This window comes from Taudactylus pleione, unplaced genomic scaffold (assembly GCF_031769625.1).
Source record: "Taudactylus pleione unplaced genomic scaffold, aTauple2 ptg000786l, whole genome shotgun sequence".
In the NCBI taxonomy this organism is placed as follows: Eukaryota; Metazoa; Chordata; class Amphibia; order Anura; family Myobatrachidae; genus Taudactylus; species Taudactylus pleione.
The window spans coordinates 277,842-422,020 of record NW_028285188.1 but is presented as its reverse complement, the minus strand read 5'-3'; the positions used below and the strand labels follow the sequence as shown (position 1 = coordinate 422,020).

At 42.9% G+C, this 144,179-nt stretch overlaps 1 protein-coding gene and 1 pseudogene across 1 annotated transcript; both read right to left on the bottom strand.

Moving 5' to 3' along the window:
• Nucleotides 1-55,266: 55,266 nt before the first annotated feature.
• On the bottom strand, nt 55,267-56,452 carry LOC148475043 (uncharacterized; annotated as a pseudogene).
• A 773-nt stretch (nt 56,453-57,225) lies between these two features.
• LOC148475042 (uncharacterized) lies at nt 57,226-99,044 on the bottom strand. Its single transcript, XM_088457796.1, has 5 exons — nt 98,966-99,044; nt 93,059-93,172; nt 91,572-91,721; nt 88,932-89,075; nt 57,226-59,630 (listed from the first exon to the last, which is right to left on the bottom strand). The coding sequence occupies exons 1-5, from the start codon at nt 99,018-99,020 to the stop codon at nt 59,440-59,442; spliced, it is 654 nt and encodes a 217-aa protein (XP_088313922.1). The 5' UTR covers nt 99,021-99,044; the 3' UTR covers nt 57,226-59,439.
• Nucleotides 99,045-144,179: the final 45,135 nt, after the last annotated feature.

The window sequence follows — 144,179 nt, the reverse complement described above, 5'->3', positions numbered from 1 at the left end:
GAAGTATTTTTGCCAGATCATGGTCTGTGTGCAGGATGGGCCATTTTTATTTTTGAACTTAGGAATCAATAATGTATCCCTGGCCTGTGTGTGTACATCCTTTTTGACCCTTTTCAATAATCTGTTGCTATACCCCCTTGATTTCAACCTCTCACATAATTCATATTCCCTTACTGAATAATTGTGATCTTCAGAACAATTTCTCCTAGTTCTGAGTAATTCGCCCTTAGGGACTCCTTTAATAGTTGCTGGTAAGTGAGAGCTTTTTGAGTGTAAAATACTATTAGTTGACGTGAGTTTCCTAAAAATGTCAGTTGTTATACGAACATCCTCCTCGATCCTAATTGTCAAATTCAAAAAATTAACAGAGTTTCTGCTAGCTTCTCCTGTCAGTTTTAAATTGAGGTTATTCTCATTGAGGATAGTTATAAATTCCTCTAAAAGATCCCTCTCTCCCTCCCAAAATATAAGGATATCATCTATGTATCTTAAATAGATGAGAATGTGATTAGTATACATCTCATGGTTGTCTGTGAAGATGTACTCCCTCTCCCACCATCCCAGGTAGAGGTCAGCATAGGTTGGGGCACAAGCTGTCCCCATAGCTGTGCCTCTAACCTGGAGGTAGAAATTATCTTTACATGTAAAAAAGTTTTTGGTGAGTACAAACTCCAATAATGAGAGTAGGAAGACTTTTAGTTCCAGATCTTAACTCATATTGAGGAAATATCTCAGAGCCTCAATGCCTTTAGTATGGTGTATACTTGTATATAGGCTCTCAACATCATAGGTTGCTATCCATGTATGGGAGTTAACCATCAGGTCTTGTATTTTTGTCAGAACATCCATTGTATCTCTTACATATGAAGGTAGGGTTATAACATAATGCCTTAAAAATTGATAAACAAAAATGCTTTGCACAGAGTGCAGGCAGGCCTGGAGCAGTCAGACAGTCGAGGTGGGACTTTAATTGGAGAACAGTGTGTGCTGGGAAACCACTGGTGGCTAGGAAGCTGGAGTTCAGACCTATAGGAGGTAGGGAGAACCCTAAACCTCTAAAACACTGAGCTGAGACTGCAACTGTGAGGAGGTGGCAGCCAGCCAGCTAAAGAGAAGTCAGAGCCTGTGTCAGGACAGCTAATAATTAAGAAACCAGAATCCCAGCTAGGCAAGGTAAACTAGTATAAAGCTGCATACACACGGTACGATCTGTACAACCAACGACTTGAAAGATATCTTTCAAAGATATCATTCAAAGATATAATTCAAAGATCTGTCAAAGATCTTTCAAATATATCTTTCAGTGAGTCATCTGGCCACATCTCTGAACAGGCAAGGTTGACGATATCATCCAAAGTGGCCTGCATGCATTGACGATGAAAGATATTGTTATCGTTCATGTGGGAACATGCATCATTGGTCATTGTCAGGTTGGTTTCTGCAAAAAAGTGAATGACATGAACGATTTATCGTTGAACGATATCGTTATCATTCATATCGTTCAGGAAAATTGTCCGGTTTGTATGTAGCTTTACTCTGCAGGAAGCAGAGTGTGAGACTGAGAGAACTTGGACTTTATTTGCAGCCTAGCTGCCCAAGGTTAGTCAGGGGCAAAGAAGTGAGTCAGTGCCCTGAATGGGGGCTGGGTGTTTGTTATTTTTCCATTATATGCTGACAGTAAGGCACTTTTTTTTTATTTATAACTTGAAAAGCTATGTGTGGACCCTGATTCATGGGGATGCAGTCAGGAAACTGATGGTCGAAATGCTGACCGCCGGCCTCTCGACTGTCAAATCCTGGCAAGGTACTAATGACAGGCATCAAAATCCCGAGGGGGTTAGGTTTAGGCTAGAAGAAGGGGGGTAAGGGTTAGGCAACCCCTGGGAGAGGTTAGGGTTAGGCACCCCCCCACCCCGGGAGACTTAGTTTTAGGCTGTGGGGAATGGGGGGTTAGGTTTAGGGACTTAGAGGGGGTTAGGGTTAGGCACTTGGAGGGGAGGTTAGGGTTAGGCACCCCTAAAGGAGGGTTAGGGTAGGGACTAGGGTTAGCAGTACTTACCTAAATTAGCAATTGGGATCTTCACCCCTGCCGGGCTTCCTCTGTCAGGATTAGAACTGCCGGCCATGTGGCCGGCGGTATTACATACTGATTCCAATTCAAGAACCAAACACTGCTCCACTGACACTCTACCAAGCTTGGTCAAACACCTAAATTTGAGACCCTATCACTAGATTCCCTTGGTGGGGCCTGCATGCCCCAGTCAGACACTGTGGTAGGGTATATTCCCCAGATTCCTTAATACTGGCTCCGAGCTATATGTAGCAATGCAGTAACCCAAGTTATGTGTACACACAAAGAAAAATGATTGTCAGATCAGTGGAATAATTAACTCTTCACAAAATTATCTATGGCAGAAAAAACGTTTCACCTCTCATAATCATTACATTTCAACCAGACATGCACACACATCTGCTATTACACCATGCACATACACAGCTGCTATTACACCATGCACACACACAGCTGCTATTACACCATGCACACACAGCTGCTATTACACCATGCACACACAGCTGCTAGTACACCATGCACACACACAGCTGCTATTACACCATGCACACACACACAGCTGCTATTACACCATGCACACACAGCTGCTATTACACCATGCACACACAGCTGCTATTACACCATGCACACACAGCTGCTATTACACCATGCACACACAGCTGCTATTACACCATGCACACACAGCTGCTATTACACCATGCACACACATATCTGCTAATACACCATGCACACACACACAGCTGCTATTACACCATGCACACACATATCTGCTAATACACCATGCACACACACAGCTGCTATTACACCATGCACACACATATCTGCTAATACACCATGCATACACACAGCTGCTATTACACCATGCACACACATATCTGCTAATACAACATGCACACACAGCTGCTATTACACCATAAACACACAGCTGCTATTAGACCATGCACACACACAGCTGCTATAACACAATGCACACACAGCTGCTATTACACCATGCACACACAGCTGCTATTACACCATGCACACACAGCTGCTATTACTCCATAAACACACAGCTCATATTAGACCATGCACACACACAGCTGCTATTACACCACACACACAGCTGCTATAACACAATGCACACACAGCTGCTATTACACCATGCACACACAGCTGCTATTACACCATGCACACACATATCTGCTATTACACCATGCACACACAGCTGCTATTACACCATGCACACACACAGCTGCTATTACACCATGCACACACAGCTGCTATTACACCATAAACACACAGCTGCTATTAGACCATGCACACACACAGCTGCTATTACACCACACACACAGCTGCTATAACACAATGCACACACAGTTGCTATTACACCATGCACACACAGCTGCTATTACACAATAAACACACAGCTGCTATTAGACCATGCACACACACAGCTGCTATTACACCACACACACAGCTGCTATAACACAATGCACACACAGCTGCTATTACACCATGCACACACAGCTGCTATTACACCATGCAAACACATATCTGCTATTACACCATGCACACACAGCTGCTATTAGACCATGCATACACACAGCTGCTATTACACCATGTATACACACAGCTGCTATTACACCATACACACACATATCTGCTATTACACCATGCACACACAGCTGCTATTAGACCATGCATACACATTTGTAATTACACCATGCACACACAGCTTCTATTACACCATGCACACACAGCTGCTATTACACCATGCAAACACACATCTGCTATTACACCATGCATACACACAGCTGCTATTACACCATGCACACACATATCTGCTACTACACCATGCACACAAACAGCTGATATATTTCACCATGCACACACATATCTGCTGTAACACCATGCACACACACAGCTGCTATTACACCATGCACATACAGCTCCTATTACACCATGCACACACAAAGCTGCTATTACACCATGCACACACAGCACCTATTACACCATGTACACACACTGCTACTATTACACCATGCACGTACACAGCTGCTATTACACCGTGCACGCACAAAGCTGCTATTACACCATGCACACACAGCTGCTATTACACCATGCACACACAGCTGCTATTACACCACGCACACACAGCTCCTATTACACCATGCACACACACAGCTGCTATTACACCATGCACACACAGCTCCTATTACACCATGTACACACACAGCTGCTATTACAACATGCAAGCACACAGCTGCTATTACACCGTGCACGCACAAAGCTGCTATTACACCATGCACACACAGCTGCTATTACACCAAGAACACACACAGCTGCTATTACAACACACACACACAGCTGCTATTACACCACACACACACATATCTGCTATTACACCATGCACACACAGCTGCAACTACATCCATGCACGCACATATCTGCTATTACACCATACACACATAACTGCTATAACACCATGCACACACATATCTGCTAATACACCATGCACATACACTGCTGCTATTACACCATGCACACACAGCTCCTAGTACACCATGCACACACAGCTCCTATTACACCATGCACACACACAGCTGATATTTCACCATGCACACACTTATCTGCTATTACACCATGCACATGCACAGCTGCTATTACACCATGCACACACAGCTCCTATTACACCATGCACACACACAGCTGCTAGTACACCATGCACACACACAGCTGCTATTACACCATGCACACACAGCTGCTATTACACTGCTATTACACACACAGCTGCTATTACACCATGCACACACATATCTGCTATTACACCATGCACATACACAGCTGCTTTTACACCATGCACACACAGCTGCTATTACACCATGCACACACATATCGGCTATTACACCATGCACATACACAACTGCTAATACACCATGCACACACAGCTGCTATTACACCATGCACACACACAGCTGCTATTACACCATGCACACACAGCTGCTATTACACCATAAACACACAGCTGCTATTAGACCATGCACACACACAGCTGCTATTACACCACACACACAGCTGCTATAACACAATGCACACACAGCTGCTATTACACCATGCACACACAGCTGCTATTACACCATGCACACACAGCTGCTATTACACCATAAACACACAGCTGCTATTAGACCATGCACACACACAGCTGCTATTACACCACACACACAGCTGCTATAACACAATGCACACACAGCTGCTATTACACCATGCACACACAGCTGCTATTAAACCATGCACACACATCTATCTGCTATTACACCATGCACACACAGCTGCTATTAGACCATGCATACACACAGCTGCTATTACACCATGCATACACACAGCTGCTATTTCACCATGCACACACATATCTGCTATTACACCACACACAGCTGCTATTAGACCATGCACACACATTTGCAATTACACCATGCACACACAGCTTCTATTACACCATGCACACACAGCTGCTATTACACCATGCAAACACACATCTGCTATTACACCATGCATACACACAGCTGCTATTACACCATGCACACACATATCTGCTACTACACCATGCACACAAACAGCTGATATATTTCACCATGCACACACATATCTGCTGTTACACCATGCACACACACAGCTGCTATTACACCATGCACACACACAGCTGCTATTACACCATGCGCACACAGCTCCTATTACACCATTTACACACACTGATACTATTACACCATGCACGTACACAGCTGCTATTACACGGTGCATGCACAAAGCTGCTATTACACCATGCACACACAGCTGCTATTACACCATGCACACACACAGCTGCTATTACAACATGCAAGCACACAGCTGCTATTACACCGTGCACGCACAAAGCTGCTATTACACCATGCACACACAGCTGCTATTACACCAAGAACACACACAGCTGCTATGACACCATGCACACACAGCTGCTATTACAACACACACACACAGCTGATATTACACCACACACACACATATCTGTTATTACACCATGCACACACAGCTGCAACTACATCCATGCACACACATATCTGCTATTACACCATACACACACATAACTGCTATAACACCATGCACACACATATCTGCTATTACACCATGCACATACACTGCTGCTATTACACCATGCACACACAGCTCCTAGTACACCATGCACACACAGCTCCTATTACACCATGCACACACACAGCTAATATTTCACCATGCACACACTTATCTGCTATTACACCATGCACATACACAGCTGCTATTACACCATGCACACACAGCTCCTATTACACCATGCACACACACAGCTGCTAGTACACCATGCACACAGACAGCTGCTATTACACCATGCACACACAGCTGCTATTACACTGCTATTACACACACAGCTGCTATTACACCATGCACACACATATCTGCTATTACACCATGCACATACACAGCTGCTTTTACACCATGCACACACAGCTGCTATTACACCATGCACACACATATCTGCTATTACACCATGCACATACACAGCTGCTATTACACCATGCACACACAGCTGCTATTACACCATGCACATACACAGCTGCTATTACACCATGCACATAAACAGCTGCTATTACACCATGCACACACACAGCTGTTATTACACCATGCACACACAGCTCCTATTACACCATGCACACACATTGCTGCTATTACACCATGCACACACACAGCTGCTATTACATCATGCACACACACAGCTGCTATTACACCATGCACACACATATCTGCTATTACACCATGCACACACATCGGCTATTACACCATGCACACAAATATCTGCTATTACACCATGCACACACACAGCTGCTATTACACCATGCACACACACAGCTACTATTACACCATGCACACACACAGCTGCTATTAGACCATGCACACACACAGCTGCTATTACACCACACACACAGCTGCTATTACACAATGCACACACAGCTGCTATTACACCATGCAAACACACATCTGCTATTACACCATGCATACACACAGCTGCTATTACACAATGCACACACATATCTGCTATTACACCATGCACGCACAGCTGCTATTAGACCATGCACACACATTTGCTATTACACCATGCACACACAGCTGCTATTACACCATGCACACACATATCTGCTATTACACCTTGCACACACACAACTGCTATTACACCATGCACACACAGCTCCTATTACACCATGCACACACACAGCTGCTAGTACACCATGCACACACACAGCTGCTATTACACCATGCACACACAGCTGCTATTACACCATGCACATACACAGCTGCTATTACACCATGCACACACACACAGCTGTTTATACACCATGCACACACAGCTCCTATTACACCATGCACACACATTGCTGGTATTACACCATGCACACACACAGCTGCTATTACATCATGCACACACACAGCTCCTATTACACCATGCACACACATATCTGCTATTTCACAATGCACACACACAGCTGCTATTTCACCATGCACACACAGCTGCTACTACACCCTGCACACAAACAGCTGATATATTTCACCATGCACACACATATCTGCTGTTACACCATGCACACACACAGCTGCTATTACACCATGCACACACAGCTGCTATTACACTGCTATTACACACACAGCTGCTATTACACCATGCACACACATATCTGCTATTACACCATGCACATACACAGCTGCTTTTACGCCATACACACACAGCTGCTATTACACCATGCACACACATATCTGCTATTACACCATGCACATACACAGCTGTTATTACACCATGCACATACAGCTCCTATTACACCATGCACACACACAGCTGCTATTACACCATGCACACACAGCTCCTATTACACCATGTACACACACTGCTCCTATTACACCGTGCACGCACAAAGCTGCTATTACACCATGCACACACAGCTGCTATTACACCATGCACACACACAGCTGATATTACACCATGCACACACAGCTGCTATTACACCACGCACACAGAGCTCCTATTTCACCATGCACACACACAGCTGCTATTACACCATGCACACACAGCTCCTATTACACCCTGTACACACACTGCTACTATTACACCATGCACGCACACAGCTGCTATTACAACATGCACACACACAGCCACTATTACACCGTGCACGCACAAAGCTGCTATTACACCATGCACACACAGCTTCTATTACACCATACACACACACAGCTGCTATTACACCATGCACACACAGCTGCTATTACACCACACACACACACACCTGCTATTACACCAGGCACACACATATCAGCTATTACACCATGCACACACAGCTGCAACTACATCCATGCACGCACATATCTGCTATTACACCATACACACACATATCTGCTATTACACCATGCACACACATAACTGCTATAACACCATGCACACACATATCTGCTATTACACCACGCACGCACAGCTGCTATTAGACCATGCACACACATTTGCTATTACACCATGCACACACAGCTGCTATTACACCATGCACACACATATCTGCTATTACACCTTGCACACACACAACTGCTATTACACCATGCACACACAGCTCCTATTACACCATGCACACACACAGCTGCTAGTACACCATGCACACACACAGCTGCTATTACACCATGCACACACAGCTGCTATTACACCATGCACATACACAGCTGCTATTACACCATGCACACACACACAGCTGTTTATACACCATGCACACACAGCTCCTATTACACCATGCACACACATTGCTGGTATTACACCATGCACACACACAGCTGCTATTACATCATGCACACACACAGCTCCTATTACACCATGCACACACATATCTGCTATTTCACAATGCACACACACAGCTGCTATTACACCATGCACACACAGCTGCTACTACACCCTGCACACAAACAGCTGATATATTTCACCATGCACACACATATCTGCTGTTACACCATGCACACACACAGCTGCTATTACACCATGCACACACAGCTGCTATTACACTGCTATTACACACACAGCTGCTATTACACCATGCACACACATATCTGCTATTACACCATGCACATACACAGCTGCTTTTACGCCATACACACACAGCTGCTATTACACCATGCACACACATATCTGCTATTACACCATGCACATACACAGCTGTTATTACACCATGCACATACAGCTCCTATTACACCATGCACACACACAGCTGCTATTACACCATGCACACACAGCTCCTATTACACCATGTACACACACTGCTCCTATTACACCGTGCACGCACAAAGCTGCTATTACACCATGCACACACAGCTGCTATTACACCATGCACACACACAGCTGATATTACACCATGCACACACAGCTGCTATTACACCACGCACACAGAGCTCCTATTTCACCATGCACACACACAGCTGCTATTACACCATGCACACACAGCTCCTATTACACCCTGTACACACACTGCTACTATTACACCATGCACGCACACAGCTGCTATTACAACATGCACGCACACAGCCACTATTACACCGTGCACGCACAAAGCTGCTATTACACCATGCACACACAGCTTCTATTACACCATACACACACACAGCTGCTATTACACCATGCACACACAGCTGCTATTACACCACACACACACACACCTGCTATTACACCAGGCACACACATATCAGCTATTACACCATGCACACACAGCTGCAACTACATCCATGCACGCACATATCTGCTATTACACCATACACACACATATCTGCTATTACACCATGCACACACATAACTGCTATAACACCATGCACACACATATCTGCTATTACACCATGCACACACACAGCTGTTATTACACCATGCACACACAGCTGCTATTACACTGCTATTACAAACACAGCTGCTATTACACTATGAACACACATATCTGCTATTACACCATGCACATACACAGCTGCTTTTACACCATGCACACACAGCTGCTATTACACCATGCACACACATATCTGCTATTACACCATGCACATACACAGCTGCTATTACACCATGCACACACAGCTGCTATTACACCATGCACAGACAGCTGCTATTACACCATGCACACAAACAGCTGCTATTACACCATGCACACACACACAGCTGTTATTACACCATGCACACACAGCTCCTATTACACCATGCACACACACAGCTGCTATTACATCATGCACACACACAGCTGCTATTACACAATGCACACACATATCTGCTATTACACCATGCACACACATCTGCTATTACACCATGCAAACAAATATCTGCTATTACACCATGCACACACACAGCTGCTATTACACCATGCACACACACAGCTGCTATTACACCATGCACACACACAGCTGCTATTAAATCCATGCACACACACAGCTGCTATTACACCATGCACACACATAGCTGCTATTACACCATGCATACACAGCTGCTTTTACACCATGCACATACATATCTGCTATTACACCATGCACACACAGCTGCTGTTACACCATGCACACACATATCTGCTCTTACACCATGCACATACAGAGCTGCTATTACACCATGCACACACAGCTCCTAGTACACCATGCACACACAGCTGCTACTACACCATGCACACACACAGCTGCTATTATACCATGCACACACACAGCTGCTATTACACCATGCACATACACAGCTGCTATTACACCATGCACACACACAGCTGCTATTACACCATGCAAACACAGCTGCTACTACACCCTGCACACAAACAGCTGATATATTTCACCATGCACACAAATATCTGCTGTTACACCATGCACACACAGCTGCTATTACACCATACACACACAGCTGCTATTACACCATGCACACACAGCTGCTATTACACCACACACACACACAGCTGCTATTACACCAGGCACACACATATCAGCTATTACACCATGCACACACAGCTGCAACTACATCCATGCACGCACATATCTGCTATTACACCATACACACACATATCAGCTATTACACCATGCACACACAGCTGCAACTACACCATGCATGCACATATCTGCTATTACACCATGCACACACAGCTGCTTTTACACCATGCACATACATATCTGCTATTACACCATGCACACACAGCTGCTGTTACACCATGCACACACATATCTGCTCTTACACCATGCACAAACAGAGCTGCTATTACACCATGCACACACAGCTCCTAGTACACCATGCACACACAGCTGCTACTACACCATGCACACACACAGCTGCTATTATACCATGCACACACACAGCTGCTATTACACCATGCACATACACAGCTGCTATTACACCATGCACACACATATCTGCTATTACGCCATGCACATACACTGCTGCTATTACACCATGCACACACAGCTCCTATTCCCCCATTAACACACACAGCTGCTATTACACCATGCACACACATATCTGCTATTACACCATGCACATACACAGCTGCTATTACACCATGCACATACAGCTCCTATTACACCCTGTACACACACTGCTACTATTACACCATGCACGCACACAGCTGCTATTACAACATGCACGCACACAGCCACTATTACACCGTGCACGCACAAAGCTGCTATTACACCATGCACACACAGCTGCTATTACACCATACACACACACAGCTGCTATTACACCATGCACACACAGCTGCTATTACACCACACACACACCTGCTATTACACCAGGCACACACATATCAGCTATTACACCATGCACACACAGCTGCAACTACATCCATGCACGCACATATCTGCTATTACACCATACACACACATATCTGCTATTACACCATGCACACACATAACTGCTATAACACCATGCACACACATATCTGCTATTACACCACGCACACACACAGCTGCTATTACACCATGCACACACAGCTGCTATTACACTGCTATTACAAACACAGCTGCTATTACACTATGAACACACATATCTGCTATTACACCATGCACATACACAGCTGCTTTTACACCATGCACACACAGCTGCTATTACACCATGCACACACATATCTGCTATTACACCATGCACATACACAGCTGCTATTACACCATGCACACAGCTGCTATTACACCATGCACAGACAGCTGCTATTACACCATGCACACAAACAGCTGCTATTACACCATGCACACACACACAGCTGTTATTACACCATGCACACACAGCTCCTATTACACCATGCACACACACAGCTGCTATTACATCATGCACACACACAGCTGCTATTACACAATGCACACACATATCTGCTATTACACCATGCACACACATCTGCTGTTACACCATGCAAACAAATATCTGCTATTACACCATGCACACACACAGCTGCTATTACACCATGCACACACACAGCTGCTATTAAATCCATGCACACACACAGCTGCTATTACACCATGCACACTCATAGCTGCTATTACACCATGCATACACAGCTGCTTTTACACCATGCACATACATATCTGCTATTACACCATGCACACACAGCTGCTGTTACACCATGCACACACATATCTGCTCTTACACCATGCACATACAGAGCTGCTATTACACCATGCACACACAGCTCCTAGTACACCATGCACACACAGCTGCTACTACACCATGCACACACACAGCTGCTATTATACCATGCACACACACAGCTGCTATTACACCATGCACATACACAGCTGCTATTACACCATGCACACACACAGCTGCTATTACACCATGCACACACGGCTGCTATTACACCCTGCACACAAACAGCTGATATATTTCACCATGCACACACATATCTGCTGTTACACCATGCACACACACAGCTGCTATTACACCATGCACACACAGCTGCTATTACACTGCTATTACACACACAGCTGCTATTACACCATGCACACACATATCTGCTATTACACCATGCACATACACAGCTGCTTTTACACGATGCACACACAGCTGCTATTACACCATGCACACACATATCTGCTATTACACCATGCACATACACAGCTGCTATTACACATTGCACATACAGCTCCTATTACACCATGCACACACACAGCTGCTATTACACCATGCACACACATCTCCTATTACACCATGTACACACACTGCTCCTATTACACCGTGCACGCACAAAGCTGCTATTACACCATGCACACACAGCTGCTATTACACCATGCACACACACAGCTGCTATTACACCATGCACACACAGCTGCTATTACACCACGCACACACAGCTCCTATTACACCATGCACACACACAGCTGCTATTACACCATGCACACACAGCTCCTATTACACCCTGTACACACACTGCTACTATTACACCATGCACGCACACAGCTGCTATTACAACATGCACGCACACAGCCGCTATTACACCGTGCACGCACAAAGCTGCTATTACACCATGCACACACAGCTGCTATTACACCATACACACACACAGCTGCTATTACACCATGCACACACAGCTGCTATTACACCACACACACACACAGCTGCTATTACACCATGCACACACATATCTGCTATTACACCATGCACATACACAGCTGCTTTTACACGATGCACACACACCTGCTATTACACCATGCACACACATATCTGCTATTACACCATGCACATACATATCAGCTATTACACCATGCACACACAGCTGCAACTACATCCATGCACGCACATATCTGCTATTACACCATACACACACATATCTGCTATTACACCATGCACACACATAACTGCTATAACACCATGCACACACATATCTGCTATTACACCACGCACACACACAGCTGCTATTACACCATGCACACACAGCTGCTATTACACTGCTATTACAAACACAGCTGCTATTACACTATGAACACACATATCTGCTATTACACCATGCACATACACAGCTGCTTTTACACCATGCACACACAGCTGCTATTACACCATGCACACACATATCTGCTATTACACCATGCACATACACAGCTGCTATTACACCATGCACACAGCTGCTATTACACCATGCACAGACAGCTGCTATTACACCATGCACACAAACAGCTGCTATTACACCATGCACACACACACAGCTGTTATTACACCATGCACACACAGCTCCTATTACACCATGCACACACACAGCTGCTATTACATCATGCACACACACAGCTGCTATTACACAATGCACACACATATCTGCTATTACACCATGCACACACATCTGCTGTTACACCATGCAAACAAATATCTGCTATTACACCATGCACACACACAGCTGCTATTACACCATGCACACACACAGCTGCTATTAAATCCATGCACACACACAGCTGCTATTACACCATGCACACTCATAGCTGCTATTACACCATGCATACACAGCTGCTTTTACACCATGCACATACATATCTGCTATTACACCATGCACACACAGCTGCTGTTACACCATGCACACACATATCTGCTCTTACACCATGCACATACAGAGCTGCTATTACACCATGCACACACAGCTCCTAGTACACCATGCACACACAGCTGCTACTACACCATGCACACACACAGCTGCTATTATACCATGCACACACACAGCTGCTATTACACCATGCACATACACAGCTGCTATTACACCATGCACACACACAGCTGCTATTACACCATGCACACACGGCTGCTATTACACCCTGCACACAAACAGCTGATATATTTCACCATGCACACACATATCTGCTGTTACACCATGCACACACACAGCTGCTATTACACCATGCACACACAGCTGCTATTACACTGCTATTACACACACAGCTGCTATTACACCATGCACACACATATCTGCTATTACACCATGCACATACACAGCTGCTTTTACACGATGCACACACAGCTGCTATTACACCATGCACACACATATCTGCTATTACACCATGCACATACACAGCTGCTATTACACATTGCACATACAGCTCCTATTACACCATGCACACACACAGCTGCTATTACACCATGCACACACATCTCCTATTACACCATGTACACACACTGCTCCTATTACACCGTGCACGCACAAAGCTGCTATTACACCATGCACACACAGCTGCTATTACACCATGCACACACACAGCTGCTATTACACCATGCACACACAGCTGCTATTACACCACGCACACACAGCTCCTATTACACCATGCACACACACAGCTGCTATTACACCATGCACACACAGCTCCTATTACACCCTGTACACACACTGCTACTATTACACCATGCACGCACACAGCTGCTATTACAACATGCACGCACACAGCCGCTATTACACCGTGCACGCACAAAGCTGCTATTACACCATGCACACACAGCTGCTATTACACCATACACACACACAGCTGCTATTACACCATGCACACACAGCTGCTATTACACCACACACACACACAGCTGCTATTACACCATGCACACACATATCTGCTATTACACCATGCACATACACAGCTGCTTTTACACGATGCACACACACCTGCTATTACACCATGCACACACATATCTGCTATTACACCATGCACATACACAGCTGCTATTACACCATGCACATACAGCTCCTATTACACCATGTACACACACTGCTCCTATTACACCGTGCACGCACACAGCTGCTATTACACCATGCACACACAGCTGCTATTTACACCATGCACACACACAGCTGCTATTACACCATGCACACACAGCTGCTATTACACCACGCACACACAGCTCCTATTACACCATGCACACACACAGCTGCTATTACACCATGCACACACAGCTCCTATTACACCCTGTACACACACTGCTACTATTACACCATGCACGCACACAGCTGCTATTACAACATGCACGCACACAGCCGCTATTACACCGTGCACGCACAAAGCTGCTATTACACCATGCACACACAGCTGCTATTACACCATACACACACACAGCTGCTATTACACCATGCACACACAGCTGCTATTACACCACACACACACACAGCTGCTATTACACCAGGCACACACATATCAGCTATTACACCATGCACACACAGCTGCAACTACATCCATGCACGCACATATCTGCTATTACACCATACACACATATCAGCTATTACACCATGCACACACAGCTGCAACTACACCATGCATGCACATATCTGCTATTACACCATGCACACACATCTGCTATTACACCATGCACACACAGCTGCTATTACACTGCTATTACAAACACAGCTGCTATTACACTATGAACACACATCTGCTATTACACCATGCACATACACAGCTGCTTTTGCACCATGCACACACAGCTGCTATTACACCATGCACACACATATCTGCTATTACACCATGCACATACACAGCTGCTATTACACCATGCACACACACAGCTGCTATTACACCATGCACACACAGCTGCTATTACACCATGCACACAAACAGCTGCTATTACACCATGCACACACACACAGCTGTTATTACACCATGCACACACAGCTCCTATTACACCATGCACACACACAGCTGCTATTACATCATGCACACACACAGCTGCTATTACACAATGCACACACATATCTGCTATTACACCATGCACACACATCTGCTATTACACCATGCACACAAATATCTGCTATTACACCATGCACACACACAGCTGCTATTACACCATGCACACACACAGCTGCTATTACACCATGCACACACACAGCTGCTATTACACCATGCACACACACAGCCGCTATTACACTATGCATACACATAGCTGCTATTACACCATGCATACACAGCTGCTTTTACACCATGCACATACATATCTGCTATTACACCATGCACACACAGCTGCTGTTACACCATGCACACACATATCTGCTCTTACACCATGCACAAACAGAGCTGCTATTACACCATGCACACACAGCTCCTAGTACACCATGCACACACAGCTGCTACTACACCATGCACACACACAGCTGCTATTATACCATGCACACACACAGCTGCTATTACACCATGCACATACACAGCTGCTATTACACCATGCACACACATATCTGCTATTACGCCATGCACATACACTGCTGCTATTACACCATGCACACACAGCTCCTATTCCCCCATTAACACACACAGCTGCTATTACACCATGCACACACATATCTGCTATTACACCATGCACATACACAGATGCTATTACACCATGCACATACAGCTCCTATTACACCCTGTACACACACTGCTACTATTACACCATGCACGCACACAGCTGCTATTACAACATGCACGCACACAGCCACTATTACACCGTGCACGCACAAAGCTGCTATTACACCATGCACACACAGCTGCTATTACACCATACACACACACAGCTGCTATTACACCATGCACACACAGCTGCTATTACACCACACACACACACCTGCTATTACACCAGGCACACACATATCAGCTATTACACCATGCACACACAGCTGCAACTACATCCATGCACGCACATATCTGCTATTACACCATACACACACATATCTGCTATTACACTTTGCACACACACAACTGCTATAACACCATGCACACACATATCTGCTATTACACCACGCACACACACAGCTGCTATTACACCATGCACACACAGCAGCTATTACACTGCTATTACAAACACAGCTGCTATTACACTATGAACACACATATCTGCTATTACACCATGCACATACACAGCTGCTTTTACACCATGCACACACAGCTGCTATTACACCATGCACACACATATCTGCTATTACACCATGCACATACACAGCTGCTATTACACCATGCACACAGCTGCTATTACACCATGCACAGACAGCTGCTATTACACCATGCACACAAACAGCTGCTATTACACCATGCACACACACACAGCTGTTATTACACCATGCACACACAGCTCCTATTACACCATGCACACACACAGCTGCTATTACATCATGCACACACACAGCTGCTATTACACAATGCACACACATATCTGCTATTACACCATGCACACACATCTGCTATTACACCATGCAAACAAATATCTGCTATTACACCATGCACACACACAGCTGCTATTACACCATGCACACACACAGCTGCTATTAAATCCATGCACACACACAGCTGCTATTACACCATGCACACTCATAGCTGCTATTACACCATGCATACACAGCTGCTTTTACACCATGCACATACATATCTGCTATTACACCATGCACACACAGCTGCTGTTACACCATGCACACACATATCTGCTCTTACACCATGCACATACAGAGCTGCTATTACACCATGCACACACAGCTCCTAGTACACCATGCACACACAGCTGCTACTACACCATGCACACACACAGCTGCTATTATACCATGCACACACACAGCTGCTATTACACCATGCACATACACAGCTGCTATTACACCATGCACACACACAGCTGCTATTACACCATGCACACACGGCTGCTACTACACCCTGCACACAAACAGCTGATATATTTCACCATGCACACACATATCTGCTGTTACACCATGCACACACACAGCTGCTATTACACCATGCACACACAGCTGCTATTACACTGCTATTACACACACAGCTGCTATTACACCATGCACACACATATCTGCTATTACACCATGCACATACACAGCTGCTTTTACACGATGCACACACAGCTGCTATTACACCATGCACACACATATCTGCTATTACACCATGCACATACACAGCTGCTATTACACATTGCACATACAGCTCCTATTACACCATGCACACACACAGCTGCTATTACACCATGCACACACATCTCCTATTACACCATGTACACACACTGCTCCTATTACACCGTGCACGCACAAAGCTGCTATTACACCATACACACACAGCTGCTATTACACCATGCACACACACAGCTGCTATTACACCATGCACACACAGCTGCTATTACACCACGCACACACAGCTCCTATTACACCATGCACACACACAGCTGCTATTACACCATGCACACACAGCTCCTATTACACCCTGTACACACACTGCTACTATTACACCATGCACGCACACAGCTGCTATTACAACATGCACGCACACAGCCGCTATTACACCGTGCATGCACAAAGCTGCTATTACACCATGCACACACAGCTGCTATTACACCATACACACACACAGCTGCTATTACACCATGCACACACAGCTGCTATTACACCACACACACACACAGCTGCTATTACACCAGGCACACACATATCAGCTATTACACCATGCACACACAGCTGCAACTACATCCATGCACGCACATATCTGCTATTACACCATACACACACATCTGCTATTACACCATGCACACACAGCTGCTATTACACTGCTATTACAAACACAGCTGCTATTACACTATGAACACACATATCTGCTATTACACCATGCACATACACAGCTGCTTTTGCACCATGCACACACAGCTGCTATTACACCATGCACACACATATCTGCTATTACACCATGCACATACACAGCTGCTATTACACCATGCACACACATAACTGCTATAACACCATGCACACACATATCTGCTATTACACCACGCACGCACAGCTGCTATTAGACCATGCACACACATTTGCTATTACACCATGCACACACAGCTGCTATTACACCATGCACACACATATCTGCTATTACACCTTGCACACACACAACTGCTATTACACCATGCACACACAGCTCCTATTACACCATGCACACACACAGCTGCTAGTACACCATGCACACACACAGCTGCTATTACACCATGCACACACAGCTGCTATTACACCATGCACATACACAGCTGCTATTACACCATGCACACACACACAGCTGTTTATACACCATGCACACACAGCTCCTATTACACCATGCACACACATTGCTGGTATTACACCATGCACACACACAGCTGCTATTACATCATGCACACACACAGCTCCTATTACACCATGCACACACATATCTGCTATTTCACAATGCACACACACAGCTGCTATTACACCATGCACACACAGCTGCTACTACAACCTGCACACAAACAGCTGATATATTTCACCATGCACACACATATCTGCTGTTACACCATGCACACACACAGCTGCTATTACACCATGCACACACAGCTGCTATTACACTGCTATTACACACACAGCTGCTATTACACCATGCACACACATATCTGCTATTACACCATGCACATACACAGCTGCTTTTACGCCATACACACACAGCTGCTATTACACCATGCACACACATATCTGCTATTACACCATGCACATACACAGCTGTTATTACACCATGCACATACAGCTCCTATTACACCATGCACACACACAGCTGCTATTACACCATGCACACACAGCTCCTATTACACCATGTACACACACTGCTCCTATTACACCGTGCACGCACAAAGCTGCTATTACACCATGCACACACAGCTGCTATTACACCATGCACACACACAGCTGATATTACACCATGCACACACAGCTGCTATTACACCACGCACACAGAGCTCCTATTTCACCATGCACACACACAGCTGCTATTACACCATGCACACACAGCTCCTATTACACCCTGTACACACACTGCTACTATTACACCATGCACGCACACAGCTGCTATTACAACATGCACGCACACAGCCACTATTACACCGTGCACGCACAAAGCTGCTATTACACCATGCACACACAGCTTCTATTACACCATACACAAACACAGCTGCTATTACACCATGCACACACAGCTGCTATTACACCACACACACACACACCTGCTATTACACCAGGCACACACATATCAGCTATTACACCATGCACACACAGCTGCAACTACATCCATGCACGCACATATCTGCTATTACACCATACACACACATATCTGCTATTACACCATGCACACACATAACTGCTATAACACCATGCACACACATATCTGCTATTACACCATGCACACACACAGCTGCTATTACACCATGCACACACAGCTGCTATTACACTGCTATTACAAACACAGCTGCTATTACACTATGAACACACATATCTGCTATTACACCATGCACATACACAGCTGCTTTTACACCATGCACACACAGCTGCTATTACACCATGCACACACATATCTGCTATTACACCATGCACATACACAGCTGCTATTACACCATGCACACACAGCTGCTATTACACCATGCACAGACAGCTGCTATTACACCATGCACACAAACAGCTGCTATTACACCATGCACACACACACAGCTGTTATTACACCATGCACACACAGCTCCTATTACACCATGCACACACACAGCTGCTATTACATCATGCACACACACAGCTGCTATTACACAATGCACACACATATCTGCTATTACACCATGCACACACATCTGCTATTACACCATGCAAACAAATATCTGCTATTACACCATGCACACACACAGCTGCTATTACACCATGCACACACACAGCTGCTATTACACCATGCACACACACAGCTGCTATTAAATCCATGCACACACACAGCTGCTATTACACCATGCACACACATAGCTGCTATTACACCATGCATACACAGCTGCTTTTACACCATGCACATACATATCTGCTATTACACCATGCACACACAGCTGCTGTTACACCATGCACACACATATCTGCTCTTACACCATGCACATACAGAGCTGCTATTACACCATGCACACACAGCTCCTAGTACACCATGCACACACAGCTGCTACTACACCATGCACACACACAGCTGCTATTATACCATGCACACACACAGCTGCTATTACACCATGCACATACACAGCTGCTATTACACCATGCACACACACAGCTGCTATTACACCATGCAAACACAGCTGCTACTACACCCTGCACACAAACAGCTGATATATTTCACCATGCACACAAATATCTGCTGTTACACCATGCACACACACAGCTGCTATTACACCATGCACACACAGCTGCTATTACACTGCTATTACACACACAGCTGCTATTACACCATGCACACACATATCTGCTATTACACCATGCACATACACAGCTGCTATTACACCATGCACATACAGCTCCTATTACACCATGTACACACACTGCTCCTATTACACCGTGCACGCACACAGCTGCTATTACACCATGCACACACAGCTGCTATTTACACCATGCACACACACAGCTGCTATTACACCATGCACACACAGCTGCTATTACACCACGCACACACAGCTCCTATTACACCATGCACACACACAGCTGCTATTACACCATGCACACACAGCTCCTATTACACCCTGTACACACACTGCTACTATTACACCATGCACGCACACAGCTGCTATTACAACATGCACGCACACAGCCGCTATTACACCGTGCACGCACAAAGCTGCTATTACACCATGCACACACAGCTGCTATTACACCATACACACACACAGCTGCTATTACACCATGCACACACAGCTGCTATTACACCACACACACACACAGCTGCTATTACACCAGGCACACACATATCAGCTATTACACCATGCACACACAGCTGCAACTACATCCATGCACGCACATATCTGCTATTACACCATACACACACATATCAGCTATTACACCATGCACACACAGCTGCAACTACACCATGCATGCACATATCTGCTATTACACCATGCACACACAGCTGCTTTTACACCATGCACATACATATCTGCTATTACACCATGCACACACAGCTGCTGTTACACCATGCACACACATATCTGCTCTTACACCATGCACAAACAGAGCTGCTATTACACCATGCACACACAGCTCCTAGTACACCATGCACACACAGCTGCTACTACACCATGCACACACACAGCTGCTATTATACCATGCACACACACAGCTGCTATTACACCATGCACATACACAGCTGCTATTACACCATGCACACACATATCTGCTATTACGCCATGCACATACACTGCTGCTATTACACCATGCACACACAGCTCCTATTCCCCCATTAACACACACAGCTGCTATTACACCATGCACACACATATCTGCTATTACACCATGCACATACACAGCTGCTATTACACCATGCACATACAGCTCCTATTACACCCTGTACACACACTGCTACTATTACACCATGCACGCACACAGCTGCTATTACAACATGCACGCACACAGCCACTATTACACCGTGCACGCACAAAGCTGCTATTACACCATGCACACACAGCTGCTATTACACCATACACACACACAGCTGCTATTACACCATGCACACACAGCTGCTATTACACCACACACACACCTGCTATTACACCAGGCACACACATATCAGCTATTACACCATGCACACACAGCTGCAACTACATCCATGCACGCACATATCTGCTATTACACCATACACACACATATCTGCTATTACACCATGCACACACATAACTGCTATAACACCATGCACACACATATCTGCTATTACACCACGCACACACACAGCTGCTATTACACCATGCACACACAGCTGCTATTACACTGCTATTACAAACACAGCTGCTATTACACTATGAACACACATATCTGCTATTACACCATGCACATACACAGCTGCTTTTACACCATGCACACACAGCTGCTATTACACCATGCACATACACAGCTGCTATTACACCATGCACACAGCTGCTATTACACCATGCACAGACAGCTGCTATTACACCATGCACACAAACAGCTGCTATTACACCATGCACACACACACAGCTGTTATTACACCATGCACACACAGCTCCTATTACACCATGCACACACACAGCTGCTATTACATCATGCACACACACAGCTGCTATTACACAATGCACACACATATCTGCTATTACACCATGCACACACATCTGCTATTACACCATGCAAACAAATATCTGCTATTACACCATGCACACACACAGCTGCTATTACACCATGCACACACACAGCTGCTATTAAATCCATGCACACACACAGCTGCTATTACACCATGCACACTCATAGCTGCTATTACACCATGCATACACAGCTGCTTTTACACCATGCACATACATATCTGCTATTACACCATGCACACACAGCTGCTGTTACACCATGCACACACATATCTGCTCTTACACCATGCACATACAGAGCTGCTATTACACCATGCACACACAGCTCCTAGTACACCATGCACACACAGCTGCTACTACACCATGCACACACACAGCTGCTATTATACCATGCACACACACAGCTGCTATTACACCATGCACATACACAGCTGCTATTACACCATGCACACACACAGCTGCTATTACACCATGCACACACGGCTGCTATTACACCCTGCACACAAACAGCTGATATATTTCACCATGCACACACATATCTGCTGTTACACCATGCACACACACAGCTGCTATTACACCATGCACACACAGCTGCTATTACACTGCTATTACACACACAGCTGCTATTACACCATGCACACACATATCTGCTATTACACCATGCACATACACAGCTGCTTTTACACGATGCACACACAGCTGCTATTACACCATGCACACACATATCTGCTATTACACCATGCACATACACAGCTGCTATTACACATTGCACATACAGCTCCTATTACACCATGCACACACACAGCTGCTATTACACCATGCACACACATCTCCTATTACACCATGTACACACACTGCTCCTATTACACCGTGCACGCACAAAGCTGCTATTACACCATGCACACACAGCTGCTATTACACCATGCACACACACAGCTGCTATTACACCATGCACACACAGCTGCTATTACACCACGCACACACAGCTCCTATTACACCATGCACACACACAGCTGCTATTACACCATGCACACACAGCTCCTATTACACCCTGTACACACACTGCTACTATTACACCATGCACGCACACAGCTGCTATTACAACATGCACGCACACAGCCGCTATTACACCGTGCACGCACAAAGCTGCTATTACACCATGCACACACAGCTGCTATTACACCATACACACACACAGCTGCTATTACACCATGCACACACAGCTGCTATTACACCACACACACACACAGCTGCTATTACACCATGCACACACATATCTGCTATTACACCATGCACATACACAGCTGCTTTTACACGATGCACACACACCTGCTATTACACCATGCACACACATATCTGCTATTACACCATGCACATACACAGCTGCTATTACACCATGCACATACAGCTCCTATTACACCATATACACACACTGCTCCTATTACACCGTGCACGCACACAGCTGCTATTACACCATGCACACACAGCTGCTATTTACACCATGCACACACACAGCTGCTATTACACCATGCACACACAGCTGCTATTACACCACGCACACACAGCTCCTATTACACCATGCACACACACAGCTGCTATTACACCATGCACACACAGCTCCTATTACACCCTGTACACACATTGCTACTATTACACCATGCACGCACACAGCTGCTATTACAACATGCACGCACACAGCCGCTATTACACCGTGCACGCACAAAGCTGCTATTACACCATGCACACACAGCTGCTATTACACCATACAGACACACAGCTGCTATTACACCATGCACACACAGCTGCTATTACACCACACACACACACAGCTGCTATTACACCAGGCACACACATATCAGCTATTACACCATGCACACACAGCTGCAACTACATCCATGCACGCACATATCTGCTATTACAGCATACACACATATCAGCTATTACACCATGCACACACAGCTGCAACTACACCATGCATGCACATATCTGCTATTACACCATGCACACACATCTGCTATTACACCATGCACACACAGCTGCTATTACACTGCTATTACAAACACAGCTGCTATTACACTATGAACACACATCTGCTATTACACCATGCACATACACAGCTGCTTTTGCACCATGCACACACAGCTGCTATTACACCATGCACACACATATCTGCTATTACACCATGCACATACACAGCTGCTATTACACCATGCACACACACAGCTGCTATTACACCATGCACACACAGCTGCTGTTACACCATGCACACAAACAGCTGCTATTACACCATGCACACACACACAGCTGTTATTACACCATGCACACACAGCTCCTATTACACCATGCACACACACACAGCTGCTATTACATCATGCACACACACAGCTGCTATTACACAATGCACACACATATCTGCTATTACACCATGCACACACATCTGCTATTACACCATGCACACAAATATCTGCTATTACACCATGCACACACACAGCTGCTATTACACCATGCACACACACAGCTGCTATTACACCATGCACACACACAGCTGCTATTACACCATGCACACACACAGCCGCTATTACACTATGCATACACATAGCTGCTATTACACCATGCATACACAGCTGCTTTTACACCATGCACATACATATCTGCTATTACACCATGCACACACAGCTGCTGTTACACCATGCACACACATATCTGCTCTTACACCATGCACAAACAGAGCTGCTATTACACCATGCACACACAGCTCCTAGTACACCATGCACACACAGCTGCTACTACACCATGCACACACACAGCTGCTATTATACCATGCACACACACAGCTGCTATTACACCATGCACATACACAGCTGCTATTACACCATGCACACACATATCTGCTATTACGCCATGCACATACACTGCTGCTATTACACCATGCACACACAGCTCCTATTCCCCCATTAACACACACAGCTGCTATTACACCATGCACACACATATCTGCTATTACACCATGCACATACACAGCTGCTATTACACCATGCACATACAGCTCCTATTACACCCTGTACACACACTGCTACTATTACACCATGCACGCACACAGCTGCTATTACAACATGCACGCACACAGCCACTATTACACCGTGCACGCACAAAGCTGCTATTACACCATGCACACACAGCTGCTATTACACCATACACACACACAGCTGCTATTACACCATGCACACACAGCTGCTATTACACCACACACACACACCTGCTATTACACCAGGCACACACATATCAGCTATTACACCATGCACACACAGCTGCAACTACATCCATGCACGCACATATCTGCTATTACACCATACACACACATATCTGCTATTACACCATGCACACACATAACTGCTATAACACCATGCACACACATATCTTCTATTACACCACGCACACACACAGCTGCTATTACACCATGCACACACAGCTGCTATTACACTGCTATTACAAACACAGCTGCTATTACACTATGAACACACATATCTGCTATTACACCATGCACATACACAGCTGCTTTTACACCATGCACACACAGCTGCTATTACACCATGCACACACATATCTGCTATTACACCATGCACATACACAGCTGCTATTACACCATGCACACAGCTGCTATTACACCATGCACAGACAGCTGCTATTACACCATGCACACAAACAGCTGCTATTACACCATGCACACACACACAGCTGTTATTACACCATGCACACACAGCTCCTATTACACCATGCACACACACAGCTGCTATTACATCATGCACACACACAGCTGCTATTACACAATGCACACACATATCTGCTATTACACCATGCACACACATCTGCTATTACACCATGCAAACAAATATCTGCTATTACACCATGCACACACACAGCTGCTATTACACCATGCACACACACAGCTGCTATTAAATCCATGCACACACACAGCTGCTATTACACCATGCACACTCATAGCTGCTATTACACCATGCATACACAGCTGCTTTTACACCATGCACATACATATCTGCTATTACACCATGCACACACAGCTGCTGTTACACCATGCACACACATATCTGCTCTTACACCATGCACATACAGAGCTGCTATTACACCATGCACACACAGCTCCTAGTACACCATGCACACACAGCTGCTACTACACCATGCACACACACAGCTGCTATTATACCATGCACACACACAGCTGCTATTACACCATGCACATACACAGCTGCTATTACACCATGCACACACACAGCTGCTATTACACCATGCAGACACGGCTGCTACTACACCCTGCACACAAACAGCTGATATATTTCACCATGCACACACATATCTGCTGTTACACCATGCACACACACAGCTGCTATTACACCATGCACACACAGCTGCTATTACACTGCTATTACACACACAGCTGCTATTACACCATGCACACACATATCTGCTATTACACCATGCACATACACAGCTGCTTTTACACGATGCACACACAGCTGCTATTACACCATGCACACACATATCTGCTATTACACCATGCACATACACAGCTGCTATTACACATTGCACATACAGCTCCTATTACACCATGCACACACACAGCTGCTATTACACCATGCACACACATCTCCTATTACACCATGTACACACACTGCTCCTATTACACCGTGCACGCACAAAGCTGCTATTACACCATGCACACACAGCTGCTATTACACCATGCACACACACAGCTGCTATTACACCATGCACACACAGCTGCTATTACACCACGCACACACAGCTCCTATTACACCATGCACACACACAGCTGCTATTACACCATGCACACACAGCTCCTATTACACCCTGTACACACACTGCTACTATTACACCATGCACGCACACAGCTGCTATTACAACATGCACGCACACAGCCGCTATTACACCGTGCATGCACAAAGCTGCTATTACACCATGCACACACAGCTGCTATTACACCATACACACACACAGCTGCTATTACACCATGCACACACAGCTGCTATTACACCACACACACACACAGCTGCTATTACACCAGGCACACACATATCAGCTATTACACCATGCACACACAGCTGCAACTACATCCATGCACGCACATATCTGCTATTACACCATACACACACATCTGCTATTACACCATGCACACACAGCTGCTATTACACTGCTATTACAAACACAGCTGCTATTACACTATGAACACACATATCTGCTATTACACCATGCACATACACAGCTGCTTTTGCACCATGCACACACAGCTGCTATTACACCATGCACACACATATCTGCTATTACACCATGCACATACACAGCTGCTATTACACCATGCACACACAGCTGCTATTACACCATGCACACACAGCTGCTATTACACCATGCACACAAACAGCTGCTATTACACCATGCACACACACACAGCTGTTATTACACCATGCACACACAGCTCCTATTACACCATGCACACACACAGCTGCTATTACATCATGCACACACACAGCTGCTATTACACCATGCACATACACAGCTGCTATTACACCATGCACACACATCTGCTATTACACCATGCAAACAAATATCTGCTATTACACCATGCACACACACAGCTGCTATTACACCATGCACACACACAGCTGCTATTAAATCCATGCACACACACAGCTGCTATTACACCATGCACACAAACAGCTGCTATTACACCATGCACACACACACAGCTGTTATTACACCATGCACACACAGCTCCTATTACACCATGCACACACACAGCTGCTATTACATCATGCACACACACAGCTGCTATTACACAATGCACACACATATCTGCTATTACACCATGCACACACATCTGCTATTACACCATGCAAACAAATATCTGCTATTACACCATGCACACACACAGCTGCTATTACACCATGCACACACACAGCTGCTATTAAATCCATGCACACACACAGCTGCTATTACACCATGCACACACATAGCTGCTATTACACCATGCATACACAGCTGCTTTTACACCATGCACATACATATCTGCTATTACACCATGCACACACAGCTGCTGTTACACCATGCACACACATATCTGCTCTTACACCATGCACATACAGAGCTGCTATTACACCATGCACACACAGCTCCTAGTACACCATGCACACACAGCTGCTACTACACCATGCACACACACAGCTGCTATTATACCATGCACACACACAGCTGCTATTACACCATGCACATACACAGCTGCTATTACACCATGCACACACACAGCTGCTATTACACCATGCACACACAGCTGCTACTACACCCTGCACACAAACAGCTGATATATTTCACCATGCACACAAATATCTGCTGTTACACCATGCACACACACAGCTGCTATTACACCATGCACACACAGCTGCTATTACACTGCTATTACACACACAGCTGCTATTACACCATGCACACACATATCTGCTATTACACCATGCACATACACAGCTGCTTTTACACGATGCACACACACCTGCTATTACACCATGCACACACATATCTGCTATTACACCATGCACATACACAGCTGCTATTACACCATGCACATACAGCTCCTATTACACCATGTACACACACTGCTCCTATTACACCGTGCACGCACACAGCTGCTATTACACCATGCACACACAGCTGCTATTACACCATGCACACACACAGCTGCTATTACACCATGCACACACAGCTGCTATTACACCACGCACACACAGCTCCTATTACACCATGCACACACACAGCTGCTATTACACCATGCACACACAGCTCCTATTACACCCTGTACACACACTGCTACTATTACACCATGCACGCACACAGCTGCTATTACAACATGCACGCACACAGCCGCTATTACACCGTGCACGCACAAAGCTGCTATTACACCATGCACACACAGCTGCTATTACACCATACACACACACAGCTGCTATTACACCATGCACACACAGCTGCTATTACACCACACACACACACAGCTGCTATTACACCAGGCACACACATATCAGCTATTACACCATGCACACACAGCTGCAACTACATCCATGCACGCACATATCTGCTATTACACCATACACACACATATCAGCTATTACACCATGCACACACAGCTGCAACTACACCATGCATGCACATATCTGCTATTACACCATGCACACACATCTGCTATTACACCATGCACACACAGCTGCTATTACACTGCTATTACAAACACAGCTGCTATTACACTATGAACACACATCTGCTATTACACCATGCACATACACAGCTGCTTTTGCACCATGCACACACAGCTGCTATTACACCATGCACACACATATCTGCTATTACACCATGCACATACACAGCTGCTATTACACCATGCACACACAGCTGCTATTACACCATGCACACACAGCTGCTATTACACCATGCACACAAACAGCTGCTATTACACCATGCACACACACACAGCTGTTATTACACCATGCACACACAGCTCCTATTACACCATGCACACACACAGCTGCTATTACATCATGCACACACACAGCTGCTATTACACAATGCACACACATATCTGCTATTACACCATGCACACACATCTGCTATTACACCATGCACACAAATATCTGCTATTACACCATGCACACACACAGCTGCTATTACACCATGCACACACACAGCTGCTATTACACCATGCACACACACAGCCGCTATTACACTATGCATACACATAGCTGCTATTACACCATGCATACACAGCTGCTTTTACACCATGCACATACATATCTGCTATTACACCATGCACACACAGCTGCTGTTACACCATGCACACACATATCTGCTCTTACATCATGCACAAACAGAGCTGCTATTACACCATGCACACACAGCTCCTAGTACACCATGCACACACAGCTGCTACTACACCATGCACACACACAGCTGCTATTATACCATGCACACACACAGCTGCTATTACACCATGCACATACACAGCTGCTATTACACCATGCACACACATATCTGCTATTACGCCATGCACATACACTGCTGCTATTACACCATGCACACACAGCTCCTATTCCCCCATTAACACACACAGCTGCTATTACACCATGCACACACATATCTGCTATTACACCATGCACATACACAGCTGCTATTACACCATGCACATACAGCTCCTATTACACCCTGTACACACACTGCTACTATTACACCATGCACGCACACAGCTGCTATTACAACATGCACGCACACAGCCACTATTACACCGTGCACGCACAAAGCTGCTATTACACCATGCACACACAGCTGCTATTACACCATACACACACACAGCTGCTATTACACCATGGACACACAGCTGCTATTACACCACACACACACACCTGCTATTACACCAGGCACACACATATCAGCTATTACACCATGCACACACAGATGCAACTACATCCATGCACGCACATATCTGCTATTACACCATACACACACATATCTGCTATTACACCATGCACACACATAACTGCTATAACACCATGCACACACATATCTGCTATTACACCACGCACACACACAGCTGCTATTACACCATGCACACACAGCTGCTATTACACTGCTATTACAAACACAGCTGCTATTACACTATGAACACACATATCTGCTATTACACCATGCACATACACAGCTGCTTTTACACCATGCACACACAGCTGCTATTACACCATGCACACACATATCTGCTATTACACCATGCACATACACAGCTGCTATTACACCATGCACACAGCTGCTATTACACCATGCACAGACAGCTGCTATTACACCATGCACACAAACAGCTGCTATTACACCATGCACACACACACAGCTGTTATTACACCATGCACACACAGCTCCTATTACACCATGCACACACACAGCTGCTATTACATCATGCACACACACAGCTGCTATTACACAATGCACACACATATCTGCTATTACACCATGCACACACATCTGCTATTACACCATGCAAACAAATATCTGCTATTACACCATGCACACACACAGCTGCTATTACACCATGCACACACACAGCTGCTATTAAATCCATGCACACACACAGCTGCTATTACACCATGCACACTCATAGCTGCTATTACACCATGCATACACAGCTGCTTTTACACCATGCACATACATATCTGCTATTACACCATGCACACACAGCTGCTGTTACACCATGCACACACATATCTGCTATTACACCATGCACACACAGCTCCTAGTACACCATGCACACACAGCTGCTACTACACCATGCACACACACAGCTGCTATTATACCATGCACACACACAGCTGCTATTACACCATGCACATACACAGCTGCTATTACACCATGCACACACACAGCTGCTATTACACCATGCACACACACAGCTGCTATTACACCATGCACACAAACAGCTGATATATTTCACCATGCACACACATATCTGCTGTTACACCATGCACACACACAGCTGCTATTACACCATGCACACACAGCTGCTATTACACTGCTATTACACACACAGCTGCTATTACACCATGCACACACATATCTGCTATTACACCATGCACATACACAGCTGCTTTTACACGATGCACACACAGCTGCTATTACACCATGCACACACATATCTGCTATTACACCATGCACATACACAGCTGCTATTACACATTGCACATACAGCTCCTATTACACCATGCACACACACAGCTGCTATTACACCATGCACACACATCTCCTATTACACCATGTACACACACTGCTCCTATTACACCGTGCACGCACAAAGCTGCTATTACACCATGCACACACAGCTGCTATTACACCATGCACACACACAGCTGCTATTACACCATGCACACACAGCTGCTATTACACCACGCACACACAGCTCCTATTACACCATGCACACACACAGCTGCTATTACACCATGCACACACAGCTCCTATTACACCCTGTACACACACTGCTACTATTACACCATGCACGCACACAGCTGCTATTACAACATGCACGCACACAGCCGCTATTACACATTGCACATACAGCTCCTATTACACCATGCACACACACAGCTGCTATTACACCATGCACACACATCTCCTATTACACCATGTACACACACTGCTCCTATTACACCGTGCACGCACAAAGCTGCTATTACACCATGCACACACAGCTGCTATTACACCATGCACACACACAGCTGCTATTACACCATGCACACACAGCTGCTATTACACCACGCACACACAGCTCCTATTACACCATGCACACACACAGCTGCTATTACACCATGCACACACAGCTCCTATTACACCCTGTACACACACTGCTACTATTACACCATGCACGCACACAGCTGCTATTACAACATGCACGCACACAGCCGCTATTACACCGTGCACGCACAAAGCTGCTATTACACCATGCACACACAGCTGCTATTACACCATACACACACACAGCTGCTATTACACCATGCACACACAGCTGCTATTACACCACACACACACACAGCTGCTATTACACCAGGCACACACATATCAGCTATTACACCATGCACACACAGCTGCAACTACATCCATGCACGCACATATCTGCTATTACACCATGCACACACAGCTGCTATTACACTGCTATTACAAACACAGCTGCTATTACACTATGAACACACATATCTGCTATTACACCATGCACATACACAGCTGCTTTTGCACCATGCACACACAGCTGCTATTACACCATGCACACACATATCTGCTATTACACCATGCACATACACAGCTGCTATTACACCATGCACACACAGCTGCTATTGCACCATGCACACACAGCTGCTATTACACCATGCACACAAACAGCTGCTATTACACCATGCACACACACACAGCTGTTATTACACCATGCACACACAGCTCCTATTACACCATGCACACACACAGCTGCTATTACATCATGCACACACACAGCTGCTATTACACCATGCACATACACAGCTGCTATTACACCATGCACACACATATCTGCTATTACGCCATGCACATACACTGCTGCTATTACACCATGCACACACAGCTCCTATTCCCCCATTAACACACACAGCTGCTATTACACCATGCACACACATATCTGCTATTACACCATGCACATACACAGCTGCTATTACACCATGCACACACACAGCTGCTATTACACCATGCACACACACAGCCACTATTACACCATGCACACACACAGCTGCTATTTCATCATGCACGCACAGCTGGTATTACACAATGCACACACACAGCTGCTATTAGACTGCTATTACACACACAGCTGCTATTACACCATGCACACACACAGCTGCTATTACACGAAGCACACACAGCTGCTATTACACCATGCACACACAGCTGCTATTACACCATGCACACACAGCTGCTATTACACTGCTATTACAAACACAGCTGCTATTACACTATGAACACACATATCTGCTATTACACCATGCACATACACAGCTGCTTTTACACCATGCACACACAGCTGCTATTACACCATGCACACACATATCTGCTATTACACCATGCACATACACAGCTGCTATTACACCATGCACACAGCTGCTATTACACCATGCACAGACAGCTGCTATTACACCATGCACACAAATAGCTGCTATTACACCATGCACACACACACAGCTGTTATTACACCATGCACACACAGCTCCTATTACACCATGCACACACACAGCTGCTATTACATCATGCACACACACAGCTGCTATTACACAATGCACACACATATCTGCTATTACACCATGCACACACATCTGCTATTACACCATGCAAACAAATATCTGCTATTACACCATGCACACACACAGCTGCTATTACACCATGCACACACACAGCTGCTATTAAATCCATGCACACACACAGCTGCTATTACACCATGCACACACATAGCTGCTATTACACCATGCATACACTGCTGCTTTTACACCATGCACATACATATCTGCTATTACACCATGCACACACAGCTGCTGTTACACCATGCACACACATATCTGCTCTTACACCATGCACATACAGAGCTGCTATTACACCATGCACACACAGCTCCTAGTACACCATGCACACACAGCTGCTACTACACCATGCACACACACAGCTGCTATTATACCATGCACACACACAGCTGCTATTACACCATGCACATACACAGCTGCTATTACACCATGCACACACACACAGCTGCTATTACACCATGCACACACAGCTGCTACTACACCCTGCACACAAACAGCTGATATATTTCACCATGCACACACATATCTGCTGTTACACCATGCACACACACAGCTGCTATTACACCATGCACACACAGCTGCTATTACACTGCTATTACACACACAGCTGCTATTACACCATGCACACACATATCTGCTATTACACCATGCACATACACAGCTGCTTTTACACGATGCACACACAGCTGCTATTACACCATGCACACACATATCTGCTATTACACCATGCACATACACAGCTGCTATTACACCATGCACATACAGCTCCTATTACACCATGCACACACACAGCTGCTATTACACCATGCACACACATCTCCTATTACACCATGTACACACACTGCTCCTATTACACCGTGCACGCACAAAGCTGCTATTACACCATGCACACACAGCTGCTATTACACCATGCACACACACAGCTGCTATTACACCATGCACACACAGCTGCTATTACACCACGCACACACAGCTCCTATTACACCATGCACACACACAGCTGCTATTACACCATGCACATACACAGCTGCTATTACACCATGCACACACATATCTGCTATTACGGCATGCACATACACTGCTGCTATTACACCATGCACACACAGCTCCTATTCCCCCATTAACACACACAGCTGCTATTACACCATGCACACACATATCTGCTATTACACCATGCACATACACAGCTGCTATTACACCATGCACACACACAGCTGCTATTACACCATGCACACACACAGCCACTATTACACCATGCACACACACAGCTGCTATTTCATCATGCACGCACAGCTGGTATTACACAATGCACACACACAGCTGCTATTAGACTGCTATTACACACACAGCTGCTATTACACCATGCACACACACAGCTGCTATTACACGAAGCACACACAGCTGCTATTACACCATGCACACACAGCTGCTATTACACCATGCACACACATATCTGCTATTACACCATCCACGCACAGCAGCTATTACACCATGCACACACATAGCTGCTATTACACTGCTATTACACACACAGCTGCTATTACACCATGCACACACATATCAGCTATTTCACCATGCACACACACAGCTTCAATTACACCATGCACACACACAGCTGCTATTACATCATGCACACACAGCTCCTATTACACCATGTACACACACTGCTACTATTACACCATCCACGCACACAGCTGCTATTACAACACTCACGTACACAGCTGCTATTACACCATGCACGCACAAAGCTGCTATTACAGCATGCTCACACAGCTGCTATTACACCATGCACACACACAGCTGCTATTACACCATGCACACACAGCTGCTATTACACCACGCACACACACAGATGCTATTACACCTTGCACACACAGATCAGCTATTACACCATGCACATACACAGCTGCTATTACACCATGCACACACAGCTGCTATTACACCATGCACACACAGCTGCTATTACACCATGCACACAAACAGCTGCTATTACACCATGCACACACACACAGCTGTTATTACACCATGCACACACAGCTCCTATTACACCATGCACACACAGCTGCTATTACATCATGCACACACACAGCTGCTATTACACAATGCACACACATATCTGCTATTACACCATGCACACACATCTGCTATTACACCATGCACACAAATATCTGCTATTACACCATGCACACACACAGCTGCTATTACACCATGCACACACACAGCTGCTATTACACCATGCACATACACAGCTGCTATTACACCCTGCACACACACAGCCGCTATTACACCATGCATACACATAGCTGCTATTACACCATGCATACACAGCTGCTTTTACACCATGCACATACATATCTGCTATTACACCATGCACACACAGCTGCTGTTACACCATGCACACACATATCTGCTCTTACACCATGCACATACAGAGCTGCTATTACACCATGCACACACAGCTCCTAGTACACCATGCACACACAGCTGCTACTACACCATGCACACACACAGCTGCTATTATACCATGCACACACACAGCTGCTATTACACCATGCACATAGACAGCTGCTATTACACCATGCACACACATATCTGCTATTACGCCATGCACATACACTGCTGCTATTACACCATGCACACACAGCTCCTATTCCCCCATTAACACACACAGCTGCTATTACAACATGCACACACAGCTCCTATTACACCATGCACACACACTGCTGCTATTACACAATGCACACACACAGCTGCTATTACAACATGCACACACACAGCTGCTATTACACCATACACACATATCTGCTATTACACCATGCACACACATCTGCTATTACACCATGCACACACATATCTGCTATTACACCATGCACATACACAGCTGCTATTACACCATGCACACACACAGCTGCTATTACTCCATGCACACACACAGCCACTATTACACCATGCACACACACAGCTGCTATTTCATCATGCACGCACAGCTGCTATTACACCATGCACACACACAGCTGCTATTAGACTGCTATTACACACACAGCTGCTATTACACCATGCACACACACAGCTGCTATTACACGATGCACACACAGCTGCTATTACACCATGCGCACACAGCTGCTATTACACCATGCACACACATATCTGCTATTACACCATCCACGCACAGCTGCTATTACACCATGCACACACATAGCTGCTATTACACTGCTATTACACACACAGCTGCTATTACACCATGCACACACATATCTGCTATTTCACCATGCACACACACAGCTTCAATTACACCATGCACACACACAGCTGCTATTACACCATGCACACACAGCTCCTATTACACAATGAACACACTCAGCTGCTTTTACACTATGCACACACAGCTGCTATTACACCATCCACGCACACAGCTGCTATTACAACACTCACGTATACAGCTGCTATTACACCATGCACGCACAAAGCTGCTATTACAGCATGCTCACACAGCTGCTATTACACCATGCACACACACAGCTGCTATTACACCATGCACACACAGCTGCTATTACACCACACACACACATAGATGCTATTACACCTTGCACACACAAATCAGCTATTACACCATGCACACACAGCTGCATCTACACCATGCACGCACATATCTGCTATTACACCATACACACATATCTGCTATTACACCATGCACACACAGCTGCTATTACACCACGCACACACATATCAGCTATTACACCATGCACACACAGCTGCAACTACACCATGCACGCACATATCTGCTATTACACCATACACACACATATCTGCTATTACACCATGCACACACATAACTGCTATTAAACCATGCACACATATATCTGCTATTACACCATGCACATACACTGCTGCTATTACACCATGCACACACAGCTCCTATTTCAACATGCACACACACAGCTGATATTACACCATGCACATACACAGCTGCTATTACACCATGCACACACAGCTCCTGTTACACCATGCACACACACAGCTGCTAGTACACCATGCACACACACAGCTGCTATTACACCATGCACACACACAGCTGCTATTACACTGCTATTACACAAACAGCTGCTATTACACCATGCACACACATATCTGCTATTTCAACATGCACACACACAGCTTCTATTACACCATGCACACACACAGCTGCTATTACACCATAAACACACACAGCTCCTATTACAACATGCACACACACAGCTGCTTTTACACTATGCACACACAGCTCCTATTACACCATGTACACACACTGCTACTATTACACCATGCACGCACACAGCTGCTATTACAACATTCACGCACACAGCTGCTATTACACCATGCAAGCACAAAGCTGCTATTACACCATGCTCACACAGCTGCTATTACACCATGCACACACACAGCTGCTATTACACCATGCACACACAGCTGCTATTACACCACGCACACACACAGATGCTATTACACCATGCACACACATATCAGCTATTACACCATGCACACACAGCTGCATCTACACCATGCACGCACATATCTGCTATTACACCATACACACACATATCTGCTATTACACAATGCACACACACAGCTGCTATTACACCACGCACACACACAGCTGCAATTACACCACGCACACACATATCTGCTATTACACCATACACACACATATCTGCTATTACACCATGCACACACATAACTGCTATTAAACCATGCACACATATATCTGCTATTACACCATGCACATACACTGCTGCTATTACACCATGCACACACAGCTGCTATTACACCACGCACACACAGCTCCTATTACACCACGCACACACACAGCTGCTATTACACCACGCACACACATAGCAGCTATTACACCATGCACACACAGCTGCTACTACACCATGCACACACATATCTGCTATTACACCATACACACATATCTGTTATTACACCATGCACACACATAACTGCTATTACACCATGCTCACAGATATCTGCTATTACACCATGCACATACACTGCTGCTATTACACCATGCACGCACAGCTCCTATTACACCATGCACACACAGCTGCTACTACACCATGCAAACACACAGCTGATATTACATCATGCACACACATTTCTGCTATTACACCATGCACACACATATCTGCTATTACACCATGCACACACACAGCTGCTATTACACCATGCACACAAACAGCTGCTATTACACCATGCACACACAGATCAGCTATTACACGATGCACACACACAGCTGATATTACACCATGCACACACATATCTGCTATTACTCGATGCACACACACAGCTGCTATTACACGATGCACACAAACAGCTGCTATTACACCATGCACACACACAGCTGCTATTACACCATGCACACACATATCTGCTATTACACCATGCACACACAGCTGCTATTACACCAAGCACACACATCTGTTATTACACCATACAGATATCTGCTATTACACCATGCACACACATCTGCTATTACACCATGCACACTCATATCTGCTATTACACCATGCACATACACAGCTGCTATTATACCATGCACAAACACAGCCTCTATTAAACCATGCACACACACAGCTGCTATTACACCATGCACACACAGCAGCTATTACAACATGCACACACATATCTGCTATTACACCAGGCACACACAGCTGCTTTTACACCATGCACACACATATCTGCTATTACACCATGCACATACACAGCTGCTATTACACCATGCACACACAGCTCCTAGTACACCATGCACACACAGCTGCTACTACACCATGCACACAGACAGCTGCTATTACACAATGCACACACAGCTCCGATTACACCATGCACACACACAGCTGCTATTACACCATGCACACACACAGCTGCTATTACACCATGCACACATACAGCTGCTATTACACCATGCACACACATATCTGCTATTACACAATGCACACACAGCTGCTATTACACCATGCACACACAGCTGCTATTACACCACGCACACACACAGCTGTGATTACACCATGCACACACACAGCTGTTATTACACACACAGCTGGTATTACACCATGCACACACATATCTGCTATTACACCATGCACATACACAGCTGCTATTACACCATGCACACACAGCTCCTATTACACCCTGCACACACACACAGGGGCTATTACACCATGCATACACTCAGCTGCTATTACACCATACACACATATCTGGTATTACACCATGTACACACATCTGCTATTACACCATGCACACACATATCTGCTATTACACCATGCACATACAAAGCTTCTATTACACCATGCACACACATATCTGCAATTACACCATGCACATGCAAAGCTGCTATTACACCATGCACACACAGCTGCTATTACACCATGCACACACACAGTCGCTATTACACCATGCACACACAGCTACTATTACACCATGCACACACATATCAGCTATTATACCATGCACACACAGCAGCTATTACACCATGCACACACATATCTGCTATTACACCATGCACATACTCAGCTGCTATTACACCATGCACACACACATCTGCTATTACACCATGCACACACACAGCTGCTATTACACCATGCACACACATACCTGCTATTACACCATGCACACACACAGCTGGTATTACATCATGCACACACACAGCTGCTATTACACCATGAACACAAACAGCTGCTATTACACCATGCACACACACAGCTGCAATTACACCATGCACACACATCAGCTATTACACCAGGCACACACAGCTGCTATTACACCATGCACAAACAGCTGCTATTACAGCATGCACAGACATATCTGCTATTACACCATGCACAAACATGTCTGCTATTACACCATGCACATACACAGCTGCTATTACACCATGCACACACAACTCCAATTACACCCTGTACACACACAGCTGCTACAACACCATGCACACACACAGCTGCTATTACACCATGTACACACAGCTCCTATTACACCAAGCACACACACAGCTGCTATTACACCATGCACACACATATCTGCTATTACACCATGCACACACAGCTCCTATTACACCATGAACACACACACAGCTGCTATTACACCATGCACACACACAGCTACTATTACACCATGCACACACATATCTGCTATTACACCATGCACACACAGCTGCTATTACACCATGCACACACACAGCTGCTATTACACCATGCACACGCACAGCTGTGATTACACCATGCACACACACAGCTGCTATTACACCATGTACACACATATCTGCTATTAGACCATGCACATACACAGCTGCTATTAAACCATGCACACACAGCTCCTATTACACCATGAACACACACACAGCTGCTATTACACCATGCACACACACAGCTACTATTACACCATGCACAAACATATCTGCTATTACACCATGCACACACAGCTGCTATTACACCATGCACACACACAGCTGCTATTACACCATGCACACGCACAGCTGTGATTACACCATGCACACACAGCTCTTAGTACACCATGCACACACAGCTACTACACCATGCACACACACAGCTGCTATTACACCATGCACACACACAGCTGCTATTACACCATGCACATACACAGCTGCTATTACACCATGCACACACACAGCTGCTATTACACTGCTATTACACACACAGCTGCTATTACACCATGCACACACATATCTGCTATTACAGCATGCACACACATCTGCTATTACACCATGCATGCACAACTGCTATAACACCACGCACGCACAGCTGCTATTACACCATGCACACACATCTGCTATTACACCATGCACACACACAGCTGCTATTACATCATGCACACACATCTGCTATTACACCATGCACACACAGCAGCTATTACACCACGCACACACACAGCAGCTATTACACCACGCACACACACATATCTGCTATTACACCATGCACACACAGCTGCTACTACACCATGCACACACATATCTGCTATTACACCATACACACACATATCTGCTATTACACCATGCACACACATAACTGCTATTACACCATGCACACACCTATCTGCTATTACACTATGCACATACACTGCTGCTATTACACCATGCACACACAGCTCCTATTACACCATGCACACACAGCTGCTACTACACCATGCACACACACAGCTGATATTACACCATGCACACACATATCTGCTATTACACCATGCACACACATATCTGCTATTACACCATGCACACACACACAGCTGTTATTACACCACGCATACACAACTGCTATAACACCACGCAAACACATCTGCTATTACACAATGCACACACATCTGCTATTACACCATGCACACTCACAGCAGCTATTACACCATGCACACACAGCTGCTATTACACCATGCACACACAGCTGCTATTACACCACGCACACACAGCTCCTATTACACCACGCACACACACAGCTGCTATTACACCACGCACACACATAGCTGCTATTACACCATGCACACACAGCTGCTACTACACCATGCACACACATATCTGCTATTACACCATACACACATATCTGTTATTACACCATGCACACACATAACTGCTATTACACCATGCTCACACATATCTGCTATTACACCATGCACATACACTGCTGCTATTACACCATGCACGCATAGCTCCTATTACACCATGCACACACAGCTGCTACTACACCATGCAAACACACAGCTGATATTACATCATGCACACACATTTCTGCTATTACACCATGCACACACATATCTGCTATTACACCATGCACACACACAGCTGCTATTACACCATGCACACAAACAGCTGCTATTACACCATGCACACACAGATCTGCTATTACACGATGCACACCCACAGCTGATATTACACCATGCACACACATATCTGCTATTACTCGATGCACACACACAGCTGCTATTACACGATGCACACAAACAGCTGCTATTACACCATGCACACACAGCTGCTATTACACCAAGCACACACATCTGCTATTACACCTTACAGATATCTGCTATTACACCATGCACACACATCTGCTATTACACCATGCACACTCATATCTGCTATTACACCATGCACATACACAGCTGCTATTATACCATGCACAAACACAGCCTCTATTACACCATGCACACACACAGCTGCTATTACACCATGCACACACAGCAGCTATTACAACATGCACACACATATCTGCTATTACACCAGGCACACACAGCTGCTTTTACACCATGCACACACATATCTGCTATTACACCATGCACATACACAGCTGCTATTACACCATGCACACACAGCTCCTAGTACACCATGCACACACAGCTGCTACTACACCATGCACACAGACAGCTGCTATTACACAATGCACGCACAGCTCCGATTACACCATGCACACACACAGCTGCTATTACACCATGCACACACACAGCTGCTATTACACCATGCACACATACAGCTGCTATTACACCATGCACACACATATCTGCTATTACACAATGCACACACAGCTGCTATTACACCATGCACACACAGCTGCTATTACACCACGCACACACACATCTGTGATTACACCATGCACACACAAAGCTGTTATTATACACACAGCTGGTATTACACCATGCACACACATATCTGCTATTACACCATGCACATACACAGCTGCTATTACACCATGCACACACAGCTCCTATTACACCCTGCACGCACACACAGGTGCTATTACACCATGCATACACTCAGCTGCTATTACACCATACACACATATATCTGCTATTACACCATGTACACACATCTGCTATTACACCATGCACACTCATATCTGCTATTACACCATGCACATACAAAGCTTCTATTACACCATGCACACACATATCTGCAATTACACCATACACATGCAAAGCTGCTATTACACAAAGCACACACAGCTGCTATTACACCATGCACACACACAGTCGCTATTACACCATGCAAACACAGCTACTATTACACCATGCACACACATATCTGCTATTACACCATGCACACACAGCAGCTATTACACCATGCACACACATATCTGCTATTACACCATGCACATACTCAGCTGCTATTACACCATTCACACACACATCTGCTATTAAACCATGCACACACACAGCTGCTATTACACAATGCACACACATACCTGCTATTACACCATGCACACACACAGCTGCTATTACATCATGCATACACACAGCTGCAATTACACCATGCACACACATCAGCTATTACACCATGCACACACAGCTGCTATTACACCATGCACAAACAGCTGCTATTACAGCATGCACAGACATATCTGCTATTACACCATGCACAATCATGTCTGCTATTACACCATGCACATACACAGCTGCTATTACACCATGCACACACAGCTCCAATTACACCATGCACACACAGCTGCTACAACACCATGCACACACACAGCTGCTATTACACCATGTACACACAGCTCCTATTACACCATGCACACACACAGCTGCTATTACACCATGCACACACATATCTGCTATTACACCATGCACATACACAGCTGCTATTAAACCATGCACACACAGCTCCTATTACACCATGAACACACACACAGCTGCTATTACACCATGCACACACACAGCTACTATTACACCATGCACACACATATCTGCTATTACACCATGCACACACAGCTGCTATTACACCATGCACACACACAGCTGCTATTACACCATGCACATGCACAGCTGTGATTACACCATGCACACACAAAGCTGCTATTACACCATGTACACACATATCTGCTATTAGACCATGCACATACACAGCTGCTATTAAACCATGCACACACAGCTCCTATTACACCATGAACACACACACAGCTGCTATTACACCATGCACACACACAGCTACTATTACACCATGCACACACATATCTGCTATTACACCATGCACACACAGCTGCTATTACACCATGCACACACACAGCTTCTATTACACCATACACACTCATATCTGCTATTACACCATGCACACATCTGCTATTACACCATGCACACACATATCTGCTATTACACCATGCACACACATGTCTGCTATTACACCATGCACACACAGCTGCTCTTACACCATGCACACACATATCTGCTATTACACCATGCACATACACAGCTGCTATTACACCATGCACACACACAGCTGCTCTTACACCATGCACACACACATCTGCTATTACACCATGCACACACACAGCTGCTATTACACCATGCACACACATATCTGCTATTACACCATGCACATACACAGCTGCTATTACACCATGCACACACAGCTGCTATTACACCATGCACACACACAGCTGCAATTACACCATGCACACACAGCTTATATTACACCATGCACACACAGCTGCTATTACACCATGCACACACACAGCTGCAATTACACCATTCACACACAGCAGCTATTACACCATGCACACACAGCTGCTATTACACCATGCACACACAGCTGCTATTACACCATGCACACACACATCTGCGATTACACCATGCACACACACATCTGCGATTACACCATGCACACACATATCTGCTATTACACCATGCACATACACTGCTGCTATTACACCATGCACACACACAGCTGCTATTACACCATGCACACACATATCTGCTATTACACCAAGCAAACACATATCTGCTATTACACCATGCACATACACAGCTGCTATTACACCATGCACACACAGCTCCTATTACACCACGCACACACAGCTGCAACTACACCATGAACATACACAGCTGCTATTACACCATGCACACACAGCTCCTATTACACCATGCACACAAACAGCTGCTATTACACCATGCACACACAGCTGCTATTACACCATGCACACACACAGCTGCAATTACACCATGCACACACATCAGCTATTACACCATGCACACACAGCTGCTATTACACCATGCACACACAGCTGCTATTACAGCATGCACAGACATATCTGCTATTACACCATGCACAAACATGTCTGCTATTACACCATGCACATACACAGCTGCTATAACACCATGCACACACAGCTGCTACAACACCATGCACACACACAGCAGCTATTACACCATGTACACACAGCTCCTATTACACCATGCACACTCCCAGCTGCTATTACACCATGCACACACATATCTGCTATTACACCATGCACATACACAGCTGCTATTACACCATGCACACACAACTCCTATTACACCATGAACACACACACAGCTGCTATTACACCATGCACACACACAGCTACTATTACACCATGAACACACATATCTGCTATTACACCATGCACACACAGCTGCTATTACACCATGCACACACACAGCTGCTATTACACCATGCACACACACAGCTGTGATTACACCATGCACACACACAGCTGCTATTACACCATGTACACACATATCTGCTATTAGACCATGCACACACATCTGCTATTACACCATGCACACACAGCTCCTATTACACCATGCACACACACACAGCTGCTATTACACCATGCACACACAGCTCCTATTACACCATGCACACACAATGCTGCTATTACACCATGCACACACACAGCTGCTTTTACACCATGCACACACACATCTGCTATTAAACCATACACACTCATATCTGCTATTACACCATGCACACATCTGCTATTACACCATGCACACACATATCTGCTATTACACCATGCACATACAAAGCTGCTATTACACCATGCACACACATTTCTGCTATTACACCATGCACATACAAAGCTGCTATTACACCATGCACACACACACAGCTGCTATTACTCCATGCACACACACAGCTGCTATTACACCATGCACACACACAGCCGCTATTACTCGATGCACACACACAGCTGCTATTACACCATGCACACACACTGCTGCTATTACACCATGCACACACACAGCTGCTTTTACACAATGCACACACATATCTGCTATTACACCATGCACATACATAGCTGCTATTACACCATGCACACACACAGCTGCTATTACACCATGCACACACACACACATCTGCTATTAAACCATGCACACACACAGCTGCTATTACACCATGCACACACATATCTGCTATTACACCATGCACATACACAGCTGCTATTACACCATGCACACACATATCTGCTATTACACCATGCACATACACAGCTGCTATTACACCATGCACACACAGCTCCTATTACACCATGCACACACACAGCTGCTATTACACCATGCACATACACAGCTGCTATTACACCATGCACACACACAGCTGCTATTACACCATGCACACACACAGCTGCTATTACACCATGCACACACACACACATCTGCTATTAAACCATGCACACACACAGCTGCTATTACACCATGCACACACATATCTGCTATTACACCATGCACATACACAGCTGCTATTACACCATGCACACACAGCTGCTATTACACCATGCACATACACAGCTGCTATTACACCATGCACACACAGCTGCTATTACACCATGCACATACACAGCTGCTATTACACCATGCACACACAGCTCCTATTACACCACGCACACACAGCTGCTACTACACCATGAACATACACAGCTGCTATTACACCATGCACACACAGCTCCTATTACACCATGCACACAAACAGCTGCTATTACACCATGCACACACAGCTGCTATTACACCATGCACACACACTGCTGCTATTACACCATGCACACACACAGCTGCTCTTACACCATACACACACATATCTGCTATTACACCATGCGCACACACATCTGCTATTACACCATGCACACACATATCTGCTATTACACCATGCACATACACAGCTGCTATTACACCATGCACACACAGCTCCTATTACACCATGCACACACACAGCTGCTATTACACCATGCACATACACAGCTGCTATTACACCATGCACACACACAGCTGCTATTACACCATGCACACACAGCTGCTATTACACCATGCACACACACAGTTGTTATTACACCATGCACACACACAGCTGCTATTACACCATGCACACACACAGCTGCTATTACACCATGCACACACACAGTTGTTATTACACCATGCACACACACAGCTGCTATTACACCATGCACACACACAGCTGCTATTACACCATGCACACACAGCTGCTATTACACCATGCACACACAGCTGCTATTACACCATGCACACACAGCTGCTATTACACCTTATTTTTATGCAGTGGAAACAACACAATAACCTCGAAACAAATCATATATTTTGTTATAGAGTTTACAATTGTAACAGTATTTACTGACGCAATGCTGCAGTTCCATGTAATTGCATTAAAACTGTGGATATTCTCTGTTCGCCACAATGTGCAAAACAATTATTGTTTTCTGTTCTCATTCTTGTTAATGTCAACATGACAGCATTATTCCTTTATTCACAGTATATTTTATATTTTTCCAGATCTTATGTTAAATTCTAATCATCAATCTTTAAACATGAAGCCTCAATCACCGGCTTTCTCCTGCCAGCTGTCCTGGCTTCATGAAGGTTCAGTGGTAGTATTCAAACATCATGTACAGTATATGCAATCATTGTTGTTTTATACAGTTATTAAACAATTTGCTGAGTACCCACTAACTATTTTTCTAAGCCAGCAATTATATTATAGTTCAAGGTGTTCAAAAGGTCACCAATATAATGCAGATAATTACAGTACATTAGGTTTCCCGCATAAGATCTTATTCTCTGAGTGCTGCTGACATCACAGAGGCTGTAAATGAATTGTCTGTGTCCCCATATAAGCTTCAATAATTGCATATTAATAGTTGATTGTCCTAGTTAACAGGTATGTTATTCAAGGTTAGCTTGTACCCTTTTTTTTCCACTAGATTGCCGGGTCACACCGGGGATTATGATCATGCGCCTGTCCCAGGAGCAACCCGGCTTAGACCCCTGTCAGACAGGTGGCCCTACCCGGCACAAATGCTGGGCCAATTATGCCATCGACATCAAGTGATGAGCCAGCATCTCCATGTGCCGGCTTTCCCCCTTTGCAGAGAAAGCATTCTACCCTTCTCGTTACCAGGATTAAAATGCAGGGGTCACTCTACCCGGCTTATTTCAACCCTGCCCTATCACACTGCACAAGAACCCAGGTTGCTGTGCACTCACATGCAAAAGCCCGAGTTATTGGAGCTGGTGGAAAAAGGGGTATTACTTATTTCATATTGCATACAGCACGCAGCAGGGATACATTCAATATGTCAGTGCAGGGGATGCCGGCGCCGGAATACCGACACCTGTCATAATCCTGGCACCGGAATCCCCACCGCCAGCATACCAAAGGAGAATAGGCACTAAGGGGGGAGGGTTAGGTTTAGGGTGTGGGGAGAGGGAAGTTAGGTTTAGGTGCTAGTAGGGGAGGTTTGGTTCAGGCAGAGGGGAGGGAAGGTTAGGGTAGGGAGAGGGGGAGGGTTAGAATACTGACCGACAAGTACTGACAGTCGGTATTCTAGCCCTGTTTGGGATGGCAGCATCGGAATTCTGACTGCCGGGATCCCGAACGCGGGCATTATATACCCATCCACTCTAGCACTGCCCCATGAGCAGTGAAGATGTGCTTCTCTATAAATCAACGAGACAATTCGTGACTATGTAGTGGTGCCTCCAGTTCCACCAATAAAAAAAGTTTAAAATAAAGCTGAAAAATATATATTTATCAATTCTCAATATTCTCAGTGTGACAATAACAGCGATTCTTAAAAAAACTTCACCACGTAAAGGAGAACTTGTAGTCTGTGGGGTGCAAAATCTTAAAATACTACTATCTTTTGCAATTATAGGGTATTTAACTTGATTGTCTACAAATTGCACCAAAAAAGAAATCCCACCCTACTTATCTACAGTCAGGTGCATAAATATTGGGACATTGACAGCATTTTCATATTTAGGCCTCTATTCACCACCACAATAGCTTTGAAATGAAACAAACAAGATGTGTTTTAACTGCAGACTTTCAGATTTAATTTGAGGGTAATTACATCCAAATCAGGTGAACGGTGTAGGAATTACAACAGATTCTATATGTGCCTCCCATATTTTAAGGGGCCAAAAGTAATGGGACTATCAACACAAAAGCTATTTCATGGACAGGTGTGGGCTATTCTCTCATTATTTCATTTTCAATTAAGCAGGTAAAAGGTCTGGAGTTGATTCTAGGTGTGACATTTGCATTTGGAATCAGTTGCTGTCGACTCTCAATATGAGATCCAAAGAGCTGTCACTATCAGTGAAGCAAGCCATCATTAGGCTGAAAAATCAAAACAAACCCATCAGAGAGATAGCAAAAACATTAGGGGTGGCCAAATCAACTGTTTGGAACATTCTTAAAAAGAAAGAACGCACCGGAGAGCTCAGCAACACCAAAAGACCCGGAAGACCACGGAAAACAACTGTGGTGGTTGACAGAAGAATTATTTCCCTGGTGAAGAAAAACCCCTTCACAACAGTTGGCCAAATCAAGAACACTCTCCAGGAGGTAGGTGTATATGTGTCAAAGTCAACAATCAAGAGAACACTTCACAAGAGTGAATATAGAGGGTTCACCACAAGATGTAAATCATTGGTGATCCTCAAAAACAGGAAGACCAGATTAGAGTTTGCCAAACAACATCTAAAAAAGCCATTACAGTTCTGGACCAACATCCTATGGACAGATGAGACAAAGATCAACTTGTACCAGAGTGATGGGAAGAGAAGAGTATGGAGAAGGAAAGGAACTGCTCATGATCCAAAACATACCACCTCATCAGTGAAGCATGGTGGTGGTAGTGTCATGGCATGGGCATGTATGGCTGCCAATGGAACTGGTTCCCTTGTATTTATTGATGATGTGACTGCTGACAAAAGCAGCAAAATGAATTCTGAAGTGTTTCGGGCAATATTATATGCTCACATTCAGTCAAATGCTTCAGAACTCATTGGACGGCGCTTCACAGTGCAGATGGACAATGACCCGAAGCATACTGCAAAAGCAACCAAAGAGTTTTTTTATGGCTAAAAAGTGGAATGTTATGCAATGGCCAAGTCAATTCCCTGACCTGAATCCAATTGAGCATGCATTTCATTTGATGAAGACAAAACTGAAGGGAAAATGCCCCAAGAACAAGCAGGAACTGAAGGCATTTGCAGTAGAGGCCTGGCAGAGCATCACCAGGGATGAAACCCAGCGTCTAGTGATGTCTATGCGTTCCAGACTTCAGGCTGTAATTGCCTGCAAAGGATTTGTAACAAAGTATTAAAAAGTGAGTTAGATTTAGGATTGTTTAGTTTGTCCCATTACTTTTGGCCCCTTAAAAAGTGGGAGGCACATATATAAACCGTTGTAATTCCTACACTGTTCACCTGATTTGGATGTAATTACCCTCAAATTAAATCTGAAAGTCTGCAGTTAAAGCACATCTTGTTTGTTTCATTTCAAAGCCATTAAGGTGGTGAATAGAGGCCAAAATATGTAAATTCTGTCAATGTCCCAATATTTATGCACCTGACTGTATACCCCTATAGGTTAATGATCTCTCCACCTAGCTGGTGATCTGCCCCTGTCTCCGATTTTGTGGAGTCAGATCTTAGAAACATAGAAACATAGAATTTGATGGCAGAAAAGAACCACTTGGCCCATCTAGTCTGCCCCTTTTCATGTACCCTTTAGGCAACTTCAACCCTATTTGCTCCTTACGTCTCTATTAAGGATATTCTTATGCCTATCCCAAGCGTGTTTAAATTGTTCCACCGTTTTAGCTTCAACCACATCAGATGGGAGGCTATTCCACTTATCCACTACCCTTTCTGTGAAGTAATTTTTCCTCATATTTCCTCTGACGATACCTCCCTCCAGTGTCAGTGCATGTCCTCATGTTCTTGTACTCTTTCTTTGAAGAATGTTTCCCTCCTGTCCCTTATTAAAACCCTTCATGTATGTGAAAGTTTCTATCATGTCCCCCCTTTCCCTTCTCTGTTCCAAACTATACATATTAAGATCTTTTAGTCTTTCTGGGTAAGTTCTGTGCTGTAGGCCATGCACCATTTTAGTTGCCCTTCTTTGTACAGTCTTTAATGTATCTATATCCTTCTGGAGATGTGGCCTCCAGAACTGAACACAGTATTCTAGATTAGGCCGTACCAATGACCTATACAGTGGTATTATCACTTTTTTCCTGCTACCAATTCCTCTCCTATGCAACCAAGCATCTGACTTGCCTTCCTCATTGCTTTGGTGCATAGCTTGCTTGCCTTTAAGTCATTTGAAATGGTGACTCCTAAATCCCTTAACTCCTCTGTATTTTCAATTATTGTGTCCTTGATACTATATTTAGCCTTTAGGTTAAAGAGACCCAAGTGCATGATTTAGCATTTTTTTACATTAAACTGTAGTTGCCATGTTCTTGCCCATTCCTCTACACTACCCAGATCCTCAGTCACTTGTTTTACCCCTCCTGGTGTGTCTACCCTGTTGCATACTTTTGTATCATCTGCAAAAATGCATACTTTCCCTTTAATATTATTTGCAATATCACCGACATAGATATTAAACAGCACTGGCCCAAGTATAGATCCCTGGGGTACTCCACTGGTAACATTTCCCTCCCGTGAATACACTCCATTTGCTACAACTCTCTGTTTCTTATCCTGCAACCAAGATCTTATCCATTCAACAGTCATAGAATCCAATCCCAAGCTTTCCAGTTTGTTTATCATTCTGCGATGCGGGACAGTGTCAAAAGCATTACTAAAGTCTAAATCAGCTACATCTACGTCCCCCCCTTGATCTATTACTTTTGACACCAAGTCAAAAAAGTCAATAAGATTTGTTTGGCAGGATATCCCCTGAGTAAATCCATATTGTTTGGGATCCTGTAAATGGTTGGATTTGAGATATTCCACCACTTTCATTTAATAGTGTTTCCATCAATTTCTCTTCTACTGATGTAAGGCTCACTGGTCTGTAGTTACTGGTCTGTAGTTACTTGCCTCTTCTTTGCTTCCACTTTTGTACTGTGGTATTACATTTGCTCTTTTCCAGTCCTTGGAATCACTCCTGATACTAGCGACTGGTTGAATAATTCTGTTAATGGTGTTACCAGGACCCCTTTAAGCTCTTTTAGTATCCTTAGATGTATCCCATCTGGCCACATTGATTTATCCACTTTCAGTTTAGAGAGTTCTGTTAGGACCCTCTCCTCTGTAAATGAGATTTCATGTACCTCATTTTTATGAATGCCTCTGCAATTTAACTGTGGCCCCTTCCCCTCTTTTTCTGTAGTGAATACTGAGCAAAAATATTTACATAATCTGCTATTTCTTTGTCTCCCTCGATCATGTACTCACTCTCTGTCTTAAGATTTATTATTCCTCCATGTGACTTCCTCCTTTCACTAATATACTTAAAAAATGTTTTGCTCCCTTTATATACTGACTGGACCATTTTCTCCTCAGCTTCTCCCTTTGCACGTCTAATAACCTTCTTAGCCTCCTTCCTTCTGGCATGATACGCCTCTTTGTCGTTATTATTTTGAGTCTGCTTATATTTCCTAAAAGCCATCTTTTTTAATTTCACAATCGTTGATACCTCTTTTGTAAACCACTCTGGCTTCCTTTTCCTGGTGCTTTTCCTAAATCTTTTAAGACAAAGGTCTGTCGCCTTTAGTATTGCATTTTTTATTTTTTCCCACCTCTCCTGCACTCCTTCCAAGTTCCTCCAATCTGCCAATGACTCAGTAACACATCTCTCCATCTCTGCAAAGTCAGCCTTCCTAACATCTAACACTTTTGTTGGTGTATGGCATGAATTGGACCCTGACTTTATACTAAACCATACTGCTTGGTGATCACTGGATCCTAGGTTCTCACCCACATTTACATCCGATGTTCTGTCACAATTTGTGAATAATAAGTTCAGAATAGCATGATTGCGAGTGGGCTCCCTCACCAATTGTTTGAGAGATGCTCCCTGAAGGGAATTTAGAAAGTGGCCACTTCTAGAGGAACTTGCAGCAGACACCTCACAGTTTACATCTGGAAATTTAAAGTCTCCCATGATTATGACCTCTCCTTTAAAGCCATTCTAGTAATGTCCTGCAATAGCTACTTATCCAGTTCCCGTCTCTGTCCAGGTGGTCTATAGATCACCTTAGTGCGAATTATTTCCTTGTCTCCCATTTCTATGGTCACCCAAAGGGCCTCAGTTGTTGCTTCAATATTTTGTATTATAATAGCATTTATGTTGTATTTCACATACATAGCTACTCCTCCTCCAATCCTCCCCATTCTGTCCTTTCTAAGTAGAAAATAGCCTGGTATAGCTATGTACCAGTCATGACTTTAATTTCACCATTTTATGGGGCATGATCCTCGTTTGAGTGCCCCACTCCAAATAGCATATTCTTCTTCATATTTGCTCTTGTTATTTTTAAAGTTAGTCCTAAATTTATGTCAGTTACAAGATTAATAACCATGGGCCAGATTCTGAGTCAATCGAAGATTAGGCAGCGAGCCTTCCGTATGAAGACATACAGATGCTGGCATTAGCATACGGTTATAAATCTGGCTGTGCAGATGTCCACAATTGTGGTTACTTTCTGAGCTATTTATAATTAGGACCCACATCTGGATAATTAGATGATAGCTAATGAAATTAGGGATGGGCACTGACCCCGTGTTTTGGTTTTGGATCTGGATTTAAAAAAAAAAAATTATAAAGTTTTAAAAACAGCAAAAATCATATAATTTATGCAATCCAAAACCCGAAACTCAGATTTAAAATCCAAAATTCTGAACCGCAAAAAGATCAGAACTGTGACCCGGATTTACCCGGATCTCCTCAGGCGATCATAACCGCGACTCGGATTTACCTGGATTCATGAAATTCGGGTGGATTCAGATTTCTAGAGAACCGAACCGCACATATCTAAATGAAATCATGCTTTTAATTTTAATGTATTTGTCTAACTTTATTATAATTATCACTCCATAAACATTAAAAATTACAAAATACAAAAATTGTTTGTTTAAAACTTTTTATTTTTTAACGTTTAGCACTTTGTAACGTTTTAGAGACAGAACATTAAGGCCCTCATTCAGAGCCACTTGCTATTTGCGGTCGTTCGTTCTAAAACAAGGGGTGGCTATTCAAATGAACCGTTCGCTGTTTGCGGTCTGTTCACGCCTCTATGTCTGAACGAGCGAACAAAACTTGCTTTTGTTTTTTGAAAAAATACGCCCCCTGGCCGCTCGCATCCTACGTCATGTCCGCTATTTATTAGATTAATCGAGTACATCGACCAGGGTATGAACTGCTCGCTATTCTTGGGGCTGGTGTTTGCTACCACAATTTTGTGAGCAGTTCTGGCTATAAAATAACCCAGTGACGTGGTCAATGATGCTGCTGTATTAATTCTGCACACCCTTAAAACGCCCGTTTTGACCTTTAAGCACGCCTGCGTTCTGATTTCCACTCCCCGTTTTCAAGCACCTTCCCCTGTTACCACCCACATACGCCTCTTTCTGTCAATCAAATTAGCAGGCATTCACTATTTTGCGAGCACATGAATTTCGCCCGCACTGACTGGTTAGCGCATGCGTATAACGATCCGTACGCATGCGCAGTTGGGCAAACATCGCTCGGAACGAACGAGCGGCCGCTTACGAGCGGCTCTGAATCAGGCCCTAAGGTGGATGTGAAATGACTGATCAAAAGTACAACATTTTAGCAAGAATAAAGGAAAAATACGTACTGCTGCGCAGGCCAAAACTTCTACTAGGATATGTAATTGACAGTGCGCTAATACATGTCGTTGACAATCTGATAGTTCGTGTATGAGGGGGCGCTGATTAGTCCTCTGCCTAACCCACTTCCTTTAATTGTAGCATTATTTTGTCACTGCAGCCTTTTTTTTTGTTAATTGCCAATAGCGATTTTTTTTTTCAGGTGTTTACATCACACGCTCATTGAGAACTGCCCATTTGGTAATTGCAACTCCTATGTCTATGTGGGACACCCAATCTAGATGAAAAATGCTGAATCATTGTCTTGATGTTTTATGTATTATTTTGTTGATTATTAAATTGTGCTTCACTATATGCACTTTTCTTATTGTTTTGAGTAAAACAACGTCCTATGACAGGATCAGTCCCTAAAGGACTACATGATACACATATCATTATTCAGTGGATTGGAAGCTACCAAAGCGTCACACCTAGGTGGAGTTTTTTGCTAAGCGCAGGTTATATGATTTCTGCTTTTAACTTTGTGACATTAAGTGACAAGTGCTCTTCTTATTCCACTGTGAAGAAATGAAGTGCCAACTTTTAGTGTGGAGATTGAGACTGAAGATGTAGCAAGATCTGGGAGACTTTCAACAGTGACGGCACCCGAAATTGTTGATCGCGTTAATTACTTGATTTTAACATGATTGGCGAATCTCAGCTAAAACAATAGCTAAGACACTGGAGATATCTAGGGAACATGTTGGGTTCATAATTCATGAGCTCTTGGACATGCAAATGATGTCAGCCAAATGTTTGAACAACGATGAGAACAGAGAACAAGGGGACACTTCTAAGTTGGTTTTGCAGCATTTTGAGCGATCTGCTGAAGATTTTTTGCAATGACTTGTCACTGTTGATGAAACACAGTTACATCACTACGATCCTGATAAGAAAAAACAGTCCATGCAGTGTCGGCTCTCAAGTTCTCCCCAGGCAGAATTTCAAAAAATTAAAAACTGAAAGGTTTATAGGAAAGTTCATGGCAACATTTTTTGGAGACTCTATAGACATTTTACTGACTATATTTTAAAGGGTCAAACAATAAATGCTGAATATTATTATAACATGCTTTCCAGATTAAAGCATGCATTAAAGGAATAAAGGTGAGAGAAACTGATAAAAGGTGTTCTCTTTTTGCAGGACAATGTGTCTGCTCACAAATCTGACAAGACAATGGATGTTTTGAAAGATTTTGGGTTCGAGTGTCTAGACCATAAACACTTCTCACCAGATCTTTCTCCGTTAGACTATTTCCTATTCCCAAACTTTAAAAAATCTTTGAAAGTTAAGCATTTTTCAAATGATTTGGAGGTGATATCAGCAGCAGAGCAGTATTTGAGTGATCAAACTTCAGAATTTTTTTCAGAAAGGTTAAAGAAACTCCAAAAACACTGTGCCAAGTGTGTTTAACTTCAGGGTGAAATGTGGAATAATATGTAAGTTTCATGGTTCTAGTCCATTTGGTTCTTGGTAAGGCCAAGGACTTTTCAGCATCCCATCACAGTTGGCTCTTTGCTAGTAGTTGTAGTTGACTCACTGTTAGTAGTTGTAGTTGACACTGTCACTTCCTGTTCACATGTATATGACCTATGGCTACCATATGTTGTTACGTAGTTTTCTACATTGCATAAAATTTGAGTGCCACAACCATAAAAAACCATAACATGAGTTTCTGGTTCTGTGAAGAACAAACAACATCAATATCAGTGAATAATTACTGTAACTTACTTAGCGTAGATACAAAAGGTATAAAGAACAAAAGCTTATAGAAAATCTTATTTTCTTTAAGTGTTGACCTTTGCCTTTTAGTTGACCAGGGTAAAAATGACAGTCAGCCTGAGTCACCAGAATAAACCTCTCTCAGGTTATGTAAGAATGTTATTTATTTTGTACTAGATGCCCCTGATGCTATTTGATCTCTTATTTATTATTTCTTTATTATCAGTTACTTATATAGCATCAGAAAATTCAGCTGAACTTTATACTTTAAAGTAAACAGTAATAGAACAAGACTGGGTAATAACAGACAGACATAGAGGTTAGAGGGCGCTGTTCGCACAGTTACATTCTGTATTTATCTATTAAGATGGCGATGTCATTTAGATTATAAAGGCAAAACATGAAGAGTTTTTTAATTGAGGATACAGGAGTAGATAAGAAACACACATTCACTTCCTAAACATTTCTTAGAGGTACATAATCTTAACCCCTTACACCTTATGTGTTAGGCCATAGAACATGCTGTTTTAGGGATATAATAATTTGTTTGAATGAATTTTATGAAATTTCTCCCCTTATTATAGGTGGTTTTGTTATAGAAAGATATTATTATTATTATTATTATTATTTTTAATATTATTGTTATTTTAATTGTTCTTATTTATTGTTTATGTAATTTATTTGATATTTTATTTCATATGGAAAGAGATGGTGTTGCGCTAATATTTAAGATGCTGTAAATAATAAATAAATATCACATTAAAAAATTGACTGAATATGGCAGAAAACCAACAAACGGATTCAAGACACCAAATTTGTTAAAGGAATCAACATTCCTTATATAAATTGTTTTGGAAAATACCTAGTTACAAAACAACATGTACTATAATTTTTTTTACAATCCTTGTGCTGAAGTCTACACAGACTAATCTAATATATAAAACCTCTAATTAAGATTTGATTGGTGTGTACACATATAAATAGCTGTAATAACGCTACATGAAGCTATCTTGTTGAATAGCATGAAGATTTCACCAGATTGTAATCCACAAATATATAGATATGGATGGATGGTATTGTGTCCACAATTAACATTTGGAAGACTGAAGCCTTAATTATGTCTCCATATGAATGTAAGTGCTTCTGATGTAATAAAATCCAAGTCTTATACAGACACTTACTTAACTCCATATACAACAGTAAAAAGTCCCTGTCTATCCAGGTTAGCCGCTGCACTGATGACCTCCATGTTTCTTAAGACTGCAGCTTCTCCGCTCCGTAATTTGGATGACAGGTGCCATACTCCAGTATGTGCAGGGATGGGTGTACAGGTGTTTAGGGAGAAGGAGATGTTCTGAGGCTGGTGTTAAATGCCTCTCTCTCCTTATCTTCCTCCATGGCAGATTATACTCTTTGATAAATCTTCATGGAATAGAAGCAAAACGCGTTAGTGGATTACCACACATTGCTAAAAGTCTGTACATTAGACTGCCAGACATTGGCAATTTTTTTCTGGGAATCAGGAGCAATTGGGTGTGGTTACCTACACTTTTGCAGAACTTGGTCTGCCACAGAAGAAGGTAAGGAGAAAGAGGTGTTTAACACCAGCCTCGGAACATCTCCTTCTCCCTAAACACCTGCACACCTGTCCCTGCACGTACTGGAGTATGGCACCTGTCATCCAAATTATTGAGCAGAGAAGCTGCAGTCTTAAGAGATCTGGAGGTCATCAGTGCAGCAGCTAACCTGGATAGACAGGGACTTTTTACCATGGTACATGGAGTTAAGTAAGTGTCTATATAAGACTTGGATTTTATTACATCAGCAGCACTTACAGTACATTCATATGGAGACCTAAATAGGGCTTCAGTCTTCCAAATGTTAATTGTGGATACAATACCATCCATCCATATCTATATCTTTTTGGATTACAATCCGGTGAAATCTTTATGCTATTCAACAATACAGTTTCATGTAGCGTTATTACAGCTATTTATATGTGTACACACCAATCGATTCTTAGAGGTTTTATATATTAGATTAGTCTGTGTAGACTTCTGCAGAAGGATTGTAAACATTTTTTAAATACATGTTGTATTGTAACTAGGTATCTTCGAGTACAATTTATATCAAGAACGTTGATTCCTTTAACAAATTTGGTGTCTTGAATCCGATTGTTGGTTTTCTGCCATATTGAGTCAATTTTTTAATTTAATATTTATTTATTATTTACAGCATATAGAATATTAGTGCAACACCATCTCTTTCCATTTTTGTTTGATCACCTTCTGGTGGTCTCAATTGAGTAAACACAGACACATAGGTGTATGCAGCTGTTTTTTTTTGTCAATTATAACAACCAGCCTACGCCTACGCAAGTCTGATAATTTTTGTTATTTGTGATATTATTTTATATGTTTTTATTTTTTTATGCATATCATTTATTGTATAACTAGATTTATATTGGTGATATTCTGTGACATTGTAGTTTTTTTCTAACAGAATATTGAATATAAAGGCCCATCCCCAATTCCTGCACTGTGTTTCATCCTGAGATGGCATAAAGACTTTGCTTCAGACTTTGGTAAGCGTAGCTTACTGTTCTATATTAAATAACTGATTGCTCACTTTTCCCATACTTTTGTTATTACAATAGCAAAATCCTGCGAAATAGCCTTGTGAAGAAATTTAAATTTACTCTCCACCCCGGTGCCTTGTACCTCATGCCTAACAGTATTAAGTGACACTTTCAAATACTTTGATAGCCCTGTTTTTTTTGCAGATGCTGGGCTGAATAGAATAGAACAGGGCTGTCATTTAGAAACTGCTGCAAAACAGCTACCAAACCCCCGGGGTTTAGAACAGAATAGAACCCAACACCAAACCGCTGGGGTTTAGACTAGAATAGAAACCGACATCAAACCGCTGCTTAGTATATTTTGCCCTTTGTGTCACAATCTGTTGCAGTACCACTCAGTGGCTTAACTTCATCCTAGGTGACCGGAGGCAAGATAAATGTTGGTGCCCCCCCCAAAAAAATTAAATTCCCCCAGCACCTATGCCAGCCCCAGCTGCTGTCGCCCCCCTATGCAGTTCCCCCAGTAGTGGTCCCCCTGTGCAGTGCCCTCAGTAGAAGTTCCCCTATGCAGTGCCCACCTATGTAGTGCCCCCCAGTATTGGTCCCCCTATGCAGTACCTCCAGTAGTTGTACCCCTATGCAGTGCTCCTGGTAGTAAGGGCCCCTGTAGTGCCCCCAGTAGTAATGCCCTTGTAGTGCCCCCAGTAGTAATGCTCCCTGCAGTGCTCCAGTAGTAATGCCCCTTGAAGTGCACCCAGTAGTAAGGGCCCCTGTAGTGCCCCCAGTTGTAGTTCTCCCAATAGTGCCCCCATTAGTAAGGCCCCTGTAGTGCCCCCAGTAGTAAGCCCCTTGTAGTAATCCCCTGTAGTGACCCCAGTAGTAAGCCCCAGTAGTGCCCCCAGTAATGCCCTCTGTAGTAAGCCCCAGTAGTGCCCCCTGTAGTAATGCCCCCAGTAGTGCAAGTAATGCCCCTCTGTAGTAAGCCCCAGTAATGCCCCCTGTAGTAAGCCCCAGTAGTGCCCCCAGTAATGCCCCCTGTAGTGAGCCCCAGTAGCGCCCCCTATAGTGAGCCCCAGTAATGCCCCCTGTAGTAAGCCCCAGTAGTGCCCCCAGTAGTGCCCCCTGTAGAGAGCCCCAGTAGTGCCCCCTGTAGTGAGCCTCAGTAATGCCCCCTGTAGTAAGCTCCAGTAGTGCCCCCAGTAATGCCCCCTGTAGTAAGCCCCGGTAGTGCCCCCTCTAGTAAGCCAGAGTAGTGCCCCCTGTAGTGAGCACCCCCCACGCGCGCGCACACACATAAAAAAAACAATACTTACCTTGAACCCTGCTCCAGTGCTGCTGCCGTTGGTCCCTGGCGCCTGCTCCTAGGAACTATGGGAGTGACATCATGACGTCTCTCCCATAGTGAATTGCGGGACCTGGCAGCCAGAGCTCGGGAGTGAACTCCGGCTGCCACTGGTGCCGGGGGGGGGAGAAGGAGCAGGGCACCCACTGGTAACACACTCAGTGGGTGTCCGGCATATGGAGGGTGCAGGGGGTGTGACTGCACCCCCTGCACCACCTGTACTTACACCAATGGAGGTGGAGTGCCGATCAGTGGCGCTCCTTCTCCATGCGGTATGCAATCGGGAAGCCGACTGCCTAAATACCGGCAGCCGGCTTCCCAACTGTCATATCCCGGCAAGGGTGAAATGCCGGGCGTCTAGATGTAGACGCCCGGCATTTCCCCAATGCCGGGAGACCGGCGCCCGGCATCCCAATCGTAGTGATGCCGGGCTCCGCAAGCGGACAGCCGCGGGGGGGAGGGTTAGGTTTAGGGCTCGCGGTGGGGACTTAGGGTTAGACACCCCCTCGAGAGGGTTAGGGTTAGGCTAGGGGGAGGGAGGGTTAGGGTTAGGCACCCCGGGCGGGAACTTAGGGTTAGGCACCCCCCCGGGCGACTTAGGTTTAGGCAGTGGGGAAGGGGGTGGTTAGGGTTAGGCACTTAGAGGGGGGGGGGATTAGGGTTAGGCACTTGGGTGGGAGGTTAGGGTTAGGCACCCCTAAGGATGGTTAGGGTTAGGGGGGTTAGGTTAGACAATACTTACCTATCCACGATCGGGATTTCCAGCGCTATCAGGCTTCCGCTGCCGGGATCTCTGCTGATGTCGGGCTGCCGCTGCCATTAATCGAACCATGCGGCCGGTGGTATTTCATACCAATTCCCTCCATGCAGTGCCCGGAACGGCCGGGGGACAATGGAGACAGGTGTCCCCTTCAGGGCTGGTGCCCAGTGGCAAATGACTCCATTGTCTCTAGGAGTTCTGCCACTGGTACCACTCTCCAACCAGAGGTGCTGCTCTTCTCTGTGTGCCATTCCAACATCTGCTTTCTAGGTTCTCTGTGATCTGCTACTCTGGGATGATTGCCAGAGCTGCACCTGTTCCTGTTGGATTTTAGCCTGCACCATAGACCACTCCTAGTCAGTTCACTAAGTCACATTCTCTGCATTGGAACCTACGTGTCAATCATAGAGCAGTACAAGTCTCAACCTCCCATGTCAGAGTTCCTGGCTTTGTGTCCTGATACATGACAGCTGCTATTCCCGCCTTTGGGAATCTCCTGCATCCACCCAAGTGTTTTTTGCAAGTACCCTGCATTGATTCCAAGTGTCTGTATACAAACAAGGTTTTTGCATTGATTCCCAGTGTCTATTGTCGAAGCTGGATAATTGGCTGAGACAAGATCAGCTTAAACTTAGATCGTAACGACGCCATCTTGTGACTGGCCGCAAGATGCCGTTTTAGAAAATGAGATCGCAAGATGCCATTTTGCGAATGGCCGCCCAAGCGCCATTTTAAATAAACTCACACTTAAGTACATATAGCGATGTTACTATTAGCACAATGCGACTGCATCTTTCACCAATTCTCATTCACACATAAATACGCACAATTGCGCTGTTAACATGTCGCATATTAGCAAATGCATAGAGCTCAGTATGAAAACGCTGTTTATTAGCTTCATGCGAACGCATCTGCCCCAAGTTAACTAGTGTCTTTATATCAAACCCCAAATACTCACACATTACATATTCACATGAAAGGTTCCATAAGCTTTAAAGTATAAGATTCAAGTTTGTTCATTTATTATAATTACTGTGAAGTAAAGGTTATTTGGTAGCTAAGGTTTAATACATGATAAGTAAGCCATGTTTGGTATTATCCTGATCTGCACTCTTTCAACAGCATTCCGGTATCATCGGTGTGAAGATCGCAACATGCATTCTCAACTTATGGACCGCAGAGACTTAAAGCACTGAAATGTACATTGTATGACCAACTGTTAGGATTTGCATGAGGAGGGAAAACAGAGGCAACCAGTTGTCGGAGGCTGGACTGTGTCTATTTGAATCAACCTGTTATATGCTCTGTAACAGATGCACCCGTATTGGGAACCAAAGGCATTATCAACACTCCTCTCTATTGTATTGTCTGTTTCTGTGAGGGTATAAATGTGTGTGTTGTGACCCCAGTCTGGAGTCTTCTTGCTAAATGGTCCAGAGCGCTTGCGTATGTATAACTGTACTTGGGTCTATATAATTTCTTTGCGCTAAATTGTACTTAGATCATAGCGTGTAACTGACTGTACTTTTACTTTGTGCTTTGGAAACACATGTTCCAGGTCTAAGGTTTTTATTTACTGTATGACTGCGTACGCAAATAAGCGTCAATCTTAGAGGTTTATAGGTAGGCTTTAGAAGGTATAAGTAGGAGGGTATAGAGGTTCAAATTCAGTACAGTTAGTTGGGGGCTCATAGTGTGAGGTCACTTACCTACTCACACGGTACATATGGTTATCAATATCTCACCAAAGGGTGGAGTGGCCACATGCAGGGTTTATCTGCAACCGCTCGGTGCTGAGAGATTGCTACCCGTTATCGTGTGAGCAAGGGACGCTGACTAGAATCCAGGGACAAGAGAGGAAAAAGTTTGTTTTCCTTTGTTGATAGAACCTTACGTTTAAAGGGGCGCCGCAGTATTGCACACGCGGCTGGGTCGCATTTTTGCACGAGTAATAAAGACGCACTTTTACGTACGCAGCTAAAGGTTAAGTCATACGGTTGTGTGGTAGTCGCATTATCGTGTATGCGACTAGTCGCACAATAGCGTATACGTACTTCCGGTTGTGCTGCCACGTGTTTAAACAAAGCCATCGAGGTTTACATTCTTTTCAATCACTTCCAATAACTGAGTTAACATGTATCTTTCTGTGCAGGTAAAAAGTGTGTAATTGTGAGTGTTCGTTTAGGGCGTAACTCGGGACCTAAATGTTAAGGGCATCGTAGGATCCTTAAGTGCTAGGCGCAGGAAGTCGGCCTAGTGACTCGGTAGCAGCATAGCGTTTACTTTTACACAGAGCAGGTGTATGGTTTGTTATTTTTGTTAGGGTTTGGCTTCCAGCGTGATTATAGCGTTCAGTAATCAATGTGTGTGATCTGTTAGGCTTATTTGAACATTATAATTGAACCGCATAGTCTTGGTTAGATTGTGAATGTGAGCTGGTGAGAGGGTGGACGTAATCAACTGGAACAAAAAGGGTACTTTGCTGCCCCCTAACAATTAAAACGTAGTCAAAAAGGGATTTATTGTATGGGAGCATCTTCCTTCCATAGGTGAGTGAAGGCACCTAGAGGTCCTTCATAGGGTTCGTGGATACACCCTTTTTCAAAGGCGTCTGCAGGTAAGTGAAGTACCTTGACTGTCTTTCACCAGTTTAAATCTTTATTGAAAAACGTAGAAGTTGTCTCAAGATGGGAGCCACGCAAACAATAGAGATGTTAGACAATGATGTGCTGCTAATGGAAGCGCCGCTTGGATCGGGCCATCGTATTATGCATACTAAGTACGGTACTTATGCAGTAAGGTATTGTGATGTATGGTTTTAAATTATGATGAAGAGTGTTAGACCGCTTCCCAGAATTGATAGTTTTGATAAAGATGTATTGGATAATGTCCGGGATCACCTCAGTCTGATGCGCTCCCGAGAGAAAAAGGTAAAATATTATGAATGTTTAAATTTGTGGCAGCATGAAAGGGATGCGTGGCTTAAAAACGTGCAAGCGACGCAAACTAGCATTGCGTGCGCATTGCCAGAAAATACATCCGCGGCGCTAAATTGCAATGCGTGCGAGCCACAAAATGGCGCGCACGTGCGGCAAGGTAGCGCTGAGGAAGGTATTGCCAGCAGTTCACGCGCGCCACCTCCACCTTATGTGGTTGGAGGTGCAAGTACAGTTATCGAAAATACCCATAAAAATCTAACAAGCAACCATAAAGAAAATGTTCATGATGTGGATGATGAGCCTATTGTAATGTCTGCCATTTCCCATGCTGTACAGATGATAGATGCTGCACCACAACAATCACGAGTGGTGCCGCCATCTCCATCGGTAACAGTAAGGGAAATGCTAACACCCTCTGCACCTGTAGAGGAAGTTGTTAATACCATACGTAGCAGCAACAGATTAAACTCCCAGCCAGGTAACAAGGTCAAAGGTAGCAGTGCTACCCGTCTGCATCCCATTCGGATAATAACTGTTCCGAATGGAAATGCAGATGCGAACGGTGTAGTGCCCACGAGGGAAGTGGTAATGCATTGTCCTTGGACAAGAGCAGAACTAAATTCCATCATAAATTATTTCCCTGATCCCAAAAAGGAACTAGCCAAATGTCAAAGATTTTTGAGGAATTTGGGTAGTTCTCATGAGCCAACTAATAAAGATTGGCGTGTGGTATTAAGGGCCTGTCTACCATGCAATACCGACATGACAAACTTTATCACAGATTGTGTATTGGATGATGACGTTCCCTTAACAGACCAAGTAAACCAAGGTAACATTTCCCGCATTGTAACTCAATTGGATGTATATTTTCCAGTAGTAGTTAACTGGAACAAAAAATTTTCACCATAAAGCAAAAGGAGAGTGAATCTGCAGAAGGTTATTGTGACTGGGCTCTGCAGGCTATCACCCAGTACATTGGGTTAGAAGATATTAAAGATAGCATTCACCACAGGGGAATGATAGTCACTGTACTCATGGATGGTCTTAAAGAAAACTTAAAGACACAGGTTCCGACCTCACAGCCTGGAGAGAGGGGAGTCACAATAGATACCCTCATACAATATGCCATAGAACATGATAAAAACATCTCAAAGAAGAGAGAGACTCAGAGTGAAAAATTAATGGCTGTCAGTATCCAAGCTCTGGAAGGAATGATGGTAACATCACAGCCAGCAGACACACTTGCACCCACACACACACACCTAAACAGCTATACACCCTCACTAATCCCACGCAACAGAAAACACAGCTCTTACTTACCCTACACAAACATATATTACCTACAAACTTCATACATCCGACAATACCCTTATCCTCCATATCCCTAACCATATCAACCACCTTTTCCCCACTGCTCAAACCTCACAACAACTCGTGTCTTCATCCAATCCACGAGCATGTTTTAATTGTAAACAAACTGGACATTTAAATAGAAACTGTCTGGTAAAAAGGGTAGGACCCCCAAATCAGGGAAAATCTGCATATCCCCATAATTATGTCTTTATGCACAGAGACCAGCAAACAGGCACCAGCTCCAATTGTGGCCCTTAATGCTTTATTGGAGAATGGAAGCCAACGTTAGGGGTCAGGTCATACCTGTAGTCTACAGATATTCAGGTTAACGGGAAGTACTATTGAAGAACCAGTCATGATGGTTGATGTAGCTGGTACTAAATATCCTTTTCTTGTACACACAGGGGCGACCAGGTCAGTGATAAAATCTCCCGTTAATTTACAGGTGACCAATGAGACAGTACCAACAATGGGTGTAACAGGTAAAGTGCAACATTATCCTTTAACAAAATCCACAGAGGTTACTATCGGGCCACTGCATACCAGGCATGCTTTCCTTCTGACTGCAGCAGCTCCTACTAACCTACTGGGTAGAGATTTGTTATGTAAGATGGGATGTGTCATATATTGCACCCCTGATGGTGTATTTCTAGATATCCCAAAGAGAGTTGCGCATGAGGTGCCGGATATGTTGGAACACTCCCCAAAGGATAATGTATCACTACCAGTTTAGATGAAAATCCATCTCAGGTAGATCAAATGTTGTCCCAAATTCCAGATTCCCTTTGGACTAAGGATGGACAGGACACTGGATTAATGGCAAATGTAAGCCCCGTAATGGTAAATTTAAAAGGCGGTAGGCAAGCTCCAAAAATTCCCCAGTACCCACTAAAAGAAGAGGTAGAATTAGTGGTTTTTCCAACAATTGAGCAATTATTGCAACAGGGAATTTTAGTTCGTACAGCTAGTGTAGCCAACAGTCCCATCTTTGCAGTGAAGAAGAGTGATGGGAGGGGTTATAGGCTGGTACAAGACCTTAGAGGTGTTAATAAGGTGGTAGAGAGCCAATTCCCCTTAGTGCCAAATCCAGCTGTCATTCTTATGCAGATCCCTCCAAACGCAACCCATTTCACTGTCATTGACCTCTGTTCTGCTTTCTTCTCTGTGTCTCTCCATCCTTACTGTCAGTATTTATTCACATTCACATACAGAGGTGTACAATACACATGGACACTGTTGCCCCAAGGTTTCATAGACAGCCCCAGTATCTTCTCCCAGGCTTTGCACGACTTTTTACAATCTTTCCAACCTGCCAATGGGTCTGTTCTAATTCAATATGTGGACGATTTATTGCTATGTTCTTATTCGTTTATGTCATGTTTGAATGATACTAAACTTTTGTTGCTTCATCTCACGCATACAGGACACAAAGTTGCTAAGGACAAACTACAGCCATGCCAGTCCAGAGTAAAATATTTGGGACACTGCCTAACTCAGGGGTTACGACATCTCACAAATGACAGAATACAGGCCATACAGAACATGACACTGCCGCAGAACCAGTAGCAAATTCGTACCTTCTTGGGAATGTGTGGATACTGTAGAATGTGGATCCCAGGTTATTCTATTTTGGCCTTGCCTCTACAGGACTTAGGACCTTATTCAGAGGCGGCCATACGGTCTATGACCGCACGGCCGCCTCGATGTTTTGCCAGTGCGCATGTGCACGAGGGAGCCAACTCCCTCATGCGCATGCGTGAGACCCGCTACGACCGAGAGTGCCGTTCATAGCAGGTCTCTTTCCAAAGGGGGCGAGCTGTCGATGTAGATTGACAGCTCACCCCATTTGGAAGGTGGGCCAGGGGGTGGCAGCCCAAACGGAGGTGTTCCCATGGAAACGCCTGCCGTTTGGGGGAGGCCCCACTGACATTACTAGTGATGTCAGTGGAGAGCTTCCGGCTCTGACAGAGCCAGAAGCTCTCCGGGGTTTACAACAAGTGAGACCCTATCCTAGGGTCTCGTCGTAAGCCCCGATGTTCGCGATGGTCAATGACCATCGCGACCATCACCCGTGCGGTCATTAGAGCTGTAGGTGTTAACCCACAGCCTAATGGCCACAACAGAGGTGGGCGGTCAGGATGCAAGTGGCCGCCCAGTTTCTGAGCGACCGCTTGCATCCTCCAATCGCCTCTGAATGAGGCCCTTAGTCTCTTCCTCAAAGCCCGATCATGTCATACACACAGAGGAAACAGAACAGGCTTTCCTTAATCTTAAGGATAGTCTGACAAAAGCACCTGCATTGGGAATACCTGATTATAAAAAACCTTTTGATTTGTATTGTACGGAAGCCGATGGTGTGCACACAAAAACATGGTGATGCCAGTAGGCCCGTAGCATACTACAGTGCCCAATTGGACACTGTGGCAAGTTCACTCCCCACCTGTTTAAGAATTGTAGCAGCAACTGCTCTATTGGTGAGAAAAAGTGAGGACATAGTATTGGGTCATGATATGATTGTCTACACTCCCCACGCTGTATCTGCTCTGCTGAACTCTGCCCAAACCAGACATGTTTCTTCAGCTAGGTTTACCAAATGGGAACTAGCTCTAATTGCACCTGCAAACATCACTGTTAAACTTTGCAGCATGCTGAATCCAGCAACGTATTTACCATATGTACAACATGATGTACAAAGGGTGGAGGGAGACGAGTTGCTGGCGGGAGGTGAGTTCAGCGGACATAATGATACACACGATTGAATGGAATATCTGAATCAGACCTTTACTGCTAGACCTGACATACATGACACACCTTTAGAGAATGTAAATGTGACATTTTATTCAGATGGGATTTGTCATAGACAAACATACACAGGTGAATTATGTACAGGTTATGCTGTTGTAAATGACACAGACATCATAGAAGCTGAACCTCTTGGTCCTCCTCACTCAGCCCAGGTGGCAGAGTTAGCAGCACTAACAAGAGCGTGTGAACTGGCAGCAGGCAAGTCTGCTAACATTTACACTGACTCGAGGTACGCATTCGGGGTGGTGTACAATTTCGGGGCCCTATGGCGTCTGATAAATTTTATGATGGCAGCAGGCACACCAGTTGCACATTCCCGACACATAAAACATCTTTTAAAAGCAATCCAACTGCCCAAAGTGGTGGCAGTAATTAAGTATAAAGCCCATACATGTGAGGATGATCCGGTGTCACTGGGCAACAACAGAGCCAATGAAGCTGCAAAATGGGCAGCAGGGTTAAAAATGTTTTCTCCAACTGAACAAATTATGTATTTTCAAACAATTGATATGCTGAAAATAATTGAGATGCAAAATTTGTGTTCAATCCAGGAAAAGTCCATCTGGAAGTCCAAGGGATGTGGGCAAGAGTCCTCCGGGCTCTGGAGGGACGGACAAGGTAAACCAGTAGCCCCCAAGGCATATTACCCCAGCCTGGCTGAGGCAGCACACAGTCTGACTCATCTAGGAAAGCAAGGTATGTGCAAATTGGTGAGAGCATACTGGTGTGCACCAGGTTTTTCTTTTCAAGCAGAAAAGAGAGCAATGTCCTGTCTGACCTGCTTGAGGAAGAACATAGGGAAAGCGATCCCTACTGAACCGTCCCGCATTCCACCGACTGATGGACCTTTCCAGATGATACAAATTGATTTCATCCAATTACCACCCTGCAGGAATCTTAAGTATGTATTAGTGTGCACTGACATATTTTCTAATTAAGTCGAGGCCTACCCAGCGGCCACTTATACTGCTGTGTTTACTGCCAAGAAAATAGTTCAGGAATTTGTATGCAGATACGGTATCCCTAAAATCATCGAGAGTGACAGAGGTACTCATTTCACAGGTGATGTTTTTCAAAATATGTGTAAGCTGATGGGTATTAATAGCCGACTTCACACCCCATACTGACCGCAGGCCAGTGCCAAGGTAGAGAGGATGAACGGGACTATTAAAAATAAGTTAAGTAAAATCATGGCAGAGACTGGACTAGGATGGCCAGAAGCATTACCATTGGTCCTCCATAGTATAAGGAGCACTCCTAGACCCCCTCTAAATCTGTCCCCCTTTGAAATACTGTTCGGTAGACAACCTCATTTGATTATAAGTCCACAGGAAGACTTGAAAGGCAACAACAAGGTAACTGTAAGGTATCTTATATCAATGAGTAAGCAGTTAAAACAGCCGCAGCAGAAACTGAAATTGTTGTCCAATGATATGCCTGAAACTAACTGTCATGATGTTGATCCAGGAGAATATGTTATGATCAGAAATTTCTTGCATTCAGGTTGTTTGACTGATCGGTGGGAAGGTCCGTACCAGGTGCTGCTGACAAGTACTACATCTTTGAAGGTGGCTGAGAGAGATACCTGGGTCCATTCCACTCACTGCAATAAGGTCAATCAACCGGTGGAGAAACAAGTTGGAGACAAGGCTGATAGCGTGGTCCTGTCAATCGCGAGCTTGTTCAGGGAGGATTTAAAAGGTCATAGTGAGATACCTGAACTAAAAGAAATTTGCAGGTCTTGTTGTTGCAATGGATGGGCCTGGTGTGTTCATTTTCATATTCTCTTTTAGAGTGTTCACCATCCTGGTCGGTTCTGGGATATCCGGTTTCTGTGACGGGGGACCGATTGAGGAGATGGGAGCTGATGGCAGTGCTGATGGAGTGGAGTCAGGAGGAGTGCAATGCCAATCAGGGGAGTGTCTGACCAATCTTAGTACTATTATTGTTAAGAGAGCTGTTATTCCGGATACTCGGGAACGGTGTGCAAGTTTATTGTCTGAAAATTCCTGTATTTGTGAGCTTTGTAGGTCCCTAGTTGAACGAGAACTATATCCAAAGGTGCCAGCCTAAATATAACCCGTACTGGGATGGGTATCCTTTAGAGGATTATCATAGCATGGTAGGCAAAGTATTAACTCAAACTGATTGCTGGGTGTGTTCACATGTGCCACAGGGAAAGCATAATGTAGGGTTGGTGCCATTTCTGCTGAATATCACTGAAATTTTAGAATTGCAAAAAGGGGAAAACATTGGATGGAAAATTCCTCTCATCCAAACCACCTCATTTTAAACTCTATCAATTCCAAATAGATAGATCACTTTTGTGTTTGAACATAACCAACCCCAATAAACCCGGGAGTTGGGAAGTGACGGAGAATAATCAGACGATGACCTTTCACAGAAAGCTGATAATGAGTCCGTAAATCATGATCTGTTACGCTCAATTAAATCTAGTGGGAAACATTTCAGGTACCGGTATACATTGAGTTCCACCAAAGAAATTATTGGTAAAGTACCAAATGGTTATTGTACTAAAATAGTACAACCAGAAACTTGCATGTACCAGATGGAAGAACCTGAAATAGGATTATTTGCAAGGGAAATGTGTTTAATGACAGTGATGCATACTATTCCTTACGTTCTTCCAGATAATGTATATTTTATATGTGGTAGAAAAGCGTATAAGTGGCTCTCCCCGAGTACCGAAGGTTTGCTTTACCTGGGAAGAGTAGTCCCAGAAGTTATGACCCTCACACATATTGAAATGCTTGGTATCCATAAAAACACACCATCACCATAACTTCACATGCAATATTAACACAGAGGCAAACAAAATATGATACCTGGTGACGTGCCTAAAGCCACTCAGTTAATTAGTGAGACAACCAGCTTCCAAGTTTTTGTCGCACTGGATCCCACCAGGATAGCTTGGGGTACATTAAATTTTAGATATATTCAGGAACTTTCTAAATTGATAGATAATATCACCGAGATTTATGATTACACATTCAGGTATACAGGGAGAGAATTGCAAGCATACGAGAAAGAACTGGTGCAACACAGGCTAGTGTTAAATTATTTAACTGCTGTTATTGGAGGGTACTGCGTAACTTGGGCCACCCAATTTGGAGTAAAATGTTGCACCTATGTGACTAATGATACCAGCGACCCCAAAGAGGTGATAGACCAGAAGATGGATGAAATTCTGCAGCTAAAATGGGAGTTTCGTAAGAACCATAATGCTTCAGTGGCTAAAGTAGGGGAGAAGATAGAAGGATGGGTCTCATGGTTGAACCCAGTGAAATGGTTCTCAGGTCTAGGGGAATGGGTCCAGGAAGTGATCGCCAGTATAGGCAAATTCTTGATCCTTATACTGATTGTCATCATAACAATTGGCATATGTGTTCGGTGTGTTCCTATTGTGTTGAAGTGTGGAAAATGTAAAAATAGAGTAAAACGAAAGAACGAAATTATGATGGTGGTTAGTAATGACAATATGAATACTGAGGTAAATATAGAACTGCATTACAACCCTGAACTAGGAAATACCATCATCTAATGTATTATATTTAGACGTGCATAGAATGTATTATTGAAATGTTACTTTAAAAACACCTCAAATAATGTAAGTCTCAATTCCCCTTCAAGACTGCCTTTATAGGATTGATGCATCCCCACATCACCCCCATGATCTTCTAAAATCCGCGGTGTGCGTATAATAGTAGTTTTTTGTCCCCACTCAGAGACACATTATTGATGGATTAAGAACCACCTTGTGCTATCCCATAATAACACTAAATAATATATAAATGTAAGCCTAAATTAAATTTTTAAATCAGATTGTGATAGCATGTTGCTCGCTTTCAAAGGGTGGACTGTTGAAGCTGGATAATTGGCTGAGACAAGATCAGCTTAAACTTAGATCATAACGATGCCATCTTGCGACTGGCCGCAAGACGCCATTTTAGAAAATGAGATCGCAAGACGCCATTTTGCGAATGGCCACCCAAGCACCATTTTAAATAAAATCACACGTACATATAGCAATGTTACTATCAGCACCATGCGACGGCATCTTTCACCATTTCTCATTCACAAATAAATACGCACAATTGCACTGTTAACATGTCGCATATTAGCGAATGCATAGGGCTCAGTATGAAAACGCTGTTTATTAGCTTCATGCGCACGCATCTGCCCCAAGTTAACTAGTGTCTTTATATCAAACCCCAAATACTCACACATTACATATTCACATGAAAGGTTCCATAAGCTTTAAAGTATAAGATTCAAGTTTGTTCATTTATTATAATTGCTGTGAAATAAAGGTTATTTGGTAGCTAAGGTTTAATACAAGATAAGTAAGCCATGTTTGGTATTATCCTGATCTGCACTCTTTCAACAGCATTCCGGTATCATCGGTATGAAGATCGCAACATGCATTCTCAACTTATGGACCGCAGAGACTTAAAGCACCAAAATGTACATTGTATGACCAACTGTTAGGATTTGCATGGGAAGGGAAAACAGAGGCAACCAGTTGTCGGAGGCTGGACTGTATCTATTTGAATCAACCTGTTAAATGCTCTGTAACAGATGCACCCATATTGGGAACCAATGGCATTATCAACACTACTCTCTATTGAGTTGTCTGTTTCTGTGAGGGTATAAATGTGTGTGTTGTGACCCCAGTCTGGAGCCTTCTTGCTGAATGCCGATATCTGGTCCAGAGCGCTTGCATATGTATAACTGTACTTGGGTCTGTATAATTTCTTTGCACTAAATTGTACTTAGATCATAGCGTGTAACTGACTGTACTTTTACTTGAATAATACTTTGTGCTTTGGAAACACATTTTCCAGGTCTAAGGTTTTTATTTACTATATGACTGCGTACGCAAATAAGCATCAATCTTAGAGGTTTATAGGCAGGCTTTAGAAGGTATAGGTAGGAGCATATAGAGGTTCAAATTCAGTATCGTTACTGTTTACAGCAAGGACTGTGCAGTTATTCTCAGTTGCTGTCCACAGCAAGAACTTTTGCATTTTTTTTCATGACAGTTCATCTACATCTTACACTGTTTATCATAGAAACATAGAATTTGACAGCAGATAAGAACCACTTGGCCCATCTAGTCTGCCCCATTTTTAAACATATCGTTACCTCAACCCTTATTGATCTTTACTTTTTCTGAAGGATATCCTTATGTCTATGCCATGCATGTTTAAATTGCTCTACTATCATAGCCCCTACCACCTCTGATGGGAGGCTATTCCACTTGTCCACTAAACTTTCTGTGAAGTAATTCCCCTGAACCTACCACCCTCCAGTTTCAGAACATGTCCTCTTGTACTAATACTTCTCTTTCTTTGAAGAATGTCTCCTTCTTTTACTTTCTTAAAACCCTTTATATATTTGAACGTTTCTATCATGTCCCCCCTATCCCTTCTCTGCTCCAAACTATACACATTAAGATCATTTAGTCTTTCCTGATACGTTTTGTGGTGTAGACCTTGCACCAATTTAGTTGCCCTTCTTTGTATAGTATCTAATGTATTAATATTCTTCTGGAGATATGACCTCCAGAACTGAACACAGTATTCAAGATGAGGACGTACCAATGACCTATACTGTGGTATTATCACTTCTTTATTTCTACTACTGATTCCTCTACCTATGCAACCAAGCATCTGACTTTCCTTCCTCATTGCTTTGTTACAATGTTTGCTTGCCTTTAAGTCACCTGAAATAGTGATTCCTAAATCCCTTTCCTTCTGATAAGGGAAAAGGGTCGGGACAGGCGTCTGCACCAGTGAATAATATATTATGGAGGTGCGTATACCCCAATAGTAGGAATTATAAATCTCAATATTTGTAAGATCCTGGGGTGTGCTGCCAAGGACAAAAAAATATTATACAGAAGAAATGAAAGAAACAGAAATGTCCTCTTTGTTGGCGTACTTTGAGATATTAATAAAAATTAACTTTTAATTATTTAAATTAAAATAATATGCAATCTCTTGAGTGAAATATTGAATATCAGTATAAACATAGTGAAAGTTATTTAAAATATCAGAACACAATTTCTTAATGTGAATAATAAAGATTATTTTATCAAAAACATCTTTGTTGTTATTATATGATGCCTTGTCTTATTGTTCCACCTATACATATAGTGGCTGCTAAACATAAATATTAGTGGAAAAATATTAAATCAAATTGTGATACAGTATAGTTCAAACTGTCCATAGATCAGAAATAGCAAGTGATGCATTTAATTGGGATCAATTATGTGTGGAATGGTACTGGTATGACGTTCCTATTTTACAATAACCACTGCATCAATTAGCTTACTAAAACACATAATTATTATGGCCATACTGTGTCTACAAATATTTATCAACTGGTACATAATAAAAATTAACACCCATATAGCAGGTAATGATAACTGTGAAAAATACAGCTTGCTATGCTTGGATGTATCCAAAGAATGAGCAGTAACCTCAAGGATACAATGTTGCACTGACACCACATGTGAGAATTTATGTTGGTAACAATTGTAACTATGTAAAAATAATAATGTCCTCTAGATGTCAGTATGAACCCTTGCAACAAAGATCTCACACAAGGAAGACCATGAGACAGAGAGTTTCACTGTTTCACTATAAGGGTTTTATTAAGAGTAAGAGCAGTAGAACCTTGTAAATATATTGCTTTTCAAATAAACCTAATGAAATAATTCATAACAATAACACCAAGTAGCAGATTATATTAGACAGAGGGAAAGGATAGCATAATGTATTGCTGAATTATCCGTATTTAAAGGTTATGAGTATGAAGTTAATTAATTAATAATGGTCAGGAACCTTGTTTAACTGACATTATCGATCATATTTAACAGTGCTACTTTTTGATTGAATGAAGGTTGAATGGTCTCAATCGCTATAGGATATATGTGCCATCCTTCAATAATTAAATAAGAATGCGCAGATATAATAAAAATTAGTATTCAACTGACATGCTACCCAATAGCTGTTTGTTATAGATGTATTTATTATGAATTCAAAGGATCAAACTGTATCTCAATTCATTAATAAGTAAACTTTGGGCTCAATAATAATACTAACATTAAGTTAAGTTAAGCAGCATTATTTAAATGGGCTTTACATCAGCCCAAAGTTATGTTAGATTGTGCAGTGCACATGTCTATATTCCTAATTTGTTAATAGGTGAGCTCAAGGCCTTGAAAAAACTCTTTACATGTGAAACGTACGTCGGCAGCAGTGACTGTCTTGTTGTGACCGGCAGACATATCACTGTATAATGTCTGTTGTAATGTGAAAATAGCTTACTTGTCTTTACACCATATAATTATCGGAAACATGTGCTGCATGATCTTACACAACTCAGGGCTGATGTAATGCCCATCCGAATCATGCTGTTTGACTCAGCTTAATGTCAGCTTGAGCTCACCTATTAACAAATTAGGAATATAGACATGTGCACTGCACGATCTAACATAACTTTGGGCTGATGTAATGCCCATTTAAATAATGCTGCTTAACTTAACTTAATGTCAGGATTATTATTGAGCCCAAAGTTTACTTATTAATTAATTGAGATACAGTTTGATCCTTTGAATTCATAATAAATACTTCTATAACAAACAGCTATTGGGTAGCATGTCAGTTGAATACTAATTTTTATTATAGCTGCGCATTCTTATTTAATTATTGAATGATGGCACATATATCCTATAGCGATTGAGACCATTCAACCTTCATTCAATCAAAAAGTAGCACTTTTAAATATGATCGATAATGTCAGTTAAACAAGGGTCCTGACCAGTATTAATTAATTAACTTCATACTCATAACCTTTAAATTCCTTTAAATTAAATTCAGCAATACATTATGCTATCCGTTCCCTCTGTCTAATATAACCTGCTACTTGGTGTTATTGTTATAAATTATATCATTAGGTTTATTTGAAAGGCAATATATTTACAAGTTTCTACTGCTCTTACTCTTAATAAAACCCTTATAGTGAAACAGTGAAACTCTCTGTCTCATGCTCTTCCTTGTGTGGGATCTATGTAACAAGGGTTCATACTGACATCTAGAGGACATTATTATTTTTACATAGTTACAATTGTTACCAACATAAATTCTCACACGTGGTATCAGTTCAACATTGTATCCTTGAGGTTACTGCTCATTCTTTGGATACATCCAAGCATAGCAAGCTGTATTTTTCACAGTTATCATTACCTGCTATATGGGTGTTAATTTTTATTATGTACCAGTTGATAAATATTTGTAGACACAGTATGGCCATAATAATTATGTGTTTTAGTAAGCTAATTCATGCAGTGGTTACTGTAAAATAGGTACGTCATACCAGTACCATTCCACACATAATTGGTCCCAATTAAATGCATCACTTGCTATTTCTGATCTATGGACAGTTTGAACTATACTGTATCACAATTTGATTTAATATTTTTCCACTAATATTTATGTTTAGCAACCACTATATGTATAGGTGGAACAATAAGACAAGGTATCATATAATAACAACACAGATGTTTTTGATAAAATAATCTTTATTATTCACATTAAGAACTTGTGTTCTGATATTTATATAACTTTCACTATGTTTATACTTTATACTGATATTCAATATTTCACTGAAGAGATTGCATATTATTTTAATTTAAATAATTAAAAGTTAATTTTTATTAATATCTTAAAGTGCGCCAACAAAGTGGACATTTCTGTTTCTTCCATTTCTTCTGTCTAAATCCCTTTCCTCCTCTGTATTTTCCATTATACTGTCCTTGATACTATATTTAGCCTTTAAGTTATTGAGACCCAAGTGCATGATTTTGCATTTTTTGACATTAAACTGTAGTTGCCACGTTCTTGACCATTCCTCTAGTTTACCCATATCCTCTGTCATTATTTTTACCCCTCCTGGTGTGTCTACCCTGTTGCATACCTTTGTGTAATCTGCAAAAAGGCATAGTTTGCCTTTAATACCATTTGCAAGGTCACAAATAAAGATATTATAAAGCACTGGTCCAAGTACAGATCCCTGAGATAATCCACTGATAACATTTCCCTCTTGAGACTGCACTCCATTTACTACAACTCTCTGTTTCCTATCCTGCAGCCATGATCTTTATCCATTCAGTTATCTTTGTATCCAATCCCATGCTTTCCAGTTTATTTAACAGTCTGCGATGTGGAACAGTGTCAGAAGCCTTACTAAAGTCTAGATAAGCTATATCTATGCCCCCCCCCTTTTTTCTATTTCCTTAGTCACCCAGTCAAAAAAGTCAATAAGATTTGTTTGACATGATCTCCCCCCAGTAAATCCATGCTGTTTGGGATCCTGCAAATTGTTGGATTTGAGATAATCTACGACTCTTTCTTTTAAGAGTGTTTCCATCAATTTCTCTACTACTGATATAAGGCTCACTGGTCGGTAATTGCTTGCCTCTTCCTTGCTTCCACTTTTGTGCAGTGGGACAATGTTTGCTCTTTTCCAGTCCTCTGGAATTACTCCAGTAGAGGGGGATTGGTTGAATAATTCTGTTAATGGTGTAACCAGCACCCCTTTAAGCTCATTTATATCCTTGGATGTATCCCATCAGGCCCCATTGACTTATCCACTTTCAGTTTTGAGAGTTCTGATAGGATCTTCTCCTCTGTAAATGTGCTTGTTCCTACCTTATTTTTCTGATTACACCTGCAACTTAACTGTGGCCCCTTGCCCTCTCTCTCAGTAGTGAATACTGAACAAAAATAATTATTAAGATGATCAGCTATTACATTGTCTCCCTCAACAAGACTCCCTCTTTCTGTCTTTAGTCTTTTTATTCCACCTTTTGTTTTTCTCCTTTCACTTATATACTTAAAAAAGTTTTGCACCCTTTACCCACTGACTGTGCCATTTTCTCCTCAGCTTTAGCCTTTGCACATCTGATTACTTTCTCAGCCTTCTTCTGTTTTACAAGATACACCTCTTTATCTTCATTATTTTGCATCTGTTTATATTTCCTAAAGGCCATCTTTTTGCTTTCACAATACTTCCTACCTCTTTCCCAACTCACACTGGCTTCCATTTTCTTGTGGTTTCCCTAACCCTTTTGATACAAAGGTCTGTTGCCTTTAATATTGCAATTTTAAAATTTTCCCACCTCTCCTGCACTCCTTTAAAGTTCCTCCACTCTGCCAAAGATTCGCTTACACATCTTCCCATCCCTGCAAAATCAGCCTTCCTAAAATCTAACACCTTTGTTTTTGTATGGGGTGAGTCAGTATCTGTCTTTATTCTGAACCATACTGCTTGATGATCACTGGATCCCAGGTTTTCACCCACTTTTACATCAGATATTCTGTCTCCATTTGTAAGTATTAAGTCGAATATTGCATCTTTCCGAGTGGGCTCCCTCACCAATTGCTGGAGGGAGGCTCCGTGCAATGAATTCAGGATGCCGCTACTTCTAGTGGAACATGCCATAGACACCTCCAAGTTTATATCGTTTAGATTAAAATCTCCCATGATTATAACCTCTCCTTTTAATGCCATTTTAGTGATGTCCTGCAATAGTTTATTGTCCAGTTCCTCTTCCTGACCTGGTGGTCTGAAGATCACCCCAATACGAAGAATCACTTTCTCCCCTTTTTCTATAGTCACCCATAGGGACTCGGATTTTTCTTCAATACGATGTATTAACGTAGTATTTATGCTTTCCTTGACATACATTGCTACTTCTCCTATTCTTCCCATTCTGTTCTTCCTAAATAAAGTATATCCCGGTATAGCTATGTCCCAGTCATGATTTTCATTGTTCCATGACTCCGTAATAGTCACAATATCCAGATCATCCCTTGTCATTATTGCAATTAGTTCAGGGATTTTATTTCCTAAGCTCCTAGCATTTGCACACATTGCTCTTATAGTTTTATGTGTTTGCTTATTTCTCCTGTTCCTAGGTATGTTCATCTTTCTGCCTATGTTTATTTGGTTTTGTTCTGAATTATCTTCTGTTGCTGTTGATATGCTTCCTGTTTCATTTTCCATACCTCTTTATTGGGGCAGCAGATTTCTTTTTTCTTGTTTGGTTCACTGCCCCCATCTTCTAGTTTAAATAGTTATTGGTGAAACTTTCTAACTGTTCACTCAGTATTCTAGTTCCTTTTGAAGATGGGTGCAGGCCATCATATTTGTATAAGCTTCTATCTTGCCAGATGGCGTGGCTATGGACTGTCAATCCAAATCCCTACTCAAAACACCACTTCTATAACCAAACATTGAAGTTTCTGATGCAATGATTTCTATCTCCCCCTCTGTGTACTGGCAATACTTCTGAAAAAGTTACAGTGGTTGCCACCTGCTTTAGAGCAGTCCCTTACTTCCTGAATTCATCTTTTACTGCCATGACTTCAGGATTGGCCAGGTCATTTGTCCCTAGGTGGACAATGACATCCACCTCTCCATCTTTTCTTGCTGCCTTCACAATTCTTAGCATGCGATCTTTATCCCTTGGAGCTGTGGCTCCAGGTAAACACCTACTTGTCTCTCTACTTCAGCAGTGTTTCCCAGATGTAATCCTATAATAATGGAATCTCATAAGAGAAGTGCTTTTTGAAGATGTAATTTTCCTGATCCTATTCCTTTTTCTATAGTCAGTGGAAGACCCCATATCTTCCTGTTCTGTATTGCCTATATTAGCTGTACCTTCCAGCCCTGCAAGAGCAGCATATGAGTTTTGCAGCATCACAGCTTGTGCAAGGTGTCTGTGCTCTCTGAGGCAGTGGTGGCCTCAAGGACACATACATCCTACATATCTCAGCATGCAGTTTTGCTATCCACAATATAAGGGATATATTTACTAAGGTGAGAGTTTTTAAGAAGTGGATATGTTGCTCGTAGCAACCAATCATTCTAGATATTATCTTCTAGAAGGTACTAGTTAAATGTTAATTATAATCTGATTGGTTGCTATGGACATGGACTGACTGGGGGGGGGGGTGACACCAAGGTGCAGTCTCCCCATCAGTGAGCTGGGTGCTGCACTGTAGCATTAAGTACAGCACTCAGCTTCTGTCACTGAGGGATCCTGCACTGCACACAGGGCAGTCTGCACCTCCTGCACTCCCCACCCCCCCAGTAATAAGCACGGGTCCACAAGAGTTTTGGGCCACAAGGCCATGCCCCTTCCCACATGACCATGCCCAACCCACGAGGCCGTGCACACAGCATATGTCCCAGCACCAGGTGACACTTCGGGGAGGAAGGTCATTGAGTGCAGCAGCTCTTATTAAAATCTGTACAGGAGGTGCTGCTAGGAGCAGTGAGGTATAGTAGCCCTGTACTTAGTCCAGCTAAAAACAAAGTAACTACATTTAACCTAATGTACTAATGCAGTGAGGGATTTGTTAGCACTAGTCTATGCAATATAAGGGGCTCTGATCTAAAAAGCAGATGATCCCACCCTGCAGCCGAAGACTATTCTGTGTATAAATAGATCTCCCCAGGGATATAGCAAAGAGCGCTGCATTAATTCTAAATTTCTCCTCTTTCAAGCTTGACAGTATAGACCAGAATTGGATGTTGTTTATATCCCGGCAGTCGGTATACCGGCACTTAGAATGCCGGTGCTGGATTCCCAACACCAGTCCGAATCCCAGCATCCAATGGTAAGTATTGGGGTTAGGGGTGAGGGTTAGACACTAGGGGGAGGGGTAGGGTTAGGGTGCAGGGGGGTAGCTTTATTGTATTAAAGGGTGGATGGAGTCTGCACTAGTTTTCACATAATATATTATATGTATTTTTTCTAATCTTATGTCAAAGGACCAACATTACGGTCTATTATTAGATAAATCAATCTGACACTCGGTTGGTGGTGCTCCCTGAAATACTTTGTGTCAAACACATGGGAAATGTTTTGCTAAGAAGCAGAAGAACAAATTAGCCTTTTGGGGCACTCTTAGAAATATGTAGGTGTATGTAACGTTATGAAAAAAATAAAAAGGAACTGTTAATAAAGACAACACTTATATAAAACAAGAGTGTCCTAGAAGTAAACTCTTGAGAAGACAAAATCAAGATAAATATAAAATCACAGAATAGATTCGTATAACAATGTAGTTGCGGCGAAAATGTCAATAATGATATTCCTTAATTAATCAATTCAATATTATATTAATGAAAAGAAGGGAGAAAAAGCTGGACATCCACCTAAATTCAATTAATAATGCATGCAATTCTCGATATACATCTGTTAGGGACAGTGGCGGAACTAGAGTGTGGTGGGCCCAGGCGCAAGAATATGCTTTGCCCCCCCCCATTCCTGGCACCCCGCACCCCAGCTTTTCTCACTCCCCCACCGGTTATTAAATCCAGTCTCTGATCTGCTGTCCAGCCTTTTTTTTCACCACTCCCCTCCACCTCCCCAGTCATTAAATTCAGTGTCTAACCTGCTGCCTAGCCTTTTTTTCCCACTCCACCCCTCCACCTGGTTTATTAAATTCAGTCTCTACCCTGCTGCCCAGCCATTTTTTTTCACCACCTCCCCGCCAGTCATTAAATCTAGTGTCTGTCCTGCTGCCCAGCCTTTTTTTTCAACACTCCCCTCCCCCTCCCCAGTCATTAAACCCAGTGTCTACCCTGCTGCCCAGCCTTTTTTTTTCACCACCTCATGCCCCCCAGTCATTAAATCTAGTGCCTGTTCTGACTCCTGCTGCCCGCAATACCCCCCTGCCCAGACTTTTTCTTACCACTGTACAACGCAACCCCCCTGCTACCCAGCCTTTTTTTCACACTTTACATTGCAACTCCCCCGCCCTTTGCCAGCCCAACTTATTTTTTACCACTTACACTTACCTTGTTTCCTTCTTCTTTGGCTTCTTCTTGTCAGAGTCTGTTTCTTCCCCAGCGCTGCTCCTCTTGATCTGCGGCTCTTACCTCTCCCTCCAGCAGCACGCGTGACGTGTCAAAACAAGGGCGAGGCCACGGGGAAGGTTTCTATCATGTTGGTGGAGCTGGAGCAGCAGGAGCGGGCCGCTCTGGCTCCATCCATTTACTTAATGGGGACCGGGTCAGCGGGCAGTGGTGGCGGTGCTGTTGGATGCAGGCGGTTATGGGCCCCTGCAACACAGTGGGCCCCGGTGCAAGGCACCGGCTGCACCACCGCTAGTTCCGCCCCTGGTTAGGGATGTATTTCAATATCTCATTAGTATTCAAATCATTAAACAGCCTTTGAACATATTCAATATTACATGTGCAATTAAGTTTCAGAGGTAAAGTCAGACAAATACAATATAGCAATTAGTAGTCAGCACATAAATCAGGGCATAATCAATACATTGATTCTCGATTTGCAACCAAAAACATGATCTATCACAATACAATTAGTATATATGAAGCATTGATTCTCATCTCTTGCTGCTTTTAATAAAAAAAAAAGAGATCCTGGATTTGAAATAAGCAGTGGTATAGAGAACCCCTTGTATGCATAACCACATATGTCTGTATGTAAAGGAAATGTTGAAGAGCAGAGGGAGCTGTGTCTCACTACTTCTGCTTTCTCTGGTCAGCAAACATCGAACCAGGGATGAGAGAGTGGTTCCCCACTATACCCCAGGGCAACAGATCAAACGCTTCTGCTGTCTTTGTGCAAGACTTATTCTCTCCCTTGTTACCTGCTGGCATTGCAAGGGAGAGCGTCAGTCATGCTGGAATGAGAGAGTGCTAAGAAATGTAAAGAGAAGGAAAGATACCTCCGGTCAGTAGAATTCTAATAGTAGGCTGTGGGTGGTTTGTCAGCTGGGCTGCTATCACAAGCATACCCGACAGGCCTCAGTGGCTTGGTCACCTGATTGTCATCAAGTTAGCTCACATCTTGCTTCCTATTTCTGAGTAAAGCTTGGTACACACTTTTACGACTGCAGGCTGATTGGGTAAAACTGTCCCGATCAGCCGTGCAATCTGTCCCCAGTGTGACCCCCTGTCAGCAGCATACACACTGTGCAGACATAGCACAGTGTGTACGGGCTTCTATAGGATCGGGAGGTTGACCAGATGAATATTAAACTGTATGTAAGAAAAAAACCCGTTTATCAGCTAACATTCCTGCATCAGGACAGGATACACACCTATACAATCCAACAGCCGTTCTGTCGATATTGGATGAACAGCCCAATGATTGTATAGGTGTGTACCCAGCTTTAGTTGCTCAAATCACATTGCACCCTGAATGATTGACAGAAAATATGAAATTCTATTGGCCTAATGTCTTGTCAATCATTTAGGGTACATTGTGATTGGAGCAACTTACTCAGAAATAGGAAGCCAGATGTGAGCTAACTTGATGACAATCAGGTGAACAAGCCGCTGAGGTACAACGCGCATCCACTCGTCGGGTCTGCTTGTGATAGCAGCCCAGCTGAAATGCCACCCACAGCCTACTATTAGAAATCTACTGACTGGAAAGGTATCTTTCCTTCTCTTAACTTTCCTTAGCACACTAGTTTTCACATAATATATTCTATACGCTGCTGCAGGGGGCGTTCAATCTGTTTCCCTGTGGTATAGTGGGAACCACTCTCTCATCCCTGGTTCGATGTTTGCAGACCAGAGAAAGCAGAAGTGGTGAGACACAACTCCCTCCCTGGGCTTTTCTACATTTCCTTTATATATAGACGTCTGTGGTTATGCATACAAGAGGTTCTCTATACCACTGCTTATTTCAACTCCAGGATATATCTTTTTTTCATTAATAGAAGCAAAAGATGAGAATCAATGCTGCATATATACTAATTGTATTGTGATAGACCCTGTTTTTGGTTGCAAATCGAGAACCAATGTATTGATTATGCCCTGATTTATGTTACAGACTGCTACCGTCTCTGAGGAGATAATTATCAGTGAATAACCATTTAGATAACTGTTGCTTCAATTTCACTTAATCATTGTGTGTCAGTTTGCACAGATATATAACTTGTTGTAATATTAAGATTATATTGGTTTTACAGAAGCCTAAAACTAAATGTCTTTGTGAATACTCTGTGTGCTGGTTACTAATTGCTATAATGTATTTGTCTGACTTTACCTCTGAAAGTTAAATGCACATGTAATATTGAACATGTTAAAATGCTGTTTAATTATTTGAATACTAATGAGATATTGAAGCACATCCCTAACAGATGTATAAATTTTTTTCTTTTCATTAATATAATATTGAATTGATTAATTAAGGAATATCATTATTGAAATTTTTGCCGCAACGACATTGTTATACAAATCTATTTTGTGAATTTATATTTATCTTGATTTTGTCTTCTCAAGAGTGTACTTCTAGGACACTCTTGTTTTATATAAGGGCTGTCTTATTAAAAGTTAAGTTTTATTTTTTCATAGCTTTACATACACCTACATATTTATAAGAGTGCCCCAGAAAGACTTATTTGTTCTTCTGCTTCTTAGCAAGAAATGTCCTGGTTTAGGCTGCAGTGAGGGAGGGTTAGGTTTAGGATGCAGTGAGGGAGGGTTAGGTTTAGGCTGCAGTGAGGGAGGGTTAGGTTTAGGATGCAGTGAGGGAGGGTTAGGTTTAGGATGCAGTGAGGGTGGGTTAGATTTAGGATGCAGTGAGGGAGGGTTAGGTTTTGGATGCAGTGAGGGAGAGTTAGGTTTAGGATGCAGTGATGGAGGGTTAGGTGTAGGATGCAGTGAGGGAGGGTTAGGCTTAGGATGCAGTGAGGGAGGGTTAGGTTTAGGATGCAGTGAGGGAGAGTTAGGTTTAGGATGCAGTGAGGGAGAGTTAGGTTTAGGATGCAGTGATGGAGGGTTAGGTTTAGGATGCAGTGAGGGAGGGTTAGGTGTAGGATGCAGTGAGGGAGGGTTAGGCTTAGGAAGCAGTGAGGGAGGGTTAGGTTTAGGATGCAGTGAGGGAGGGTTAGGTTTAAAATGCAGTGAGGGAGGGTTAGGTTTAGGATGCAGTGAGGGAGGGTTAGGTTTAAAATGCAGTGAGGGAGGGTTAGGTTTAGGATGCAGTGACGGAGTGTTAGGTTTAGGATGCAGTGGGGGAGGGTTAGGTTCAGGATACAGGGAGGGTGAGTAAGGTTTAGGCTGCCTGCAGGTGTCAGTATCCTAACCCTGTGTGGATGGAGGCATCAGAATTCTGACCACCAGGATCCTGAATGCTGGCATCCCGTACCCAACCCACCAGAATAGCTGGGGTTTCACATTTATATTAAGGCCTCAGCTGGAAGATGTCCTCTCCTGCTGAGATTATACTGATGTCATGGAAAAAGGCTGAGAAGAATACTCTCAGGTAACAAGTATATACCTGGTTATAAATCTGGATTATACATAACCTTTCATGTATTATACAGTGAGTGAGTCTTTATTTACAGTTTGTGATGCTGTGTTTGGAACAGACCAGATAGTAGAAATGTTACTATAATTACCTGTGGTAACATCAAATTCGAAAATACACCTATTTTCATTTCCAGTGCATTGTAAGGTTTCCCCATTGCCACAGGCGTCTATATTATCCGAAACACATGTTAGACAAGTCAGCCCATTCAGCTGTGAGTCGTTGTCACTGGGCACTGCAAAATAGGAAGATAAAAACATCCATTATGCACAGTATGTCTTTTTGCTACTCGTATTTCATTTCATATACATAAATTAATACTTAATTAGATTTCTTGACATCCAAAGTAACCTACTATATATATGACACCCCAAGTTGTCCTGTGGATTGGGGCTGCTTCAAAGATTCAAGCTACACTGTAATACGGAGGCTTTCTCTTTTCTTCCATGAGATGAAAGTAATCCGGACCCCGGACCCCAGAGCCCAGAAAAACACAGGTATAGATAATCTTAGTTTATATAACAGGCAGCTAGTGGAGATACAGGTTGCATATGGCTCAGTCTTCAGGTAATGAGGAAGTTATTCAAATGTGCACATTAACAATTGCACACACACACACATATACATATATATAAATTATATATATATATATATATATATATATATATATATATTAGTGAGGTGATCAAGGTAGGTGCCCTCTCCAGGGGTATATGGGCACTTCCAAACACAGACACCAGGAAACCGCACACCAGTCCAGGGTTTTAGTGTAATTAGCCAAAGCCAGTTTATTGTACAGTAAAAGAAAAACATAAAACAACATCATAACCCATCTGGGCTGTAACTAAACACACAGGCTCCCCATCTCAAATCGGATAGGCTAAAGACCCAACATGGTTGTAATGGATGAAACCAGGGCCGCAACTAGGGGGGAGGGGGGCTGGAGGTGCACGTGCACCGGGTGAGACACTGCACCTGCTGTCAGTGTCCTCCAGCCTCACGCCGCAGTGGGGCTCCAAGCCAGCCGCCCACTTGGAGTGGGCACTACTACATGGGCATTACTATGGGGGCATTACTATATGGGCACTACTACAGGGGCATTACCTCGGGGGGCATTACTATAGGTGCACTGCTGAAGGGGGCATTATTATAGGTGCACTGCTGCAGGGGGCATTACTATAGGTGCACTGCTGAAGGGTGCATTACTATAGGTGCACTGCTGAAGGGGGCATTACTATAGGGGCACTGCTGAAGGGGGCATTACTATAGGTGCACTGCTGAAGGGTGCATTACTATAGGTGCACTGCTGAAGGGGGCATTACTATAGGTGCACTGCAGAAGGGGGCATTACTATAGGTGCACTGCAGAAGGGGGCATTACTATAGGTGCACTGCTGAAGGGGGCATTACTATAGGTGCACTGCTGAAGGGGGCATTACTATAGGTGCACTGCTGAAGGGTGCATTACTATAGGTGCACTGCTGAAGGGGGCATTACTATAGGTGCACTGCAGAAGGGGGCATTACTATAGGTGCACTGCTGAAGGGGGCATTACTATAGGTGCACTGCTGAAGGGGGCATTACTATAGGTGCACTGCTGAAGGGGGCATTACTATGGGGGACTGACTGGCGGGGTGCCAAATTACTGTCTTGCCCCGGGTGACAAAAATTCTAGTTTTGGCACTGATGAAGAACACACTCACTCTCCATCTATATCCCCAGGAACTCTTAGCCAGCTTTTACTAAATCCTAAACATCTTTCAAGTCTGTTTTGCAATCACAGACATTATCCTGGGGTTTCAATATATATAGGTCAGAAAACCTGAACCATATTCTTCTCCCATGTATAACTTTCCCAGTGCTCTTGTCATACATATATATATATATATATGTGTGTGTGTGTGTGTGTGTGTGTGTCTATATCTAGCCTCAATATGCCACATGACATGATATCCCTGGCATGAGTGAGCCGCTTGTTCCCGTCCATCTCTGCTAGCATTGGGCATATTTTTGGACGAACATGTGACTAGGAGACTACTGATAACTTGTGACACTTGTATCAGTCTGTATACGAAGCAGAAGATTCTTTTCTGTCACTTGCTTCACTAAAATATTCACTGCTCAGCTTCCTTTGGTCACAGGTAAATGGTTCATACACCTAAACCTTCCTCAACTATGATTGATTAGAATAGTGATAACATCATCAAAATCCGTCCAGTGATTTAAGAGAACAAACAGATCCCAGAACCGGGAGATCTATCTTACATACTGTATGTAGAGAAGAGAAGATATTACATTGTGGGTTTTAATGTTTATATACTGTATGTATGTAGATATATATATTAGATATTATACAACTTTATTAAATTAGCTAATAAATGTGCATAAAGATGATACTTAGGACCTGATTCAGAGGTGGCTGCTGCGTCCGCTCTTGCATCTGTTACCGCACTGAGATGCCCACTTCAGTGTCTCTAAATTCAGTCATTTTACCAGTGCTTCTTTAGACACTGCCGTCAGTGCACCATCGCTCACACCATCAACACTTGCATTAGCCCAATGGCAGGTGCAGTTTCTCTGTCTGACTCTGGCCTCCCATGGCTGCGACTTTGCACTTGCGAACGCTGTTCACTGCGTGAACATCAGCAATGCAGATTAAGTGCATTCACCTCTGACTCAGGCGCATAATGTAAAACTGGGTTAGAACAGAGGAGTGTAATTTAAACACTTACATGTAGGTGGCGCTGGAGTACACATATCGGTATAACAACAGGAAGTGGCAATCTTTGTATTATAATTGGCAGCACTGACACTACCAGCTATATTGCACTGACTGGCAGGTACACAATTCAACACAGTGTCGTCCAAGGTTACGGACCCATCTGTACAAAAAGAATGAGGAAAAATTATTATTTTTTTTTTATCAAATAGGGCTAAAGTTATACTTCCCTGCTTTATAGCCAATATTTGTTCCTCCTTCATTTTAAAAAATTACCAGCCCCCTGGCTTATTATTAATAGCAGTTTGGTATGGTTTCCCAATGAGGACCCACTGGCCCTATTTAGCAGGGGCCCAGCACTTGCATACACCTGGGAAACTATCAAATCACTTTAGTTGCCTTTCATCTCTCTCCACTAAAATGTAGTTTTCACATTTACCACTTTACTATAATCTATGAACAGGTATTCTACAAATTACAACTAGTACTGTGCATTCATATAATACACACTCACCCATAGTCACAGGGCAGACCCTAAAACAAACATTGGCATCCCGACAGGAAACAAAAATACATTGGCTCCCACAGGGAAAATACACACATTGGCCTCCCCACAGGAAAGAAATCATTGGCCCCCACATAAGACTTACATACTTACCTCTTATGAATTGAAGAAACAGGCAGTAGCAGGGATTGGGACAGGGCTTATTAGCGTTCAGCTGCCTCACTCACGGATCTGCAATGGTGTTGCATGTGCGCGCGAGGTTGGACTTCTTCCGAAGGTTGCCGTTGCAGCTGCTTAAAATGTCCCCTTGATTAGAAGAATGTAGGGGAAGAACAGAAGTTCCTCCATGGTAGCAAAAGGCATCAGTAACTGGCTGCCTGTGCTGTGCCGGTTCCCACCTCCCCTCCCTCTTCTGTGTGACCTCCAAGACATCAGGCAGCTGCATCCAAGTTCAGTCATGGCCTAAAGCTGGGAACACACTAGACCAACTTTCATCCAACCATCCAAAGATGAGCCCAGTACAGCTTGGGCCAGACAGAGGTTCAACTGGAAAAGACGCCTATGTGTGGCCCCTCTACTCAAACTGCATTCAAACAGGTTCTACAAAGCCAAGTCTCAAATGCAGTACATTCACCTTCCATATTCTGGAAATGCTGTAGCTGACATATTACATGTGCTCTCCAACTGCCTCCCCTCTCTCCCTCTAGGTCCCTGAAGAATGGAATGCACAATGCTGTAATGCTTCACATAATCCTAACTTTTTATGTTTTATCCTGCATGGTAAATGCTATACATCCTTGTCCTGCTCTGGAAGTATAAAGTAGATAAAGCATTGATTCAAAGTTTTATTGAGATAACTTTTGTAGAAATGAACCATTTGTTTGTAGCTCAAAAACTGAAAGCACACGTCACATTCAGAAGATATAATTACTTTTTATACACAGTGATTGTTAAGTGCAACATTTTTTTTAAATGACAGACTCAGTATAACATACTTGTAATTACTGTACGGATACTGCCACAAGCATAATCACCGGGACATGTCATGCTTGGTATAGGACAGACGATGGGATCGGGGTCAGTACACAGCCTGCATGTGAGAGAAAAACCTGCAATTGGGAAATATAAATAGAACAAGATGATGTACAGAATGAGGATACCGGATAACAACAAATATTATCTTCTTACAGATTCTGTTGTGTGAGTGTTAATGAGATAATTAGGGATAATAACACACACATGCATCCTATATTCATAACAAATGTGAAAGCACACGGGGTCATTCAAAGCATGCACAACATTAACCAACATTTTAGTTCAGATAAAACCCACTTTCCCCAGGGTGTTAGTAAGGAATAGTGATAGAAGCCTTAAATACAGAGCATGGGAGGTAGCAATACAGGCTTCAGATCAGTAGCTCTACGTATACATAGCATTAGAAGCCATAGATAGTGGTGTATGAGAGACAGCAATGCACTAAGATCACAGCAGCCTAATAAAGGGAGAAATGCAAAACTTTCTAGTTGCAAACATAGCTGCAACTATAGTCACAGCCGCTACTGTATCTTCCTTCTAATGCCGCAGTGATGGGCATCCAATTGAGACACCCACTGGTTGCGGCATGAATTTGCAGATGTGGGTACAAAGGCGCATTATTGGCGCACCATCAGACTTGCCCAGTGGCAGGCACGTAATGCCTGAGTGACCATGACCACCGGTGTCAGGGCAACTGTATCTTTAGACACAGACACTGACCCCCAACAAGTCCGCCACATGCCCACGACTTTAGCCACCTCTCCAGTTATCGCCCAGAATTGGCCATCAAAATTACATGGATCTCCAGGCAACTTTGATATATGTCTCCTAGCAGTAAACATTGGGACACATGCAAAGAGCCAAAGCTTTACCTGCATCCACCTCTGAATCACCCCATGAATGTGAGAGAGTGTAACATGCCATTTGCATCTCATTATGCTGGAGGCTATGGAGCTGTCCAGCTTTGGGCACATGGCATTAAATGTTACAGCCTGGGAATTGTGGCACTTGCTGATTGGAAGCAGCAATTGTGTAGAGGGGAAATTGTCATCAGTCCTATTATTTCAAAAGAAGGTTTTTTGCCCACACAAATTAGTACAATTTACTACTCAGAACTGTTTACTGCTCCCATATTATAATCTGGTTGGTATCACTTACAATTCTCTTGGGAGGTACACCCTAGAATAGATACCATGCACAATATTAGAGATGAAAGTAGTCTACAGTGGGGCACTCATTTATGCAATATCACTTTTATTACACCTATTTAAAGGCTAAATAATAAAAAAACATATATTATGCTGTGGTATACAACAAATGTATAATATAGGTGTGTCTAAAAAATGGACACCCCAATTATGGGGTATTATTCCCCAATCTTTCTAGTGGGATGTAGTCATGTGAGGCCGCCTGTCACAATCCCGAAGGCACAATGCCGGCTAGAGATTATTGATAGGTGTTGAAATACCGATGCCCATCATAATCCCAAAGCTGGAATCTAGAACAATGCGGGACCGAATGAGATAAGTACGGTCCACGCGTCCTCATAGCCGTGGGGGGAGGGTTAGGTTTAGGGCACCCCAAGGGGTATTTTGAGTTAGGCATTCCCCCGTGGGAGAATTAGGGGTAGAAGAGGGGAAAGGGGTTAGGGTTAGGCACCCCTGGAGGAAGGTTAGGGTTAGGCACCCCCCAGAGAGGGTTAGGTTTAGGTTGCGGGGAGGGGGGTTAGGTTTAGGCACCCCAGGGGGAGGTTAGGGTTAGGCACCCCTAAAGTAGGGTTAGGGTTAGGGGGGGGAGGGTTAGGTAATTTACTCACCTCCATCGGATGTTCGCCTGCCGGCTTCGGGATTTCGACTGCCGGGCTCTCGTCCGGTGGTCATACATACCGATCCCCTTCCAGTGTATGCCAATAGCTAGGCTACAGCAGTTTTTAGGTAGGGGTATATCTATATTTAGATATATTACCACCTTTTATAACAGTCTCCCAAGCTTGTGGCTCAAGTTTGGGAGACCCCCACCCCCCCGGCTCTTTACTGTATATGTAGAACAGCGCCACTGATAATGACTGCAGGGGATCAAACACTCCCCTGACATATACATGCTGACCACCACCGCCAGACCTGTCACTTGCTGGAGTGTTTGGCACCATGTTGATGCCTACTGAGCACCCTAACAACTGTGGGAGTGGCGTCATGACATCACTCCTGTCCAAGCAGACAATGTGGAACCGGGTCGAGAGGCAGACCGTGCATCATGATAATATGCAGGGGCGAGGCTGGTGCTTCAGTGGAAGAGCCGGGCGCTGCGCACCATACTGTTATTAATAAATATATATATAGCAGCAGGCACCCGGTGGATAGAGATTGAGGTGGGTGACTGAGCTGTTGAGCTCTGCGCAGTGGCACCGCCTGCACAGCCCAGAGTCTCAGGGTCATTGTATTCTTGTACTTGTTTTAGTGATACTATATTGCACAAACACTGTACAACACATACACACACTGTACAACACATACACACATTGTATAACATACACACACATTATAACACATTATAACACACAGTCAGCTTGATCTAGTATAGCACACACTGTACAACACACTATTGGTAATGCAGATTGTAGTGTGATATTACCAAATGAATTCGCATTGTGAATTCAGGCAATACCACATGGATTTACTACAAATCTCTTGCAGGGACAGAGCTTGCGAGAAAGCTCTGTCCCTGTGAATACCCTCCGCACACTAGTCACAATATTTTCGGAAAGCATACCGTAACAAAGTGCCCGCGAATGCGTCGACCGGCCGCCACTGCTACCCTCCCCGGTGCTAAGCCCCACCCCCGGCACTAAGCCCCGCCCTTGTGATCACGGACCTCCCGCGACCCCCCCAACCCCCCTCTCCCTTAATTACACTTACCTGCATGATCCGGGCTCCGGTGATGTCTTCCATGTCCTCCGGTCAGGTGATATCCCATACTGCACTGGGACCTAATCACCTGATGACTGGGCCGCAGTGCAGCATGGGAGATCAGCTGACCGGAGGGAGGACATCACCCGGAGCCCTGACCTCTGGTCCCTGGAGTCAGGTAAGTAAATTTTTTTTTTCCTTTTTTATTTTCTTTTTTTTGCAGTGATCAGCGTGTGGTCTGTTTAGACCACACAGCTGATTACTGGGGCCGGCTCCAGGCTCTGCTCTCTCCGTTAGAGCAGGGCAGGAGTCTGGTAACCGGGGGAGACCCTGGATAACGCCACCTCCAGATGGCGTTATTATCACAGGACCTCCCTAGGTATTTTTTTCATAATTTATTTTTTGTAACTCTGGCCAGATCACATTTCCCATTACAATTATGAGAAATGCAATCTGATTACTAAAAATAAGTGATACTTAGGGGTTGGAGTAGAATTATACAAATTCTACTCCAATTGCCCTGTAATAACTATAGGTGATACTAAAATAATGTGAAAAGGGTGTGAAACACCCTTTTTCACTTTATTTTAGTAAAAATAATGTTAATAAATAGAGCCCTATATAACAGAGTATAACTACACAATATAGAACACACTATACAACATATAAACACACACTATATAACACTAACTACACAGTATAGTACACATTGTATAACACAGCATGTTATCCTGTGAAATGGTCTGCAGACACATGAGAGATCATAATCACATGGATGCTCTTACTGTATGCATGTGTGTGACCAGCAGCTGCCGTTTTCCATTCCTCCTGTTGTCTCTAGAGTCTGGTCTGGACAACAACCAGTGAATTCAGTCAGTGGGCGGAGCCTAGGAAGAGGACACTTCCTATTGGCTGAGAGCTCACATAACCACATATCTTTTTGCTCTATGGACGCAGCTGGAGACAGCGAGTTGCCGCGGACCCCGGTAACGGCAGAATAGGGGTCTTACTTAGTTAGTGACATGCAGGGGCGAGGCTTCCACTTCAAAGGGAGAGAATGCGGTGGGTGTCCAGTTCTGCCCTCAGAGCTGTTGCGCTCTGTGCCGCGTCACCGGCCGCACCACCCTAGCTATGGCCCTGACATGGTATACCAGATTGTCATGAGTATTTATACATATGTTCTATCAAATAAAACAAATCCATCTTGTGGGCTACATCTTTATTTCCATATTGTCAGAGCATATTCCATATGTTCCAGGCGTGTAATATTTCTGATGCAATTCACAATGTCAATTAATCAATGAACATATTTTGTGCTGCTTTATTGGGGATGGATCTCCCTTATCATATGCATTATTGGCGAGATCAGGTAGTTGTCAGACATTGTGGTTTTAATACATATTTCTATCAGATGTCTGCTCATGCAATCCTAACTATGGGCAGGATGTACTTCGTATCGCATCCACGATGTGGGACATCCCGCCTGTCTTCGGGTACTAACTGCAGTTGATTACTATGGTATGTACTTAGAAATGCTGTGCACATTGCAAAGGACAGTTCTCCCAATAAGAGCTGTCCTTTGTGATGCCCCCAGATAGGGGTACTTCCGGGTTTAACACCCAGCAGTCCATCTGGTGTCCTTCTGTGCGGATGTGGGCTGCAGGGGGTGATGGGAGGGATCTGATTGGATCCCTCTCAGGGGGAGCATCCCAAAAGTAAGCCCAGAGGCTTCTTTTGGGTAACACCACCTGAAGATGGTGTTATACACCGGACGAAGCTTAGTACATATGGGGTATGTGGTAAAATCCCTTAAAATTTAATTTTGGGGGTTTTTACTGCATTTTCCCAATTAGTACATCCCGCCCTGTGTACCTTATTTAAAATCACTTTATCTTTATCCACTGATTTGGTTACACCCTTGTCTCACTGTGCATTATCAGAGGATCTCCTATTCAGTGGATACACTGATCTAGGTTTACCTACTGTTTGCTGTGCACCTGAGATCTCTAGTTATTTGGTATATCATTTGTCTGTTTAATGAGATTCAGCCCAGCGATACACACAGTATTTCTACAGCTAAGTACAATAGTTCCCTGATGCATCACACTTATGAGAGTCTCACTATTACACACTCTTTTCACATCACAGTTGCTGTCGGCATTTAACGCAGGTTCCTGTCAGGGGTATCCTCAGGTCTCAGTGCTGCACCTCACAGTTACACAGTTATATCACTTATTCAATCCTATCATTGTGCATTGAGCAGAACAGAATACAGGGCAGCTCCAGATGTTGGTTGATTGACAGTCTGCAGCTGTTTATTCTATAAAATGACCACACAGTAGCTTGTGTATCCTATTAAACTATAATATTTTATTTTTGTTTCTCAAGGAAAACACTGAATACATGTCTCACACATACACAATTATTTTGTGGGGGAAGATGTACTAAGCTCTGGAGAGTGATAAACTACCAAACAATCAGCTCCTAACTATCATTTTTCAAACACAACCTGTAACATGACAGTTAGGGGTAAATTTACAAAACTGAGAGTTTTTAGCAGTGAGTTTTAGAAGAGATGTTGCCCATAGCAACCAAACAGATTCTAGCTGTTATTTTCTAGAAGGTGCTAGTTAAATGTTAAGTAGAATCTGATTGGTTGCTATGGGTAACATCTCTACTAAAACTCACTTCTAAAAACTCTCACTTTAGTAAATTTACCCCTTATGGCTGGTCATTTACTACTCTCCAAGGTTACACTTTCCAGAGCTTAGTACATTTCCCCCATAGAGAGCAATCAGTATAGCAGAGGAAATGCATGTAGTAGGATTTATCACACCCCTGGTACCGCTCTGACAGACTGTCACTATAAAACTATTCAAGACAATTATACAATACAGATCTATTATTACAGTAAACCAGGAGACCGAACAAGTGATCGGGATGGATTGTACACAGACTCACCAGTCGCTGTGAGAGCTGAGAGGACACACAGTAATCCCAGGAGTGATCCCATCATGATCTGAGAGTGATGAACAGTAGAATGTATCAGTCTACTGCAGGGTAACCAGCCAGGTCCTGTTATTATATAGACCTGGGGGAAGGTGCGGCTGCAATAACTGGCAATTCTCCAAATTCTGTGTGTTATGTATAATTGCGCTTCAGGGGGTTTCCTCAACTGATTCTAGGAAACAAAACGTATAATTTACTAGGAATTTTATACCCTATCTGCATGTTCCTGTGCAGAGATCTGAGCCTGGGATCACTTTGCCTCTGTAAAGTACCGTGAATGATGAGTTTAAAATGCAGCATCATCCCAAAGCTGTTATATACATCCCTATATAGACACACAAGGGGTTTATTTAATAATATATAATTTGATAAACTGGCGGCAGTCACAGTAAATAAACAATGAATGGTCCGCATGACCTTTAGTCAGTAGGTTTATGGTAAGCTGAAGTCATGAGAATTCCATGGTGTTTACTGATATTATATCCAAGACAATGGCCCTCATTCAGAGTCGGTCGTAAGTGGCCGCTCGGTCGTACGCTTCCAATGTTTGTAAACCACGCATGCATACGGTTAGTTGTGCGCATGTGCGTACGAGACCTTGCGATCCAAAATGCTGTCGATCGTATGGCTTACAAGCAAGAAGTGGCTTCCGAGAGTTGATTGACATGAAAGGCCGTTTGTGGGTGTTGACGGGGGTGGTGGTCTGAAAAATGCAGGCATTCCTCACCGTTGTCAGGGCGTTTTAGGGGCGTACATAAATTACCTGCTACGACTGACATAAAAGGCCGGAAGTAGTTAAACGTCACTCTGCGAGCAGGTTAGAGGCCTGGCTGATCGTACAGCTTGAGGTTGGGTACGTGCTCTCTCAAGCCCCAGAGTACAATCGATACTATCGAATGTTACTGATGTTATGTCTGATGTTTCTATTTTGTGCCACACACTGCAAGCAGCTAATAATCGTTTGTTGTAGCTAATAACACTGCTAATTGGCTTGTAATTGATTCAGCTGCGTTTGCATTAGTGAATAATAAGAATAAATATAATTCATGGGGATGGCTTATTCTATGCATTTTTTTGTAAATTTTTGGTGTAATTTGCACACAACACAAGCGGCCGCAACCATCAGAAGAAAATTACCATACAGCGACTGACAACGATTGACTCGATCGCTAGCTGTTATCACTCGCTAGCTAGAGGAGGTGCATTGTTCACGTACGGGCGTCACTTTGGTTGCGACCGACCGGCCATGCGATTGCTTCCTTTTTCAGTTTTGCAGTCGTTAGGCATACGACCGAGCGGCCGCTTATGACCGACTCTGAATGAGGTCCAATGTATCTCACTTTCATCAATATCATAAGTGAACTCAATGTTACTGCCTGATATGTTAGCTTTTTGCAGCATCATCATAATTCTCCCTTAGAGCCAGTCGATAGCATGAAAATATCATATACCGTGTTTCCCCGATAATAAGACCTACCCCGAAAATAAGCCCTACCCTTACTCTTGAAAAACGGTCCAAAATAAGCCCTACCCCGAAAATAAGCCCTAACAAAAAAAATAAAATAATGGTAAGTAAAGAATTGTAAAACAGGGCTGAGGGCATGATGGGGATAAAAGCAGGACTGAGGTCATGATGGGGATAAAAGCAGGACTGAGGCCATGATGGGGATAAAAGCAGGACTGAGGTCATGATGGGGATAAAAGCAGGACTGAGGTCATGAAGGGGATAAAAGCAGGACTGAGGTCATGAAGGGGATAAAAGCAGGACTGAGGTCATGATGGGGATAAAAGCAGGACAGAGGTCATGATGGGGATAAAAGCAGGACTGAGGCCATGATGGGGATAAAAGCAGGACTGAGGTCATGATGGGGATAAAAGCAGGACTGAGGCCATGATGGGGATAAAAGCAGGACTGAGGTCATGATGGGGATAAAAGCAGGACTGAGGCCATGATGGGGATAAAAGCAGGACTGAGGCCATGATGGGGATAAAAGCAGGACTGAGGTCATGATAGGGATAAAAGCAGGACTGAGGCCATGATGGGGATAAAAGCAGGACTGAGGCCATGATGGTGATAAAAGCAGGACTGAGGCCATGATGGGGATAAAAGCAGGACTGAGGTCATGATGGGGATAAAAGCAGGACTGAGGCCATGATGGGGATAAAAGCAGTACTGAGGCCATGATGGGGATAAAAGCAGGACTGTGGCCATGATGGGGATAAAAGCAGGACTGAGGTCATGATGGGGATAAAAGCAGGACTGAGGCCATGATGGGGATAAAAGCAGGTCTGAGGTCATGATGGGGATAAAAGCAGGACTGAGGGCATGATGGGGATAAAAGCAGGACTGAGGGCATGATGCTGTCAATGTTAATTAAAATAAGTCCTACCCCGAAAATAAGCCCTATGGAGTTTTTTTGACCAAAAAAAAAATAAGACAGTGTCTTATTATTGGGGAAACACGGTATATAACTTGTATAGAATAGTATATGAGACGAAAAATGTTAATTGCTGAAAAAAGCTGGGGCTATGCAAGAGTAGGGTTGCCACAGTATATGTCACAGTTTTGCAGGGATTGTACTAGAATTAGGGTCTGTGTTCCGGAATCCCAAATCTACCGGTTTTGTGACAGGAGTGACAGCGCTGATGGTGGTCTTGTGGTCCCTGGCACTGTTATGAGAAGCCTCTACGTCACCCACTCTCTCCACGCCCCTGCAGCCTCTCTCATCAGATCCTCAAACACACACCCACATTACCCTGACTATGCCCCAGCTGCCCGCACCACGTGACGGTTGTGCCGCACACACGGGCTTGGCCCTCCAACACACAGGCCTAACTACAGTAATCACAGACATCTGTGTAACCACGGTCCTTAATTACAGCAATCACAGTTAGCTGTGTAAACACGGCCCCTCCCACATGTCACAGTCTATCAACAGATCCGCAGCACACATCACCAGAGGCAGCCCAACCCCCCCCACCCATGCCTCACCACACAGCGAGTTCAGCAACCTATCCCCACACAGACCCACCCCCCACCTCACTGTCCACGATTGGCCGCCCACATAACATGACCACCACCAGGCACAGGATTTAAACCCCATAACTGCAACACCATTCTCCGTACCTCCTTGAAGAAGGCAGAACCCCTGCCGAAACACATTGGAGACCCCATACGGCCACATTCCAGACCCACGGCCTACTCCCACCAAAGCTCCTCATCCCCATGGGGACCTCCGGTTGGCCTCGCATCGCCCCCGCACTTGCTGCTGCAAGCACCTCTACCCTAACCATACAGACCACAGATCGTCACACATCAAGCCCGTCCCGGGCAGTCCATCTACCATCTGCAAGAAGGGTGACCCACACCGCACCCCCAGCTCTCATAGGGGGACCCACCCCAGTGACCCGGCAGCAGTGGCAGCTCCCACAAGCAACTTAGCCTCACTGCTGCATTCACAACCACCAACACCACCCTCTTGAACAACAGCTACTCATCTTTACCACCGCAGCAGCTTCAATTAGTCAACAAGGAACTGCAGCAACGCAACAGCCCTACGGCCTACCGACCTCAGGCATTACCTACCGGTAGGTATAGGACTTTGAGACTTTTCATTCATATGCGGGACGCCGCCAGGTGTACTACACCCACCTACCACACCATACCGCTCTCACTCTCCCCTCCCCCTCACCCACTGAGACTCCCAAGACTGTCGACCATAGTGTCCAGCAGGGGTAACGTGCCAGTCTATTGAACTGCACGGAAAGGAGCCCCCTGAAAGGGTCGACCCACCTCCCCAGTCTCACCCACCACCACACCCACCTTGTTGCCTGGGACTATATAGGAGAAGCACTGTAACTACTCCAATAAAACCACCTTGTGTCCACCTCTGTCATTCCATTGGTTGACCCCTCCCCACTTATTCACACCACACACACTAGCAACTACATACACAGTACAACACTCCCCCATCATCATTGCACCCACAGGGCGAGCGCACCTTCCGTACCCCACCGTCTCTATCCACTGTTATGAGAGTGTCTCAATGTATGAAAGTGTTTCACCAGAAAGGCAGGAAAACTTGGCTTGAAGAATAATTTTTCAGGAGAACAGGATTACTTTGCTAAATGAGAAACCTGCCAGGAGGGCAGGATAACTTGGCTAGATGACTTGCCTACCAGGAGGGCAGGATAACTTGGCTAGACGACTTGCCTACAAGGAGGGCAGGATAACTTGGCTAGACGACTTGCCTACCTGGAGGGCAGGATAACTTGGCTAGATGAGAAGCCTGCCATGAGGGCAGGATAACAAACAACAGGCTGAAATAGTTCAGGTGCAAAGATACCGTTTGATTACACACAGTGCAGCTGAGAAAGCTGTAGCTGCTGTTTACACAGAGGAAACATGTACCCAAAGGCTTGAGCCTGCATACACTGTGTGCAGCATGTGGATGGTTAGAACAAGCAGAAAGCTAACGGCAATCAGAGCAGAGTGGAACAACAGTCTGAATACAGAGCTATTACAAAAACAATAAGTCAGGCGCTCTCTACTGGGTTTCAGTATATACTTCTATAATCAGAAATTAACTCTTAAGTCTCACATAAAGGAAGTCCTTATTGTTCAAATGAGAATTCAGTCATAGATATCCATCCATCGACGTGGGTAGTTTAAGATAACTTTTAATCAATCATATGGCTCACAGGAACCGCACATTCCATGTGAGCCATATGATTGATTAAAAGTTATCTTATAAAAGCTAACATGCACAGTCATGGAAAAGAAATATTCCAAAGGGACAGTTCATGAGAGTAAAAAGAAATTTGCTCTACAGAAGAAGCCTTTGATAGACAAGCTATCTTACTTTTTAATTATTTTAGAGAACAAGGTAATCCTGTTAGTATTCTACAACAAGCTTTAGAGTAAGTGAAAACTATTAATAGAACAGATTTACTAAAGATGGAAGATAGGGAGAGGATACAAGATAATAAAAGAGGAAATAAAATTAGTGATAGGTCAGCATTATTTATCACGAAATATAATCTTTGTGAACAAGAGATTTGATCAGTTATAAAAAAGAATTCACTTATCCTACAAATGGATACAGCTTTAAAAGGAGAAGTTGACCTAGGTGGTAAGGTTATATTTAGGAGGTCGGACAATCTAAAATCCAGTCTTGTATCCAGTCACTTCTGTGATAACAGTAAAATCCTAGGAAACTCTAATACTTGGTTACCTGTAAAACCACAGGGTTTCCATAAATGCGGGAGAAATTGTTGTAATACATGTAATCACAAAAAACAAAGGAGTGTATTTCATTCACGTATAACACAAAATTCCCTATTAAGGAATTTATAAATTGTAAATCTACTTATGTGATATATGTAATACAATGAAACTGTGGGAAACAGTATGTAGGGAGGACTACCCGACAATTAAATACTAGATTTATGGAACACTGGAGGAATATACGCAAAGGAATAAAAACACATCCACTCTCAAGCCATTTTGTCTATTGTAAGGATGCAACTCATGAAGCTATTAATATTATAGGAATAGAACAGATAAAATCTACAGCAAGAGGAGGTGACAGATACAGTCGGCTCTGTAAAAGAGAAGCTTTCTGGATATACCAACTGGGAACTCTTTTTCCAGAAGGTTTAAATGATACCATCGAACTCAACAATTTCCATTAGATATCTTGGTTATGTCCTGGTGTCTACTGGCTAGGATCAAAGTAGTATTACTGGGATTAGCCTAGTTAGATGCTGTCTCCTTTCTTTGTTCTCACCTTATATCACCTATTTTGCCATCAATATATGTGCACAAGTATACACATATATATTTAGTTTGGTATATATATTTTTTATTATTCTCATACCTGGTTGCCTTAATATTCTCATACCTGGTTGCCTTATTATGATGAATATCAAAATTACATCACCACTAGTGTTCTCACGGTGGGTTGATGAAAGCATGTTGTAGGCATATGACAAATTTCTCTCTCTCCTCATCTTGATGGATTTTATATATATATATATATATATATATTTTTTATATATATATATATATATATATATATATATATCTTTTAAGTCCCTCTTTTTTTGTTTTTTATAAACATTTTTTTTTTTTTTTAGTGTCTCATGTTTTATGTATTTGATTAATCCATATGACAGAATTATATCGTACCTCATTAGCTTAATGTTGAATGGTATCATGCAATCTGTACACATTATGATTTTTTGTTAAAAATAATGATACAGATAAAATAAAATCCTGGATTTGATTTCAATATTTGGAGTGATATAATGAAGAGTTAATCTGTCAAATAAACAGATCAATCTATGCACACTTATGATCTGCGATACACAGGTGAGGCTCAATTGAGCCCTGAGTGATAACCCAAACACGCATGCGTGAACTCCGTGAGGCTGATAAAAGGAGAGTCTCATTCAATGTGGAGAATATTGACTGAGGAAGCCGCTGAATAGTAAGGCGGAGAAACGCATTTTTTAATACCCGGAGACGCTGGCTAATACTGCTTTGCACGGACTGATTTTACATCATCCGGAAATGCCAGCTAAATACTGCTTGGCTCTGATTGTCTGCCAATATACAGGGTACTCTGAGAGCCGAGTGATACACTATTTGGTAACAGCCACAAGCTAAGTGCCAGAAGGATCCTTACTGCTGGTGTGAACAGACTTCTTGCTGTTACACAGGTGATTTAATTGTATCAACAACAGAGTGTAACCACAGTGGCTCTGTTTAAAAGTTCCACAGTGACTGTGGCTTATATATACTGACTTGTGTGGCCATGGTGAATAGCATTTTTATGCATATGCTTTAAAAATCAATCTAAGGAAATCCTTGTGAGAATACATAATCCAGAAGCCGATATAAGGAGTCTGTGAAATTGTACAAATTGTACCCATGTGAGTGGGGAGAATAAGTACCGTTTAAAGAAAACAAGTGATTGCTATAGAGGAAGTCTTATTACTCTAAGTGCTACACAAGGATTTATATAAATAATCCAGATATTCACTGCCGAAAACCAATTAAGGAAGTGGAGGGGAGGCAGGTGAAAACCTTGTGATAATCTGCATTTGCAGTATATAAACTGCTTTAACTATTTCTGGATCACTACAGAAGCCGTCGTTCCATATTTACGGATACCATCTTAGATCTATGCACATAGTGCTATATTTTGTCTGGTTTGTTTCAGCTCCAAAGTATGTTTCACAATTTTTGAAGTAATTTACATCCACTAGATGAGAATTATTATGTACAACTAGATTGAATATTGTGCAATTGTCAATAATATATGTTCTTGATAATTGCAATTATTTGCATTGGTTATACAAAATACTACTAATTGTACTTATGTGTAATAGGAATACAAGTCTATAATACTGTATGCGTAATACTATTGAAACTATTGTTTCTTTCTGCGAATTACAGTAATTGTAGGTATCCTCACAGAGCATTCACACGTGCATGTTAATTGATGTTATATGATGTAAAGGTCTGACTAGTCACCATTGTGTTTTAATTATTTTTATATATCCAATTGTGTGATACGATAGACAATTGGTTACAGTATTGCCGGTCATATCTGGTATATGGTCTTATTAAAATTATTGAATTAAAGGGATTTATAATAAATTCATTTTTTAATTTTAATAGCTGTCTCAGCGCTCTCTTTTTTATATATATTTTTCTATGTGTCAGATTAGGAGATCGCGAGTAGATTTCCTTTTAGAGAGCTGCAGTCTCAGCTTTAGTGATTTATCTAGAACAGCGCCAGGTATTCTTTTTTCTGTTTTATATTTGTGCCTAGTAAAAGCTGCCTGCACAAAAAAAATACACTAATACTTACCCTAAACCCCGCTCCGGCGTCCACTGCCGTCCGTTCCGCTTGGCTGCTCCTCTGCACTATGGGAAAGACGTCATGACGTCTCTCCCATAGTGAACACTACGGAAGCCTCCATCTGCCACTGTGGGTATGTGGCACCCGCTGGTAACTGAATCTCAGAGGGCAATCAGAAGTTCTCATGCTGTGTCTACAGCAGGGGTCGGAGGCGGCGTGCCCCATGCCATTGCACGGGTCGTCCACCCCTAGAAACAGCCCTGTCAATGCAGAACAAGGAGTCAGACAGAATCGGAGTCACGAATGAAGCCAAGGTCAGAATCGATAATCAGGATATGCACGGAACGCTGGAGTATGGTAATGAGCCTATACTCTGGCACAGGAGTGTTCCCAGAAACTTCCTTTTAAAGGCAGGGATAGAACACGTGCCTCCGGTGACATCATCAAAAGAAGTGCACTAGCCCTTTAAATCTTCTTGCAGAACAGCGCGCGTGCCCATAGGGGAGCCGCGGCCCCCTGCACAAAGCCACAACAGCGGGAGCCGGAAGCAGCCAGCATCAGGATCTCCCCGCTGCTGTCCACTGAGGGAAGTGACCGAGAGCTAGAGGAGGCTTTGTCGGCAGCAGGCACCGAGTTCTGCCTGCCTGCTGCTCGCCGGAAAACCAGTGCTGCCAGACCCGTTAAGAGATGACCGGGGTCCGGCACACTGTGACACACTGAATCAGAGGACCTGGAGAAAGAGAAGTCAAATGAATTGGCCCAAGGATGTTGCCCAGTCACACAAAAGAAGGGATAAACTGAAGATGCCGTGTGACAGGAATTGTTTAAAGCAAATTTAGCCATGGGAAGATGAGAAACCCAATCATTCTGGAATTTCAAGACGTAACACCGTAAATATTGCTACAGAGTTTGATTAGCACATTCTGTCTGCCCATTAGACTGTGGGTGATATCCTGAAGACAAGCTGATACCCAGTGCAGTGCAGAAACATCTCCAGAACCGTGCAACAATTTTCATCCCACAGTCGGAAACAATGTCACAGGGAGGACCATGCAAATAAAAAATATGTTCCAAGAAGAGGACAGAAAGTTCTTTGGCCAATGGCAATTTGGGCAGAGCAAAAAATTGCGTTATTTTGATAAAGAGGTCCATGATAGCCCAAATAACAGAACAATGAGCAGAGCAAGGAAGGTCCACAATGAAGTCCATTGCAATGTGTGTCCAGGGTCTTTTTGGTGAGGAAAGAAGAAGCAGTAATCCTGATGGTAGGATATGAAGAGACTTGTTATGAGCACAGACCTCACATGCCAAAACAAACTCCCGAGCGTCCAAAGCCAAAGACGGCCACCAAAGCGCACAAGACATTAACCCAATGGTTTTATTGATGTCTGGATGTCCGAAAGCCCTTCTAACATGGAAGTCCTGTAGGACAGCCTTTTTCAAATTTACAGGAACAAACAGGTGATTGGACGGTCTACCGGGAGGCAAATCCACTTGCCAGATCCTAAGCCAAATTTCAAGATAAAGCCACCTGGATACAAGATCTGGGAATGATGGATTCTTTGATCACGGTATCCTATTGGACAGGAGGGAAACTCCTGGACAATGCATCAGCCTTTATGTTAGTAGATCCATGTCGAAAAGCAATGAGAAAATTGGTGCCCATCGTGCTTTCCTAGAGTTAAGCCACTTGGCCGGTTATTATGTTATGAGAGTGTCTCAATGTATGAAAGTGTCTCACCAGAAAGGCAGGAAAACTTGGCTTGAAGAGTAATTTTCTAGGAGAGCAGGATACTTGGCTAGATGAGTAGCCTGCCAGAAGTGCAGGATAACTTGGCTAGACGAGTTGCCTGTCAGGAGGGCAGGATTACTTGGCTAGATGGGAAGCCTGCCAGGAGGGCAGGATAACTTGGCTAGATGAGAAGCCTGCCAGAAGGGCAGGATAACAAACAACAGGCTGAAATAGTTCAGGTGCAAAAGATACAGTTTGATTACACACAGTGCAGCTGAGAAAGCTGTAGGTGCTGTTTACACAGAGGAAACATGGACTCAACGGCTTGAGCCTGCATACACTGTGTGCAGCATTTGGATGGTAAGAACAAGTAGCAAGTTAACGGCAATCAGAGCAGAGTGCAACAACAGTCTGAATACAGAGCTACCTGCTGAAGCCTGGAAGGCAGCGTGGAGGAAGACGAAGAGTGATGAACGGAAGCAGAGGCTGGAGTGCAGATGATTCTGGAGAATAGCTGGAGCAGCCAAGCTGAGCGGTAGGAGGAAACTCTATAACCGGCGAGACAGAATGAATCTGGAAGCTTCAAATAGGAGGGGCAGCCAAGCAGCATATGGGAGTATACGTCACTCCCTGCAGCATCCCCGGCACTTGGTAACCAGCAGAACTGGATTCCAAATATTGTGAGTCAGTGTAGGTCCAGAGCCAGTGGGAATCAAGTCGCTGCCATGGCTTGTGACTGGCACCTAGTCACAATGTCCATGCATGCGCATAACTACAATTTTGTGTTCTGCAGCCTGGCATGGTGAAGTGATGTGTCTTGTCATGTTATGTGTCCAGCTGCCATATGGACTGTGGACATGATTCAGACCTGCTCGCTAGGATGTGGCCGCTCGCACTGACCGATAGTCAACTGTCTGCGCATGTGTATAATTTGCAGTGCGCAAGCCAGTCTTTACGAGGGGAATTTGTCTGCTCATAGCACACAGACTGGCCACTACTTTGAGTGACAGATAGCGCCGTTTGTGGCTGGTAACAGGGGAAGGTGCTTGTGAACGGGGGAGCGGTGCTGTGGACGCAGGCGTGTCTGGCCATCAAAATGGAGTTTTGTGGGTGTGCATAATTAGCAAAGAAGCATCAGAGTATATGTCACTTGGTTGTTTTTTACACTGAACTGGTCGCATTGCTTGCGGGAGGGTAGAGTCTACCACAAGTGCCGCGATCCCTTCCGATGGTCTTCGATGTACCAATGTTTACACACACTTTCTGGAGATGACATGTGCTAGTGGGCATCTCTAGACACGCTATTGGGCGTATATTTACACAAACTGATCACTCGCCAACACATAGTGGGCGTGCTTATGACTTTTCCTGCGAGCGGATGCCTTGACATCACTTAGCCGAATTTGCATACGCCGGGAGTGAGCAATCACATCCAGCGAACTGGTCTGAATCAGGCCCTGTATGCAGAGTTGTGTCTATGCTGGGAAGACAGGAGACAGGACAATGCATCTGAGGTACAGAGCTGTCATGTGTCCATCCCGCTGTTCCCTTCTCTCTGCAGATACAGCAGTGGGTGATGTAACAGTAGCAGCAAATAGTCACAGCTGTCATGTTTATCCGTCTTACTGTAAGCTCCAAATGTCTCATGCTGGGGTAAATGTAATAGGTTGCAAATTTGTTTAACATGCAAGTTTTGCGCTAAACTTGCATTTTTTACTCATTTGCAAATGTAATAGGGTGCGACTATAGTAAAACTCACATTTTTCGGGCTTTACTATAAATTGGAAAAAACATCTCACATACTGATGTTATCTCATTCTCTAGATGGAACTCGGGCAATAGAGTGCGAGTGCTTCACTCATACATATTACTGCCTGAGAACTCGCAAAAACAATAGACCAGTTTCAGGACAGCGAGTTTATCCTGAGCAGGTCAGAGTAACACAGAAACATGCACATATCCATGAGATACATGCATGCTTCTGTGTGTACTTATAAAAACACTTTTAAAAATAAAAAAAGAGGTGCACCACCTCCCCAAAAGCATAACCAGCCCCGGGATCTGTACATCCAGTCCTGGTTTTAAAAATACAGGGGCCAAAATGCGTATGGGGCCCCTGTATATTAAGTACCAGCACAGGGTTTTTCTGAGCCAGTCCTGGCTGTGGAAAATTAGGTGACAAAACGAGTAGGGGTCCCCTGTAATTTCCATGACCAGCACCGGACTCTTTCTAGCGGGGGGTAATGCAACAGCCATGGAAACTTTTTCACCTGGTTCCGTGGCCAAAGCATTACCCCTGACTGCTAGTCAACACTGGCCAGGGATCCCTGGGGAGGTGGAGCCCCCGACTAAAGGGGTCCCACTCTCCAGGGCCCCCAAGGCCTAGGCTGATAGCGTGGGGCTATCCCCGACACCCTTGGCTGTTGGGTGCCGGGTTGATGGTGTAGTGTTGGCTAAAAATTAGAAGTTAAAATATTGCCTTTAGCTGTGGTACTACAGGTCCCAGCAAGCCTCCCCTGCATGTTGGTACTTGGAGAACCACAAGTACCAGCATCCGGGACATTATGGGCCTGCTGGTTCCTGTAGTTCCACAGCCAAATAAATACCTAAATAAAGCCAAGACACATTGTGAAAGTACAATTTTATTTTTAAACACACATTCACACACACACTCTGACACACATACTCACCTAATATCCCTGCTGACATCATGTCCCCTTGTCCAGTAGGAATCCATACACATGTAATAAAAAAATCAATACTCTCCTCTCCTATGCAATTGTCCTCTTCGGTCCCTGTAATTTATAATTTAATATTTCAGTCCTCCGAGTGCCCCACTATAGGTAGACGCAGTGTGTTTTAGTTTTTATTCTGTGAAGAAGAACTATATCAGGCCTCCAAGCTTTTGCCTAAGTTTTCCAGACCATAATCTTATGGCACAGTCTAGTCCGGATTCACAATACAGCCCATCCATGACAATAGCTGTGACATTTACCTAGATAATTGCAATTTATAATTGTTCATTGTTTACCTAGATAATTGCAAGGTATAATTGCTCATTGTTTACCTAGATAAAGTGCACTCAACATACGCCAAAAATGGTATTTGAACAATGAATGTAGGCCAGGGTTATCTGTGAAAAAAAACTTGTTTGTGTAAAGTAATATTATAATATATGCTTTGTGTGAATACAGCTTTTTGGAAGTGAAAATTCAGGTGTGTTCATGGTAATGTGGATTTTTTGTCAATGTTAAAACCCAATTCTTCATATCCTTATTATAAAAAGAGATTGTTCGAAACTATACAGATATTATTACATACCTGAAATAACACTACAAACATGCGCACGCATCACGCAAATGCGATTACCTGCAGCAGCATTCGCTACGGTATACTATGACATGCACTGCGATCGCACCATGCAATCCTAAGGAGGCGCGGGTGCGAAACCTTTGCGCGTATCCGATTGCGGGTGCATGTTTTGCGCCATGCATGGAGCGATTTGCTTCATACGCAGCAACGATGTACTATAGCAGGACACATCTATATATAGAGTTGTTAAAGGATAGAAACAAAAGTAATATACCCCATTAGGGTTTAATGGTACAACTAATCAGAAGGGAATATAGTATTTCATACTATAAAGTAACAGTAATTTATTTATGGGTTTACCCAAGCAAACCCATAAAATAACTGCTACAATAATATAGCTTGGGTGGAGGCTCTGGACACATTTACCCTAGGATTAGACAGGGTTACATTTGTTAACTGCTACTTTATAGCAAGGATATTCAACGCACGATTCTTAGCTATGTTGTATTGTTTTCTATTGAAAGTACTTGTGAGTTGGTTTGATTGGTTAATACTAATACATTACTAATTTGCAAAAACATTTTTAAACAGAAGTAAATGCCGTGTTTTTGTGTCGCTGGTTTAGCCAGCCAGCCTTTGGCCAAAATTGGTGAACAATATAGTGAGCTGTGAGGTGGTCAAAATTGAGTGGTGATCCCTCTGTCACCACTGCAATCATCAAACACTTGCATATAAATTACATTACACTAATATAAACATATTTATAACATTACACTACATTGGCACACTATACATATTTTTCAATACATACAAAAAAATTATAAATATACTATTTATATTCTAAAAGTTGCCTACTTAAATATTGCAAGGGGTTACATGTACATACAGTACAGGGACTGAATGACAGTTCCCAAGTGGTTCTCTGTAATATACAGCTGATTGGCTAAGAGTCAGACTGCTCTCAGCCAATCAGCGGGCTGTTTCTATGGCAGCAACCGCTGATAGGCTGAGAGTGGTCTGACTCTTAGCTAGTCAGAACTATAGTGCAGAGAACCACGTGGGAATTTGATTTGGGTAACTGTACTGTATATAGAGTACATATAGTACATTGTATCCGCAGACTTCGGAAGCTGAGTTTTTTATTTTTCCAAGACAGGATTTCTACATGGACAAGAGGACAGAGTACCGCCAAGGGGAGGTAGTTTAAATCCCGACAGTCCAGAATGGCAGTGCCAGAATCCCAACACCAGTCAAAATCCAGACGCCAGCATACCGACGGTAAGTATTTTGGTTAGGGAGAGGTTTAAGAGTTAAGTTTAGCCACTAGGGAGAGGGTTAGGCTCTAGGGTGGAGGGTTAGGTTTAGGCTCTGGAGGGCTAGATTTAGCCACTGGTGGGAGGGTTAGGTTTAGGCAGTGGGTAGGGTAGGTTAGAGTTAGGGGTAGGGAGAGGGGGTGGGTTAGGTTACCTATCAACAGGTGTTGGTATCCTAACCTTGTCAGGATACCGGCATTAGGATTCTGACCAGAGGGATCTTGAGATCCTGCATCCCATACCCTTCCCCCACCAAGGATTATGAAGTGTGTGAGTGTATGTAATAAAGAATCAAGTTAGTCATTGTGTGAGTCCTGTCTTCTCTTAGTGTTTACTTTACAGTGGGGTACAGGTGCTTGCTGACCCTTTCTGACCAGGCATGATGGCACTTGTGGTTGTCAGGATGCTGAGGCAGGCTTGTTGGGACCTGTATTTCCATTATAAAGAACAATATTAAATCTATTTTTTACATAATGCCCCCAGATCCAATGCATCAGGGCTAGTTAATCTTGTAAAGGGGAACCCCATTTTATTTTTGGAGTCCCCACTTCCTAAGGACATTCAGCTCTGTACTGACCAGTTTTCTGACGGATATGCATTATGGCAGGGGGACCCCTTGCTGTGTGTCTCTTGCTATAATGTAATACCACCAGCTGGTTCAGCCCTAGACTGGTTACAGGAAAACAGTGGGAACCCCATGCTAGTTTTTTCTTACATCATCCAGGACCAGACTGGGCTCAGAGGTTCAGGGCTGGTTATGATTTTGTGTGTGTGTGTGGGTGGGGGGATGAACAATTATTTTTAAAAATGTATCCTTTAATTTTCTCTTTTTAATAATTACACTGATCTGTGCATTGCTTCAGCTCATGGGCAGTTCTATTGATTTTGTGTATTGTGCTGTGATTTCAATAGTGTATGACAGGATGATTCTTAGTTAATCTGTGATTTGTATTTGAGTCCATGTTAATGGTACAATGTTTGGTCTGTTGGTGTATTGAATTGGTGTGTTAAGTCATGTTTAACCTATAAGTTGCCATTGATTTGAACTTTAGTAAATCCCTGATTTAAAAATTTACTGAGATATCTTGAAAAACACCAAAACGACCCAAGTCAAACTTTAATAAAACTACTTCTAAGTATCTTGCGTAGTACTATAGTTTCATCCTTAGTTAAAACCCAGGATGATAAGTTGTATATTATTTATTTTTTTAAAGCTGCTTTTCTCTGCCTTTTACACTGTTTCCCTCGCCTAGTTCCGGGTCTTTTGTAGTGTCTTTAGGCAGGCAATATGGTAGACATTAGAAGGAAAACCTAATGATCAGACAGTAGCCAGGCACTTTAAAGAGCACAGACATAATCTGGCTATACTCCATTAAAAAGAAAAATACTTTGTGCTTATAGAGCATAGAGGAGGTGACAGAGTTTGGAGGTTATTGCAGACAGAAGCAAGATGGATTCATTGTTTAAATACCAATCAGCACCATGGTATACAGTAAATGAGAAACCATCACCAGACTAAGAGGATCTAGGAAGCAGAATCAAAGGAATAACAGCAACTTTATGAGGTACCCCATAGCCTGCGCAGGCCTAGGTTCTTCCGTAATCAGTAAAATATCAAAGCAGTGCCTGCTGGCAAGGTTATAGCTCAATTGTTTCAACAAAATAATACTGTATGACTTTGTCAAGACACACTATTAGCCAGAAACTGGGCGATTTTCCCCCCCAGTAATTCCCACCACCTCATTGAGTCTCATCAGTCTATGGCAGCACTGGCTACACTTGCTTTGACCGGCAGTAGCTTCCCTTTGGAAGTGATACCTGCCAGTCATACACAGGACAGGCAGCCCCATGGGAGGTGTTTTCTCCACCTTGACTGCAAGTCTAGGCTGCCTTTAGCAGAGAGAGGCTTCCAGTGGAAGCCACTGTTCTGCCTTTCAGGCAGCCCTGAATGCATTCTAAGGGCTGCAGCCAATGCAGTCCCTGGATGCCAGTGCTATTATTAAAGCAACCAAGTGTTAGGTACCCTAGTGGGGAGTAAGAAGTAGATGAAAATAAAATAAAGAGAAGCAAAAGTGGGTAGAGGGCCCAGCTCTTAAGAGCTTACATTCTAAAGGGGAGGGTCAAACAGACAGGGGTGACACAGATGGGGTAGACAGGGAGGAAGGAGCATGTAGCTGCAGGTTAGGATGAGAGCTGGAAGGCTTTGATGAAGTAGTGGGTCTTGAGAGCCCATTTTAAGGATTGTAGAGAGGTGAGAGCCTGATGCCAGAGCTACTCCCAGAGAGAGTTCCAAAGGTGGGGAGCAGCATGAGCAAAATCTTGGAGTCGGATTGAGAGGAAGTGATCTGTTGGCATGAGAGGTGGCATAAATTTGTAGAACAAAAAGGGAGGCCAGAAGAGTGAAGGGAGATGAGGTCAGATATGTAAATTAGAGAAGAATGGGTGAGGGCTATGTAAGTGAGTGTGATAACCTTGAATTGAGTTCTGAAGGGGAATGGCTTGTCAGAGAGGGGAGGCAGATCTAGAACATTTAGGGAGGAAAATGGAGGGGAAAATGAGCCAAGCAGTAACATTGAGAATAGACTGGAGAAGAGAGATATGAGAGTTGGGGAGGCCAGAAAGGAGGAGGTTAAAGTGGTCTAATCTGGAGCTGACCAGTGAGTGTATGAGGGTTTTAGTAGCATCCTGGGTGAGAAAGGGTCTGATCTTGGAAATATTTTTGAGGTGAAAACAACAGGACTGTAGGAGGCTCTGGATATGTGATTTGAATGAGAGGGAGGAGTCCAGGATAACTCCAATACAGCACATTTTGGGGCAAGAGAAGATAGTTTTGCTATTAATTGATAAATAAATAGGAGCAAAAGAGGTTATGTGGGAGGGTGGGAAGATGATCAGCTCACTCTTAGGCATATTACGTTAAGAAATTGCTGAGACATCTAGGTAGAGATATCAGAAAGGCAGTTGGAGATACGAGTGAGGGGCAGAGGTCAGGGGAGGAAAGGTAGATCTGAGTATCATCAGCATAGAGATGATACTGGAGCTAATGAGTTCACCTAGAGAGGACGTATAGAGGAAGAATAGGAGAGGTCCACCTACTGTATGAGGATATGGGGGGAAAAAGAGTTATTATTATTATTATTTATATGTCACCGCCAGTATTCTGCAGCGCCTTACAATGTATGTAAAATGAATAGGTGACCACAGACTTAAAGTACAATACAATACAATACAGGACAAGTAAGAAGTAAATGAATGTAAAGTAGGGAGAAGCACAAGAGGGTAGAGGGCCCTGTTCGTAAGAGCTTACATTCTGAAAGGGTAGGGCAGACAAACAGGTGTGATACAGATGGGGTAGACAGGTAGGATATACTCACAGCCAGGTCACAAAGTTCCAGCTGATGAGAGTTTCCAGGATATGACTCCATAATAGCCACAGTATCCAGATCATTCCTTGTTACTATTGCAGTCAATTCTGAAAATGTTATCAGCACGGCTCCTAGCATTTGCATGCATAGCTCTAAGAGTTTAGTTAGGGCATTTCGTAGTCCAAACCATGTTCAGCAAACACATAAAACAATGACAAATTTAGTTGATATAATCTGGTCTCAAATATTGTTCAAAGTTTGTACAACTGTTTGATTAACTGTTATGCAAATCACACTTAATACTTGCCACACTTTGGGCCTCATTCAGAGACGGTCGTAGGATGCAAGCGGTCGTTCTGAAACAGGGCGGCCGCTTGCATCCTGAATGGCCGCCTCCATGACAGTCGTTAGGCTGTGGGTTAACACCCACAGCTCTAACGACCGACAAGAGTTATGGTCGCGATGAAGACCATCGCGACCATTGGGGCTTACGACAAGACCCTAAGGTAGGGTGTCGTCAACCTTAAGCTCCAGGGAGCTTCCTGATCTGATTGAGCAGGAAGCTCCCCACTGACATTACTGATGATGTCAGTGGGGCCGCCCCCGAACGGCAAGCGTTCCTACTGGAACGCCTCTGTTTGGCCAGGCACGCCCCCGGCACGCCCAGAAAACGGGGTGAGCTGTCACTCAACATCGACAGGAATAGGGTCAAGAGGGTTAGTGGAAGGGAAGGAGAACTGGATGAAGGCCATGACTTCCCCTCCAGGTACAGGGGAAAAGGATGCCAGAGTTAGTGAAATCAGTGGGGAGGGGTGATCTGGGAAAGAAGGGGGTAGAGTGCTGAGGGACTGGTACAATATTATGTCCCCATGTATGGAATCAATTTTAGATTTACAGTAGGTAGCAAATTCAAGAGCAAAAAGCAAGGAGGGAAAGCAAGGAGGGGGTGGGCAGAGGAGAGAATTGAAGGTGGCAAAGAGATGCTGGGGGTTTGATGACTGGGAGGAGATGAGGTTCTTGAAATATGACTGTTTAGAGAGTGACAAAGCAGCACTATAGGAGGAGAGAATAAATTTTAAAAGGAAAAAGTCTGCCTTAGAGCGTGATCATCTCCACTGTCACTTGGCTGTTCATGAACACTTTTGCAGGTATCTAGTGCATTTGGAATGCCAGGGTTGGGGTGTGTATCTGTGTGGGTGAGTAGTGATCGCCGGGGCAACCGAGTCAAGATCAGAAGTAAGGGAGGCATTGTATAGGGTAATGGCTTGTTCAGAGCCGGAAAGAGAGAGGATAGGGGAGAGAAGTGAGTCAAGCAGGAAGGAAAAAGAAGCACGTGAAAGTACAGTGGAGGAAAAGATGTATGCATAACAATAGTTTATTATTCAGCTAAGAGTAAGAGTAGAGATTTAATGCATGGAGAAATTGAATTTTAAAGTAGACTGTGTTAGTAGATAAATGATATGAGGCTAGGCAAGGGGGACGAAGTCAGGAAGCTAACGGTCGCAATGCTGACCGCTGGCTTCCCGACTGTTTAATCCTGATAGGGAACTAATGACAGGCATCAAAATGCAGACGCCTATCAATATCCCTATGCTGGGAGCCCGACGCCCGGCATACCAAATGAAGGTAAGCCGGGTGTGGACAGCAGTGCGGGGGGGGGGTAGGGTTAGGTTTTTGGGCTCCCGGGGGGAGTTAGGGTTATGCACCCCCCTGGGGGGGGTAGGGTTAGGCTAGGGGAAGGGGAGTTTAGGTTTAGACACTTACAGGGGGGATTAGGGTTAGACACTAGGGGGGAGGTTAGATTTAGGCACCCCTAAGGGAGGGTTAGGGTTAGGGGTGGAGACAGTTAGTAATAGGTTAAACACTTACCTTGTCGGGATCGCATCCGTCAGGCATCCACTGTTGGTATTTGAACTGCCGGGCATAGGTCCGGCAGTCATTCATACCGATTCCAGGAACAGAGCTGAGGTACAAAAACATTATTTCTAAGAGGTAAACTGATATTGGCACAGATACATTATGCTTTCAGATGTTTGTGAAAACCAGAGAGCCAGAACAAATATTAGCAACTGAAATGTTAAGCTATTGCAGTAAGCAAACAGAGTCCAGTGATGAATATCCTGGTTATGCAGATAGCAGGTGTTTGTAGTGCAGACATTTTGAACTCACCTTTCTTGATTCTACATGTACTTTGTCCAGTTGTTTAGCTTTTGTAGAAATTTAAGTTAGAGTATTCTCCTTCTGCTTGACTTCATTCAGTTTACCGCCATTGTAATGCTAAAATTATGTTTAAATGCACTTTTAATTTATGCACTTCTAATATTATGCAGTACAGCCAAGTCTTACAGCTTAATAGTGACTCCTAAATAAGGAAACCTGGCATTTGTATGCACTGATTACAAGCAACCCCCAATCCTTGTCCACTTAAATGGCTAGCAATATATTAAATTAAACAAACAAGCAAGCCATACCACAAAGCTAACAACTGGAGCTATGTATCTTTAATCTAAAGAAAATAAATCCACTTGAAATAGTTGGTTGGTGTTGATTTACTGATTAATCAATAGACTATTGCAAACAACAGAATAAGATACTCTTCAGCAATGGCTGGTTTTGATTTACCTCAGATGAAAGAAGAAAGGTGGGGTTAATTCACAATCTATATCAGCAGAAGACTAAATCTTATAACACTGGTGTAACACCAAATGCTATGCGCATGCCCGGTGCCACCACTGCCTGTGCACATATGCTAGTCCTGATGCCTGCCAGATCTATTGCTTAAGTGCTGGGATGGCTGGCTGATGGGTAGGAGCTGCTACTGGTCATGTGCCATATCAGGCCTGTACAACTTGCTGTGTGTAATGGATATTTCAGTCAGTTTCTGGGAAATTGCTAGGCATAACTCATCCAACTCATCAACATCTGACACAGGTGATGGCAGCATTGATCCCCTTCAGCAATACCTACATCTGCTTTCCCAGCCAGGAGTCAGAGTGGCATTAAGTCAGGGTTGCTTTCTATAGTCTTGCAGACATGTCTAATGCCACCTACAAATAGTACCCCATATAAATAAATCATTATGTCTATCCCATGAATGTGCAGGAGGTTAGAGATGCAAATCAAAAAATGATGTGTGTTGTAACTGGCTGTCCTGGTTCCTGCCATGATGACCATATCCTTAGAAAATCAAGCCTGTCATCAAAGTTTGAGATTGAACAAATGTCTAAATGATGGTTGATCTCTAACATTGTTTAGAACTTGTAATGTAGCAAAAAATATTAAATCTTGTGTGTACATTTTATAAAACACAGGGGATTCAGGCTATTGCTGTTGGTCATGGCCTCTGACTCATTGTTGGATCTGCAGACTCCTGCTGAGTGTAAGTATTAGGAGGCACATATAACCACTAGAGCAGTGATAGAGCGCACCAATTGCCTATAAATATTTAGGTTTAGGAGATTTAATAAATATGGTGTGAACAAATTGTTCGATATTGTGTTTTGCTGCTGTCTATTGCATAATCTGGCATTACTTCAACCTGCTCCACCAGATTATGCAATAGACAATGAGCAGGTAGGGGTCTTGTTAGTAACAAGCAAATTGTGACCACAGACAATGAAAGACAGATTTGGTCATCAGTAATTACCAACTATTTTACATGTAAGTATAACTTTTCTTTGTGTAGTGTTGTTGTTAAAATAACAAATCACTACTGTTAGGTCATCTACTATACTTAGATGTTTAGAGATGGTTTGACTGTAGTAGAGAGATATAATCACAGTTGACATTTACTCCAAAATATTTATTTTTTCATATGACACAAATTGTTTCAAACTTTCAAAATAAGCTAATTTAAAATTAAATAAATGTTTGCTGTGATAACCATTTTTGTCACACATAAACAAATTTCAAAAGGTAAGTATAATATAAATCTAATCATAATGCAAACTATTTTTTATGATCATCTTCTTTTAGGTAGTAATGCTGGGGGTGGCTCCTCACTGCCTGTCTATGTGTTCCCACCACAGGTATATAGTCAGCATATTGGTGGTGTTAGCGGTGCTGGTGGTGGCAAGCTGGGAGCTGGGGTGCTGCTGACAAAAATTGAGAGTATCTTCTCAGGTAGTTTAGCAACAATTTGGACACCAATAGGTGCTATAAAACTCATGTATATCATGAATATGATCCTGTAGAGTGTAAATAGCATTTAATTGTGTTTTCTAACTATGAAATGCAGTGGCTTATGCTTCTCATTTGTATGTGATTCTTGGGTTGGAGTTATGGCTGCTGTTAGTGCCTCTATGGCTGTAGCCAGATGCCGGAAATTATTTTCATATTATGTAAGGTTTGAGAAACATCTATTTTTTAAGGCTGTTTGGCTCCATTTGTGTAGCCATAAAATCCACCTGAGTCCTTTGAAATGCAGATATGGCATCCATAATCTCAGCTCCAGTATGTCTTGCAGGTGTTGGTATTATTTTGGCTGATCCTCCAGGAGCTTCTTCTACTGAAGGAGTGTCGAAGCTGAATAATTGGCTGAGACAAGTTCAGTTAAAATTTAATCGCGACGACGCCATTTTGCGACTGGCCTCAATTCGCCATCTTGTGAATGGCAGCAAGACTCCATTTTAGAAAAGAAAGCTTACACAAGCGCCATTTTGTCAAAAATACATAGTACACAATCCACAGTGCAAAATTGCTAAAAGTAGCAATTTTGCTACTCACAACGCAAAGTTGCTAAAAAGTAGCACGAACAGCTTTTTTACAATCTTCCCCAAACACCTACCGACGGTGTTTAGCAGACATAAAATAACTTTGCAACACATTAAAATCACCACAAACATATTTGAGCAGTTGCAAATTAGTGGTGTTTTCCCCTGCATTCACATTAACACATACGCGATGTAGCAAAAAGTAGCAAATTAGTGGTGTTTTCCCTGCACTTCATGTTAAACATAGGATAATGCAAAATAGCTATTTAGACGCACAGCCAGCTTTTCAGTGATCTTTCCCAAACCCATACTGGCAAACTCACACACATACACAGAAGCCTTTCCAACTTAGTGCTGGTCGCTAAGTGCCCCACAGACTGTCAAATGCACAACACAATTTAATGTCATTTCTCCCCGCATACACATTTAAAAGCAATGGTCCCGCAGCACGAAAGGAATGATTATTATTTGGTTTAATCGCAATGTCAGCATATGAAGAAATGAATGTTTTCTGTAACTATGGTTTTGTAAATGGCAAATGGACCGTGATTGGTGCCGTACTGATCTACTCTTTTCCCACAGCGTTCCGGTGGCATCGGTGAGGAGATAAGAACATGCGGCTATGAAATATGAATGATAGAGAGAATAACTCCTTGAAATGTTGTATGCCATAGTTTAGACTAGATTTATTATGCAGCGGGAAAGTGGACACAATCAGGCTGTTAGAGGCTGGTTTGAGTCTTTGCACTGACCTATGAATTGTACCGTAACGGAAGAAGCAAGAAGAGGAACCAATGAGAACCTGCCAACGTATTCTATTGTATTGCTTATCCCAGTACGGGTATATATGTGAGTGCTCTGAAATGAGATGCCAGTCTGCGGTGGTCCTGTTATGCTGTTTCGACGAAGGTTTCATTACTGATGCCGGTATCTGGTCCCAGAGTGCACGCGTATGTATTGACTGTACCTTATGACCTAAATGTTTGTACAATTTAGTTTGCGCTCATTGTTAGATCATAGCATGGTAACATCTGTACTTTTACCTGAATAATAATCTTTAGCGCGTTGGACCGCTATTCCACTGTCTTAGAGTCTTATTAATGGTATATTTAAAACACAGCGCTAATTAGCGACACCTTATGGTTTTAGGAGGTATAGGCAGGTTTTGTCTTAGAGGTTCTAGGCAGGTGAATCTTAGAGGTTTATAGGCAGGAATGTATTAAAAGGTTTATTTACAATTTAACAGTTGGGGGCTCGTAGGTTTATCACGTTATCTGATACACGGTAACACTCGGTCAGTTGCCTCTCAGCAAAAGGGTGGAGGTGCCTTTTGAGAGACGCATTAGTCTTTCATTAACACAGTGTTGCTGAGAGCGTACTGCCGGTTATTGTGTAGAGGAAGCGCTGATCAGAATCCAGGGACAAGGAGAGAAAAGTTGTTTTTCTCTCGTTGATAAAAGTTTAGAGGGAGTAGCATAATAGCGTTAAGGTAATAACACGTGGGTCTGGTCGCATCACTGTGTATGCGACTAGTCGCACAATTGTGTACATGTACTTCCGGTTGTGCTGCCACGTGTTTGAACAAAGCCATTGAGGTTTACATTTTTTTCTATTACCAACATCTGGGTTAAACGTGTATTTTTCTGCGCAGGAAAAAAGTGTGTAACAGTGAATATTTGTTGAACAAAGTTAAGGGTATCGTATGATCCTTAAGGGCTAGGTGCAAGGGTTAGCCTAGTCGCTCGGTAAGCAGCTTTACCGTTCTATACACAGTAGCAGGTGTACATGTTGTCTTTTGTTGTATAGAGGTGCGTGAGAGTGGCCGACATATAAACTCTCATAGGCTTGGAAGTTGCCTTACTAAATCTTATCCGGGTGTGGAAGTTGCCTTTTTCAAATCTTATCCAGGTGTGGAAGTTGCCTTACTAAGTCTTATCCAGGTGTGTGGGCGCCGCCGACTTAAATCGTCTGCAGGTAAGTGAAAGTATCTTGATTGTCTTTCACTGGTTTAAATTTTTATTGGAAAGCATAGGAGTTGTCCCAGAATGGGAGCCATGCAAACAGTAGAAATGTTAGGCAATGATGTGCTGCTAATGGAGGCGCCGATCGGATCGGCCCGTCGTATCATGCATACTAAGTACGGTACTTATGCAATAAGGTATTGTGATTTATGGTTTAATATGACGAGGAAGAGTGTTAGACCGTTTCCCAGAAATGGTAGTTTTGATAAAAATGTGTTAGATAATGTCCGGGATCACATCAGTTTGATGCGATCCTGAGAGAAAAAGATTAAATATTTTGAATGTTTAAAACTGTGGCAGCACGAGGGGGAAATGTGGCTGAAGGAGGTACCCGCAACGCAAGCAGGCGTCGCGGGCACAGTCTCGGGCAATGCGCCGGTGACGCTAAATAGCGCCGCAGACGCATCGCTTGATAGCGCACACGCACTGCAAGGTAGCATCGCAGAAGGTAGTACAGATGGTTCACGCGCACCACCACCACCCTATGCGGATGGGGGTGTAGGTGCAGTCAATGAAAAAAAAAACATAAAAATGTAACAAACAAATTGTACCCTCTCTTAAGCAACCTTAAAGAAAATGTTTATGATGTGGATGATGAGCCTATTGTAATGTCTGCCATTTCCCATGCTGTGCAAATGATAGATGCTGCATCACCACAATCATGGGTGGTGCCGCCATCTCCATCGGTAACAGCAAGGGAAGTGTTAACACACTCTGCACCCATAGAGGAAGTTGTTAATACCATACGTAGCAGCAGATTAAACCCCCAGTAAGGTAACCAGGTCAAAGGTTGCAGCGCTATCGGTCTGCATCCCATTCGGACAATAACTGTTCCAAATGGAAATGCAGACGCAAACGGTATAGTGCCCACGAGGGAAGTAGTAATGCATTGTCCTTGGACAAGAGCAGAACTAAATTCCATCATAAATGATTTCCCCGATCCTAAAAAGGAATTAGCCAAATGTCAAAGATTTTTGAGAAATTTGGGTAGTTCACATGAGCCCACTAAAAAAGATTGGCGTGTGGTGTTAAGGGCCTGTCTGCCACGCAATACCGATGTGACAAAATTTATCACGGATTGTGTATTGGATGGTGACATCCCCTTAACAGATCAAGTAAACCAAGGTAACATTTCCCGCATAGTAACTCAATTGGGTATATATTTTCCAGTAATAGTTAACTGGAACAAAATTTTCACAATTAAACAGAAAGAGAGTGAGACTGCAGAAGATTACTGCGATCGGGCTCTGCAGGCTATCACCCAGTACACTGGGATAGAGGATATTAAAGATAGCACTCACCACTGGGGAATGATAGTCACAGTACTTGTGGACGGTCTGAAAGAGAGTTTGAAAACTCGGGTACAGACCTCACAGCCTGGCTGGCGGGGACTTACAATAGATACCCTCATAGAAACCGTCATTGAACATGATAAGAACATCTCCTAAAAGAGAGAAGCCCAGAGCGAGAAACTGATGGCTGTCAGTATACAAGCTCTGGAGGGAATGACGGTAACATCACAGCCAACAGACACGCTTGCACTTGCACACACACCCACTCTCACTAACCCCACTCAACAACAAACGCAACTCTATCCCACTAACCCAATGCAACCACAGGTCCCAGGCTATCCACCAACTTCTTATGCCCCACAATACCCTTACCCTCCCTATCCTTACCCATATCCACCACCTTTACCCTCTGCGCAAACCTCACAACACCACATGTCTTCACCCGAAACACGAACATGCTTTAACTGTAAAAAAACAGGACACTTAAGTAGAAACTGCACAGTAAAAGGAGTAGGAATCCCACATCAGGGAAAATTTAGATATCCCCATAAAGGATATGCACAAAGGCCAGCAAATGTTCAACAGGCACCAGCTCCAATTGTAGCCATAAATGCTTTATTGGAGAACGGTAGCCAACGCTAGGGGTCAGGTCATACCTGTAGTCTACAGATAGTCAGGTTAACGGGAAGTACTAGGGACGAACCGGTCATGATGGTTGATGTAGCTGGTACTGAATATCCTTTTCATGTAGACACAGGGGCGACCAGGTCAGTGATGAAATCTCCCGTTAATTTACAGGTGACCAATGAGACAGTACCAACAATGGGTGTAACAGGTAAAGTGGAACGTTATCCTTTAACAAAGTTCACAGAGGTTACTATTGTGCCGTTGCATACCAGACATTCTTTCCTTCTGGCTGCTGCGGCTCCTACTAACCTACTGGGCAGAGGCTTGTTAAGTAAGATGGGAAGTGTTATATATTGCACCCCTGATGGTGTATATTTAGATATCCCAGAGAGAATGGTATATGAGGTGCGGGATATGTTAGACACTCCTCAAAGGATAATGTATCACTCTACAGTTGTAAATGAAACCCCATCACAAGTAGACGAAATGTTGTCCCTAATTCCAGATTCCCTTTGGACTAAGGATGGACAGGACACTGGATTAATGGCAAATGTAAGCCCTGTAATGGTGAACTTAAAAAACAGTAGGCAAGCTCCAAAAATTCCCCAGTACCCACTAAAACAGGAGGTAGAATTAGGGGTGTTTCCAATAATTGAGCGATTGTTACAACAAGGAATTTTAGTCCGTACAGCTAGTGTAGCCAACAGTCCCATCTTTCCAGTGAAGAAGAGTGGTGGGAGGGGCTATAGGCTGGTACAAGACCTTAGAGGTGTTAATATGGTAGTAGAGAGCCAATTCCCCGTAGTGCCAAATCCAGCTGTCATTTTGATGCAGATCCCACCAAATGCAACCCATTTCACTGTAATTGACCTCTGTTCTGCTTTCTTCTCTGTGCCTCTCCATCCTGACAGTCAGTATCTATTCGCATTTACATACAGATGTTTACAATACACATTGACAGTATCTTCTCCCAGGCATTGCACGACTGTTTACAATCTTTTCAACCTGCCAATGGATCTGTTCTAATTCAATATGTGGATGATTTATTGCTATGTTCTGACTCGTTTATGTCATGTTTGAATGATACTAAACTTTTATTACTTCATCTCTCACAAACAGGACACAAGGTGGCTAAGGACAAACTACAGCCGTGGCAATCCAGAGTAAAATATTTGGGACACTGCCTAACCCAGGGGTTATGACACCTTACAACAGATAGAATACAAGCCATACAAAACATGACACTGCCGCAGAATCAACAGCAAATTCGTACCTTCTTAGGAATGTGTGGATATTGCCGAATGTGGATCCCAGGTTTTTCTATTTTGGCCTTACCTTTACAGGAATTAGTCTCTTCCTCAAAGCCCGATCGTGTCATACACACAGAGGAATCAGAACAGGCTTTCCTTAATCTTAAGGATAGTCTGACAAGAACTCCTGCATTGGGAATACCTGATTATGAAAAACCTTTTGATTTGTATTGTACGGAAGCCGATGGTTGTGCTGCAGGTGTCCTTACACAAAAACATGGTGATGCCAGTAAGCCCGTAGCATAATACAGTGCCCAATTGGACACGGTAGCAAGATAACTCCCCACTTGTTTGAGAAGTGTAGCAGCTACCACTCTATTGGTGAGTAAAAGTGAGGACGTAGTATTGGGCCATGATATGATTGTCTACACTCCCCATGCTGTATCTGCTCTGTTGAACTCAGCTCAAAACAGACAAGTCTCCTCAGCTAGGTTCACCAAATGGGAACTAGCCCTAATCGCTCCTGCAAATATTACTGTTAAACGTTGCAGTACGCTGAATCCAGCAACATACCTACCATATGTACAACATGATGTACAAAGGGTGGAAGGAGAAGAGTTGCTGGTGGGAGATGAGTTCGGCAGACATAATGATACACACGATTGTATGACATATCTGAATCAGACCTTTACTGCTAGACCTGACATACATGACACACCTTTAGAGAATGTGGATGTAACTTTTTATACGGATGGGAGTTGTCATAGACAAACAGACACAGGTGAGTTATGTACAGGTTATGCTGTTGTAAATGACACAGACATCATGGAAGCTAAACCTCTCGGTCCTCCTCACTCGAACCAGGTGGCAGAGTTAGTAGCACTGACTAGAGCATGTGAACTGGCAGCAGGCAAATCTGCTAACATTTACACTGATTCGAGGTACGCGTTCGGGGTAGTGCATGATTTTGGGGCTCTATGGCGTCTGAGAAATTTTATGACAGCAGCAGGCACACCAGTTGCACACTCCCGACACATAAAACATCTCTTAGAAGCAATCCAACTGCCCAAGGCAGTGGCAGTAATTAAATGTAAAGCCCACACATGTGAGGATGACCCGGTGTCACTGGGCAACAACAGAGCCGATGAAGCTGCAAAATGGGCAGCAGGATTAAAAAAGTTTTCTCCAACTGAAACAATTATGTCATTCCAAACCGTTGACATGCTAAAATTAATTGAGATGCAAAATTTGTGTTCAATTCAGGAAAAATCCAATTGGAAGTCCAAGGGGTGTGGGCAAGAGTCCTCTGGGCTCTGGAGGGATGGACATGGTAAACCAGTAGCCCCCAAGGCATATTACCCCAGCATGGCTGAGGCAGCACACGGTCTGACTCACCTGGGTAAACAGGGTATGTGCAAGTTGGTGAGGGCATACTGGTGCGTACCAGGTTTTTCTTCACAAGCAGAGAAGATAGCAATGTCCTGTCTGACCTGCTTGAGAAAGAACATAGGGAAAGCGATCCCTACTGAACCGTCCCACATTCCACCGACTGATGGACCTTTCCAGGTGATACACATTGATTTCATCCAATTACCACCCTGCAGGAACCTTAAATATGTACTAGTGTGCACAGACGTATTTTCTAACTGGGTTGAGGCCTACCCAGCGGCCACTAATACTGCTGCATTTACTGCCAAGAAAATAGTTCAAGAATTTGTATGCAGGTACGTTATCCCTAGAATCATCGAGAGTGATAGGGGTACCCATTTCACAGGTGATGTTTTCCAAAATATGTGTAAGCTGATGGGTATTAATAGCCGATGTCACACCCCCTACCGACCGCAAGCCAGTGCCAAGGTAGAGAGGATGAACGGGACTATTAAAAATAAGCTAAGAAAAATCATGGCAGAGACTGGACTAGGATGGCCAGAAGCATTACCCTTGGTCCTACATAGCATAAGGACCACTCCTAGACCTCCTCTGAATCTGTCCCCATTTGAAATATTGTTCGGTAGACAACCTCATTTGATTATAAGTCCACAGGAAGATCTAAAGGGTAACAACGAGGTAACTGTAAAGTATCTTATATCAATGAGTAGGCAGTTAAAGCAACAGCAGCAGAAACTGAAATTGTTGTCTAATGATATGCCTGAAACTAACTGTCATGATGTTGAACCAGGAGAATATGTAATGATCAGAAATTTCTTGCGTTCAGGTTGATTGACTGACTGGTGGGAAGGTCCATACCAGGTGCTGCTGATGAGTACTACATCTTTGAAGGTGGTCGAGAGAGATACCTGGGTCCATTCAACTCACTGCAAAAAGGTCAATCAACCGGTGGAGAAACAAGTCGGAGACAAGGCTGATAGTGTGAACCTGTCACTCGCGAGCTTGTTCCGGGAGAATTGAAAAGGTCGTAGTGAGATACCTGAACCGAGAGAAATTTTGCAGGACTTGTTGTTAAAATGGATGGGCCTGCTGTGTTCATTTTCATATTCTCTTTTAGAGTGTTCACCATTCTGGTCAGTCCAGGGATATCCAGTGTCTGTGATGGGGGACCGATTGAGGAAACGGGAGCTGATGGCAGTGCCGATGGAGTGGAGACAGGAGGAGTGCAATGTCAATCAGGGGAGTGTCTTTCCAATCTTAGTACTGTTATTGTTAAAAGAGCTATCATTCCGGATACTCGGGGAAAGTGTGGAGGGTTATCGTCTGAGGAATCCTGTATTTGTGAGCTTTGTGGGTCCCTAGTTGATGAGAACTGTATCCAACGGTGCCAGCCAAAATATAATCCGTACTGGGGAGGGTATCCTTTAGAGGATTATCACAGCATGATAGGCAAAGTGTTAAATCAAACCGATTGCTGGGTGTGTTCACATGTGCCACAGGGACAGCATAATGTAGGGTTGGTGCCATTTCTGCTGAATATCACGGAAATTTTAGAATTACAAAAGGGGAAAACATTGGATGGAAAATTCCTCTCATCCAAACCACCTCATTTCAAACTCTATCAATTCCAAGTAGATAGATCACTTTTGTGTTTGAACATAACCAACCCCAATAAACCCGGAGGTTGGGAAGTGACGGGGAATAATCAGACGATGACTTTCTCACAAAGAGCTGATAATGAGTCCATAAACTATGATCTGCTACGCTCAATTAAATCCAGTGGGAAACATTTTAGGTACCGGTATACATTGAGTTCCACCAAAGAAATGATTGGTAAAGTACCAGATGGTTATTGTGCTAAAATAATGCAACCAGAAACTTGCATATACCAGATGGAAGAGCCTGAGATAGGATTGTTTGCAAGAGAAATGTGTTTAATGATAATGATGCATACCATTCCTTATGTTCTCCCTGATAATGTATATTTTATATGTGGAAGAAAAGCGTATAAATGGCTCTCCCCGAGTTCCAATGGTTTGTGTTACCTGGGAAGAGTAGTCCCAGAAGTTATGACCCTCACACATGTTGAAATGCTGAGTATACATAAAAACACACCGTCACCATATCTTCACACTCAATATGAACACAGAGGCAAGAGAAATATGATACCTGGTGATATGCATAAAGCAGCTCAGTTAATCAGTGAGACAACTGGCTTCCAAGTTTTAGTCGCCCTGGATCCACCCAGAATTGCGAGGGGTACATTAAATTTTAGATATATCCAAGAACTTGCTAAACTAATAGATAATATCACCGAGATGTACGATGACACATTCAGGTACACAGGGAGAGAATTGCAAGCGTACAAGAAAGAACTGGTGCAACACAGGCTAGTGTTGAATTATTTAACAGCTGTTACTGGAGGGTATTGCATAACATTGGCCACTCAATTTGGAGTAAAATGTTGCACCTATGTCACCAATGATACCAGCGACCCTAAGGAGGTGATAGACCGGAAGATGGATGAAATTCTGCAGCTAAAGTGGGAATTTCGCAAGAACCATAACGCTTCAGTGGCTGAAGTAGGGGAAACGATAGAAGGATGGGTGTCATGGCTGAACCCAGTGAAATGGTTCTCGGGTCTAGGGGAATGGGTCCAGGAAGTGAACGCCAGTATAGGCAAATTCTTGATCCTTATACTGATTGTCATCATAGTAATTGGCATATGCGTCCGGTGTGTTCCTATTGTGTTGAAGTGTGGAAAATGTAAAAACAGAGTGAAACGAAGGAATGAAACTGTGATGGTGGTTAGAAATGATAATATGTATACCGAGGTAGATACAGAACTGCATTACAACCCTGAGCTAGGAAGTACCATCATTTAAATGTGTAATATTTAGACATGCATAGAGGATATTATTGAAATGTTATTTATAGAACACCCAGAAAATGTAAAGTCTCAAATTCCCCTTCAAGACTGCTGTTATAAGACTGGTGCATTCCCACACCTGTCACATGATCTCCCAAGACCCGCGGTGTGCGTATAATAGTAGTTTTATGTCCCCACCCAGAGACACATTATTGATGGATTAAGAACCACCTTGTGCCATCCCATAATAACAATAAATAATATATAAATGTAAGCCTAAATTAAATCCTAATAGCAGATTGTGATAGCATGTTGTTTGCTATCAAAGGGTGGACTGTTGAAGCTGAATAATTGGCTGAGACAAGTTCAGTTTAAAATTTAATCGCGACGATGCCATTTTGCGACTGGCCTCAATACACCATCTTGTGAATGGCAGCAAGACTCCATTTTAGAAAAGAAAGCTTACACAAGCGCCATTTTGTCAAAAATACATAGTACACAATCCACAGTGCAAAATTGCTAAAAGTAGCAATTTTGCTACTCACAACACAAAGTTGCTAAAAAGTAGCACGAACAGCTTTTTCACAATCTTCCCCAAACACCTACCGACGGTGTTTAGCAGACATAAAATAACTTTGCAACACATTAAAATCACCACAAACATATTTGAGCAGTAGCAAATTAGTGGTGTTTTCCCCTGCATTCACATTAACACATACGCGATGTAGCAAAAAGTAGCAAATTAGTGGTGTTTTCCCTGCACTTCATGTTAAACATAGGACAATGCAAAATAGCTATTTAGACGCACAGCCAGCTTTTCAGTGATCTTTCCCAAACCCATACTGGCATGCTCACACACATACACAGAAGCCTTTCCAACTTAGTGCTGGTCGCTAAGTGCCCCACAGACCGTCAAACGCACAACACAATTTAATGTCATTTCTCCCCGCATACACATTTAAAAGCAATGGTCCCGCAACACGAAAGGAATAATTATTATTTGGTTTAATCGCAATGTCAGCATATGAAGAAATGAATGTTTTCTGTAACTATGGTTTAGTAAATGGCAAATGGACTGTGATTGGTGCCATACTGATCTACTCTTTTCCCACAGCGTTCCGGTGGCATCGGTGAGGAGATCAGAACATGCGGCTATGAAATATGAATGATAGAGAGAATAACTCCTTGAAATGTTGTATGCCATAGTTTAGACTAGATTTATTATGCAGCGGGAAAGTGGACACAATCAGGCTGTTAGAGGCTGGTTTGAGTATTTGCACTGACCTATGAATTGCACTGTAACGGAAAAAGCAAGAAGAGGAACCAATGAGAACCTGCCAACGTAAGTGCTCTGAAACGAGATGCCAGTCTGCGGTGGTCCTGTTATGCTGTTTCGATGTAGGTTTCATTACTGATGCCGGTATCTGGTCCCAGAGCGCACGCATATGTATTGACTGTACCTTATGACCTAAATGTTTGTACAATTTAGTTTGCGCTCATTGTTAGATCATAGCGTGGTAACATCTGTACTTTTACCTGAATAATAATCTTTAGCGCGTTGGACCGCTATTCCACTGTCTTAGAGTCTTATTAATGGTATATTTAAAACACAGCGCTAATTAGCGACACCTTACGGTTTTAGGAGGTATAGGCAGGTTTTGTCTTAGAGGTTCTAGGCAGGTGAATCTTAGAGGTTTATAGGCAGGAATGTATTAAAAGGTTTATTTACAATTTAACAGGGGTTAGAGACAGTAAGTGACAAGTGACCATTTCCTCTTCCACAACAGGAGAACTTGGAACATTTTGCTGCACTCATCTCAAAGTGAAAGTTCCAAAGCTGACTACAAAGAAAAAAATATATTAATGTAGGTATAAAAGAAATGTTGGTCCCTATAAATTGTGAATATTAATCCTTAAAAGCAATTTAACAGTACAGTTACATCACCCAATGGGTTTGTGTACATCTCTAAATCAATGACAATATTAATACTAAGGGGTACACTTACTAAAGTGAGAGTTTTTAGAAGAGAGTTTTAAAAGTTATGTTGCCCATAGCAACCAATCAGATTCTACTTAAAATTTAACTACCACCTTCTAGAAGATAATAGCTAGAATCTGATTGGTTGCTATGGGCAACATCACTTTTAAAACTCTCTTCTAAAAACTCTCACTTTAGTAAATGTACCCCTAAAACTCAAAGGGGTCTATTCATTATCCCATAATGTCTACAAAAGTAGGGGGAAAATAAAAATTTTACTTACTTCTGTAGAAATTACGTATTGGGCCATTCATTATAAAAGTAATGCAGGAGACACTATGGATATATACTGCTTACCTTCCACTCTCGATCAGGACTGCTGTCTTCATATAATTGTATCAGAACCATTACTGTATCAGAAATTCGTCAATCTCTGAAAATACTAAATTTTCAGCAGGAAACTTCGCCCTCTGCAGATGGCACTGATTCCTAGACTCCTGCTTCTTCCTATAGGATGGAGGCTTGGGTGGGTTGCGGAAAGGGATCCAAATGGCATAGGGTTGGCTTAAGACTGGTGCAAGTTTTGTGGTGCGACCTACAGTATGGTGGAGAACAGTATACGGACACGACAATCAGAGTTACAGCATGCATGGACACTAAAAGTGGGCATCTCAGACCTTACACATTCAATTGTATGAATGTACAGATTTGGAGGAGTTTGTTTCTGCTTGCAACCCAGAAACAGGCCCATTGTGTTATCTATACCGCTAGAGCCAATGTGGGTGATGCTTGGCTAAAACTGTGACCAGTTTCATTGCCAGGACTTAATCAGGGGTTCAACCTTCACTCCCTCCCTAATGTTGAGTTTTTATAGCAATACACTGATATTTACTAATTAAGAATAAAGGCTTATACATTGGCATAATTTTCCTGTAGAGTTCAGTGATTAAGAGACTATTGGGCATAAGAACTTATTATAAGAGGAGAACCCACTTGGTATTATGTTAGATGTTGTATGTGTACTTCATGTGGTATACCATATTAGCCAGTTTTAAAAAACATACTTTATAATTATTTTTTTATGCTAAATGAGGATTAAATTATACTTTTTAAATACAAAACATATTTAAGTGACACAATATTTTCTCATTATTACTTTCAGCAGGGCATGTACAGAAAGCTCTCTCACTTTCAGATATTACATACCCCAAAGGTAACAATATATACCTTTACTTTTAAACTGCAACTGGCATTTAGTCACATTCCCATCTAACTAATTAGCGCAGTCTTAGACATTCTGGACCTGATACAGAGATTGCCATTAATCCATGAATAACATACATCTCTGATGTTGAGGGGCAGTGGCGTCACAAAGTGGGTGCGGGCCGCACCCGGGTGTCACCCACCGAGGGGTGACACCAAGGTGCAGACTGACACTCCCCCACAGTGACAGGAGCCGGGGGCCGCACTGTAGTATTAAGTGCAGTACTCGGCTCCTGACACTGTGAGGGAGACGGCACTACAACTCAAGCAGTGAGCACCCCCTGCACCCTCCCTTCCCTCCCCAGTAATATTAATAGTGGGACCATGGGGGATCGGGCTGCAAGGTCACACCCCCATCCCTCGTGGCCACGCCCCTTCTCACGAGGCCACACCCCTTTTTTGGGTCACGCACAAAATAATTCCCTCCCCGCATCAGGTGACACCGTGGGGAGGGATGCCACTGTTGAGCGGTCTGCGCCTGCGCGGGATCCATTCTGCACATGGGCAGAATGGGTCCTGTAATCTCTCTAACTTCCTCCTGCGTTTTCATCTGAGATGGACGGAATTGCACAGCATGCAAAAATACAAAAAATTCAGACGCTAATTAAATTGACACATACATTTTAGCGATAAAATATCAAATAAAATACTAAAAGCAGCAGGATCAGAGTACATCTGTGGATGCACACATAATATATTATACCTTATCTAATAGAATGTAACAAAAATTCTCAAGAGATCCTGCACTATGTTCACAACTAAGATTTGGTATGGAAACAATGTTATAACACAAAAATATGTTTACATATTAACAGTATTTATTATAGATTAAACAACCGGTTGCTATAAAACAAGCATAAGAATAAAATATCACAAATCAATATTTATCATATCAACAAAATTTGTTATTACAGGTTGAGTCTCCCGTATTTTGGAATATTTGCATACCATAATGAAATAAAGTGGGATTAGAACCCAAATCTAAACACACAAAGCATTTACATTTATATACACCTTATACAAACAGCCTGAAGGTAACTTTATATAATATTTCTCATCATTTTTTCGCCTTAAACTAAGTTTGTGTACATTAAACCATCAGAAATCAATGGTATTACTATCTCAGTCATGCTAAAATAATTCAGTATTTCGGAATATTTGGATATGGGAGACTCAACCTGTAATACTTTCCTAAGGATATGGATCATATGTTGAAATATAGTATTCTAATAACAAATTTTGAATGTCCAGAGGCACATACTCATATAATAGTTCTGTGTCCACACCTATATCAAAGTTCAGAATAAGGTAAATCAATCCTATCTCCGTTTTGTTCCTGGCTGGCCAAACAGTGGATTGTGAAAGTTCTTTTTTCTCTGGATGGCTCAATTTGACCCAATGTACACACTTGCTGGCAATTACAGAGCACAGGCAGAGACAGCGAACTTAGATGTCATAAACACCGTCTCCACTGCGGGAGATCGCTGCAGTCACTGTCCACCTGGAAGGTTTTGCTCTCCTCTACCAGAGAGTACATGCTGTGAAATCACGCTTCTAGCTTGTGTCAATTGCACCTTTCTGGGTGATATACAGGTAACGCTTCTGTGCCAAGATTCATAATAGCAATCGCCTGTGTGCAGCTGTGGGTCAGTAGGAGTCTTCTAATCAATTTTGCTCCTTGCCGGGAGCTTTTTCAAAGAGTGATGTTGTTTGTCTGTGAAGACTTTTTATACCTGCTGTCCTCCATTTCCATTGGTATAACCCTTAAATGGTACATCATTTACACCTGTTATCACCTATATTGATCTGCCTGCCTATGATCCACTTTCGTACATTAAATCATTACTCACAGGTGTTAAGAAAGTTATTTTCAAGTTTCTATTGAGTCTACACTTTAATATAAAACACAGATAAACATCATGATTGCTACCATTTGATAAGATAATAAACAGATAAAACATTCACAAACAATAGAAATAAAATATACATAGTAAAAAATAATAAATTAAATTAAATGGTAATAAACTTAAAAACATTTATTTAAAATCGAAAATATATTTCTTCTCACTGTACTTCCTAGTACTCGAATTCACCACCTTGTGCTTCCTAAACACTCTCTACCATTGCTCTATGGCTCCACCTGCTGTTGATAGAACTGAGCATATATTTGATCCATTTCTATTAAGTTGATATGTTTTATTTTCTTTATAATCAAAGCCACTGGCATATATCTTGCTCATAACAGTATATTTGAATTTCTTTGTGGATCATTTAATAGTCAACAATAGCATCATCTTTTTTTTACACAATATAGCCACATTTTCTCTCATGTTATTAGATCCTCATATTACACATGTTATCAATGGGAACTAAAACTCACTTGTATACAGAAAAAAATTATAAAGAAAAAATATGTATATAATTACATCATGTTTTTAGAATATATAAGGATTTTTATAATACTGTACCACAGGATATATATTTTCCCACCAAGTCTTTATTTGGCCTCAAACCTATTACCTCTTTTTTGTGGTAGACATTGATTTACACCTCTACTCTACATCCACAAACATTACCACATGTCTCTTCTTTACCTCTTCAGGAAAATATACCACTAGTTAAACCACTCTAACCGCAAAGTGTCTTAGTGATGCATCTATTGATGTTGAACAGACTTGAATACCAAGAGAATTACATATCTTGTCTTGCACATTTCATCATTAAAGGTTGGTCTCCTCCTCCAGTTATTAATATCATCCTGATATTTTGTTACCTACGCATGTGGGGAACAAGGGTAGCAGAATCCACACAAAAGTCTTGCAACCCCTATTTGTACCAAAAAACTAGCAGTATTGGCCCAACATATGGGTCCATCTAACCAGGCTCACAACACCATAATCTAAGCAAAGGACTCAAAATCTATATTATCATTGAGCCCTTGTAGAAACAAGGTTTGTAATCTAAACATCCATAATACTTCTTTTGCACATACATTCCTGAACCTGTCTCCACCCCTGCTTGTCCATTTCAAATGGTGCACTCCTACAATTGACAGGCCTTCAGGAATAAAGTTGTGTTGAGTAGCAAAGTGCTGTGACACACTTTGAAACTGGTATCTTTTAGTATATGTTCCCTGAATCTAGTTTTCAGGGAATGAATGGTGCATCCAACATACTGTAGGCCACAAGGGCACTGCAGTATGTATATTCAATAAACTGTGTCACAGTTCATAAAGACCCAGATTTAAAATTTTCCTTTTGTCGTGCAGGAATCTACTTCCAGGGATTTATTATTAATATGATCACATGTAATACATCTATTTTTACCACATTTGAATCAATCTTTTAATGGGGCCATTAACCAGTTGTTTGTGACAATTGTATCCCCGCTAGTCTGTCTATTGACCTTTTTATAATATACTAGGAGCAATAATGTTTTTAGGTTTCTTTTTTTTTAAATACAACCTTAAGCTAAGGTTCAAAATTTTTTGGAGTATATGATCCTATTGCAAGATATTTTTCAAAATACCTTTTATTTCATTAGATTTGTTGTTATATTAAGAAACAATGTACATTTGTGACTTATTCATTCAATTATTCTCTTGATGACTGGAGATCTTATTCTTTGGTTTTAATAGATGAGATCTCTCAGTTCTCAATAATTTATCATAGGCTGTCTGGAGGAAAGGAATAGGGTATTCCTTTGATGCACAGTCCTGAAACATTTTGGTAGCTTGAGGGTGGAATAACTCCACTGATGAGCAATTTCTATGTAGTCTGCTAAACTTACTATAGGGGATGTTCTACTACCAGTGTTTATAATGACTATAGGAATAATGTAAAACTTTGTTGGTGTCAACTTTGTTCTTATAATTGTTAGTCAGAATAAAGTTGACCTCAGAGGAGAAAGTCAAATCCAAGAAATTCACTGAATCATAGCTAAAACAGTGTATAAATGTATTATTGAAGTCATTTTGATTTAGATAAGAAGCAAATTGTAATGCCTCGTGCTCATCCCCATCCCAAATAAAAGGATCTACTATGTAATAGCTGTAGTACACTAGGTTTGCACCAAACAGTCTGGCTTATATGAATTGTTGCTCAAATATTCATATATATATATATATATATATATATATACACACATATACATACATACATACATACATGCATGTTCTAGAAAAGCAGGCAGCACTCCTCGGATTTAATAATGAGACTTAAAATGGCTTAGGTACTGTAGTATTCTAATAATAAACTTTTAATGTCCAGAGGCACATACCAATATGATCATTGTGTCCATACCTATATTAGAGTCCTTTAAAATAAAAGTGATTATTCTCCACAATAAATCTGATGGCATCAATTATGATTTTTTTTGTCTTGGAGCTGAATAATCAGTTTGATTCATAAACCAGGACACAGCCTTTATTTCTTCTTCGTGTTGAATACATGTGAATAATGCGGATTCATCAGCTGTGCATAGTATTTTGTTGTAGTCCCACTTAATAGAGAGGATGTTAAGGTGTTTATTACAGCAAACATAGGAGGTTGGTGATATTTTTGTGCACTTTAGGTAAAACGTATATGGTGAGAGTTATTATTATTATTATTATTATCCTTTATTTATATGGCGCCGCAGTGCCTTACATAGTACATAGAACTAATAAGTGAACAAGAAACAAGTAACTTACAGTACATTAGAGTGCAGGACAAGGACATGATTTAGATACATTGCTGCAATAGTGATTAAACACTCACACTCACAGTTGGCAGTCACATGTTAGGTGCCCTTATGGGGAGTAAATAGTCGAAGAAAATGTAAAGAGAAGCACATGAGGGATGAGGTCCCTGCTCGTGAGAGCTTACATTCTAAAGGGGAGGGGCAGACAGAAAGGCGTGACACAGAAGGGGAAGATAGGGAAGAAAGAGCTAGAGTGGGTTAGCATGAGAGCTGGAAGACCTTGATGAAGTAGTGGGTCTTGAGAGCCTGTTTAAAGATTTGTAGAGAGGTGGAGAGTCAGATAGAGAGAGGGAGAGCATTCCAAAGGTAGGGAGCAGCACGGGCAAAATCTTGGATGTGGGAGTGGGAGGAAGTAATCAGTTGGCAAGAGAGGCGGCATGCATTTGTTCGTGGACAGGCGGGAGTGTGAAAGGAGAGAAGGTCAGAAATATATGTGGGAGAGGATTTGGTGAGGGCTTTGTAGGCAACTGTAAGAACCTTGAATTGGCATCTGAAGGGGAAGGGGAGCCATAGTAGGGCTTGAAAGAGAGGGGAAGCAGATGTAGAACATCTGGAGAGGAAGATGAGACAAGCAGCAGCATTGAGAACTGATTGTAGTGGAGAGAGGTGAGAGACTGGGAGGCCAGCTAGGAGAAGGTTACAGTAGTCCAATATGGAGATCACCAGTGAGTGGATGAGGGTTTTAGTGGCACCCTGGGTGAGGAAGGGTCTAATCCTGGAGATATTTTTTAGGTGGACACAGCAAAACTGCGAGAGGTGCTGAATGTGTGGTTTAAATGAGAGGGAAGACTCTAGGATGACTCCAAGACAGTGCACTTTGAGTTAAGGTCTCTTCAATATTTTCGCTATAAAGAACAAAGAATAACCTTTGAGCCATATATCAGAACCCACTCAAACAAAATCCAATGAGGAAAAACACCTAAAGAAGAAATCTAAAATTTTATCCCACACATATAAAAGGGAATTTCATAGCAAAGTGGTCCTAGAGGAACTAGAAGATTTCACAAGAATCACTACAACAAAAAATGGAGGAAAATCTATTACACTCTCACTGAACAAGAAAGAGGCAGCAAAGAAACTTAGCAGGGACAAAAGCATAGTTATCAAACTTTGAGCCTTATTCAATTTGATCCAGGCCACGATACTTTTCCACATCCCAGACTTTCCGCCTACTTCACCTGTTTGTAGGCAGAAAAGTATTGTGTGCGTGCCTGCTTTACCCCATATTCAGCTTGAAAGTATGCGAAAACAGGACCCGGGGAAACTTCAACAGGCGGAAAGTACTGTCAGATTTGCGGAAATCAGCCTGACACCCCCCAAAATATGGATTGACATGGGGGTTCCCTATGGTACACCCCCGATTTGGCTTGCTGAAGGTATTTGGTGTTTTTAAACAGGCTCAACAGCTGCTAAATAGCGTTTTTCTATACGTGATGCAGAATAGTATTCGTGAGCATTTTTTCCAGAAAATAAGTTATCCCATCAAATTTGGGGTACTTGAAAATGGGGGTCAGCATATTTAAAATTTGCTAAAGTGAACTTGAAATAATCATGAAACATCTACCTGCTGCAAGCACCTGCAATCAAAAAAACACTTGGGGCATACTTGGGGACACCCCCAGAGTCAAGTTCGCTAGTTTTTAACTTTGTCCCCCAACATTTTTTTTTTGGGGGTGTTCTAAAGTGTTTTTTTGTTATTTTTTTGACACAGTTTACCTTTGTGGGACTGTCTGAAGTCTGCACGGGGGTTCCCGCAATGTTGCACCACAAAACCTAATTATGCACTTTTTTCTGCCTGCTATTCATAGGCGAAACTTTTCCGCCTATTACATTGCATTGAGGTGAAAAGTCTTTCAAATTGAATACAGGGTAAGAGCAAAACAGGCGGAAATGACGTCATCGGCGAAAAATTATCGCGGATCCGGACTTTTCGCCACAAATTAAATACAGGCCTTTGTGACAAAAGTGGATTGGCAATTTCTTTTTCCCAAACTCTACACAATTTAAGACAACACCAAGAATACTCTGACTAAGGACAGACCCAAAGTACCAAAAATATCTGACTCCACACAATAATAGAAATAAATTAGTGCATATTTAATAGAAACTATTTCCTGATATGTTTTTGTTAATGTATTCCATTATTTGAACCAGGGCCTGGCTGGCACCATTTAGCCTGGGTGGCAAGCACACAGCACTGCCCCATGAGCAGGGAAGATGTGCATCTGCATAAGCCAGCGAGCCAATTTGTGAATGTGTAGTAGAGCTTTCCAGTTCTAATAAAGAAAAAAAGTAAAAAATTAAGAAAAATATTATGCAAAAATATAGTTTAAAAAACTTAGAAAAAAATTATTTTCATCGTTTGCCACCATTCTTAGGATGGCAATAACAGCAATAATTAAATAAAATTCCCCATATAAAGGCAAACTTGCAGCCTGTGGAATACAGCCATCTTTAAACTCCATTAGCATCTGCACTAACAAGGTATTAAACTTGATTGTCAAGAAATTACACCACAAAATAAATCCCTCCCCCCTTATCTATACCCATATGGGTCTATGGTCTCTCCTCCTTTCTGGGGATCTGCCCTTGGCTCTGATTTTGAGGATCCAGATATTGTGGGGTACGATCCTTGTTTGAATGCCCCACTCAAGACATTATAAACTTCTTTATTTTTTCTCTTGTTATTTTTAAAGTTAGTCCTATATTTGTGTCAGATCCAATATTAATAACCATGGGCCTGATTAGAGTAGAAAATCCAAATGGGTGTCATACAGATATATGCAGGTTGCACATACACTGCACCATGCATGGTGCTTGGTCAGATCTCACAGTGAGCAGTGTGGATTGAGAGGAGACGCCTGTTTCAGGCAGATCTTTTGCACCATGAATGGGCAGGGTGTAAGCCTCGATACTAATAATGATGGTTGCAACTGCAGACTGAAAAAAGTAGGCAGCAAGCCTTCCGTATGAAGACATACAGTACAGAAGCTCACATTAGCATACGGATATAAATCTGCCTGCCGCAGACGTCCACAATTGTGGTCACTTTCTCTGCGATTCATAATCAGGTTTCACATCTGGATAATTAGAAGTTAACTGTAATTAAAGCATCCTTTTATTCTAATTTATTAGTATCATACCACTGTAGTTATCACTCCCATAAACATAAAAAATTACAACAGACAATTTTATTTTTAAATATTTAGCACTTTGTAACATTTTAGAGACAGAACATGAAGATAGATGAGAGATGACTGTTCAAAAATACACAATTTTAGCCACTGCAATAGCAATAATACAGGAAAAAGACGTACTGCTGCGCAAGCCAAAACTTCCGCTAGCACGTGCAGGTGATATGTTAAATTCCGGGTAACATGTAACTGTCCCTGTCACCTCCTGGTTTCCAAATGACGTGGAGTAGAGTAGTTGTCTATGTCGCATAAATTTTTAGTACCACATCCCCGAATAGCCATAAATGAGAATTGGGAACTGTGAAGAACAAACATAAATATCAGTGAATAATTGCTGTAACTTATTTAGCATACTGTATATACAAAAGGTATAAAGAATAAAGGCTTAAGATTTGACCTTTGCTTTTCAGTTGAGAGAGGTAAACTTTCCAATACACTAGAATAAAAGCCTCTCAGACTATTAAAGACTGTAATTTACTGTACTGTATTTTCTTCTAGATGCCTATAGTGCTGCCTGATCTTGTATTTATCTGTTAAAATTCCCATGTTATTCAGTTTATATAGGCAAAACACAAAGACCTTTTTAATTGAGGATATAGCAGTAAACAAAAAAATATAAAAAATAATTTTAAAACATTCGGTTCCTAAACTTTTCTCAGAAATGTCAGGCCATAAGGCATTTTGTCTAGGGGGTAAGAGGAGGGCATTTAAATAATCTTCTCTCACAAAGAGAAATGCTTTGAATTCTTAAGTTGAATATCCTTGTTCCTTATGGTTTGAATGATTTTTATGAAATTGCTCTATTATTATAGATTTTTCATTAATAGTTTTTTTTTCTCATTCATTAACGTCATTATATATTTTTATGTTTTCTTTTTTATGCATATCATTTATTGTAATCGGGATGTAGTTATCAGACAAGTGGATGGCATGTCGCCGGTCTGAATTCCGATGCTTTAAGTCAGACTGAAGATGGGCGTTGAAATACCGACACCAGAACACAGACAAATACCAGCCTGAACCAGGTGAGTCTGGGGCGTTTTAGCTTTTAGCCACTGGGGGCGTTAGGTTTTTAAGTAGCATAGCCGGGTTAGCGTTTGTTTTTTTGGGGGAGGTTAGGGTTAGGCACCACTGGGGGTGATTTAGGTTAGGCACTGAAGGGGGAGGGTTATGTTTAGGCACAAAGGGGGGAGGGTTAGGTTTAGTCACTAACGGAGTGGGTTAGAGTGCGGGAAGAGTTAGAGTTAGTCTACAAGAAGGGAGGGTTAGGGGGAGAAAGGAGGAGGATAAGTATACTTACCAGACCCCTGTTGGAATACCAACCATTGGGATGCCGCTGTCTGTATTTTGACAGTAGGCATCCCGATTGCTTGCATTACATACCGATTCCATTGTAATGCTAGGTTTGTATTAGTAGTTTATTAATCCATATTTTTTTTTGATAATACAAGTATAGAGGCACTTTAATTATCATTTCAATATGTACGTAAAGAGACTTCTCAGATTGTGCTACTTCTGTTTTTGAAGAGACATTTCCAGTATCGGGTATCTGCTGTCTAGAGCGGTTTCATATTTATAATAACATGGCATGAGGTTAATTCAGCTTCTGCCTCTGTAATTTTTGTGCATGTATGAGTATTTGCCTGTCTAGGGTGCATTTAGGATGACACACAGCCAATCCCATCCCCAGAATGTCACCTCTGGTACAGACATGTAACCCTGATATGTTTAGGTAATTATGCATATGGGTGTTTTTTAAAATATTTTCAGCAATTTTTGGAGGTTTTAATTTAGGTAAACCATCTTTAAATATATAAACATTACGTTAGTAGAAACATGTAACCTTATGGAATTATATTTTGTATAGATATTCCTTATTCTAAATACAGAATATCCGGTGTCTGCCATTATGCATCACCAATCCACAGGTGAAGGCCATTTTATTATTTATTACCAAATACAATCAATGCTGCTAAATAAACCTGTTAGTCTCAAGGCCTGACTCAGAGACATACACTAATGCATATGCAGCTGCTGTGCGAAAATATACTAATGCTGTAGGCAGCTGGAAATGCAATGAGACGCCCACCGGTGGCTTTGCCGATCCTAGCGAGTGTGCACAAATATTCAGCCACCTTCACAAATCATTCTATAATCAGCCACCTGAGTAGCCCACTGGTCACACAGAATGTCCACCTGAACGTAGACGTCGGAATCACTTTATCTACCAATGGGATC

Excerpts from the sequence above, each read along its gene's own strand:
- LOC148475042 (XM_088457796.1), bottom strand. The coding sequence starts at position 99,020 with ATGATGGGATCACTCCTGGGATTACTGTGTGTCCTCTCAGCTCTCACA. Across the intron at positions 93,173-98,965 it reads CTCAGCTCTCACAGCGACTG|GTTTTTCTCTCACATGCAGG; the intron begins GTGAGTCTGTGT and ends TCCCAATTGCAG. Across the intron at positions 89,076-91,571 it reads TACTCCAGCGCCACCTACAT|TGCCCAGTGACAACGACTCA; the intron begins GTAAGTGTTTAA and ends CCTATTTTGCAG.